Below are 144,179 nucleotides of genomic sequence, written 5' to 3'. Positions count from 1 at the left end.
CCCAGTTGGGCCGACATTCATCCAATCAACAATCCATTTCAAGAAAACCTTTTTTTATAATGTATTAAGTTTTTTTTATTGCGAAGATTTACAATAGCTGTTCTGCATTTTTTACAGCAATTACTCTAAATTAAATCCCCTAATCAGGGAAAGAAAACTAAAAACAGTTGCACAATTCCTCATCCTAATAACAGTGCAACATATCACTGTACATGATACATTATACTCGATCAATTTGGACCAAAAGCCAACAAATGTATATTTTTGATTATTTATGTAATTGTCTCCATAATAAATAAACTTTTAACAACGTTAAACTTGTCATTTAAAATGTGTGTGTGTGTGTGTGTGTGTATGTATGTATGTATGTATATATATATATATATATATATAGACACATAACAAAGCAGTCGCTAATAAAAAATTATATTAGTTTTTTTTTTTTTTTTCATGGCAATCGACCGGGCCATTAGAAATAATCATTAGTGTTTAGCCCTGTATAAGTCTAAAATTCCATTCATAATGGTATTAAAAGGGTGTTTAAAGCCTGCAGAAACCTTAAGTACCCTATAAAAATGCAGGGTTCCACACAATTTATTTATGTTGTCCCAACACAAATCGATTAAGTTCATTTAAGATTATAAGGATGAACAGCATCAGTCTAGAGATATTTCTCAGTATTTCTTTCTTGCAATTGGGAGATCATAATAATTAACCCGGAAAAAGACAAAGCAAACGATCGATTAGAAAGTCGCTTATTTGTTTTATAATGATTTGATCAGCTGTAGTTTGAAATTACGCTGATTTTTTTCTCCTCTAAGGCCTATTATGCGGTCTCTGTAACCATCTTGTGGCGGAACATCAACCGTCTTTACTCCATATGACAGGCTGAGGGCCACCGATGCTCTGAATCAATAATGAATATTGAATAAATATTTAAAATAGGCACTGTCCTTATAAATAAACTGCATAGTTGCAATCTAAACAACTACATTCTCACTTACAAAGCCTCAAAAGTACATTATGTTGTCCAACAACTGTAGAGAGAATATTGAGCTGTCACTCTATGTGAGGCTGTATGAGTGCTGTTATTGCAGTATATCACACGGCTATCAGCCAGACAGCTTCGAGTACCACACATGTGTATATATATGAAGAGTTTAGATCCAAAGAAACTCTAAGTGCCGTCAGAAATTTCCAACGTTTTTTTCCAGCGTCCTTTGTTTATGTTGAGATATTTTACTCTCAAGACCAGGAAAAGGACTTATTCTTTGCAGATTTTCAGGTTATTGCATTTAAACTCCTCATATATATATATAACAATATTATGCAGACATTTATTGCAGGTTATTCGGTCAGACTTTAGAAGTAATACACTTAATTAAACTTTGCCTAAAAATTTGCATTTTGCAAGCAGTGCTAGCGTCTGTATTAACATGCTAATGAGCTATGTCTAATTAGCTATCAGTTCGTGTCACTTATTAATTATTGGTTAATTTATTTCAAACAAAAAAGATGATTATATGCAGATATTCTCATGGGTTTAAATTCATTTCCAAATGTATATCCGCTGTATGTGAATATGTAATGCTAACTCAACGCTAGTCCTTGTTGCATGAATGCCCTGATCAGCCTCTGTTGTTCTTGGACTGAAAAGACTCGCTTGCTGAGACAAGGCCCAGTGAGGGTCATTGTGTTTGTGTGGATGGTGAGGAGCATGGTGGTCCTGGCCCACAGACAATAGGTCCCATCCTATTAGCGTTGTGTAAGGAGGCCTGCTGGGAGAGGACATGCTGAATTAGCCCCACCATGTTCACCTCATCTGTCACTGCTGCCAGTCCATACGGCATGCAGGACACAGTTGTAAAGTGACAATAGATATTACTAAAGTCTTTTGTTGACCACCAGTGATTGACAAGGGGTGGCCGTGTGCTCTGTAGCCAAGTGGACGGATGTTTGCTCAATGGCGAATTAAAAACTGTTTCAGATGGCTAGCGTTACTAAATATGGCTCTAAAACCTTCCTCGGGGTATATCTTTTGTAATCTCTAATCTGGTGCACACTCTTGCCAGTAATACACTTATTTTATTGTACTTTTGATTAGCGTCTGCTCATTTTGAATACTAACAGTCAGCTAACTTGTTATTAGCACTTCCTGCTAACATGTACCGTCATTATAGGCTCTATTATTTTCAATAAGTAGTCCAGAATTAAAAATTGGTGGAAAATGTAAGGTGAAAAACATCCCATGCTAACAAATGTGTGGTCAAGTAAATTACAATAGATGTTAAATGTTCTTTGTTGACCAACAGTGAATGACAAGGATTGTGTGCTCTATAACCAAGTGAGTGAACTGGTACAGAGTTTTAGATAGTTAGTGTTGCTAAATAGGTCTCTAAAACCTTTCTCAGAGTATATCTTTGGTACTAAACTGTAATAAAAATGTTATCGTACTTAATGTAGGGTTATTGTTTTTCTCAATTTTTCATTTCGAATGCTAACAGTCGGCTAACATAGTTTATTAGCACTTCTTGCTAACACACAACTCCATTATAGGATGCATTATGTTCATTAAATACTAAGGGATTGAAAATGAGGTGAAGAATACTCCAGGCTCATAAGTTTGAGGCCAGTGTATTGATACATGACAAGTCTTTTGTTGATCGATAGTAATTGTCTTTACTTTAGCCAAGTGGCTGGATGTTTGCTTAATGCTAATTAAAACAGTTAGTGATGCTAACTATGGTAGTTAAAACCTTGCTCTAAGTGTATGTTTTGTCATCTCTACTCTGAAATACATAACATTACGAATGCTAATAACCAGCCAGCAGAGTCATTAGCATTTTTTGCTAGCATAAAACTGCATTATGCACTGTATTATGCTCATTATACAGGGCCAAAATATTGCACACATATAAAATGACAATGTTTGCTGCGCAACAAATTTGTCTTGACTATACAGCTAGTTTGTGGTTCATACAATGCTAATCACGATCTATTGAGGGCAAAAAGCGGGTCAAAAGCATTCAGCCATTTGGAGTCCAATAAATTTGTCTCCAGAGGTGGCAGTGTCAGAAAGGTGTCTTTTGAAGACTTTGTGATAATCATCCAATTAGATATAATTGGTTAGGCGTTCACCTGATAAATTGGCACCACCACTCAATTTCCCAAGCAACTGTACAAAATAATAATGAAAACAATGTATTAGCTAGCTAGTCTATTTCAGTGTAGCGATCCTGTAGAAACAATCCCAATTAAGACAAAACATCAGGCATCTGCGTAAACACACGCACACATACACACACCAGGGGGAGGTGAAGCTAAAAGTTCAGGGATCCAATGTTTGCTTTCCTGAGATTGAATATTTAACGAAGTGTGTGGTTAAACAGTAACATAATGCTCCAGCATTGACAGGCTCATTAATTTTTAACCTGTCGTACTGAGATTCCACTGTGGTGTCTGAAATTGGTTTTGCATAAAAAATTAGGACATGACATGAAAGCTGGGAATTTAAAAATTGATCAAAAGTCCAAATGGACATGTTGCTCATTTATGGCGTCTTCTCTCCTTTCATCTCTTTTTTTTTTTTTTGGCAACAATGACTTTTGCAACTACACTATGTAGTGTGTTGTTGTTTTTGATGTCTTTTGTCTGGGTCCATGTCTCCTGAGCTAAATCCAATCTCATTGTATTTTGCACTCTATGCACCTCACCAATTGTATATAAACTCATAAGAACAACAAGTTCAATGTCTCTCTGAAGCATACCCATAGGAAAGATTTGGAAAACCCAATTACCACCCAGCCACCAAGTGAACCAGGATTTTTGTGGGATCAGTTCGGTCATAGCTCAGGACCTTCTGTATTTATTTATAATACTGCAACCCACTGACCCACTGCACCACACTTGTAATAGTAATTCGAAACTGAATTACAGGATTAAAGGATGTTCACACTGACAGAAATCTGCAAAGCAAATGGAATTCTCATTTTGAACGTGTTGACAAGTTGAGTCACCAGGAGTGACAGCGACCATTGATGATGCAACCAACTTGAGCAGAGTTCAGCTAGCAAATGAGATGATGTGGTGACTACTAAGAAGTGAAAACATTGGAGCTCATGGGATCTGCCTACTGATAGGGTGGCATGTTGTAGTCGAGTAGCAATACTGGCTAGCTCCCAACATTACAGGGCCTTAGTGACCTTCACTGTTTTACTTTCAGCAAGTGTGAATGCTTAATGTTGAACTGTGAGCATGCAGCAAGCAAACATTTATAAAGGGTGCTGAGCTCAGCATTTTCAGAGAAATGTGCAGAGAGCCTATTTGGGAAACTTTCCATGTCCAAGAAAATATCATGGTCTCACCTAGGGCACATGTCTTTTGTTTACTGTAGATGCTAAAATGATTGAATTATATGAAGATTGGATCATATGGTAATAGCAACCAAGAGTGTTACTAGTGTAAAACTTACATTGTTTCTAGAAGCACACTACACTCTCTAATACCCTTATAGTATTCCACTGAGGTGGTTCAGGTACGGGTTTGGAGCTAGAACTCAAGTCCAAATCTGTTATTTGTCTTTCAACTGGCAAAGCACCAGCTCTGAACTAGGAAAAGTGGTTCTTATGTTGATCTAAAACATCGCTGTGATAGAAATAAGATGAACTGAAACTTCTTTGAATGCCATTTTTTGACGTGATGGTGAGCAAATTTTCACATCACTCTGTCTGTTCAATTGTTGGCATTAAATTAATACATTATTTTCACTTGTAGTCTCCATATATACAGATTACAGTGCGCTGGATGAACTTGTTATTTTTGCCTGTTATCTCTGTCTATGCAACCTACTGCATGCAGCATAAACACATTGGACTCACTGTCTCTGAATTCTGCTGTAGGTTTGCAAGGTTAATCTTCATACTAGATTTGTATTTAGTGCTACCGTGTTTGCCTTACAGGGAAAGATGATACATATGCAGTGTTGTCAGACCTTGGCTCTATAGTGTCTATATAGTGTCTCTTTAGCCTGTGGTAAAACAAAGTGGTTCTTAGAAGACAGACAGAAGAAGCAGTTCTGAACCTGCAATACACTGGCTCCGATCTAGCACCTGGTTTGTGCTGGTGGAAGAGGGGTGTAAGAGAGCTTTGTTTAACGCTTAAACTGCATGCAAAAGGCTCAAGAGTTCTGCTCACTGTCCAGTCTAGAGAGCCCTAGTGTTCTGATGTGGAGTTGTAGTTTCGAAGTCGTCAGCTCTTACTGCAAGAAGAAGCTCAAGTGGTCAACTTGCGCCAAGGAGCCTGAGGGACCTAGTTATCATCTTGTGTCACCTATGCTAAGGGGTCCTGGTCGTCAAATTATATGTGCCAAAGGACTTAAGGCCCCTGGTGGTCTGTTCACACTGTGTGTGCCAGGGGGTCAGGGAGCTCCGGAGATCTGCTTGGGGAATATGCACTGAAGGCCTGAGGACAGTAGTTGTTAGCTGCATGGACCAAGAGGCCTGCGGGTCCCAGCAGTTTGCTTGTGATATGTATGCACTGAAAGGCCTGAGGGCCCTAGTAGTCAACATGTATTTGCCAGGAAGCCCATGGGCTTGAGTGGTGAGTTTACACTGCATGTGCTCGGGGGGCCCAGTGCTCAGTTCCACTACATGTGCCAAGTTGCCTTTGGGCTCTGGTGGTCTTGCTTTGAATGCACCAAGGGCCTTGGAGGTCAGCTTACTTTTGGCACTGCTTAAAAGCGATCTGACGGACACCAACACCAGTCTCTAGATTCATACGCCAGCTCTTGTAATGATAGACACTCACTGTAAGAGTCAATACCACAGTGTGCGCATGCTTATTAAAGTGTGTGTGCATTTCTGTCATCATGAGTTAGTGTTTAAACATTCTTAGACACAATCTGAGAGACAGTCAAGCTGAGACACGAGTGGAAAAATCTCTCTGTCCATCTCATCATCGCTGAAGAACATGTGATCGGAGACACATGGGCCATAGGCAGAATACAAGGTGCCAACACAAACAGAAAGCACAAGAACCACACCAGTCCAGCAATATAAGACACTTCCCTTTGGTTTTATAAAACAAACTATGCACTTTGCTGTTCATTATATAGGAACCAGGTGGCCGAGGAGCCTCAGGAATTAAACCAACATTGTTTTCTTAGTGAGACTTGGCTAAAATGTTCAAGGTTTAACAGAGTGTCAGACCCTCAACCCAAACTAAATTATATCAGGGAGGCTTCTAAAGAAGTCATTTATTTCCTTCCCAGCAAATGAGATGGTGTACTCAGAGGGCCACATAATCATTAGCACCTGCAGACAACAATAGGAGAGGTTGCGGGGAGGGTCAGAATAACGAGGACGAACAGTATCCCCTAATTTTCTGCTTTCAGAAACAAAACACACATCTGCATCGTTGAGGTGCATTGTTAGCCACTGGAATACACATTGTATTGTAAGTCTGCAAGTTGTATTTGGGAAAAGAATGTACCTCTAAATACTATAATAGTCGTTGTTTTGTTCCAAATGACCCTTAAGAGTCCTTTGTCAGTGTGCACTGTTGAAAACAAAGACAGCACACACTTATCTTCCCATACAAGACTTTCTCAGGGCATTGTTATGAAGTGTTCTAGCAGTTTTTGCTCTGTTACTACTGTATGTGGTTGCTTACCTTCCCATGTCAAACATCGTACTCGCATGTCTCTGTGATATTTCAGCTTGTTGGTGTACAGAATCATTGCTTGCTTGCTTGATCTAGCATGCACCTCACACAAGCACTATTTAAACACTAAAAAAGTCAGGGGGAGATATATGTATACCGTATGGCCTGTTGTTAGGTGTGGTTGAAAGCGTCCGGATGCGTGAGCCTTCCACAAAAGGGCACTGATATGTCTGTTCAATGAGGCATGGAGCAGAGGCGCTGGGAAACAGCTTCATGGTCACTCTCTGAAACTGGAGACCGCCGGAGAGAGGAGACATGATACTTTCTTTCAGTCCTGATACAGAGCAGCCAACAATGCAGAGGATGCTGGCTGTTCCTCTCACCTGTGTTTCTTTCTGCCAGAACCGGGAACAAAATGGTGGCAGATGTCGCCGCACAAAAAAAAAGTATGAATTGAAGGTGGGAGGTTAAAGATTACTGAAACTAATCCCTTAAAATCTAGATGACTAGTCTCAATAGAATGTTAGTCGGACACCTTTCCGGCCCTTTAAGCATATTTAGCGGCATTGAAACGCCAAACCAACTACTGGGTTTTGTCTCTTGAGAGTAAAAAAAGTTTTAACACACCACAAAGACTACAACCAACAGCAAACAAGTAGGTACACAGGTAACTGTCTATAGCAGCAGCTATCAAAAGTCATTTGTCTTTCAAAAATGGAAATTTAAAATCTGAAAATTTGGAAATATGTAGGCAAAATAGTTAGTTAGTTTGTTAGTTAGTTAGTTAGTTAGTTAGTTGGCTGGTTAGTTGGCTGGTTAGTTAGCTACTTAGCTAGTCCTCCATCTTGTTTTTACAAATGAATCACAAAATTGCACAAACAATAGGAATATTTACACTGAACAGAACAGAATAACTGTATTTAGTTTAGGAACCCATCAAAGTTCAATAGGTTAACAAATATAGCCCATTTATAGTCTAAATTTGTGTTATAGTATTGAATGTTTAAAATAACTATGTCGATTAGCATTGCATTATATTTACGTATTTTCCTTATGAAATTACCTGAGTTGGCTTCAACAAATCAGATAAACCCTCTTCTGTTGTAGTATTGTATTGAAGTAGTGCACTGTTCTCTTTATGTTTCATCAATCAAAGCATCTATATCTGTGTTTACTCACTTGTCTATCAAGGAAATGTCCTCGAAAAAATATCAGCAATTCAAGATGGAAACCAGCTATCAAATTTGGCCTACCGCAAAATTTAAAACAACTTCAGAAACTTCATTTTTATTTGCACTATTGCTTAAAGAAATCTCTCGTCTGCCTCTTTTACCGTGCAAGTGGGTGGCAGAAGTTTCACCAAATCTGCAAACACTTTCACTACCACCTTCCCAGTGTCTACACCCTACTTTCAGTGACAGGCTGATGCCAGCAACACGGAATGTAGGTTACCAAAAAATTATCTCTTATTACTCCCCATTAAATGGAAAGCCTGTCTGCAAACAGACGAAATTAAGTCAGGCAGACAGGAAGCTGCTGTTCCTAAAGTTTGCTGTAAACAAAATGAGATTACCAGGCAACTTCTGAATTTGATTTACTGCAGCTTAATATAAACAGGTTGTCAAAACCGCAGGTCCCTAAAAAAACGGAGGAAAAAGCGGCATAAGTAAGAGAAGAATTAATCCGCGGGTTAGTATTCAGTGGAATTCAGCTTCAAGAGGTATTTGTCAGGAGAACTGACAGCTGCGATGGAAAAAGTAACCGTTTTTTTCGGGCAAATGTATTTATTAATACAGCACATATTGTTGTGTTGTGCTTTGACTGATTGTAAAAAAATTACAGGGGCAAATCATTTAAACATGACACGTTAAATAAATAAATATGAGCGCTGTAGTTATAATTGTCCTGAAAGAGAATCTCGCAGCTCATTACGCACATATATTTTGACATGTTTGCATAATCCAAACCCTAATCCGAACGCAGCGCCGTTTCCCGCCTAACGACAGAGATAACAAGCAGAAGACTGCGTTACTTGTGAGAATAAATGCTGATAAAGTTTTAGCAGCTGTATTATTTGATAAATAGGATTTTCAGAGTCTGTGGTTTGAGGCACTTTTCATCATACAGTTTTTCTGTTCGTCTTTTAAAATTGCTATACTATTATATCTGAGCCACAATGACTGAAAGACATTCAGAGGAACTGCAGGGGGAAACTTTCCAGTGGCCCTGGTGAGAAAGACATGCTAATTACATGTCAATAATTCACTGGTTAATTTTAATGACCAGGAGAGGTTCATTTTCTCGCCTCGCTGCAGAGTGAGTGATTATCTGAGCGGGAGATAAAGGGACTGCGGAGAGGGGGAGAGGAAAGGGAAGATAAGGTGGAGGATTCTGGTGATTTCTAATTCTCCCAGGGTGGTAAAAGGTCTTACAAACTCATGAGTCAACAGATATGACTGCAGTTTAGTCAGGGAATTGTAGGCTAAGGTGAAAATGTGCACACACACACACACACACTGAAATACACTTACACATACCAAACATTTAAATGAGTACAGTCCTTTATATAAAGCCTGTTTTATATCTGAATATTATTTTATAAATAAAATTATTATTACATTAATTATAAAATTATTATAATGCAGATTGTGGATTGGTGCAGTGACAGCAGGAATGCGGTTGTTGTAAAGAAGGAGCTGGGCTGAAAGGCAAAGCTCTTGATTTATCAATAAATCTACGTTCCTACTCTCACCTATAGTCATGGGCTTTGGGTCATGACTAAAAGGACAAGATCTCTGATACAACTGGCTGACATTAGTTTTCTTCGCAAGGTGGCAGGGCGCACCCTTATGGATAGGGTGAGGAGCTCTGTCACCCGGGAGGATCTCGGAGTAGAGCCACTGCTCCTCCACATCAAGAGATGTCAGCTCAGAGGTGGCTCGGGTATATGTTTTGGATGCCTCCAGGACACCTACCTAGGGAGGTGTTCCAGGCATGTCCCACTAAGAGGAGGCCTCGGAAAAAACCCAGGACACACTGGAGGGACTATGTCTCTGCTGGCCTGGGAGTGCCTCGGGATCCCCCCGGAGGAGTTGAAGAAAGTATCTGGGGGGAGGGAAGTCTGGGGTTCTCTCCTAATGCTGCGTTCACACCAGAGGCATATGAAGCATCAAGCGCGAGTGATTTACATGTTAAGTCAATGCCAAAATGCAAGTAGACATCCTGCAGTGCGATAAGTGTGAATGAGGCGGTGCAAAAAACGCAATTCATATATATCACACATTTCCTCTGAATCAATCGAGTTGAAAAATCTGAACTTTAGCAGACTTTCGCCCCGCATTAACCAATCAGGAGCTTTCTCTTGTAGGGGAGCGATAATGACACGATAATGCCTGTTGTTGGTGTCCCAGGGGAAAATCCTCCTGCCGAACTCCAGACAACAGTTTATCAAACTGGGCCCAGCTAAATCTGAAGCACCGCTGAAAGCCTCCATCATCCAGATACAGTGTCTGGAGGACTTTATGAACTCACAAAGCTAGGTGCGCCTCTGAAAGGAACTAGTACACTCAGACACCAAATGAATCTACTCTGTTTTTTTAGCCTTTATAAAGCACAGCTACTCTCTCAATAAAATCCATGTTAGCCAATTAGCAATGAAGCTAGAGTCACTGGTAGACAGAAGCCCTGCCCATAATGCAAAGCTGTGTCTACTGTGAAGTAAATTTGATGCACAATTGAAGCGGATTGGATGCATGAATGAAGCGGGTAAACTCAAAATGTTCACGCGGGAATATCACGATTTATTTGTGCTTTCCGCGTCTGGTGTAAACGCAGCATAAGACTGCTGTCCCCGCCACTCGGCCCCTGAAAAGCAGATGAAAATGAATGAATGAAGTTTTTTCTACTTATTTTTAGAAATTCTATTTAATGTTATTTTAAAAAAAGAATACTAAAAATGTATTAAACCGTAAGCTAACAAACAACCTTAAGCAAAATTGAAAATAATAATGCATTTTGTTTTAGTTATGTATTTAACAAAAAAAAAAGAATAAGAAATGATTAAACTTTTTGACTTCTCTCCTGACAAATGTTTAAAAACGGCATTTTATTTATAACTTTTAAAAAAAAAATGTCAAAGTATTATAGTATATGCACAAATGCATGAAAAAGCAGGAAGTTTGCTTATGCAGGTTGGTGAAAGGCTTCGGAGAGGCCTTGGATTCTCCCCTGCCTGAGTCGTCCTAAATGAAGGCACGTCTGCATGCATTCCTTGTGTCCCTGACAATGAGCCGACATCCTCTGTGCCTAATGGCTGCTGAGCTCCTGCTTTTGTCCCTTGATTAACTGCTCTATTCAGGGCTCAGCCTGCTAATTGCATAGCCAGTAAAGCTGCCCTGCATTACTGTAAGAATTAATGAGACACAATTACTGCACCCTGCAAATCTCTGGCCAGTCAATCCCAAAGCGACCCACCGGAGACCGGAGATATACTGCAAACAAAAAAAAAAAAAGCAGTACTCTGCAGGGTTTTGTAAAATATATGTATTTATTTCAAGCTAGATCATAATTAGCCCCTAGAGTGACTTATAGACTGAGAGAGTGAGGAAAGTGAGGCAGATGAGAAGATATGAAAGCATGTACTATGGTAAGAGAAGCAGAGAAATTGAGATATTACATTTCTGGTAAAATTGCAAAAGAGAAACAAAACCGTTGCTAAATACTGTCAGAGATTTTTGGACAGGTTCAGAATTGTTCTGAAAAAAAGGCCCCAGTTCAGCAGGATCAGAGAAAATGACTAAAAATGCAGTTTTCTACATTGTCAGTATTCTAATTTAAACATATTGGGCTCTATTTTGACGGTCCATGCGCAGAGAGAGCGCAAAACGCAGGGCGCAAACGCTTTCAGGGCGTGTCAGAACGCATTTTTGCTAATTTACAGACGGGAAAATGCGCTTTGCGCCCCCTATAAATAATTAATTGCGTTTGTTAAGCGCAAATATTTGTTTCAAAACTATTTCTAAATTCAGTTCTAATTTCTAGCAAACGAGTAATTGAACAATATTAACGAAGTGTGTTTAAAAACCTGAGTTATTTCCAAATACACCTGCCATGCCCCATATGGTCTAAAACCTGACTGGTGGGCAAATCTAAGCTTGTTTTTAATAAAACAAATATAAATATGGATATAATAAATAATACTGCTAATAATAATAACATTATACAAAAGCAAATTGTTATGAATGAACTGAAAAAGCCTCCCAAGATGTAGAAGACATAAAAGCAGTGATTTTTCATATTTATGTTGGCTAGAAAATAATATGTTTTGTAATATTTTAATCTTTTATATTTATATCCCATATCTATTCTTATTATATCCTATATATATATCCTTAATATTTAAATTTTTTCATATGTAAAGATATTTGCTTATTGCTCTCTTGTGCGTATTAAGCAGTGTGTAAGCGAGGCGCAACTCTGCGCCGGAGTTTACACCGGGTTAGTTTTGGTCTAATGAAAAATCTCTTATAGATTCTCAAAATAGCGACGCGCCAGCGGTCTGCCTCAGAACGCCTCGCCTTCCTTTTTAGACCAGAACGCCTATGGGTGCACAAATGAGCGCTAATGCATTTGCTATTTAAACAGTGTAGCGCAACGCCTCAAAACGACTCTTGCGCCAAGCTGAAACTACCAAAAGACTATTGCGCTGCGTCTTGCGCCACATTGCGCCGGGTGTATGATAGGGCCCATTATTTTTTATTCCTAACGATTTTCAGTGACCAAACTCCAACTATATATATATAAACCTGAAATCTTTTCATTCCTCTAAAATTGTAATTGTTATGCAAAAGAATAGGCCAAAATGCATTTAAAACTTCATTTTTAGTACATGGTTCCAATATAAACATATTCATTTAAATTCAGTTTACCTAAATCCTGAAAAATGAGATTGCTTTGAGTATTTATACCTGCAAGAGCAAACTACCTTTCCATAACACCCGAGAAACCCATCAACTCTGATTATTCTGACTGAGAGAACAAAGAATTCCAGATATTCAGCGAGAAATACCTTTACTTTCAGCTCAGTCAATCATTAAAACATCTTGTTTATAAAAAAAACTTCCTTAACCACAGCCGACATGATAACACGTCACTCATAAGAACTGAACAACATAATCACTCCTAAACAGCAGCGTGAACTTTATCAGTCTGACCCCCATTAAACGGACAAGCTTGACTAGCATCACAGCACGTGAGCTTTCCTCGCTTCACTGATGTTTGAGCACTGATATTTTCCTGCAGGCATCAGCTGTGTTTCTGCCTGAAACCACAGCCCACACCTTTACAGAGTCATTACTCGGTGTACAGTTGAAGTCAGAATTATTTATGTTTTTCTTTTTCAAAAATTTCCCAGATGATGTTTAACAGAGCAAGGCATTTTTCACAGTATTTCCTAAAATATTTTTTCTTGTTTGTTATATTTAGACTAGAATAAAAGCAGATTTTAATTGTTTTAAAACCATTTTAGGGTCAATATTATTAGCCGTGTTAAACATTTTGTTTTTTTAATTGTCTACAGAACAAACCACTGTTATACAATGACTTGCCCTAATTAATTACCCTAATTAATCTAGTTAAGCCTTTAAATGTCACTATAAGCCGAATACTAGTCTTTTAAAAATGATCTAGTAAAATGTTATTTACTGTCATCATGGCAAAGATAAAAGAAATTAGCTATTAGCTATTAGAAGTTAGCTGTATGTCTTTAGAACGGTTCTCCGAGAACCATATGACTCACACTGGAAAAAAAGCTAATCTGTTTCTTTTGTGTAACAGGATATGTGCAGAGTAATCCGGGGGTTTCTTTGACTACACTCTGAGCACAAAACAAACTACTACACCCAAATCTCAGCTCATTTTGCAATTTGCGTCGCTGTTAGTCAAACTCTTTCTTTTACAGCTAACAATTTCTAAATCATCATGTTAAGTTTCACTTTTAATAGATGTTGTTTTAACTACACTGTGAAGAAGTAACTTGTTTTCTTTACTTAAGGTGAGTAAACCCATTGCTTTTAAAGTGATTAGTTGACTTTACTTAAAAAAGTGAGCAAAGCCATGTCACCAACAAATATGCCATGTTCAAAGTCCCTTAAATCACCTTTCTTCCCCATTCCGATGATCAGTTTGTACTGCAGCAGATCGTCTTGACCATGTCTACATGCCTAAATGCATTGAGTTTCTTCCATTTGATTGGCTGATTAGAAATTTGCATTAATGAGCAGTTGGACAGGTGTACCTTATTCTATTCCATTCACCTTTATTTGTATAGCGCTTTTACATTGTAAATTGTGTCAAAGCAGCTTCACATAGAAGATCATAGTAAATTGAAACAGTGTCAGTTCAGTTTTCAGTGTTTACGTTCAGTTCAGTTTAGCTCAGTTCAGTGTGGTTTAATAATCACTACTGAGAGTCCAAACACTGAAGAGTAAATCCATCAATGCACAAATCCACAGATCCCGAACCTTGCAAGCCAGTGGAAACAGCGGCGAGGAAAAAACTTCATCAATTGACGAAAGTGAAGAATTAAAAAAACCTCGAGAGAAACCAGGCTCAGTTGGGCACAACCATTTCTCCTCTGGCCAAACGTCTTTGGGAGCTGCAGTCTAGGCACCGAAGGCTGGAAGTAAAGCACATTTATGCATCATATCGCTAAGTGATGCACTTAGTGTACGCTTTTCTAAAAAGATATGTCTTTAATCTAGTTTTGATTTGGGAGAGTGTGTCTGAGCCTCGGACATTATCAGGAAGGCTATTCCAGAGTTTAGGAACCATAAATCAGAAGGCTCGAAAGTCTCAAGTGGACTATCAAGATTAACTGTTAATTGATTTTGTTGAAACCAAAATTTGGTATTTGGAGTGTAGTGCTGCACAATTTTTTTTTATAATATTACACATGCACTGCCCTACAAATCACCCCAATCTCTTTGCAATTATGATGTCTTTCTAAATAGAGCTATTCAAGTCATCTGGTCAAATTGTATTCATATTGCAGAAAAATTAAATATCGCAATGTCAGTTTGTTTTTCAATATTGTGCAGCCTTGGTTGTGTTAGAGAGTGAGGAGTAGACAGAAGTAGTCAGATATAATATTGCACTCCATCTGAATGAATGCACAGTAGTACATTGTTTTGTATTTTATTTTAACAGTTACACACACACACACACACACACACACACACACACACACACACACACACAGACACACACACACACACACACATATATATATATATATATATATATATATATATTTTCCTTTTTTTTTCTTTTTTTTCTTACCCTTTTTATCCTCATATTAGTCTTTTAGTTTTAGTTTTTCTTTCTTATTGCCATATGTATTTATCAGAATTCTAACAGTTTTTTACTATGTATATATGCATTATTTATTCATTATCTAGTAATGATTTTCTTTTTTTTATGTAATTTTTTTATGCTTTGGCAATTCTTGACAAGTCATGCCAATAAATTAAATTAAATTAAATTAAATTAAATTAAATTAAATTAAATTAAATTAAATTAAATTAAATTAAATTAAATTAAATTAAAAACCATTAAAATTAATAAATCAAATACCATTAAAGTAAATAATTAAATTAAAAACCATTTAAATAAATTAAAAAAATTAATTAAAATACCACTAAAACAAATTAATTAAATTAAATACTCTAAAATAAATAAATAAATAAATGCCATTAAAGCAAATAAATTAAATGAAATAACATTGAGTAAATTGAATTAAATACAATTAAAATAAACAATTAAATTAAATAACATAAATTAAATGTTAAATTAAATAAAAATAGCATTAAAAAATAATTAAATACAACTAATGACAAATAAATTAAATTAAATAGCATTAAAATAAATAATTAAATAAAATGAAATAGCATTAAATAAATCATTAAATTAAATAGCATTAAAATAAATAATTAAATACAATAAATTAAATGAAAAAAACGTTAAAATAAAATAAAATAATTTTTAATGTAATGGAGTTTAAAGAGAGAGAGAGAGCGACCAAGAGACCAAACTGCGTGTGTTGGTTTGAAAAAAAAAAAATGCAGTCCTACTTGGTGAAAGGGTGAATTGTCGGGCGTTGTAAATGAGAAGTGAATTAGTGTTAGCTTTTGTAGACACAAAAGAGGATTATTGCCGCCGTGTATGGCATATTTTCAATACTGTTAGCAATTTCTGGAATGTCTATTCAGATTTAGAGTGTTTACGCACCTGCCAATCACCTCTGTCACCCTTTTTCCACAGCAGGGGAAAAAAAGCCCTTCTGCTTCATTCATCTTTGTCCTCAGTGCTAACAATGCAAACTCTTGTACATTAGCCTCTTCTTATCAGAGGGGGGAACGTCTCGCTCTGTACCTGAATGCTCTTTGTTTCTCGCTGACCCCCTCTAGTGCAGGTCACTGCCTGCAGTCATTCCACACTGGATTTGGCCATCATCAGGTTTCAGGCTCTCACACATGGAGCGGGTCAGGGGCCCCCGGGTGGATCCGCCGTGTTCGACGTCAATCAGCTTTCTATTGCTGCGCTGACGGCTCGCGGGGCCTCGGTTTTAAACCTCACTTCAGCCTGAGTGCTGCAAGTCTACATTACTTTTTTTGTGATTGGAACGCTTCTCGTTTCAGATTATACTTGTTCCTGTCTGAGCAAATCTCTCTGAGTCCAATGTGAAATGGAATACTGGCTTATCATATATACAGGTGAAAGTCAGAATTATTAGCCCTCCTGTGAATTTTTATTCATTTTTAAATATTTCCCAAATGCTGTTTAATAGAGCAGGACATTTTCCACAGTATTTCCTATAATATTTTTCTTCTAGGCCTTAGGCTGCATTTACACTGCATGGTTCAAATGACTCAATTCCATTTTTTTTTTCCTCCTATGTGGCACGGATCAGATATGGCCCATGTACGTTTAGCAGGGAAAAAATCACATTTATTTCAAATGTACTCAAATCAGATTCAGGCCTTGTTTATATGTGGAAATTATGTGGAAATTTATGTTATGAATTGGATCTGTGCCGTCGTGTCTGCAGTGTAGCAGGTAGGATTTTCACCTGTCAATGTAAGTCACGCGTCCTTAAAGACCATATTAAATGCCATCAAGTCTGATGCTTTCATTTCAGAACAGACTTCAGCAGAGTCGCAAATCTTAAATCACTTACACGAGGACTAAATACACTTTTACATTGTTATATATATGTTTAAGCATGTTAACGAGAGAGAGAGAGAGAGCAACATTTGCCTCGTAACCAATTTAAATATAAACCATTGCATACATTACTTGCATAAATCACGCCATGGACATTACATTAATGTCTACTGGTTTAAAAAAAGGCCGACATTGAAAGAAGATGACCAAATAAAAACTTTTTTGTCATAAACTATAGTAAAACAACTTCTCAAAAGGAATAAAAAAATGACACCCTGCAAACAGATTAAATGAGAGGGTGCTCGCTGCAGAGCCATTTGAGGAGAGCTGAGCTCCAGCGAGGGGGAGCATGAGCTGTCGCTCCTCCTCCTGTAAGCTGTTTTAATGCGTACACCAACCCCACCCCTAACCCTACCCCCAGTGACATCACTCGTAGAAGAAGTGCAAAAAAGGTGGAGCTCAAGCTTAAGCTCCCCCTCGCTGGAGCTCAGCTCTCCTCAAATGGCTCTGCAGCGAGCACCACTTGGATTAAATTCAGGAATGGAGAAAAAGAGCGCTCTTTTATTATTAGTGCCTGTTTTTTTTTTTTCCTAGTCATTGTGTCTTTGCTGTGTGCTTTGTAAATACAGACAATCGAATTTACTTTTAAAAGATAATGTAAGCAGGTCATCAAAACAATCATATACTGTCACAAAATCAGAATCAACCATCAAGATCTGCAATGTAAATGCAGCTTTTGTCCCCATAACATAAGAAATACAAGGTACACAAAGAGAGTGAGAGCGAGAGAGCTTGTTTAAAATGTGACTGTTTTTCAATTCCAGACCCATAATTGGTCACTTTTTTGTGGTATTGAAAGTTAACATGGGCTCACTACCAAACCCAGCTACATACTGCCACTTTTCCAGTGGTTAACTCGTGTGGTGATCGGCAAGATTAAATTCCTCATTACCTATTTGCAATATTGATTTGAGGTTGCGACATTTTATCCTTCTCTTTCATTGTAAAAAATGAAAACATAAATAAACCACTTTCCAGTTCCTCTGTCAAGAATAAGGCTTATATATGCAGCAGGGATCTGCGGTCAGGGGAGGCACATTCCCACCTGCCATCATGAGATGTATACTAAAGATGTATTTGTCCACTGATTTGTGTTATAAATGCAATGTTTGTATGATTCGAATGATTTCAATGATTTTTATAATTAAATATATTTTGCACTTTTTCTCTCTTCAATTACAGTGTCGAAGTTAGGTGAGGCAGCCCAAGTAAAGGTAGGACCAGTGTTTGAATCCTGTGTGTGCATCCGCCGTGGTGCTGTGTGTGCCACTTGTTATAGTTGTCTGTAGCATCCAGCTTGATGTTTTTTAGGAGGCATATTAAACCACTACACATTTTACATTCTTCCTTGGCCCAGTATGTACCTGCTATGCTACACTCTCAGAAATAAAGGTACAGGAGCTGTCACTGGTGCAGTACCTTTTCAAAAGGTACATATTTGTACCTGAAGGGTTCATAATGGCTCCTCAAAGGTACTTTTAAGGCACATTTGGGTACTAATATGCACCATTGAGGAACCAATGTGGACTCTTTAGGTACAAATATGTATCTTTTGAAAAGGTTCTGCCCCAGTGACAGCTCCTGTATCTTTATTTCTGAGAGTGTATTATGTATTAAAGCTCAAAACTTTCTCAAAATTGGACATTCAATCAATCATTTACAAGTAAAGGTAAGACCAGTGTTCAGATCCTCCATGTGCAAATGGCATCCGCTGTGGTGCTGTGTGTGTTGCTTGTCGTAGTTGTCTGTAGCATCCAGCTGGATGTTTTTTGAGAGGCATATTGAACCGCTATTTGTTTTACATTCTTCCTTGGCCCTATGTATACTGACTTGAGTGTGTGCCTTTTGCTTACTCCAGTGGTGTCCAAACTCGGTCCTGGAGGGCTGGTGTCTTGCAGATTTTAGCTCCAACTTGCCTCAACACACCTGCAGGGATTTTTCTAGAAAGCTTAGTTAGAGCTTAATTAGCTAGCCCAGGTGTGTCTGATTGGTGTTGGAACTAAAGTTTGCTGGACACCGTCCCTCCAGGACCAAGTTCGGACATCCCTGGCTTACTCAGTATATGCTACCAATGTAATGCTTTATTAAAGTTCAAAAATGCCTCAATTTTTCAATCAAAATGTGTATAAATAATTGACGACCAATGCCAGCGCTAAAGGGCTTGCTTCAAAGGACAGGACAGAAGATCATTTCAAGACTTCATTTACAACTAAAGGTAGGACCAGTTTTCAAATCCTCAATGTGTGATGGCATCTGCCGTGGTGCTGTGTGTGTTGCTAGCAGGGGCGCCGCTAGGGGCTAAAAGTTAGGACGAATCTAAGAGCCCACACATTTAGGGGGCCCCCAGAGACATTGTGGAGCCCACACCACCACAACCCCCACTCCAGAACCCCCCTTTCCCGCTCTTCACTTTTGTCCGCGACACCCCTTCCTCATTTTTCACTTCCATCCGTGACCGAACCCCCCCCCACCCCCCCTCACTTTCGTTTGCGAAACCCCCCAGCGGCGCCCCTGTCGCCAGCTTGGCGAAAACCAGCTTGGTTTTTTTGGGAGGCATATTTAATCACTACGTTTTACATTCTTCCTTGGCCCAGTGTGTGCCTGCTATGTGTATGGTTAGAATGCTGATATAATGATAGATGGCAAATATATCGGGTGCATATATTTCAGGGACGTGCGGTCAGGGAAGGCGGTGAGACAGTGCCTCACCTGCCATCATCTTCACCTGCCATCATGAGTATAATATTGATAAAATAAATATGTTTGCCACTAATCTGTAATATAAATGCAATCTCTGTATGATTTAAATGATTTCAATCATTTTTATTTTCAAAATCGCTGTATTTCCTGTTTAATTACAGTGTAGGAAGCGAGGTGAGGCAGCCCGAGCTGTGCCTCACGTCAGATTGCGCAATCTCTTGCAAACTGGCTTTAGCACGTGCCAATTTACTTACTTAGTGTATGCTAGCAGTGTAATGCTTTATTAAAGCTCAAAAATTTCTCAAAATTGCACTTTAAATTAAAACATGAATAAATATTGGACGACCAACAGCAGGGGTGCGTTTCTAGGTACAACACCTGTGCTAAAGGGCTTGCTTCAAAGGACAGGACAGAAGATAACTCCATCATTTCAGGACATCATTTACAAGCAAAGGTAAGACCAGTGTTGAAATCCTCTATGTGTGATGGCATCCGCCGTGGTGCTGTGTGAATTTGTGTGTGTGTGTGTGTGTGTGTGAGTGTAAATGAGAGAAAGCAAGCGCATCCGCCGTGGTGCTGTGTGAGTTTGTGTGTGTGTGTGTGTGTGTATGTCTGTTTCTGTGTGTGAGTGTGAATGAGGCCCCGTTTACACTAGTGCGTTTTAGTTTTAAAACGGCGTTTTAGATCAAAAATGATCCGCGTCCACACTAGCGTTTCACCTAGCGTTTCTGAACATATCTCCGTCCACACTACGCCACAAAAAACGTATATCACGTGACCATTCGCGCACTCTGGGCATGCGCGTTCTAGTATAAACAGGAAGCATGTGTCTCACTTGGCATTTGGTTATTGTTAGTCAACAAAAGCCGGTTGAACAATAAACGCGATGGCAAAGAAAGCAAGAGAGGTATTTTTGTGGGCAGACGACGAGGTCGAGTTGTTACTAAACATAACAAATGAATAACTGCACAATGGCGCCTAAAACAGACAAAAGTGCAAACAACACTCCCATTTTTGTGTCCGTGTTGTTGTTTACAATGAAGGCTGGTCTGCTGTCTTCCGGTAGCGTTAAAGCCATGTGTTATAGTCATGTGATAGGGGCTTGACGAATAAGGGAAGGATACATAATGACACAAAAGCCCCAATCAGGTAGCGAATCCTAGCAGCCCCGCCTCCGTTTTCAGATGTTTCCGTTTCTCTTCATTCACACTGAGACGGAGCAGCAGCACTTCAGAATGAAAACGGCCTCTCCAGCATTTTCAAAACGCTCCGTTTTCGGCGCTTGAGAACTCCGGTGTAGTGTGGACGGATGGCGTAACCGTAGCAAAACTTATGCGTTTTAAAACGAAAACGCATTAGTGTAAACGGGGCCTGAGAGAGAGGAAGTGCATCCGCTGTGGTGCTTGTTATAGTTGTCTGTAGCATCCAGCTAGGTGTTTTTTGGGAGGCATATTTAATCGCTAAACATTTACATTCCTCCTTTGCCCAATATGTACTTGCTATGTCTATGGAAAGAATGTTGATATGATGATATATGAAACACAATCGGTAGATGGCAAATATATTGGGTGGATATGTTTGTAAATCTGACTTTGAAAGAGTCACTAGCTCTCAAACCTCACCGCACGTCACTGAAATGCACCCTGTTGATCATGGCAAAGCAAAATACTCTCTATATGTATGCATATTTGATTTAATAATAGGTGCAGCACACAAATGAAAAGGGAAGGGTTGTGTAAACAGTGCAATGTTCATTTGCTCTGGACTTAAAAAGGGAGAACTGATGGCATTTAGAAAGCAAATGTGTCCTTTGTGGGTGTATAAGTGACACGGATGCTCTAAAACTGTATTCGGACCGTGTGTATATTAGCGTTTACCCAACACTCTACTGTTAATGGATCTAATAAATATCTTTCCTGAGGGAAAATAACCAGTTTGAGGGTTTGATTTGATATTCGTTCCCTCCCCACAACCACAGCCAATGCTAAAGCTACAATAAAAGGGCTTATCGTTGCTTCAAATAGACAATCTTGCCCTTAGTTCAAGTCAATAAATACACAAAGATACGACGTGTGACTGTTGAAACTGCATCGTATCTCTGCACAGATAAGATCTATTGTCTTAAACGAGTCATTTAGTACTTTCTCCGCTCTCGTTTGATGAAATCACACCGTATTAAAAGCCTCAAAAGGAAGCCACTGTCATCCGCTAACCTAATTTAGCCAACAGCACGCAAAACATAAACACCTCCTGTCGTTATGCAAATTGAAATGGCCTAATTATCATCTGCCAAATTACAACAGGGTAGAATTGAAGGAGTCTGCTTTAATCTGGCATCTTCTTGTCTGTCCGTGTGGGTTTTGTACTTTTTCATTAATCTTGCATGATCTGAATGATGCTGAAATTGACTGAAAAAACTGGAGACGGGTTGGGTTATTGACACCCTGGGCTGTATCCATGGGTCAAATTATGGGCTATAACTTTCATGGATATTGAGGGAGGGAAGCAAACCTCAAATTTTTATATTTTAAGCAGCCATATTAAGTTTTAAATTCATAAAGGGAGATAAAAAGACAATTCTTTTATTTTACATCCTCATAATTTATTTTAATTAAATATTTGATTAATTTGTTTATTTATTTATTATATTTTATTTATTTATTTGTTTATTTATTTATTTATTTTATTTAAATTAATGAATGATTTTTATTAATTTGTTTGGTTAATTATTTATTATATTTAATTTATATGTTATCTAATTAGTTTTTTATGTTTTAAGTAATTAATTGTATTTGTTTATTTATTTTCTTAATTATTAATTGAATTTTATGAATTCATTTATTTATTATCTTGTAATTAATTAATGAACAAATTTTATTTATTTGTTTTATTATTTATTTATTTATTATCTTAATTAATGCGTTTTTTATTTGTTTGATTTATTTACTCATTTATTATATTTTTAAGTAATTTATTTACTTGATTATTTTTATTTAATGATTGAATTTTATTCATTTATTTATTTATTCATTTATTATCTTTTATTTATTTAATGAACTTTATTTATGTATTTATTTATTTATTTTTATTATATGTTTATTTATTTAGCTTTGGAACATAACATCAACATATGTTGAATTTTAGTTTTGGCACACTTTTGTACATCTTATTTCATGATTATTCTTTTGTTGCCCTTTGAAATATGGTTAAAATTGTGCTGAATATACTGACAAACATTTATTTTTACACTTTAGTGAGGATGAAATTGTAATTTAGTACCTTTAAAACTTGTTGACTGATATTTAAATAAAATGTTAAGAACTACTGTTGAATTGCAATTATTTACAGTGATTCAGTATGTCAGACAACACAATAAAACATGATCTTTTCTTAATATTCTAATGATTTATGGCATTAACCCCTACACTGTATTTTTTGGCTATTGCAAATATGCATATAAGTGTACCTATATCCAGAGTTACAAATGGAACATACATTGCTAATGGTATACTTATATATTATAAATTGCTATGGCAGTTCAGTTTAGTTATAGAGTTACTCGGGCATTATTGCAGGTGCAGTTTCTTGAGAAATGAGGGACAATAGAGACTCTACTTCCAGTTCTAATGTTACATCTTAACCAACACCAAAAAAGTTCTTTGTCAGCATCTATTGTTAACATCCATGGATTCTTTCTATTGCAGTAAAGGTTCTTTGTTGTGGAAACAGGTTCTTTAGAATATTGAGCTGCTCTTAAAAAAACGTATCCTAAAAATAAATGACAAATGTGACCCTGGAGCTCATAACGAGTCATAAGTGTCCATTTTTGAAATTTGAGGTTTATACTTCATACGAAAAAAGTCTAAATATGCTTTCTGTTGGTGTGTGGTTTGTTGATATAGTACAATATTTTGCAGAGATGCATTTAAAATATTGGAATCTGAGGATTTAGAAAAGTTCTAAGCTTTGTGTTTAAGTTTTAAGTTTTACTATACTTATGTTAGAACATTTACATAATTTCTTCACTGAAGTCTGGAGTTAATATTTACTTAATATTCTAATGAGTTTCACCATAAGATAAAAGCGATTGTTTGACTTATACATTGTATTTTTTTTTATTTTTTGGCATTTTCCACAATTATACACGTGCAACATTGGACTGGTTTTGTGGCGTCATAAATGGTTCTACAGAATACCAGTGTGAATACATTTTTGGAATATTTATTATTAAAAGTAAATAGATCACCATATTCATTTTTGTTGTAAGTTAGTGATTTGTACAATGTTTTGTGGTATAGTAACCTGTAAAAGTCAATTTATGACTATATGAAATGCTATATACTGAAAACTGAGCCAATCAACCAACGCTTGGCAATGCATGACTGTCACGCTTGCTCAAGCTGAAGGTCAATGTTTATAACTCCTGCTGTTCAAAGGTCAGTAAATACACCTACAGTTGTAAACTTTCTTCGCCCTGGCGACTTTTATTTCTCCTTTCACACCTTTACTCAGTAACCCTCAACAATAATGTTGAGTAAATATGTAACATTTATTTCCTTATCCAACACATTCTCACTCCCCTCTTGTCACATTTTGACACTCGATTTAGGACTTCTTTTCATTGCTTTGTGACACTCTGGACACCCTTTCAGCAACATTATATTATGATTCCAATGCTTTTGATCATTTGCATTATGTGTCCAGTTAAATGGTTCACATTAATCTAAATCATCTTACAAACATGCATACTTTCAGAAATAGTTGAAGCACCTAACCCTAAACCTACCCCCTTCTGAACAACATAAATAAGCATCAGTCAAATAAAAGTAGAGTCAGGTGTATTTATTGCAAAAGCAACCATATAAAAGCAGTACAAACAGGTTGTGTTAAAGTCCTGTGAAGACATACAATGACTTTATGTAAAGACCAAAGTAATTTATGAGGTATAAATTGCTGAAAACATCCGCTTCCACTTGATGATGTCCTCCGGTTGAAAAAAAAAATGCTCTAATATGTTAGCATGACTCAAGTGGTCACAAGACACAGACTCAAGCCAATAGCATTCACCTGAATTCCTTCCAGAAACAACTTGCACTGCCTTTGAAGACTTGGAATATTCATATATTGTGATTAAACTGTGACAGTAATTGGATCTGCCTGCAATATCCTGTTTTTTTAATTTGGCAAATGGTTAGGTTTAGTGCTAGGAGCTGATTTAAATGCAATGTAGAAATATACAGTATTACATCTAACTTTTACAGTATTACTGGCAAAGTTTACAATCGCACTGTAAATTAACTAACAACTGTGCTGTAGTTACTTTACAGTGTACATTTGACCTGCTTACTTTACAAGATCTCATACTCCAACAATATCAGAAATGTCATCCAGGACGTAGGATCAAGTGTCTTGTTCAATTCTATACCAAAGAGGTATAGTGTTGGGGTGCCGTCCAATGGAATTTGCAAAGCCATAGGGGTGAATCTTAATAATGATATAGATAGATAGATAGATAGATAGATAGATAGATAGATAGATAGATAGATAGATAGATAGATAGATAGATAGATAGATGGATGGATGGATGGATGGATGGATGGATGGATGGATGGATGGATGGATGGATGGATGGATGGATGGATAGATAGATAGATAGATAGATAGATGATAGATGATAGATAGATAGATAGATAGATAGATAGATAGATAGATAGATAGATAGATAGATAGATAGATCATCATATTAGTTAATCTATGAGAGATGGTGGTCGCCATATTAGTCTGAGAAATAAGAGCTGCTGGATTTACAACATGCTATTTCTTCAACTTCACCAAAAATACATGCAAATAAGTGTCTGTTAATCTGCAAGTAGAATAAATTAAACAGTCTAACACACTAAACACAATTTAACAAAATAAGTAGGTCTTTTTTTTCTCCAATAAGGCCAAAAATATCACCCAACATGTCATTTAGTAAGAACTATAAAATTGCAGATGCATTTGACATCAGCATATCATCGCTAAAAGTTTGTCATTTAAAACAACGATAAAATGATGCTGTAGGGGTAGGCTGAGCGCCAAACAGTGACGAGAAGGCATCCTGACTGACTCAATTCGTATCCCATCAGTACTGTAAGACGCAACTACTGGCAATTAGCAAAAGATGAGAGCGAGACCGTGCTATCAACAACAGTCGAACAGGTCTTTGTGCTAGTCATTATCCAGGGCATGTATTATTCAAAGCATGCCAGATCCATCAACAAGCCTCCACTTGAGACAATGTGGGTGTAAAAAAAAAGGAAGCAGGAATCCAGAGGTGGCTTCATCTCTTGGGTGAAATGTGAAAGGTCGTGGGCGATTGCTGTTCTTTCAGGGACGAGCCTATCTTGTATCTTGACCCCCCCTTGCAATCTCGATGTCAAAAACGTCGCTTTGCTTCAATCTCCCCGCAGTCGCAAGCCATCCTAACCCTCTGCAGATCCACATGCAGACTTCAAACACACACTCGCATCAATTCCCTCTTATCCAGCCTGTCAAGTGCACTCAACGTTAAGGGTAAATTAATAAATAAGCCCCCCACCCTGTTTACCCACTCACTCTTTTAGCGTGTAAATAAACATGTCTTAATCTTCTCACTAATGAGCATTAGAGGAGGCCCGGGGTAGATTTGCTGGAGGTTTCTTGCCCACAGAGCAGGAAAGGTTTGACAGAATGAAGCACGGAAACAAATACGTCTGCAATGCACTATGCTCTCCTAGGTTGTCTTATTATACATCTGCTTCCAGCTTTCCGGACGTTTCTTAAAGTTCTGTGCATGTTTTTCCTACTCACCTTTTCCCTCGGTCGGTCCCTTTGTATGTTTGCTCCCTCAGATTAGCATTTTGTCAACTGTTCTAAAATGAAAACAGACAGTAAGACTATGACCCAACTAAGGTTTCGGTGTCTGATCACAAGTGGCCAGCAGAAACACAAAGTTGTTAACTTGTCTCTTGTGAACATTTGCGCTTGGATTTTGTCAAGACGCTTCATCTTATTTCACTCAGTGTGACACACGAGTACCATGAAATGAATGAACGCATGATGCGAGCACATGTGTGTGAAATAAAGTGAATGAAAAGGATTTCAGGCACTGAAATAAAAGATTTTTTGCTGCTTGTTCAAACAACTTATTTAAAATGAGCTGAAACAACACAATTCTTGAGGTTTTTTGGGACAATGTAATTGTTTTATGTTTAATCCACTTAAATTTGTAAAACGGTAACTTAATCAGTTTGTGTGGGGACAATGCTCAATTGGGTTTAAGTCAGGGCTCTGGCTGGGCCATTCACAAACAGTCACAGAGACCCTGTTTACACTAATACATTTTTACTTTAGTATGCATCATTTTTGCTACGGTTACACCTTCCATCCACACTACCGCAGAGTTTTTGAGCGCTGAAAACTGAGCTTTTTGGAAATGCTGAAGAAGCCGTTTTCAATTTAAAAGGCTGCCGCTCCATCTCAGTGTGGATGGGATAAAACAGAGACATCTGAAAACAGAGGCGTGACTGCAGACATTCGCCTATCTGATTGGGGCTTTCTCTCAATATTAAGTAGCCAACACAAAGTTCAGTCTTGCATCCTTTCCTTGTAAGTTCAGACTTTGCAAGTTTGATATGAAAAACAAACTCAAAAGTGTGTGCCTATTTTACTTTCTTTAAAAAATACTTTCTTTAAAAGTGACTTATTTTGTCAGTTTTTTTAATACATAATTGTTACTTACAAAGTATAACAGGCCTTTTGTGGATGTGAAATGGTCCTTACATGACTGCATCTGTACTCTATAATGCGCATTTGTCCAATCATATAGAGTGTTTTCACGAGCATCAAATGGCCATATTGAATAGCACAACGTAAACAAAGCTTGCAAAGTTTGCTTATTATTGCTGCTGAAATTGATTAACCATCATCATGTTTTGGGCTTTACCAATTAGTTGCACCAAAAAACTTACTTCGAGTACTATTAAAAGTTATAACAAATCAAGCAGAAGCTAGAGAAAGGAAAAAAAAAAAAAGTTTAAGGAACAAAAAGGTTGTGAGTGGCCAAAATGAAGCAGAATTTTCCTGGCCAGAATCTTACATTCATCTTCGTTTGCATAATTTTCAATCAAGTAAGTGAAGTATTAGGGTATTAATATCCTAATTAATACTGCTCATACATATTTTTTTACCACCTGTTTCAGTTCAGTTTGTCAAAATGTTGCACCCTTTCCTGCTTATTAAGTCCTTCTCTAAGATTTAGCAGCTTCCACAATTCCCCCATGGTTTAGGCAGCATAAATAGGCAGAACAATGTATTCTTACATTAACCATGCTATCCATGCTGTTGTTTACATCCGAGTATCGACCAAATCTCTACATAACTGCAAACTTTATATTGACCTTATTCTTTCACATACAAGCCAGTGCAACCATTGGAACCTTATTGATTTAAGAGTTAGTCTCATTCGCTTCCATTGATTTTTAGCTATAAAAAGGAGCTTGTTATACACTCAAAACAATATTTTGCAGCTTGTTGAAACTAAAAACTTTAAAATGAGCTGAAACAAAGCGATTCATGAGTTTTTTTTGACACAGATTGATTGTTTTATGTTCCATTAGCTTAAAATTTAAAAAACCATTGCGTTAACTTAATTTGCATTGGGAAGACGTAAAGAGATTGTGTGGAACCCCACATTTTTTTCAGTGTAGAGTATCGCACATGCTTAGTCATTTTGAAAAAGCTTAAAACCTGTAGACATCAACTTCCATATCATTTGTTTTTATTACTATGGAAGTCAATGGTTACTGGTTTTCAGATTTTCTAAATATCTTGTTTTGTGTTCAAGAGAAAAGGGAAACTCGTAACGGTTTGAAAACACGCTTTGAGGGAGAGTAAATAATATGTAAATTTTCATTTTTTGGTGAACTGTCCCTTTAATTCACAACAAAAGTTGCTTGAGGTGGCTGGAGTTGAGTGAAAAAGCCTTAATATGAATAATAGGAACTCATTTGCTGAATAAACTCTGACATAGCAAACTTTACAGCCACGTGACGAATCAGGTAACTCCATTATACTTGCCTTACTTGCTGGTGATTACTAGGTTTCCTTAGTCACTCTATCATCTTGATGGGAATGACTAACCTTATTTTCTAATTTAATTTGGCATTTAATGTTTTATTTTTATTTTTTGCAAAATTTAAAAAGATTCACTTCACAATCCAACTTTTTTAGACTTTCAAACAGCTGACATCCAAGGCACAGGATGTCAACATGACGTCAAATTAACATTATACCCCAACATTATGGGACGTCGTGTTGACATTGTGTTAAACCCAACGTCAGGTCAAAGTCAATGTTCAGTGTTGGACAAATGTTGCATTTTGGTTACTTTTCAATGCAACCTAAAAACAACAAATGATCTAATGATGGTACAGCTTGACGTTTAGTGGAGGTTACCAATATGATGTCTATCAGATGTTGGATTTTGGTTGCCTTACCTGATGAATAAATGCCAGTATTTGATGTCAATATGACGTTGGTTTAAGATGTTGGCTCAACTTTGGAGTTTGGATGCTTTCCAACACAACCTAAAATCAACAAAATATCAATGTCATTTTAGGTCTTTAATGGATGTCAACATAACATCCCTAGACCCTGGTGACCTAAATCTTACCTAATATTAACTGCTGGGATGTTGTTTGAGTGCCCCTAAATCAATTAAGAGTTTGTTTTAGGAGTTGTTTTGTGTATGTTTGCTCTTCTCCTTTGCTCAGTCCTCCACATTTCGGTGGATGGAGTTGGGGGATGGAGGATCTCCCCTCCCCCGCGCCCATCAGCACGTGTTTTCTTTGGGTCTGGCAGATAATCAGCTTCAGGTGGGGCTGAAGCTCCCGGGTCCCCTGAGGTGCTGCTGGGTGTCCCTTCACCTCCAGCTCATTACCTTGACAAACAGGGCCGGTCCTGCTAATCAGTGCACCGCTGAGAGCACACAACACTCCACGTTCTCTATAGATCCGCCCGCAGCGGCTGTGTGCTCGCATCAGCAGGTTATTACTTAACACAGAGAGCGCATCGACGGAAAAACACGCAGCGTGGAGCGGCGACAGACAGTGTTTTGACGTGAAGTCAAGGATGTATGTAACCTCTTGTTGCAGCTGATAAAAAAAAAACGTTAAGTCGTATTACGCTTTGAATTTCTTTTCAGGTGTTTTTAGCTAGTACACTCAAAACATTACTTTTGCTACTTGTACTTATTTAAGATGTGTTGAGTCAACACAATTTTTGGGGGGGGACACCTTAATTGTTTTATGTGTTATCTACTCAAATTTGTAAAAACAATTAAGTTAACTTAATATATTTGTGTTCAGCATGAAGGAATACAGTTTGTGATAGTTTATTCCTTCATTCATTCATTTTCTTTTTGGCTTAGCCCCTTTTTTAATCTGGGGTCACCACAGCGGAATGAATCGCCAACATTATTATGTTTTATGCAGTGGATGCCCTTCCAGGTGCAACATTTGCCACATTTTTTTTTTAACCAAACATCATATTTTTTTTCAGTGTAAGTCACCGTGTCGCCCCTCAACCTAATTTATTTTTTAAATTCACCCTATAAGTAAAAGCTCAAATTTGTTTAAATTCACCCTATATAAATTAGGTTAAACCTAATTTGATTAAATTGACTAAATAAATGCTAAAGTCTGTTTAACTTATTGTATTTTAATTACATTAAAACATCGATGCTGTAAAAGGAACCGTATAAAATGGAAAAAAGTCACATTAACCGTTCACCGAAAGCTTACCAGTATGGGAAGAAACACTAGCTTGACATATATCCTATTGCTTGTAACCACCTTACCCAAAAAATTACTTTTTCTGCTTGTTCAAACTACTTATTTAATATAAATTGAACAAATAAAATTCGTACATGTTTTTTGGGACAACTTATCATTAACTTGTCATTTATAATCAATCCACCTAAATTTGATTAAGTTAACGTAATAGATTTGTGTGGGGACAACATTAATTGTGTAAAACCCTGATTTTTTAACAGTTTAATAACATTAACTTTTGTTTCATGGTAATTTTACCTAACACTTATATATTACGTTTATATTATCTGTCTGTCATTTTAGGTTCATTTTCTTTCACTGAAAATATCCCAATGCTTTCTGGGAATAAATTTCGCTTGTGGCATTTCTAGTAGCATTTCTTGTGCAAAATAATCCAGAATTTGCCCTCAGCAAAGTTTAATGTTGCTAAAGGAGAAATTGTGAGGTTTTTCTAAAAAAAAGATTGCAAAAATATGAAGTAAATGTTTCCAGAGCATGCTGTAAGCATGTTGCCATGCTAGTCGTGTGGGATACTTTAATACCATTGACTTTTACTTTATAATATTACCTGATGTTTATATTTTATATCTATATTATCGGTTTCCATTTGTCTGTCATTTTAGATTTATTTTCTTTCACTGAGAATGTCCTAAATGCATAATGGGACAAAATTTAGCAGTATTCCTTGTGCTAAATTGTCCAGAATTTGCCCACAGCAAAGTTTAATGTTGCTAAACACTGCTAAAGGAGAAACTGTGTGTTCACCAGGGCTCTGACTGACAGATACAGACAGCTAAATTGTTTCAACAGCGTCTCCTCTTGACCTTAGGTAAAAATCAGGTAAAAAAATAACAACAAGCAGCCCTGAAGAAGAGTTTTCACATGCTCTCTGTCACTCAATAACTGCAGCGCCAGCCATAAATCTGAGCTCACAGTGAATCATTACCTGTCCACATTAATGGCTGACTCTCTGCCGAATATCTAACTCTCTCTTTTTACAACCCAGACAGAATTTCAGGAGTGTGGTAAAGTTGGCAAATTCACATTCTGCACTGTTAGTCTGGCTTGAAAGCCTTAATGAAATGTAAACAGCAATGATAAGATTCCTGCAGATGTCGTCACACTGTGTGTTTACTCCATACATACTATGCTAATGGATTACACACACAGAGACAGTGTTTCATTAACATGCTCAATGTCATTAGGATTACTATATTGAGAGCTAATTAGGAGAGACAAGATTACACAAGCTGTTGCCTTTAATTGAAAACTGGAATATCAAGTATATTGGACAGTTCAAAGGACAGTTCAATTTACATTATGATTACCTTTGTATAATAATAATAATAATAATAATAATAATAATAATAATAATAATAATAATAATAATAGACAAATCTAACATTACATCATTAATGTTTATTTATTTATTTATTGGACAAAAACAATTATTATTTAATACTAATAAAAAGAACAATGCTTTATGAACAACAACAAAAAACTATAAATTAATATGATGATAATTATTTTATTTTATTTAACATTGAAAGGAATGCTGCTGGTTTAAAACATATTAAGATCACTTTTGTTTATAATAATAATAATAATAATAATAACAAACATAATAAATAAAAAATAGGCATTTTCTTAAATCCAAAATTATGTTATTAATATTTATTTATTTATTGGACAAAAACGTAAGGGATAATTTTTAAAGATTTTATTATTAAATAATAAGAAGAGTAATGCTTTATAAACAAGCAAACAAACAATAAATAAATTATTAAAAAATTATTTAATTTAACAGTGAAATAAATGCTGCAAAATTAATTAAAATAAAGATCACTGTTGTATATAATAATAATAATAATAATAATAATAATAATAAAATTAACAAAATAGACATTTCAATAGATGCAAAATTACATCATTAAAAACGAACAAAAAAAAAGCGAAGGGACTTTTATTTTAATGATTTTTAAGGATTTTATAATTGAGTAATAATGATAAGAAAAATGCTATATAAACAACCAAGCAAGCAAACAAACAATAAATTAATTATTTTATTATTTTATTTAGACAAAATACCAATTTTAATTAGTTATGATAACTATAATAACTTAACATACTTATTAATGTTAAAAAAATTCATTGACTTCCGTAGGAAAATGTCTTTTTTTGTGAACTGTCTTTTTGATACAATTCATTTGTGCTTAGTCTGTGATTTAGATATTTAATGTTTATTTAAAAAAAAAAACATATTATAAATATATAGCCAGTAACACTGTCAGATTTAGTAAATATAATCTAAAAACCATTTAATAAACATACAGCATAAAACAAAAAACTACATAAAACAAAACACAGATGTTACAAATAATAATGCATTGGATTTAATAAAGAATTGTAAGGTAACTGGTTGCAAACAATTAATATGGGCTGAATTTAAACAAACCAATGAAGGTGAACACAATTCCTTCATGTTGTCCCAACATAAATTCATGAATTTAACTTAATAGTTTTTTTTTTTAACAAGTTTAAGTGGATTGTACAGAAAATACTGAAATTGTCCCCCCAAAAAACACACAAGAATTTTAAATAAGTAGTTTGAACCTGCAGCAAATGTCATTTCTTTGAGTGAGTGCAGACATTTAACTCTCATCTAAAGCTTCATAATCCACATAAAAACAAGCACACAAAAGAATCCTCAGGCCTTCTCTGACACACGAGCGCAGCCGTGTTATTCTGGCCGGCCACCATTTCAGCGCCGCTTTCTAAAGACTCATTCAATGGCGATTTGAAAATTAACTTTCCAACAGATGCACTAATTCCATTTGTACTCTGGAATGCCCGGGCACCATGTAACCCAAGCCTGGCCGGAGCTGGGAATGAGCCGTGGGTAAAAGGTTACGCTCCAACTGCTGGAGACCAGAGTCTGCTCTATCTGCCTGTTAATCAATACGGCCGGGGGGAATAATGGACATAATCAGCCAAAGTGATTCTACTTTTCATCTGCCCGCATTCGCCACAAGCCTCAGAGGGGCACACCTGTTCGCAAATCCCTAAAGAAAGAAAGTCAAATAATTATTCAGATATCAGAGAGGAAAAACAAACCAGCGCGACAAGTTTTCATTTGCCTTGCGTCTTATTGTGTCAGTGCATGTTTGTGATGGAAATCATGTTGTTGTTGAACTTTTTCTTCCACCTTGTAATGCTTTGTGCAAATTATGAGTGAGGCTTTTGTTCAATTGTTAATATTTTATGCATATTTTTTTAATTATCACATTAAAAAATTTTGAATGGACCAACTATTAGTTGAGTAAATAAAAACTAAAACTGCTCACAATGACATCGGCTTCAGGATTTAGTTACTATGAAGGAAAAAAATGCGATGAAGTGTTTATTTAGCTTGCACAAACATTTATTATTATTATTATTATTATTATTATTATTAATAATATTATTATTAATAATAATAATAATAATGTTCATTTTCTGCTCAAGTTTCCCAGGAATGAATCAGTGCGACAGCTTTTCATTTATGTTGTGTACTATTATGTCATTGCATGTTTCAAATCATGTTGTTGTTGCAGCTTTATGCAACCTTTTCTGGTATCCCGTGATCCTTTGTGCTAATTATAAGAATACCTTTAGTTAAATTGTAAATATTTTTATGCACATTTATAAATATCTTATTAAAATAGGGATAATGCTGAATGGACCACAGTTATTTTAGTAAATAAAAACTAGAACTGCTCACAACGGCATCTGTTTCAGGATTTAGTTACTATGGAGGGGAAAATGAGATGAAGTTGTTTCTCAGCCTGCACAAACAATATTTCTTCTATAATGTTTTGAATTCTGCTCAAATTTCCAGGAAGTGGTGATATTTATTCTGCTGAAATAATAAAAATAAAAAAGAGAGAGGAAAAACAAACCAGTGCGACAGCTTTAGGTTTGCGTCCTATTATGTCATTGCATGTTTGTGACTGAAATCAATCGAATTAGGACAGTAGGTTTTGTTAAATTGGAAATATTTGTATGCATATTTTTGATTATCACATTAAAAAATAAAAATAAATAATATGTTTAATGGACCAATGTTATCTTAGTAAATGAAAACTGAAATGAAGATTAAGGACATACTCACAGTTTTCTTAAACCATGCTGTAGCATGCTTGTCCTCCCTCCCCTCTCCCCTGAAGGCCTGCACTCACACTACATTTTACCTTCTGAGCCGGAGCATGCTTCCGTCATCGATGATGCGACTAGGCATGGGACGATAACCGTTATCAAGGTATACCGCGGTTTGGAATAGTCAAAGTTTTCAAACTGCCAAAATTTTATGTAATAGCGTTCCTAAGGTATGTGTAAGATGTTTTATTTACTTTTTTTTTGGACAACAATATCTTCAGCTGAAAAAATATCCTAAGATTCTGTTTTAAATTGTAAAGAAATCTATGTTTTGAAGACAGCAGAAGACAATGATTCATTTGAATTCTTTAGCCTGACTTGTTTACTTCTTCAAAATATTATAAATCATTTAAAAAATAAAATATATTGTGCTCAAAGGGCAAAAAAAGTTTTTTTTTTTTACCCAGACATTTAAAAAGAGCTTATTTTAGAGCAGTAATCATAATACCGTTATACCATAAAGCAGTAATATTTTTATCCAAGGTTATCACACCATCAGAGTCTTATAGCAGCCCATAGATGCAACTTCAGTTTAACAGGATAAGAAGTGCTCTCGCTCATCACAATGGACATTGCTTTTGTTATAGTTTAGTTTTGTATTATTTTTGTCGATTGGGATGCAGTGACACGCAGTGAAATATTTTGTTGAACTGATCCACTACTTTTGCATTCATAAATTATCATAAATGTCCTCTTGCTACATGTGTTAGGAGTTTGCTGAAGGTGCAGCAGACGTGCAGGCAGGGGTTTGTGTCTTTAACAGTCTATGACAGTTCTCATTCATTGAAAAGCATGATTGATTAATAAATCCATATGAAATAGTCTCTTTAAACTGACGTCACGTCTTCAATTTCGGCTCAGGTGCGCTTTGCAATCACACTACAAGCATGTTGCGCCAAAGCCCAACCGAATTTGAAGCACTCACACTTGTCAAACGAACAAAAAAGCTTTTTTAAGCGATGTAAATACAGTTTTGCAGAAACAATTTGGGAATATTTCCAGCCTCTAATGGTTAAAAAAATAATAAATTCTATTTTTTATTGTCAAACTTGATAAAAACAGTCTGCAGAAACACTTTTAATTGGCATTCTTCATTAGTGCATGTCATCAGAGGGGGAAAGCCCCACCAATTAACAACAATCTCTCTCTTATTAGCATAAACAGCCCTGTGTGAGAAGCAGCCGTCCGCCATTAGAGTTTTCACATGCTAAAGATAATGCCAGTGACTGAGGCATTATAAGAGTGAAGTTTTAGGATGCACAAGTAAACAATGTCTTCTTCTGTAGACACTTTATACACAAATAACATTATTCCTGTTTTGAATATGCCACTATGCTGACACACAGGCATTTGTAGCTCCACCCTCTTCTGAAAAAAAGCACAATCTCATTTGAATTTAAAGCGACAGACACCAAAACGGCACATCAAGACTAAACAGGTCAGTTTCAAAGATTTATACACTCGAAAAAACATTAATTGTTTAAAAATATTTGGTGTTTTGTTGGGTTATTTTATCCTTTATTGGGTTTTTCATTAATAACTCAACCAGTTGAGTTAAATATTTGGTGCTTTGTTGGGATATTTGTAACCTTTATTGGGTTAGTTATTTAATAACTCAACCAATTGCGTTAAAAATGTAGAATTTCAGTCAACTGATTTAACTGACACAGAACAGCTTTATTAACATGCGTTCGTAATGTTGTTTATGCATTATAATGTTTATTTAAGCTTGTGTTTTTTATATACGTTTCACCAACACTCTTAATTTTTAATGATACAAATATACGCTTCATATCTGATCTATATTTAACAGATAAAAACGCTATCTCTACCTCCCGTGTTCATGTCTACAGTTCTTTTTGAAGGAAATGATAGACGTATTTGAGATATTTGGCCGTCATTCTCACCTTTAGGATCCAGCAGAGACATCAACGCAGTGTTGCGTCACGTCTTGGTTAAGGTATTTTAATTAAAACACTGTCCTTTCACTAAGAAACAATATTGTAACATCTAAATACTAATATAGACACACAAACATCTTATTGAGAAAGTTGCTGGTTTCCCAAGAAGTGGAGAATCGGAGCATTATATTATTATTGGTTATTATTTGTTGCTAGAGGGCGCTGACTTGATCGCAACATTTCTTACAAAATGATTTGTGTGATATTTTGAACTTCAGAAACACTCTAGGCACATCAGAGACTTATTTCACATCTTGTAAAAAAGTGGCATAATAGATCCTTTTTAAAAGCATGTACGTTATTCATGCGTAGAAAAGAAGGTGGATCCATATTAAACTGAGTTAAATGTAATTACTCGTGATGGACGTGTGGGTCTGAACAATAGTTCAAAGAGATCCTTTTTTAAAAAAAGCCATTGAACATGGATGTATCTGAGACGGGCGCTTTAATCATTTGTTTAGCGCTCTTTAATTTTACTGTTACTCTGCGTTTCTTTCCTTTAAGACGGCCTGTGGTAATGAGTTTGGGGGAAGGGGTTGCTTGTCCACCGCCACTGTTTAACAAACTGCTTTACTTGTTCTTGAGTTTGCAGTAATTACATCCTCTGCAGGAGCTCGGCACATCCACACCTCCATTAAAACATCAACTCCGGGCTCTGCCAGCGGGACGACCCCCCGCCAGGCCCTATCATTCACAAATTAACCCCAATGCATTAGGGGGCCCAATGAGACGGACTCTCGCTGTAGTTTATACGTGTGTCTGTGCAGAGTTTCTTAAAATAATAGGCTGGGATAATGAGGCACGGATAGTTTCTGATAAAGTTGTGGTTGAACACAAAGCTGCAAACTCGGAAAAAAAAAAGAGAGGAAAAAGTGAAAATATGAATATGGGTTGTTAACAAGCAGGGTGGCATACAAGTAAAGCATGTTTAACTATTTTAAACTACATTATTTAAAGTTACTTATAAATAACTTATAAGCTATACATAACTTTTAGATATTATAAAATGTGCAATTTTGCAAAAGTACATTATGAAATGAATCAATGGATGAATGATTGTATACATAAAAATCATTTTACAGCCTAAATAATATATTTTTAAAAATAAAAACAGCAACACACTACTACTACTATACTAATAAAAAAATAATGAAAAATGTAAAATATAAATATGGTTGGAAGACAGGTTTGCTGTTAAGTACAATGCAATAGATTTTAAATGTGCAATGTGTTTATAATAATAATAATAATAATAATAACAATAATAATATTAATAATAATAATAATAGTAATAATAATAATAATAATAATATTTCACATTTTAATAATAATAATGATTTTAATAACAATAATAATGATAATAATAATGATAATAATAATAATAATAATAATATTCATTAATTTTCTTCTCGGCATAGTCCCTTTATTAATCAGGGGTCGCTACATAATAATTATAATAATAATGAAAAATGTGAAAATATTTAGATGGCATGAAGACAAGTTTGTTTTTAGGTGAAATGCAAAAATAAATAAATAAATAAATAAATAAATAAATAAATAAATAAATAAATAAATAAATAAATAAATAAATAAATAAATAAATAAATAAATAAACCCAAAATAAATCTACAAACAAAACAACTTTAGCTTTCATGCTAATATAGAATATATGAGCTATAGTTTTTCTTTCGATTTTTCTGTATTTTTAAACATGATCAGAGGATGGAAAGCTGTCATAGTGGATCAAACAAAGGGCAAGGTTATGAAAAATGTTTAGTGTTCAACATTTTGAATTACTAACATTTATATAAATAACAAATATTTAATTCTGAATAACCTGCAATAATTAATCATTCTCAATAATCGGAGAATCAAAAATCTGATTAGCATTTTGACTCTGTAACATCTCAATCAGCTTAACATTTTCACCTTTGCTTTAAAAAAATCAGGGGAAAACAGAAGTATGTTTTTCATAATTAAAACGTGCCAACTTCAAAATCAGTTTATATGTTCACTGAATAATAATAGATAATAATAATAGCAATATTAATAATAATAATAACAATATTAATAATAATACTTATAATAATACTTATGATGATGATTATGATAATAGTTAATACTTAATAATAATAATAATAATAAATGTGAAATATATAGATGGCATGAAAACAGGTTTGTTTTTAAGTGCAATGCAATACATTTAAAATGTGCAATGTATATATGTGTCTATAATAATAATACTGATAATAACAACAACAACAACAATAATAATAATATTAGAGCAATACTACTACTACTACTTCTACTAATAATAATATTAATAATAATACTTAGATTAATAATAACAGTAGTACTGTTGCAAACACATTTTAGGATAAAATAAGTAAAAACAAAGTATTTTATTCATACATTTCAACAATTAGAATGTTTAAAGACACTGGTTGAGATATAACAGACTTTGAATAATATAGATGTGCATTAAAAATCGCTTTGTCTCATATCAGTTTAAGTTAAATTAAAAGAAGAAATTACATAATTATCTTTATATTATTACCTGTATGTATTTAAATGGAAAATGCAAGAGTAAAAACATATATAGACTCTAATAATAGTTTGAGATCTTTCAGAAATAATTTTTGCAACCAGTTTCACCTCAATAAAGCACATATAAAAAGCTATCAAACAAAGAAATCAAACAACATAAAACCACACATTACCACTTAAATATGAATGGTAATTTTCTTTAGTTATTCGTCTAGAATAGATCATGTGTTTTTGGTGTGATCTGCTAGCTTCAGGCATAAACGTGTATCTTTGATCTAATTTGTTTTCCCCCTCAGAAACAGCATTCTGCAACTGTATACCTTCAGCAAAAGTGATTGACAGGACTCCGTGGCCCGCCCCCGCAGCCTCGCGATTGGCCAGTTGCTCGTAGTGGGCGTGTTCGCACGACTGTCTTTTATACTCAGCGCGTCCTACTCCACAACACTGATTTGTATGAGAAAGCCTCTCGCGAACACCACGAATGTAGAAAACGCGTTTACACCGGGAGTTTTCTTGTTGACAGAGAAGTTTTGAAGAACAAACCGCGGCTTTATTTTTTAACACATCGCCGGAGCGGGAATAAGGAGAGGAAATACGAGACGGCTGCATTTATTCCCTCAGCCATTTTGCCTGCGCCCGCCCGAGGGCTATTTATTCTCGGTATGCAACCCAACCGCGACTCCGTGCCAAACAAGTGAAGCGGAGATGGGTCTGCTCTGCAACATCTGAACTGAACTGTTCCCAGCGCCGCGTTTCTTGTGTTGACAGGATGGAGTGCTACCTGTTGGGGATTTACCTGTTCCTCGCGCTGGCTCTGCTGCCCCGATCGAGCGGTACCACGGCCAAGGAGATCACCTGTCAGGAGATCGCCGTTCCGCTGTGCAAGGGCATCGGTTATAACTACACCTACATGCCCAACCAGTTCAACCACGACACGCAGGATGAAGCCGGCTTGGAGGTGCACCAGTTCTGGCCTCTGGTGGAGATTCAGTGCTCCCCGGATCTCAAGTTCTTCTTGTGCAGCATGTACACCCCGATATGCCTGGAGGACTATAAGAAACCCCTTCCGCCGTGCCGGAGCGTCTGCGAGAGAGCCAAGGCGGGCTGCGCCCCGCTCATGCGGCAATACGGCTTCCCTTGGCCGGATCGGATGAGGTGCGATCTACTGCCCGTGCAAGGAGCCCCAGACACGCTGTGCATGGACTACAACAGAACCGACTCCACCACAGTGTCGCCGGTGCTGTCCAAACCCACCAACTACCCCAGCAAAGCCATTAATCCGCACAAAAAGAAAAGCGGGCGGCCAGGCGTCGGACCCAATAAGAATAAGCCCTGCGAGCCGGGCTGCCAGTGTCGCGCGCCGATGGTGCCGGTGAACAGCGATCGACACCCGCTCTACAACCGCGTTAAGACGGGTCAAATCCCAAACTGCGCCATGCCATGTCACAACCCCTATTTTACGCAGGACGAGCGGACTTTCACGGCCTTCTGGATCGGACTTTGGTCCGTGTTGTGCTTCATATCCACCTTCGCCACAGTCGCCACCTTCCTAATCGACATGGAGCGGTTTAAATACCCAGAGCGCCCTATTATTTTCCTCTCGGCGTGCTACATGTTTGTGTCGATCGGGTATATTGTGCGATTGATCGCCGGGCACGAAAAAGTGGCGTGCAATCGGGAGTATGACGTGGAGCACATTCACTACGAGACCACCGGCCCCGCGTTGTGCACCGTTGTGTTCCTGCTTATCTACTTCTTCGGAATGGCCAGCTCCATATGGTGGGTCATCCTCTCGCTCACCTGGTTCCTCGCGGCGGGCATGAAGTGGGGAAACGAGGCCATCGCGGGCTACTCTCAGTACTTTCACCTGGCCGCTTGGCTCATCCCGTCCATGAAGTCTATAGCCGTCCTCGCGCTGAGCTCGGTGGACGGAGATCCGGTCGCCGGGATCTGCTACGTCGGCAACCAGAACTTGGACAATCTGCGGGGCTTCGTGCTGGCCCCCCTGGTCATATACCTATTCATAGGCACCATGTTTCTTTTGGCTGGATTTGTGTCGCTTTTTAGGATCAGGAGTGTCATTAAGCAGGGGGGCACTAAAACGGACAAGCTGGAGAAGCTGATGATCCGAATTGGGATTTTCACGGTGCTCTACACGGTTCCCGCCACCATCATCGTGGCGTGTTATTTCTATGAGCAGCACAACAGACAGAGTTGGGAGATCACTCATAACTGTTCGTGTTTACTGGAGCAGGAGATCAAGAGGCCGGACTATGCCGTCTTCATGCTCAAATACTTCATGTGCCTTCTGGTGGGCATCACCTCTGGAGTTTGGACCTGGTCCGGTAAGACATTGGAGTCCTGGAGGAGTTTCTGCACGCGCTGCTGTTGGGGCAGCAAGGGCTCCGGTGGCTCCATGTACAGTGACGTGAGCACGGGATTAACGTGGAGGTCCGGTACCGCCAGCTCCGTGTCGTGCCCCAAGCAGATGCCTTTGTCCCAAGTCTGAAACCAGAAAACCCCATTAATTGTTGGGGGTCTCCTGGTCTTTCAGACATTTGCATACAAATGAACTTGTTGATGGTTTCTATTAGCCGACGGACTGGTTGAAACAATGCAGCGATGCAGAAACAATTACGTTTCGCTAATTCCATTCTATTGATATGGACATGACATGCAATCAGTCATTCTTAAGGAGAATTCGGGCATTACATTGTTCCTAGTGGAGTAACACATGTCCCCAACTTGCAGCATTTTTATTTTTGTCTCATTTACTTTTACACGTTGTTGACAGACAAGTTTTGAATTGTCTGAACAATCAAAGATGGTTTGAATAAGCCTTAACGTCTTAGTGCCCAATTATTATTGTTATTGTTATTATATACGGGTTGTTTTCTCTATTTTTTCTTTCTTTTTGCTAAATGTATTTATACGAACTTGTAAATGGTGTATAAAAGATGATTTATAAAATTATTGTAAATTTGTACATAGTGTAGATGCCACACGAAAAGCAAATATGACTTTTATTTTGACAATAAAAACTTTTTGAGGAATCTGAACTTCTCTAACTGCTGCTTTCGTGGGTCCGGGAAGACTCTGGTAATGAATGCTCCCCATCCATCGGTTCTTTGTGGTCATTCCCATTGAAGATGCTTCGTACAGATGCTTTTGTGGGTTCTGTTGAGAGAAACTCTTTTAGCTATCTGAGGCCTAATTAGAGACAAGGGCCTTGTGTTGGAGAATCTCCATAATTGTTGAACCCTTCACGTGCTTGCTACTTAATTTACCAAAAGAGGGCTGGGGAATGGGGTTTAAATGCAGGAAACGGGCCCTTTTCATCTGGGGAAACTTTGATCTTTCTTTTAAAGTCTAGAATAAAGGTGCCATGTAGATAGAACCTTTAGACTGATGCGCCAGGTTTTTTAAGGTCTAATTTGAGACTGTTGTCCTTTGATCGACGTTATAGAAATTGTTTGAAGCTCGGGGCCCCAGCCATGTTTTGTTAAAGAGAACCTGTGACAGTTAGATTTTTTTTAAGCACTATCAAAACGCCCTTTTTGAATTTCAGCTGTGGTATTAATAGTAGTTACACTCGCGGGGACAGTGAATGGAAACCTACAGGTGGTCCCTTACGTAATCCACAGACGCTTTTTGTAAAACTTCATTGCAGTTTGTTAGACAAAGATTGACAGGAATTGTTGCAAATTCTACTGGTTACTTTTGTGTAATACAGCAATTATTATTTGTACATATATACAGTGCTCAGCATATATAAGTGCACCCCTCACAAATCTAAAAGGAAGCTATACAATGTTGTATGTATGCATATATTAGGTTAGTCAAGCCAAATCTGGAGCTAATCTAACGAAATAACTTACAATAACGGTCCAAAAACTAGTACAAATGTATGTTATAGAATAATATTAAATATAAATACAGGAAAGATGATAAATCAAGAGAAGAAAAGAATTGAAAACTTTAGTTGAAATTTTGTACATTGTAATTTATTTTGTAATATTTTGTTTAAATTTACGTATCTTTCAATTTTTTAAAGATATTTGGTGACTAAAATATTATTTATATATCTGTTTAATAAATCTGTTTTGTTTAAATTCACCAAAATACATTGCCTATATTCACTGAGAAATAGATAAAAGATTCATTTGTACTCGGTTATGCTGAGCACTGTTTGTGGCAACTTTCTCAGTATGAGCAGTGTTTGCACAACTTGTTTCATAATCACTAAGCCGTCTATCTCATTTCACACTCAACCTAACTAAATTTGTGTTATTACTCTGATAGATTCTGACACAACTATCTAATACAATCGTGTGGTTTTCTATAATCAATAGGTATACTTTTCTATGAGTATTTAATAAGGTTATTTGAACCATTTTATAAGCATATCAGGCCTGTAGCCAGTCTGGTGAAAGGGGTGATTCTTTTTTATCAAAAAGTGGACACTTTTACAGTTTTATTTAACCCTGAACAAACATTTATGTGTTGAATTTACACAAACAAATTAAAAGTAGTAATGTTCAGCTTAATTTGTTTAAATTCAGCCCAAATAAATTGTTTACAACCATTTAACTTAAAATATTTTTTAGTAAATCAATGAGTCATTGTTTTCAGTGTACGACGTTAAGTATTTATAGTTTAAATACTGCATTTTAGTGACATTTTAAGCACTATTACCTTCTGTATTAGCTTGTCGGAGGTCATGATAACCACACTTTTTGATGTATTAAAACATTTACTAAAGATTTAAATTAAATTAAAGAGTTTAAGTTAAAAGCTGCCTATTGTCATTTATTAAGCAAATAACAAACTGGCCACAACTTTCCTCAGTCAGAATTTGGCCACTTGAATAATAAAAACAAATATTTACTTGATAATAATAATAATGTCGAGCTTCCCGGGTTTCTAGCCTCTCTTGTAAGTAAGCAAATTTGAAAATTTATGGATGACAACAATAGCCTAATTAGTATTAAAATTAACTTTTATCTGCTTCAAAATTTACTTTTGGTGCTTCACACCTTTTTATTGGTATTTTTTTTCCTCCAAAAATAAGGTCCAAGGTTTAGAATAAAAGTAAAATGTTTTCTCTATTTAAAACAATACACACTGAAATAAAAATGACTCCTGCAAAATTGTTGCAAACAATTTATATGGGCTAAACTTAAACAAATTGAGTTTAGTAATCTGCATCTTAATTTGTTTAAATTAAGTGGAAATAAATTGTTTACAACCACTTTGCTTAAAAAATTCTGTAAGTTTAAGGAATCATCTTCTAATATATTTTTTTTTCAGTGCAGTAGGTCAGTAGTAGATGACATCACTTACGTCAGATTCCTCTTTGTCTTAAAACCTTCTTCGATTAGTTATTTTCACAATTCATGATGGCATAGCAGCCAAAATAGGACAAATGGGATTGTGTAGGAACGAATTCTGGCATTTTTGTCTTATTTCTTCATATATTTTTTTATTCTTATTTCTGTGAACACTAAAACAATACTGGTACACTGTAAAAGCCAAAAAGTTGAGGTAACTTAAACCATTTGTGGAAACCAATTGCAACAAACCATTTAAGTTCAAAAACTAATCCTAATGAGTACTGTGAACTTAATCCATTTGAGTAAATGAAGCAATTTGAGAAGAGAACTCAAACCAACTGAGTACTGTTAAACCCAATAAGTTAAGGCAACTCAAACCATTTAAGGAAACCGACTGCCACAATAAATTTTGAGTTGATAAACTAATCTATGTGAGTACTGTGAACTTCCTCCATTTAGGTTGAAATGATGAGGTATTTAATCAACTCATTACCTTCAACACTGAGTTCAAAACTCTTTTCAAATGAGAAGAATTAACTTTCAGTCAGAAGTTAAATTTACACATATTTCATTTGATAAAGTTGACTGTTGGGTTTTACAGTGTAGACACATTTCCATGTTTAACTTTGTATACGCCGAAAACAAACACTTTAAAGGGATAGTTCACCCCTCACAAATGAAAATTCTGTCATTTTACACTGGTTTACAAACATGTTTGTCTTTATTTCTTTTGTTAAACACAAAATAATGCAGAATGCTGAAAGCCTGTAACCACTGACTTGCATATTTGTTTTCTTTACTATGGAAGTTAATGATTGCAGCTTTCTTTAAACTATCTTCTGTAGTGTTCAACAGAGGGAAAAAAAACTCAAAGACTTGGAACTATTTGAGCACATATGGGTAAGTTTTCAGTTTTGGGTGAACTGTTCATTTAATGTTAATTTAATGACATTTTTATTGAGAAGATAAGTCACTTAAGAAGTTTAAATCATTAAAAATAAGATGTTAAGAAAGGGAAGAAAGATACATTTAAAAGTAAGAGACTTTATCCTTTTCATATTCTTCTTTTAACAATAGATCTATCCACTTATTTTGTTGTACTATATCTCCATCTAGCGGCCAGTTTGAAACTTGAATGACTTCATCAAATACTATTACAGGTTAACTACACATTATCAGATGATTTCTTAGGTTATTTGCACTTTGTTAGTTTGTTGTTGCGATAAAGTAGCTACAGATATTTAAATATCTGCACATTCGAAAGCGGTTATATCAGCCTAAGTGTTTTCTGCGTAAAGCAGGTAGAGAAATGTTTATTAAATGACTTGTTGTTTAACAGATACATGTCTAAAACCCCATTTAGATTAAAAGAAGCATCCTTTTTCCAATGCAATGTGTAACTAGCCTAATTTACAGAACAATGAAGTGCAGCATATTTTTTAAGCATTGAGTAAGTTGTACAAATGAAGTATATTCAGCTATTTTTATTAAAAACTATTCTTTCTCACGTTCATCATTAGTATGGGCAGAACTTTAATTCAGTATGGCTTTGCCAAGAAATCCAAAGTCCTAAGTTCAATCAAAAGATGAGTTATGCTGACATACGCAAATGGCACATATTTACAGTCAACGCAAAGACGGTTATCTGACATAATGACATTTAGGAAGCCATGATATCTATATCCCCTTCGAGCTATAACATGTCGTTGCCTACTTGCTTTTGTTCAACCGTGCAGAGAAAATACACTCTTAACACATTACAGTTGTTTTCATGCTCATTCTGTGGTCAGCACAATAAATTACATCTGAATGATGAGTCTGAGGTACTTGAATTGTGATTTAATTGATAATAAGCAGTGATTGGGAAAAAACAAGGCGTTTGTTATTAATATATGCTGTATTCGATCAATTAGAGACTGTTCCAAGGTGCTACAACGTCCCCGCGATATTCAACGGGACCCTTTTAACTGTACGTTCACACCGAAATCGGCGAGAACATCAAAATATCCAGAAGTCATTAATTTTCAATATAATTAGTAGAGACAGATAAGTGCAGTAACAAATATTGCCAGAAGAGGGCACTGAGTCTCAGTACCGCACTCATTTGACAGATAATGTGTTTCTTTCTAAACAATTTTAGCATTCCTGACTGCCCCCAAATCAACTGAAACAGCTTTATACGATAACCAATCCGATGCACCAAATGTAAATAATGTTTCATCATGTTGAGAGTCACAGTAGTTTTAGTTTTAGCCTATATTAGTGTTAGGTTTGATTGAACCACCTGGCTGCTTCATCAAGTAAACCCATATGCTGCGTCCCAATTCACATACTTATACTATGCCCTAAAAGTATGTACTTTTTTTGTGAATGAAAAGTATATACGTTTGAGTGTGTAACAGACAAGTATGCAAGCTTTGGGACATACTTTCCCTTTAACATTGTTATATTGCTTAGGTTGCCCTGTCAATCATCCACACATCATCCACATTTCTGTCATATTTAACTTCCCACCTTATTGGAGAAGCAGCATCAGGATAATCTCCCATTCACACGAGTCTTTCATGCAGAGAAATCTCCTCAGGTCTTTGGATAAGAATGCATTCAGGCGTTAATTGTCCAAACATATCTTGATATAAGTTCACATTGTTGTTGCAGATGGAATATGACACAGAAAATGTGGTTTAAACATGTTCCAGTTGGCTAGATATTAATAAGGGTCCTACAAACATTTTTACTGAAGCCTCTCTACTTCATGGTTGGTCTTGCGCGTCCATCATGTTGATTTACATACAGTTTGTTTATTTATTTATAGTTTATTTACACTTTTTCACCCACATTTGTAGTTCTAATTGAATTCACGTGCAACACGTAATGGATTGTGGGCAATATCAGCAGTTAAAGTATAGAAGGTTTTACACTTCAGATTTTTTACCAGAAATAGGAAACAATCCTGGAACCTTTGGCATACTCTTACTAAGATTTGTCACATGTTAATTCATAGGGGATGCCCTGATTCTATTTTCAAATATTATTTAGCACGGATAGTATAGGAATTGGGAGGCAGCAATAGTTTTACTGAAGTAAAATGTATTAGCCATGTTTATTTGTTTGTAAAACCAGTTTTACTTCCAATGACATGCTTAAAATATGTATAGTTTTGTAAAATCATAGTCAATTTGTGGTTAGCCACAACTAACCATAGCAAATAAAATAAAGTAGATATGGGAAGTCCATGCACCAAAAAACAAAACAAAAAACAACAACAGCTGACGGTATGATAACCTCGGATAAGAATATCACAGCTTCACGATATTGTGATTACTGCACTAAAATATATTCTTTTTAAATGTCCGGGTAAAAAACAAAAGCTTTTTTCACCTTTGAGCACAATATATTTTATTTTGAGAAACATTTATACATTTTTGGAGCATTAAACATTTCAGGCAAAATAATTTAAATTAATCATTGACTTCTGCTGTAGTTTCAAAAACACAGTTTTCTTTACAACTTAAAATGGCATCTTTGGAGATCTTTTTTGCTGGAGATACTGATGTGCTAAAAAAAAAACTTTATGAAAAACACATACCTTAGGAACGGTATAATAGAAAAGTTTGGCTGTTTTAAAACCTTGACTTTTCCAAACCGCGGTATACCTTGATAACAGTTATCTTCCCATACCTAACACATAGTACTTATTTTTTTGTAAGTGTCACTATCCTAAAATGTAGTAGCCATGTTTTTTTTTTTGTTTGTCTTTACACATTGTCTTCCATTTGTCAAACCAGTTTTACTACAAAAGACATGGTTAAACTATGGTTAGTATTGCAAAGTCTAGGTCGATTTGTGGTTAGCCACATCTAACCATAGTAAATAAAACAAAGTACAAAGGGGAAGTCAATGCACCAAATAAAAAATGGATGCTGCAATTTAACTATATATTTTTTGAAGGGATTTTTATCTAGTTATTTTAAAATATTTAGTTACACGTGACATGAACATGTCTATGCCAAGTGTGTGTTTGTTTCGAGTAAGACTGCTGACTGAGCATAAACCTTTTTAACACTTCTTCAGTTTATGTAAGTCTCACATGGGTTCTGGAGTTTATAGTATACTTAGAATTTAATTGCACACGTGTTTAGTATAAATATGTGGTTATGTGTTATTATTACAGTGTATACTTATCTCATTATTTACCCCAAAAGAATGTAAGCGAAATGTGACAACATGCTTCTGTGGATGGGACACGTTGTAACATGACCATATATAACTGCTTCAAATGCTATCTGATCTACTGAAAATGTTTTTACAGGTTTTTTTATTCTGTTCATCAAGGTAGCATTTATTAAATGTTAAAAAAAAAAAAGTTAAATTGTCAATTTTTTTTTTTAATTTTAAATAGCTGCTTTCGTATTAAATGTCATTTTAAATTAATTTATTACTCCAGTCATTGATACTTTTATTACAATAACCATTATTATTAATAATAAATAATAATTCAAATTAGAGTGATTTCTAAAGGATCATGTGACTCTGAAAAATGGATTAATTAAGCAGAAAATTAATCTGTGAAATCACTGGAATAAAGTATTAAATTTAATTATAAACTACTTCTGAACAGCTATTTTATAATGCAATACATTTTTGTAATTTTTATTTATTTATTTTGAATTACTTCATTTTATTTCAGTTAACAAAAATGTTTTTTGACCAGTTTTAGTCTTATTTTAGTTTACTATAATAACCTTGGTTCCAACGGCAAAATGTATATGAGGTAGCAAATAACCGCCAATACTTATACTTAAATGGACAGTTCAGCCGAACATCAACATTTACTCATACTCAAGTGGTTTTAAACTTTTACGAATTTTCTTTTTCTGTTGCAACTAAAAATAATATTTGTTTAATCACAATAACAATGGTATTCCAAAAAAAAGTTGGAAAGAAGAACACTTAACATCCATAGTAGGAACAAAAAATTATATGGACGTCAGTGGCTGTTTTTTTCAGAATGAAATCTAAAAACTATTCCTTAGAGTTGTATGCCTATCAGTCCACTAGAGGGCAGTATGGTTTGTCATTTTTATTAGGATAGTGCACCTGGCTGATGCTCTGTGTTTCTCATCATTGGTACAGAAGGGCAAACCATTTTTAGAGCCTTTCTATTTAAAAAAATAAAAATAAAAAAATTCCGTTCGTCTCATCAGCGTGTTATGAAAACAAACCTGAAATAGAATCATTATTTAAGAGACCATTGCAGAACACTGCTGTATGTCATACCTTATCAGGAATGGTTTTAGCCATACATACTCGAAATTGGTTCTCTACTTTAACCCATTCGAGTGGGTTCACATTTTGAGTGAGATCACACACATAGACACTCTGTGACCATACACCCTGAGCGTCGTTATTGATTCCAGCATTTAGGGTGGAATTGGGTGCCTTGCTCAGGGGGCACCTCAGCTACATATTAAAGATGGAGAGAGTACGGTTCATTCACTCCCTACATCTTCAATTCCTGCCGGGACCGGGAATTAAACCAGCAACCTTTGAGTAACAATTCCAACTCACTGACATATTAAGCCACAGCTGCCCCAACAGACTGCAATATGCAATCCTAATCATTTTGTACAGATAATATGCTGCTCTGCATGTCTGTAATCACATGAACTCAAACTTGTGAGGTGTAGTCATCTCGCATATGGTAATCTTCCACTTTAATCAGTATTCATCACACTGCATCAAATCAAGCTGCGGTGAAATTGAGTGTACTTCAAGTAGTGCACCTTTTTTAATAGTCTTCTGTTTCAAGAGGATGTGCAATACATGAAATACCACTGCCCTTTTAAGGGGGAGTGTGATTTAGTAAGGTAATAAAACAAAAAACAGAGCCGAAGTCATTAACGTGCAAACCATTTGACATTAGACTGAAGATACTGTGTAGCGACAACTACAAATCATCATCGGTGATGTATAACGGAACATCACAAATAGGCTATCTCAGATGTCCCTGGTGTGCTTAATGAGACACATGACTGACATTGTGAGGACAGGAGGGCTGCAGTCGAGGTGACTGTCCAAAGCTAACACGTCCAATCGTCTGCATGTTGCGGCCTGCTTCTGAGAGTCTGAAAGCCACACATCGTCTTGTTCTCATGTTACAGCAGATTATGGAGCTCTATTTTAAGTGTTTGTTCTAAAGCTCCAAACTGAAGTCCAGTGGTCCTTGAATAGAGTTACAAGCTCCCTCCATAGATACAAAAGCAGTCTGGGCAGTAATTGCTTTATGATGGGCTGCTGCTGACCGAGACTTGACAGTTCCTGAGATTTTGCAGACTAGAGGATTTTGGATGGGATTTTGACGCAGGAAGTACCTTCATACCCTCAGGGTTGTTCTTGTTTGGTGGCTGCCCACAGTTGAACCAAAAACTATGTCAGTGTCAGTTTTTCGACCTTTGGGAGCTTAGGTGTTTGCAACAAGCCTGTTTTTAGAGTGGCCTTCGGTGTCCCTTGATTGTTGTGGGGTCAATGCGGGTCAAGGCCTGTCTGGTTGGTGAAAGAATGAGGGAATGCACTAAGACACACATGAAAGGCAGGTGGATGCTGATGGGTGTAGTTGATCTGTGGATTGGCATCTATCCATGACGTTGACATCTTCTAATTATACCTCTCATCCTACCTTGTTTCCACAAGCAATTTATTCCATTCAAGTCAAGTTGTTCCATTTAAGGTTAAGTCAACTTCTTTTGCATTTCAAAAACTTACTTCAAGACTTGTGTTGTCAGAAAATACATGGTAAAAAAAATGTAGTCATTAGCCAAATCCATTTAGATTTCTCTGAGCTTTTCACCTTCCCATTTCCATCGCAAGTTAGTATGTCTTCACCAGTCGTCCTTTCTACCAGAGTACCCTTCTGATCTGTGAATTGGCATTTATCCATGATGTTGACTTCTACTAATACCATCGATTCCACCTTGTTTCTTCAAGCAATATATTCCATCCTATCTGTTTCATTCTAGTTGGTCAACTTTTTGTAAATTGCATGCATTTCAAAACTCACTTCAGGATTTACCTTGTAGGAATATACGTGATGATACATGATCTGAAGTAACATTCAAACCTACTCTGACCTTTTCTCCTTCCCATCTCCTCTGCAAGTTGGTACGTCTTCACCATTGGTCATTTCTACTAGAGAACATTGCCCTTTCGATGGGTGTTGTTGATTCGTGGTTTGGCATTTGACCATTGAGATTGACGTCTAATAAAAAAGCCAAGCAATCTATTCCGTTCAGGCCAGTCTGTGTCTTTCAAGTTTCAGTCAACTTCCTTTGCAACTTGCATGCATTTCAAAACTCATTTCAGGGTTTACATTGTATGAATATACATGCTCATAATGTAGCAAGTAGACAAATTCATAGTTTTTTGAAGTAACATTCAAACCCACTCTGACTTTTTCTTATTCCGATCTCCAAGTTGGTATGTCTTCACCATTGGTTATTTCTACCAGAGTACTTTGCCTAATGATGGGCGTAAAGCTGGTCTGTGGATTGGCATTTATCCATGGGGTTGACTTCAAATAATAAGCAATTTATTGCATTCAGGTCAGTCTGTTCCATTCAAGGTTCAATTAAAAAAAATAACTTGCATGTGCATCCAAACTTCATTTCACTAAACTCATATAGAGAGTTTTCTGAAGCAACAGTCAAACCCACTCTGACTTTTTCTCTTTCCCATCTCCACCGCAAGTAGTTATGTCTTCACCAGTGGTCATTTCTACCAGAGTATATTGCCCTACTCTTCTTGTACACAATGCTGTCGCTCCAGAGCCATCAATTGCACCTTGCACGGCAAGTTTATCCCTTCGAGGTGGTGGTGGAGGTTTCAGCCGACTACGTTTGCTTACTCGGATGGATCTAGGGGTTCCCAAGGGCTCACTGGGGCACAGGGCCACTTCACTGCCCTCTCTTACCATCCCCTCTTCTTGGGTGGGTTGGTAACTGCTGCTGTCATCATTGCTTCTGCAACCAGGCATTCCTGAAATTGTAGGCTTTCCTTCTTGAGGTAAGGATGGCGGAGGGACATCATCCAAAAGCACAGAAGCAGCTTCATCGCCGCTTGAGTTTCTGGTCCCTCTTTTGCGAAACACTCCTGGACTCATCACATCTTGATTTGGAGGGATGCTAGCGTCCACACCTTGATTTCCATTCCCTGACACGTAGTACTGCTCCTCTGCGTACATCTTTTGCACTAGCATCTTTCGTTTGTTTTTTTGCCTCACAGAGCGCTTGATTGCACAAATCAGGTCGCAGATGTTTAATAGCAGGGACAAAGCGGCTGCCCCTAACATGAAGTTCAGCATGACGGTTTTCTCAGTGGGTCTAGAGATGTAGCAGTCCACCATTGTTGTGCAGGGTGCCTGCTGACACATAAAGCGTCTGGGGATGTGAAAGCCGAACAAGTAATAATGGGCAGCTCCAAATCCAGCTTCTACCATTATCCGAAGCAGAAGATGCAAGATGTAGGCTCCCGTGAAGTACTGCACCCTTCCCTTCTCAGCCTTCATGACCATCTTACAAAGAGATGCTTTCCTGAATGATTCTTGATGGATCTTGTAGATGGAGTCCGCTTTTATGGACTCGGAAGTTTCGGTATCGGTAGCTAGGCCAGAACTCACTTTGTGGATCACATAGATGATGAACATTATGTAGGGGAGGCACAAAGTGGTCAGTTGTACAAGCCAGAAGCGGAAGAGGGACAGAGGGGCAAACATGTCATAGCACACATTGGCACAACCGGGCTGAATGGTGTTACACACAAATCGTTCCTGCTCATCCTGGTAGAGAGGATAACCAGCAAACAGCAACACCAGGATCCTTAGAAATACCACCAGGACGAGCCAAGCTTTCCCTAAAGAGCAAAAGTATACATTTAGTTGATGCAGACCTTATTTAGTTTGACAACTTAGGAATTAATTCAATCAAATTGGTCTAAAATTTTGAGAAATGTTTCTTAATTAAATCGATAAAGCAGCCTGGTGATCTTGTAACAATAGAATGGAATCTCAACATTATTTTAATAACATTATCTTTGATATTCAGTAAACATGTTTCCGATATTATGAGCTGCATAGTTACTTTTTACATAATTGCTTTTACTTAAAGACAACATTTACTCAATATTTACTCATCCTTAAGTGGTTCCAAACATTTATGAGTTTCATTCTTTTAACACAAAAATGTCCGCTTGTTAAGTGTGACGTCACGTGAAGCGACTCTAGGTCCAAGCACTATATCAAACTGTATGGGAAGTCTCAACAAATGGCAATAGTATATGTTTACAATGCGATTTAATACTTTCAAATATCACGATTGCTATACATAAATATCCATGCCTGATATACGATGGCCAGAAAGTGATTTATCTTTTATAAATTGTTAAAATATTGATGTCTGTCATGCAGCAAGTCCAGTGACTGTTATTTACACCATGATCTTATAAAAAAATCACTTTAATGTGTTTTATTACTAAAAAGTGGTCATAAATGAATATTTTCTTAATTCAAATGAGTAGTGGCTTTGACCCAGAAACAGTATTCCATACATCACAACTTAACAAGTGGATATATTTAGGAAAAAAAAACTATAACCGTTAACTTTCGTTTTAGGAAAAACACACAGCATGAAAAAGCAAATGGTTACAAATTTCGTACAATTCTTTTAAAATAAAGAAAATGATAAAGGTTTTAAACAAGCAAAGGATGAGTAAACTTTCATAAATTTTCATTTTTGAATGAGCTATGCCTTTAAAAGATTTTCATCACTTTGTAAAAAGTTAACTATTTCATCACAATTATTATCTTTTTTTGTTGTTGTTGAAAGTCAGCTTTTCCATCACAATTATTTTTTAATACAACAAAACCAATTATCATTCTGTAATTAAAGTTTTGAATTATACATTAGCTGTTAAAACATTGTAACAACTCTACTAACTCTAACTAACGGACTAACTAACTACCTAACTAACTAACTATTTACTATATACACTAATTATTAAAATAATTGGCCCAGCAGTTTATAACACTTACTAGTAACATCCAACAATGTTGAACAGCATGAGTCTGAACACTTGTAATTTCAGTGTAATATATATATATATATATATATATATATATATATATATATATATATATATATATATATATATATATATATATATATATATTTGTAAATGCATCAAAAAATGTACTTTAAAATAAATCAGCTTTTTTTCCCCATTGCATAGAATAATCTCTTTAAATGGCCATGAGTAGGCTCATACGGAATCTGTGCTTGCAGAATGCCGCAGATTTCCACAGAAATTTAGCCCATCATGAAGTTTTTTTATTTACTTGTGTAAATCTGTGTAAATTTATCTTTATTCAGTTTTTAAATTAATTTCACAAATATTAATGATTAATATAACAATGTTCATATGATTTATTCAGAATACAGTTTGTAAAGTAATATTTTCAGTCTTTCAGTAGATATATTATATGAGAGATGTACTTTGTTTACCAAATAAGTAGATCTGATTGGATTTGCATTGAAAACATTAAGGTTAAAAAGGTATTATTTGTTTATTTCATATATTAAAGTTTTAGTTACGATACTCCCAAAATCATTATGCATAAATCTGCAGATTATTTACAAAATTCATCACAGAAATAGCAAAAACTGTCCGCAGATTCTGTCTGGCCTCAGCCATGAGTTACTGTATAAATGCTTTTTTCAAATAATACTAAAAGCATACACATACCTGTGAGGGTGATGTTGTGGTTCAGCGTTATGAAGATAACTTCTGATGTAGCCTGTTTGGCCATTTCAGCAGTTTAGGCCTCCTGAGGCTCCAGCACAGGATATCTCGGTAGTCAATACTTAATTCCACATAAGAATAACAGTCTATGCTCTATTAAAATCATTCTAAACAAGCATTATAAATAAAACCCATTTACAAGCACACATAATCCTACTCTGGTACTATATATATACCAGGTTGGGTCAATTCCGCAAAGGCAAGACTCGCATGTAACCACCAACTTGGTTTTCCATCTTACCTCTTACTCTGTCCTGACAACAACTGTTCTCAGACAACAGAAGACGAGAGATGTGAGCTCCATTGTAGGGCTATTCTTACCCACCAAAGGCATGTCGGCACGCAGGCCTTGCTGTGATATTTGGGCTCTGTTTGTCCTTACAGGAGAATAGCTATTAGTATCAGGCATTAAATAGCCCATATTAAACTCACATGTATGATTGAGGGCACTCCTGAGGTCTTGAAGGACTTTGAGTGTTGATTTGCTTTTATTTGACCTACTAAACTAATAGTTAACACAAACAAAATCAAATTATGTTATCATTTACTTATTTATCGTTTCCAACCTATTTTAGTTTCTCTTTTCTATTAAAAACAAGATGATATTTAGTAAAACTTTGACTTCCGGAGTATTTTATTAATATTTAATATTATATTACTTGACTATATTCAAAGTTTTGACTTATTAAATGCCAAAAATTAGACAATCATTTTTATTTGTCTGGAAAATGCTTCTTGATTTAAGAGTTTTTAGATACTTTGTACTGGAAACAGGACAAAACCTGAAAAAAAGAATATTTTTTTAAGAGGAAAAAAACCCTCATTATACAACTTTGTATAAGATCTCTTTAGCTTGGCTTTTGTTAGCTAGGTTGATCTACTTTTATTACTTTATTAAAAAGAATCCCCTCTTTAGCTCTGTCCTTGAGGTGTTTGACATGACTGAGAGCTGCAGGGATCAGAGAAGATCACGCTGGAATCTCTAGAAGCTTTTAGCTCACTCTAAATGACCTATGAATGAGAGACATCTGGACGGAGGGTTTGAAGGACTTGGGTTATAATGAATGGAGATTTATGGGATCACAATTATAATACAGCAACTGTTTTGTAGTGAACACTCATTGGATAACCTCCTTTAATAAATGCGCATTGACAGAAGTTGTAGTGGACTAAAAAAAAAAAGTTTTCCTATTTTATTTAGGGTTTAAAAAAAGTTTGAAATGCGCAATTATTATTAATCAAAATCCCATTGCAGACACTGTTGAAAGTAGTGTTTATAAATCTGTAAATGCTTTGTGCACTTAAATATCTACTAGTCATATTCCGATATTGTATATCGTGACAACGAGCATGCACAATATGGACATTGTAGGCGATATGAATAATTAGTGTCTTTTAAGAATATTAACATTGCATTTGCGGTGGTGTTCATAACAGCTGACAAATGGTTGGAGACTTAATTGGTTAACTTAATAGTTAAGCATTAATACTTTCACATAATCTGGCCTACTACATGCTGAAATATTGATTGAAAAGCATGTGACTATTTATATATAGCAATAAGGCTCTGATAGTTAACATTAGATCATTTAAAGGGGGCCTATTTTGCAAAAAATAAGGGGTTTATGCACAGTAGTGTGGCAACATTCTGTGAATATAACCAGCTTTTAATAGTAAAAATGTATTCATTTTGTTTTTTATAATCACTTTGACATTCTCTCTTTGTTCGTGTCATCAGAAGTAGAAAGTAGAATTAGTGACGATCTCTCCCTCATTAGCATAGGATGTTAGTCATGTTTTTGAATCTGCCACTATGCTCACACATGTAGCTTCGCCCAAATTTGAAAAGAGCACAATCTCATTTGAATTTAAAGCGACAGTCACCAGAATAGCACAATTAGGATCAAAGACTTAAAGGAGAAGTTTCAAAGAATTATAAAATAATATTTGTGGGGTATTTTGAGCTGAAACTTCACATAGGGACACCAGATACTTATTTTACATCTTGGGGCATAATAGGTCCCCTTTAACTAAACTCACAATGGAATTACAAAAGCTATTATCAGTCTTAGATAATGATAATGCCATATATAATGCATTAAAATCATAGTTATAAACTTTTTATTTAACAGAGCTAATAAAAAATTCAGTAGTATTTTTTGACAGAAATTGATTCTGCGATAAATCTGGCTTTATTTTAATCCATTAACTAGACCTTATTATTATAAATAGTTCCTGTTGTACTTTATAATCCTTTTTGCAATTTAATTTGGTTATAGCATTTGTTTACATTAACATACATTAGTACACGGCTGTCTGAAATGCACAATTCTGATATGTTATTCCCAGATAACAACCACTAAATAACACAGGCTCATCTGGGAACTTCAAATCACCTTAACCATCTGTAAATAGTCTATATACTTGTATCCACATTAATTTTTGCTTGTCTGTCACGTCGCATTTTTAACTGTTTGATGCCATATTGTGACTAAATAAGGAGCAGGTTAGTGTGTACTCCATCAGCTGTTTTCGTTTCTTTCAGTTTTGTGTTTAATCAAAGGTTTAAAAATAAACTATTTTGACACAAATAGCCATGTAATAAGCAGGATAAGGTACATTCAGGATGATTGTTTTCGTAGCATAAAGCCCCAATGGAATAAACCAGGCTTTATTCTTTGTTAACAACGTCTTAGATGTACCTTATACCAAACATAAAGCAATACACATATGCTGTGTTCACATCTGATGCGGCATAAATCGTGCTATTTGCGTGTGAAACTCACTTCACAATAGACGTCCAGTTTGATGAGCTGTTGTCCCATGTCGGCAGGAGGATTTCCCCCTTTGGGACACCAACTGCATGCATTTCATCATAATCACACCCCTACAAGGGCAAGCTCATGATTGGTTAGCGCAGCGTGAATGTCCGGTAAAGTTCACATTTTCCAACTGAAGCGTCATTTACACCACCAGTCTATTCGCGTCTTTTGTAAATCACTCGCGATTGATTCTTCTTCCCTGTCTGGTGTGAACACACCATGAAAGTGACCTTTTTTCGCAGCTTATGTCAATAATGTGATAATACTGCGATAAAATGTTCGGCAAATAATTGCAACAAGAAAATGTTATGAGCCTAATTACTACTAAAAAGCGAAAAGGACTAAACAGAGAACAAGGAACAGCACTGATTTGCAACTGTGTTCATGTGTTCAACAGAAAAGACTGTAATTGGCCATGAAGGTCATCAGTTCACCGAACTCGCGTCTGTTTACTGAGTGTAACCATAGATACAGGACACTGGAGCTTTTCAAAGTGACGCTGATCTGCTGGTTTGTCTGTAAGCTGACATACGAGCGATCTGCTGATGAATCATGCCTTTAAAACACTCCAGTGTCCCTGTATCTGTGGTTACACTTTGTAAACAGCGGTGAGATTAGTGAACTGATGACCTTCATGGCCAATCACAGTCATTTCTGTTGAGCATGTGAACACAACGGCAAATCAGCGCTGTTTCAGGACGCACTGAAATGTTAGCAGGAAATGGACGTTTTTTTTAAATTTCAGTATTGATTGGTACCGAATTCCAGTATCATGACAAACCTAATTTACAATGTCAAAGAAGGTCGAGACTCAGAGCCACACCTACCTGTTTTATAACCATGCGTTTGGACTTCTGAAACAAGTTCAGAATACTTAATTTTGGCATGCTTTTACTAAAAAAAATTATGTTATTCATTTACACAAGTCATTAAAGGCTGTTTTGCATCCAACACACTTGGATTCTGCTTAAGTATTATTATTAATCTGTCTTGAGAAGTCAAGTGGGGCTGTTATCTCTCTCTCTTTTTTAATGTATTTATAGTGAATGTTCACACCAGGAGTACAGCAAATTGCATCCTGTTTTTAAAAGCGAGTAGGTGGAGAACAGATTAATTTTATTCCTGCGTGGAAGAGACAATGCAAATCAGCGTTTGCAAGCCAAACCAAATTTGCTCTACTCAACACACTTTCTGCATTCTGTTGCGATTGACATTTCAGAACAGATGATGCAATATGTCCCAGATGGCTATTAATACAGCCTAAAATATTTCAATCATTCAATCTTCCAAGACTCTTTATCTCTGTAATTGGATTAGCAAACCGGCTCTGCTCAAATAAAGGCCATTTCAAGGTAGCAAGCAGTGGAGTAGTTCACTTGGGACACATTTAGAGGTGCAAAGCCGAAGACTTAGGTTGTAAATGCACATATCATATGCTTTAGTTTGCTGGTATAGCTATTGCGTTATTTTTGGATGCGTGTCATTGAACTTATTGAATACAATTTGACAAAAATGGCATTATTTGGCAGGTTTCAAGAGAAATCACAATGAATAGCTCCCCATACAGGCTACTACAGCTTAGCATACATTTCACGCACATATATACACACACACACACCACTTTAAAAGACATATGGTACCCCATTTTATAAATATGTATAACTGTAATAATTAGATTTTGAATATGCAAAAATAATATGAGATTAGTTTCTGTTATAACATAGCATTTCTACTTTGTTTTGTTAGCATGTCCTTGGCTAGTTGGCTAGATAGATAGATTGATCACATTGGTTGCTTGTTTTATAACTTGCTAACATGTTAAAGCTAGTTTCTATGTTTATAAATGTTGCCAACATCATCACATTGCTGTCATGGTTTGGCATGTTGTTGAATGTCATATGCTAGTAGTTATACTTTTTTACATATGATATGCTAAGATGTTTAAATGTTAGGTAATATGTTCAAATAAACATCTAGCATCTAATAAAAAATATGTTTTAAAAATAGTGGCTAACTTTTTTTTTTACAGTTAACAGTTTCAGTATTATATTACGTATAGCATGTTTACACAACGCTATCTTGATTTAATGATGCTAATATTTGTTAGCATGTCCTTGTCGCTTCACTTGAGTACACTTTAGTTAGATAAATAGTTTAAAACTCTTAACATGTTCTAGCACATTGTTAACATTTGAATACATTGCTAACTGTCAATGCTGCTAACATATATAAGCTATATTCATGCTATATTGCTAATACTAGCTAACCTAACAACAAGTTAAAGCAAGCTAGTGATGTTTACGGTTTACATTCATAACATCTATAGCATTTCTACACACTGCTGTCATGATTTAATGTTGTTAGCATGTCATCGCTAACATTTTTACACACTGTTATCATGATTTTATGATGCTAATATTTGTTAGCATGTCCTTGTCCCTTTATTAGAGCACACTTTTGTGAGCTACATAGTTTAAAACACCTAACATGTTTTAGCACATTGCTAACATTTGAATACGTCACTACCTCTCAATGCTACTAACATGCTAAAATGTCAATACTAGCTAACTTAAAAAGTTAAAGCAAGCAAGTGATGTTTACACTTTATATTTATAACATCTATAGCATTTTTACACACTGCTGTCATAATTTAGCTATGTTAGCATGTCCTGGGTTATCTTGTTAACATGTTTTCCATTAATCAATCAACCAATCAAGTCGGTTTTATTGCAACTTTTAAAAGTTTATTCATGTGGCGGTTTCTAAACATTGCTTCTGAACTGGGAGCATCAGTTAAAAATCATAATCTGAGAACAAAATAAACAAAACAAAATTAATCTGAATTAAAAAATGCATGCGACCATTACAGCCTCCAGCTCCTGGCGGACGAGTGCAGGCTCACTCGGTTAAAACAGAAAGAAGAATAAAAACTAAGATCATAAACAGGAGATAAGATTCAGCCTTTGGCACACTGAAAACACATACTGAGGATCGGCTTGACCTTTGGAACAGAAACAAAACGACAACAACAATGTATTATTCATAAAAACAGGCATACAACCAGTGACTTAACATAAAATAAAATAAAAGTCACAACTACAGCAGTTCTCGTTCTCTGTCACAGGAAACCACTTAAGAGTAGAAATGTTCCGAAAGACTTGGTAATTTCCTAGAAATTGCAATGAAAATGAGAAATATTACACAGAGCATAGTCGGAAAGAGCAAGAGAGAGAGGTATTAAATAAGAAACCAAAAACTCTATGCAGAGGTAGAGTTCAGTGCTAAAACGCTGCTCGCCTAGGAGCTCACAACATCTTCATATCCAACGCTGGGCTGCGTCCACAAATAAATACAATAATACAATCTTCAGATGCGTTTATTTTTATCAGTCTTTCCATTTCTATCAGTCTTTTCCATTTCACGATTTCGTTTTCCTCCCCGAAGACACTTTTCTGGAACTTCTTTTTCCCTGATTTCAAACCGTTTCCAACACTTTGAAAATGTGCAAAGGGAGTCTAAAGCACCAACAGGTCTTCCTCAAAAATAATTACTTTGGTAAAACTTCCTTTATCTTCAGGAAATACACCAAAAAAAATGTCTGTGTTCATTGCCGCTGTCTGTCACATGTGTCTAGTCAATTTTACCCCCAGAATTTAATGAATTAAGAATAATTCAGCCTTTTGACCAACCATTTTTTTCTTGAAATGCTTGTTCGGGTTGTGTAGGGGAAAATAATACAGTAAAAAAATAGGGCTGCACAATATATCGAGAAATTATCGTTATCGTGATAAAAGTATATGCAATGTACATATCGCAGACACTTACAAAAAAAATCATTATCAGTTTTGTCAGTTTAGAGGATAATTCCTATGAGTGTAATGTATGATTTTTAAAAACCCCACCCCTAAACCCAACCATCATTTGGGGATGAGCAAATCATACTAAATTGAATGAATGAGATGTACGAACTGATACGAATTAGCCTCTAAACCAGAATGTTACATATTTCCGTGAAATAGCTTCGGATAAATTACATATATCGTACGAATGCAGTTGTACAATAATGTCTGATTTTTAATCATGCCCCCAAACCTCACCCCTAAACCCAACCGTAATCGGGAATAAGCAAATCATACTAAATTGTACCAATGAGATACAAATTAGCCAATAAAGCAAAAAGTTACGAATTGCCGTGAGGTAGCATTGGATTAATTACATATATATCATGCGTTGATTATTTATCCAAATCTGACCAATCAGGTGGGGCCTTTTCTATCTTTAGCCCCACCTCTCCAGTTTTCCTAAAGCTGAAAAGAAACACTAATTGGGAGTAAAATGACAACAAGCCAATAAGTATCAGAATATCCGTTGAGGTTTTTTAGTCATTCGTGGTGTTTTAAACTCTAAATGTTTGCACTGTGATAGTTTTATTTTTGTTTTAATTAGATCAGAAAAATGTGTATTACCTGTTTTAGTATGATTATTACATATATATATATATATATATATATATATATATATATATATATATATATATATATATATATATATATATATATATATAAATATATAGTTTTTAATTGTTAATAAAATAACCTTTTGCAACTTAGTAATAAATACTGTTAACGCAGCACTCAACGACATCGCATATTTTCCCACTATTGTGCAGCCCTAGTAAATATTAAACAATACAGTAAAGACATGGTGCTAAAGTAGGCTTCGTTTTTTTTTAAGCAAAATATAATTTGCTAATTTTCTTTAGATTTTAAAAACAAAACAAAAATCAGGTTGAATGTGTTTATCACATCGTCTACTTACAGTATTGTATACAGATACACAATGTGTGCACTATATTTAGATTAAACAATTTCCTAAGTAAAATTATTAAGACTTTTTAGGGCACAGGAGATCAAATCTAAACAAAAAGTGTATGTGTGTATATATAAAAAACATTGCCTTTTATCATTGCTTTTAAAATGAAAAGGGGAAACAAAGAAAAACACAAGCTATTGCAGAGTTACATTCATGTCATAACCTTGTGAAATTGCTTCATGACTCTTTTGTGGCGCAGATAAAAAAGACTGAACTCGATTGAGAACAGAAAAATACAAGCAAATGCAAAAATCTATGTCAGATCCCAGAAGATTACCTCCTATCCTGATAAAACAACCAACGTGTTTCTAATTTTTAAAGTTTTAATGCGTCATCGTCTAGAATTTGTCAATGAACAAAAGTGAATACTGGTCACATATAAATATCTCTCAAGATCATATTTCAGGTATGTTTAAGTATGTACAATATACAAAAGATATTTTTTGGAAGTTCTAATTTTCAATGCGTTTCTGAGTGAAAATGTCTGTTATGGTGATCACGCACACACACGCTCACACACACGCACACACACACACATCTGATGGCGTGATTCAACACTTGTTCAGAACTGGGAAGAACCGATTTTAAAAACAAGTGACGTTCTTTTTCTAAACACCTCAATGTGATGAATTAATGAGAATGATTTGAATAGTCTACATGTAAGGCCATATTCCCGCTGAAAGCAGGCACCACAGGCAATGGCAGTGGAGACAGCAGAAATTTCTCTCTTTGACCAATTTAATTCAGTCGTAAGTGACAAAATAAAAAACACAATCGGTCCGACCAATTGTATCACAATGGAACTATTCGTTTCACCTTTAATGACTTGTTTGTTGACTTGTTTGTTTTGACAAAAAACATTGATGTTAAATGTCATCTGAAGGATATGGGAGGAATAAATAAAATCAAACAGTAGTTGTGACTTTTTACCTCACAATTTGTTCTCCCAGATTTCGTTTTTAAATTTATGTCTTATTAGGGTGTACTGTCACGAGGCACGGTTCCTTGAACTTTGCCAAATCGCACTTGTCCCCCTTCCACCCCTTTCGACAGCCTGCACTCACACTGCATTTTACCTTCCGAGCCAGAGCACGCTTCCGTCATCGATGATTAGACTGTTCAGTTTAACAGGAAGAGAAGCGATCTCGCTCAACTCTGTGGACATTGCTTTAGTTATATTGTTTTGTATTATTTTTAGTCGTTTGGGTTACTATTTTACTTTATTTTAAGTACAAAAATGAATAAAATAAAATATATAAATCAATTATGAGTAAATTAAAATTATAGATATTTTTAATTACATTTTTAGGTAAAAAAAAATAATTATAAAAAGAAAATATATAAAATAAATTAATTAAAAGGGGAAAAAAATGTAAAAAATAAATGTAAATAAAATGGATCAGACTAAAATGTGCAAATTATGCATTTTCCCAATCAGATCGTTGAAGATTAGTAAACAGTTATAAAGGATATTTTAATTTTTGAAAAATTTGAGATTTAAACTTGGATTTACAAGACAAAATATAACACTTGTTTCTTTATATCTTGCCGCTCTGAATATTAATGATATCAGTTGCAAGTTGAATTAAAAATATAAGCTGCACACTGATGATTATTAAAAATAGATCAATGTAAACACAGAAATGAAAGTTTCCAATTAAAAATATTGAGATGTAAGCTTACAATTGTGAAATAAAAAGTCACAATTTTCGTATTAATATTTTCGATTCCGTGGCTGAAATTATCCCATTAAACTTTTATATTTCAGCTGCAATCTTACACATACTTTCTGGAATAAAGTACAGTGCATGTATTGCTTTGAGTTGGCAAATAAGTGACAGCATGAGTTAATCAGACGTTTGTTGAAGTGAAGGACGAGGCAGATATTAAATTTAAAAAGTGTGTTGAGAGTGTGGAGATTACAGATGTTCATGGTCATTGAGAAAGGAATGTCATTGTTGGCTGTGCAGCAAGAAGTGTTTGATTTCAGTATTAAAACTTCCAACTTTAGTCTATTTCCACATTGTACATTTTCAAACCAAACTCACTTAACGTGGCGTCCAGTTATCAAAACATAAGGTTTAAAAGGAACGTCACGTTGAAACACATTGTGTATACAAAGCCAACTTCCAGATTTCTTAGATAATAAGACTAAACTGTGAAAAATGCCGACAAGTGGTTTAAAACTGAAAAAGGGGAAATCAAATCAAATAAATAAATAAATATTTGTATTTTGTTTTTTATTAATTTTATTTTATATATTTTATATTTTTAACTCTATTTTAACAAAAACAAATAGTAAAAATAAAATACATAAAATAAATAAATTGATAAAAACTAAATGCAAATATTTATTTATTTTTAATAAAAAAAATTTTATATATATTTTTATTTTTTACTTTATTTTAACTAAAAATAATACAAATCAACTATATCAAATAAAATTAATTAAAAAAATAAATATATCACTTTATTTTAAGTAAAATAATATTAATAATAATAAAATATCACAAAATTAATTAAAATGAAATACAAATATTTCTTTCTTTATTTTTAATAATTTTTTATTTTATATATTTTATTTTCTATTGTTTTTAGGTAATTATTTATACACACACACACACACACACACACACATATATATATATATATATATATATATATATATATATATATATATATATATATATATATATATATATATATAATTTTTTTATTAAAAAATTGTTAAAATAAAATATAGTAAATAAAATTAATTATAAATAAATATTTGTAATTTGTATTTTTTTGTCATTTTATTTGATAAAAAATAATTAAAATAAAATGTATCATGAAATAAAATGAATTATAAATGAATATTTGTTTTTATTTTTTGTAATTTTATTTTATAAAAAATAATAAAAATAAAATATATTAAATAAAATTAATAATATAAATATATATTAATTAAAATTGTAATTAATCATTAATTAAACATAAATACAAATATTTATTTATTTATTTTTGCTTTTTTAGGTAAAAAAAAAAAAAATAATTAAAAGGGGAAAAACCGAAACAAAAATTTTGGTACAAATAAATTTAATAAAATAAATCAGACTAAACAGACGTCCAAATTATGCATTTTCCTAATTGGATCGTTAAAGATTAGTAAACTGTCACAAAGGATGTATTAAATAAAAAAATAATAATAACAAAACAACAAAAGATAAATAACCGTATGAATGACTACAATGGTGATAATTCCATTAGCTCACAGCCATTTTGGAGGGAAATACTTTAAAGGAATGTTTATCTCATAAAGACATGGTTGTGGTTGTTTTTTTGGCCATCTTGACGCATCCTTTTTAACCTTACAAGATCAAGAAACACGTTTTCGAAACTTCCTCACCTAGAATGGCAAACACATAATGACACAGCTGGAGGAATGCTTTTCCAGTCACAGGCGTCTTTTGGGGGGGTTTCTCCCTCGTTTTCCTCTCCCTCTATCCTCTAAGCCACAGGTTGGAAAGTGATCTTTCTGTGTGTGTGTGTGTGTGTGTGTGTGTTTGTGTGTTTGTGTTGTATTTACAGCAGCCATCTGACCAGCAGGGACACAGAAACCTCTGGCTCAAGAGTCTTGTGGAGGTGCTGAGCACGAGTGTGTATGTGTGTGTCTCGTCAAAGTCTTCAATGTCCACTGTTATTAGGATATGATGGCCGGTGACCATCTGACCACTGACAGGTTATCTGCACTCACTGAGCGTTTCTTGGCTGCTTTTCTCAAGTCTTTATATTTGTCGTCACAAAGCCTGGATATTGCCTGGAAGAAACACAGAAAAATGTAATTACAAACATTTTTTTATTGAAAGAGGATGGTTGCAAAGGTTATTAAAATTTAATCAAAAAAGTAAATATATTTAAAAAAATCAGTAAGAGCTTTATTGCCAGGTATGTTTTCATGATAGAAATTTCCACAGTGAAACAGAATGACAGTGACAGGATAAAGACGTAAAGGAATTTAAAAAAAAAAAACCTAATATGCAAATTTGACAAATTTATGACCAGTATATTATTATTTATACAACAGTTCTGTCTGGTTTTTAAATCTGATTGGCTGATAACCATCCGATATTCTGCCCGTAACAGCACTTCACCACCTTTTCACCCTACACCCTTGTATATTACTCTGCCCACATACAGCAACAAGCAGAGGACACTCTACAGTTTGACAAATATTCCTGCTGTTGGACGACATAATGTACTTTTGAGGCTTTTTTCAGCGAGAATGTAGTTGTTTAGATTGCATCTATGCAGTTTATTTGTAAGATTAGTGCCTATTTTAAAATATTTATTATTTCTGGGCGGCCACCAGCTTGCCATGCTGAGTAGACCAAAGACGGTTGATGTGTCTATCCACAAGATGGCGACAGGACCGTATAATAAGCCCTTAGAGGATTAATACAGCGTAATTTCTAACTACAGCTAATTAAATCATTAGTAAACTGGTAAGTTATATTCTAAGTCGACCTCTCTCTCTTTTGTATGTTGTAGTGTTGTATTTATGGCATTTAATTGTAGTCTTTTAAGTGTGTGAGATGGGACTTGCGTATCAGGAATCTGTGTTGTGTTGGCAGAAAGAAAGAAGAAATGCTTGGATGTGTTTAGCGTTTTTCCTTATCGCAAACACAACAGCAATCTGGTAGTGATTGCTCTGCTTGTTTTGTAGTTAATTATTGTTATATACCGATTGCAACAGAGAATACTGTAGACTGTACTAGACTGTAATACTGTAAGGAGATATCTCTGTAGACTGACAGAATTTCATGTCACGATCAGCCTTATAATCTTAAAACGTCAGCAAAGTCACCTGTTTTGTCATCACTTTAGACATTACGCTAGAGAGTCATTCAAACACTAGCTCTAGAGTGACGTTGGTGAATTAGTAACAGTTTCTGCTGTTCTGATGTGAATGAATGGCGGAAGAAAGTAGTTCCTAATACAAAAGGGTTTTTAGGCTCTCCATTTTTGATTTTCTTTTTTATATACACGATTGTGTCGTCTAACTGTCGTATAAATGCAATATCACTCGAGTAGCAGTGCCTTATGGCTGAATATCAGCACTGGTGGGACAGTGACTTCCACCAGTGCTGATATACAGCCATTTCGCACTGTTATTGCTCATGTATTAAAGTGCTTTTAGCATTTTACAGGTCAATATATCACAATAAAATAAACTTTGACTGAAGTTTCTGAATTTAAATAAATTTAAAGGCATAATTATAGTGCATATTTCAGTATACTTTCATAATCAATGTGGTATTTCTATATTGAATATGGTATACAGAAATACAAACCATCCACTGTAATTACTCAAGGTGTTTCCCAGGGCTCTGTACCTGGCCCTTTTCTGTTTCTAGATTATTATTATTACCATTATCTTCTGACTTCTGAGGGTAGCTGAATTTAGCAAAGTATGTCCATACTTGATGCACTTTGATCTGTCGTAAGACTCCATCACCTTCGACAATAAGTGGAAAAAAAAAACAAGCTCCGGCTTGTCTCGGTTATTTTCAAAATGACAGCCGATTGTGTGTGGGAGTTTATAAAGAGCACTGGTGCCGTATGGAAGAACTGGACCACAAACATCTGACTGACTGATTTGAGCCGTCCACCCACAGATCACTGACACTAGATGGGCTGGTGGGCTATTACACCAGTGAAAGAAAAACAACTGCGCACACACACAAACACAACTGAACTAACTAACATCATTAGAGTCCTGGTCTTCTCAAGACTGTAATTGGGCAGCACTGAGGCTGAATTCTGGCAAAAGACACACGTGGGGATTCGGACGAGGTAATTATTCGGCCTCGCTTCTACCAAACCAATTGGACAATGTCACGATCTTCCGTATTTGTGAAAGTTTCAACAAAGCAAGCTTTCTTGGTCTTATTACTTATAACTTCCTGGAACAGTTTCAGTATCGCAATCTGCCAAGATAATTGAGCTTTTTCTTCAAGCCCTAGAAATTGTAGCACACTGGGGATGCGGATGAGATCTTGAGTGACAATCTGAGATAAACATGTGTGCTAATGATCTGGTGTGGTATCGACCCCATACCTCCAGTTTCTGGGCTTTATCTCTGCTGAGAGGCTCCAAGGGAAAGCTGAGGTTGTTCGCCTCCGAGAGCGAACGCAAGTCGAAATAGTACTTGGCGTAGACACTCGATGGGACGTTAATATTGAACTGCAGCAACTCCAGAAACTGCCGCTCCAACTCGTTCCTGGTGGGAGAGACATTAATAACATTATAAATGAATTGAAATGTCACTTTTCAGCATAAATTTGATTTAGTTTAATTTAATGGATTTACATTATATAAATAAATTGTACAGACGCAAAATATTTGATCAGAAGTGTATTTTAGTTCATCATGAACTTTTCAACATTATTTATATTTTGTTTTTTGCATTTAAACAAAATAATAATAAAGAAAATAGCTATAGTAATGCTACACTACCTGACAAAAGTATTAGTCTTGGTAGTAGTCTTAGTAGTTTTGGAAATAATGAATAATCAAATGTAAAATAGCACTGTAAAGTCTTCATCATAATAATAATTTTATACATTTAATCTTCATTTAGTTACAAACTAAAAACATTTAAACTCTCCCGAAATCCTTAAACAATTTCAGGCCTTAAAAACTCATGCAAATTATAAATTTGTCCTCTATTATGGTTATATTTTGCAACTGTGACTCCTGCTGGAAAAAAAAAAAAAAAATCAACTTTACGTTGCAGATCCTGCGATGTGACTATTGCGCAAATGCACACTGCGATATTGATGCTGAAATAATATATTGTGCAGCCCTAGTTCATTAGACTGTCATGGCACCTTGATAATCATGAAAATGAAATTATATTTTAAAAATTAAATCTAATAAAATAAAAAGTTAAATAAATACATTTAATTATAAAAAGAAAAGAAATGGACTAAATAGATGTCCAAATGATGTATTTTAAAAAAAGGTTAGGATTAGTAATTTGTCAATAAAGAATGCTTTAAATGAAAGTTTAATGAAGCAACAACAGTTAAATAGCAGTATATTTTGACTACAATGTTGACTTCATAATACGATCAGCTTACAGCCATTTTGAAGGGAAAAACTTTAAGTAATGTTCATCTGGAGAAGACGTTGTATTTTTTTGACCATCTTTACACATCCTTGAGTGTCCATGAAAAGGATATGAATTAGATTTTATGCATGCTTATGAAAACTGTTATTAAGTGTTTTTTGCTCAGTTATGTCATTTTCAATGCTAAGGTGTCATTGTTTACTAAGTCAACATAGCTTGTCATAAATCAGTCATGAACATGGTTGTCATGAGGCCATTATAATTAAGTCATGAATTTAATAACAGTCCCATTAACATTTTTTTCCCTCAACTGTTAACATCAACTTGTTATTTCCATCCTGAGCTCAACTGGAGTGGTACAAATTTAATTTGTCATTAATTACCAATGACGCTGTTACAAATTTTTTTTTGCAAAGTATTGAAACTTTAACTGAGTTATTGAAAAGTCAATCATCCATCAAAAAGATATCAGTAACATATTCATAGCACAATCATTATTTTCATGACAACAAGTTATGTTGTCTTGGTCATGTCAAGACGGGTTATGATGAATATATATGAATAAGTTATCATATCTCAAACATGTCATCTTTGCATTTAAAATGGCATAACACAACATGTCATGTCATGATTATAAAGGTTTCATGACAGTCTTATTAACACCCCATTCAAGTAAAGTGTTAACCACAGCCATCAATAAATAAAAAAAAAACAGTTGTTTCATTTTAAAACTCACAATAAGACCAAACCAAACCTCTAATCTTATTTTTTATTCATACTAAACCTCTTATGCAAACCCCAAATTTCTCACCACTACCAAGCCTTCCTTCCAACCACATAATTATTCCAACCAACCAGCTAAAGATAGCTAACAGTGAGGCCTCTGACAACACAAAGACAACAAACACCCACTCTCTAGTCCTCCAACACTGTTTGCAGTGTGACTTGAGGACAGAATGAACATTCGTCACTAAATCTACAGTCAGGATGGTCTTTAAAATAACCAGACTGAGCAGGAGTTAAAAGGGTAGACCTGAAAACATGCATGTTAAGTAGGGATATTTATGTCAGGTCAATTTCATAGTAGCTGTCCTTCAGGATTATTATATACTGTACTTTAAGCTCTGTAGGATTTAGTTCTCTAAGAATGTCAGAGGGAAAAATTAAGGCAGTTAAATACACTGTTTGGTTTGGATCTCTTCTTTGCATATTTGCAAAAGAGCGCCCTCTGGCCTCCGGAGGAGATTCAGGATTTGGAATGGAGGCTAGCTAGTAAAAGCTAATCTCAAGAGGCCACAATCTTTAGTGTCCATGTTAATATGCCTGTCTTCCAAGCCAGATACATGGGTTTGAATCCTGCACAGAGAAAGGCAAGTTGAAACAAAGTGGTTAAATTGGTGCTGTGACCCGGATGGAGTTGAGTAATACAAAGGTCAGCTAGTAAGAGATTTGAGAGGAAATCTCACTCCCAGAATCTCTTCCATTTGTTTTTCTTCAGCTTAGTCTCTAATTTATAGGGGGTAGCCACAGCGGAATGAACTGCCAATTATTCCACCATATGTTTTACGCAGGGAATGCCCTTCCAACCACAACCCAGTACTGGAAAACACTCATACACTCACATTTACACATGCACTTATACTCTACAGCCATTGGGTTTATTCAGTTGACTTATAGCACATGTCTTTGGACTGAGGGGGAAAACCTTATCTCGAGAAGTGCAAATGCAATGGCCAATTGAGGCTATGGTCTTTAGCATCATAGTTAGTGTGGCTGCCTTCCATTGCAGAGGGACCACAGGGGTTAAACGAATTATTAATAATAATAATAATAATAATGAAAGCTCCTGCAGCTAAGGGAATCTCTATGGCTCCTATTTTCTTTCCTAAATTAGTTTCATCTCAGAGCGCAGAGATGAAACTCAATAACAAACGCTGTCATGTTATCTTGGTTTCGGAGGTGGATGCTTGATGTGGGGGAAAGACATTTTGTAGGACATTTCTGCAAGGTAATTATACCAAATCATTGTGAAGAAATACTTCAGGTGTTTTAAAATGATAAAAACAACATCTAAATTGGTGTGCAATTAGTTTTATCTGTTAGTTCGACCGGATATCCTATTGTATGTGTTCTTAAAATTATATATATTGTGCATTGTGGAATTTATTGCAGTATCTGTGCATTGAGGAATTTATTGCAGTATCTGTGCTTTCATTATAGTTTAAAATAAGGTTTCTTGTGTCTATTAAGATTTGTGTAAGTGTCATGTCATATCTAGTTGCTGTGCCAATGCATTATTTGACTATTAACATTAGATTTATTCTGATACTGAAAGTCTGCTACTTTGAAAGCAAACACACACTCACATGTCTTCCACAGTGATGTCTTTGAGGATCTGGCAATAGTCCACGTTCCACACAGCCTGATCATCCCACACCTTCGATGCCAACAGGATGGCACCCAAAACGATCCGCTTCCAGTTAGCAGGACAAATATCAATCTCTGCATATGTTAATAATCTCTCCAGGTACACCTATTAAAATAGAGTGAAAGTGCATTACGATATTTATTCCCAAAGACCAAATTATTATCATAAGAATTATTATCCTAATTAAAGAACAATGAGGTCATTACATAACTTGGCTTGACATCAAGTCAGCTCTAATGAAACCAATGTTTGCTTTTAGATTCTGGTGTCTGACCCTTGCTTTTCTGTTTTTGGAACAGGGTTATAGTAGAGTCACTGCAAATATGCAATTACTACAAGACTGACACCAGGTCAGGAGACCATATGCCGGAACACAAACAAACACATGCTCAGCCCACCAACACAAACACCTGACGCTTCACTAGTAACTTAAAACCATTCAGATTTCAAGGCACTAACATGTATCTTGTAAAGTATAAAGATTTTAAAGACTTTCAATTACGTTTCAGCCTCATCATTGCAAGAAACTAATTCCTATTTACAAAAAAACTTGCTTCTAACATACAGTCAAGGCTACATTTGACTCTAGACCTTAGTTCTGCTTTTGGCACTTTACATAAATAAATGAAAACTACATTTATATCCAAGGCCATGCATTAGGTTTATTTAGATCTTTCTTGTCTGATGAACACTACATAAGGAATTTAACAAGAAATTAGCAGATCAAACTGTGCAAAACATGGTGTTAGGGCCCTAGCTGTTTTCATTAAACATGTTGATTTTTGAAAATAGTATTAGAAAACAAAGGATTATGATTGTCCTAGAATGAGAAATATATTTTTTTAATAAGATATCTTTCTGAAAAGCACAAAACAAATGTTAAATTCAAATCAGTTACATTCAAAATGATCCTTCTGTATTGCAGAAGCAGAATTACAGCTTCAGTTTTATACATTCGGTCATACTGATCAGACTGTAAACCAACATTAAAGGCTTGTCTACCATTTGATACCATTACAATACCATTGTAGCACTAAATCAATATATGTTGTACGCCTCGTTACAAGGCTGTTCTTTTGGTGACATTGCTTCGACTTACACGCAGGTAAATGGCGGGTGTGAAACAACAAACTGAGGATATGGTAATGCGCAGTCAATCAATATTGGTGGGCGGGGGGAATCGCACTCCTACATCAAGTTGCAGTCGGTCTCAAAACAACTCCAACTCTCTACTGTTTGTATGTTGTTAAATTGAAAAAAAAGGACTGGATGTGTTTATATCACCCCAATATGACGGTGTATACACTACCTACACACATGTCTGTCCAAACAGCTTGAAAAATCGATTTTTCATCACAGGTGACCTTTAAAAACTTTATTTAAGCAAATCTATCAGTGTTTAGTTATGGAGTGCCACAAGGTTCTGTGTTAGGACCCTTGCTAAGCCCTCATTTACTATCATATTCAATCATGATTTGGATGCAATGTGCAGCTATGCAGTTACAAGCAGTTTTAGCACCTCTTAAAACCACACAATATTTTGAAATCGTATAATTCACGTCTGTAAAAGTTACACAAAGTATCCTGCTATATGTACAAGCTTGTAATGGTTGCCTGCGTAACATCAATAATTCATCTTTGTGTACTTTTGAGGAAATCTACATGCATTGCTTACTGAGTTGAAGTCTGTGTTCTGTTGTCATAGTGTATGTTGTAGCCACGGGTGTCTAGCATTTATAATCACTGCTGACGTATAGGCAAACAAAGACATCCTTATGAATTGAAAACGCATGATTTATAACAGAGACGAGATATTTAGAAGCAATAAACACATTCACACACTCAAGGGAAAACGATGGCAAATAATGTTTGCCCACAGTGGGAAAGAAATCTAATAACAAGACAATTTGGTTTGTAGAAAGTGTCAGAAAGAAATTGCAGGTTTAATTGGTTGTACTGCACGGCCCGTGTGCAGCGGTGCATTAAATATGTGCTTATGAGAGCATGTTTTTGTATATATCTAACCTCCTGCACACTGAACGAGATGAACTTCAGGTATGCCAGCTAAAGCACAAATTACACACCAACCATTCATAAATCACAAGCCACAAAAACACTCTCGGGACAGCGGTCAGCACCTTCTACAAAACACTAACCTGGAGATATGAAAACAGAAAATGTTTTTGACTCAGCTGAACAAGAACTGAATTAGTAGGGTGAAATACTAAAGCAATCGTGACCAGTGTTGGGGAAAGGTACTTTTCGAATGTGATGCATTACAACATTGATTTACTTCTCTAAAAAAGTGACTGTGTAGCTTTTTATGGAAAGTAATGCGTTATATTACTTTTGAGTTACTTTTGCGTTAATTTTCCTTTCCTGGCTAAGGCTTGATCTCCTTCAGAACTTTCAGTTGGTTTTTCACCTTTTTCATCGAGAAGCTCTGCATTTTAAAGCCACCTATATAACCTACACCTTCATTTTCATTTAAAACATGTAGGATAGAATTATATTCTGAGAACTTTCTGAACCCAGAGCTTTACATGCTGTATATACTTTAATACCTTAATGTAGTCCACAAGGAAACTACCTTATTAGTTTTAATATGTTTGAATATGTTGTATGATTATTTTAGCTTAGCTTCTTTTTCTGCTATTTTGTACTCATCCTAAATAAGGCTAGATATGACTGCTATAATAGATGAATTATTGCCAGTAAGACCAATTAAGATTTTCTTTTCTTTTTAAAACGATAAAATATTCCATGAACTCATTTTCAAAACTACATATATTTGCAATCATACGCCATATGAATGGAAATGTTTTAATCGTGTGTTCATCCAATTATAAAGCCACCCATGAAGTTCACAGTGTGTAGTGACTCATAGTTTCCCTTCACTGAAGCACCAGCAGCAGCCAGTCAGATTTCAGCAGCATCTCAGCACCTGTTGTCCCCCAACAGGTCAAGGAACATGCTCAATCTGTCTCCGTCTACATTTAGCATCAAAGACACACAATCTGACAATCTGAGAAGTCTATAATGTCAATCAAAAGCATACAAAACGACTCTGGTGACCCTATATTTTTATTAGTCGAAACACATTTTGTCTTGTCCTCTTTCTGGCCAGGAAACGTCTAGGAAGACTGATATTGAAAGTGACTTACCACAATTAGTACTTAATTTGATGTTCAGGAGTTGTTTTTAGTACGTAGTCAACCATGACTTGCTAGTGATCATATTTAGCTTGTACATACAGCAGGACGTGCAACTTGATGTGTAACTTATACAGACATTAATTGTATTATTTTAAGAGAAGAGGCGCCAAAACTGTTTGTAAATACATGGCAACACATTGCAACCAAAATACGGTTAAATGCGATAGCAAATGAAGACTCAGCAAAGGGCCTAACACAGAGCCTTGGGGCTTTCCATAACTAAGCACTGATACATTTGCCAGAATAATGTTTTTAAGACTTGTAAGGAGGCATACAAAATATAGTAATGTTGAGCTACAATGGTGTAGTGATGGTATCATATGGTAGACAAGCCTTTAATGTTGGTTTACAGTCTCATAAGTCAGCCTGATCTCACGAGAAAACGTAAGTATTTTACGTTTTGCCAGTTTAGTGGCTAATTCGTACGAATTCGTACGAGTTCAGTCGTACGAAATGGTACGATTTTAAAAAGGAGGCGTGGCACCTGACCCCACCCCTAACCCCAACCGTCATTGGGGGATAAGCAAATCGTACTAAATTGTACGAATTAGATCGTACGAATTCATACGAATTAGCCACTAAATGAAAAAGTTACGAATTGCCGTGAGATTGTGTTGGATAAGTTGGTTTACTTCTGACATCCCTAGACTTTGACTCATATATTAGCCACCCGACTCTCTAAAGCAGTGGTCCCCAAGAAAAGTAGTAGGAAAAACAAATACTATGAAAGTCAATGCTTCAAATTTCCAACATTTTTCAAAATAATTTATTTTAGGGTTCCTACTATAAGCCAAATGTTGAATACTCTGGCTGAAAAGCAGAATTTCCATGACCTATAACGAATAGAAAAAGACAACTGTGCCCTGTATTTATTCTCTGTTGACTCCACCTTCACTGTCTTTCCCACATACGTGAGAGTTACGGTGTGGAGAAGCCCTAAAGAAGCGTACCACCCAGACTGCTGCATGCCCTGTGTGTTGTGTTTTTGTTGCAAATTTTAGGAGCAACTAGTGATGTCACGATACTGGAATTTTGAACTTCACTGAAAAAAATGTGAAATTGTTGCAAACAAGTTTTATGTGTTGAATTTAAACAAACAAATTCAATTTAGTAATGTTCAACCTATTTTTTTATTCAGCCCAAATAAAATGTTTACAACCACTTAACTTAAACATTTTTTGTAAATTCAAGGAATTATCTTTGAATATTTTTTTTCAGTGTTCGATACGATACCAAGACAAATATCAATATTCGATTTAATTTTAGTTACTGCGAGAAAACCACACCAAAAAGGACAAGGAATAAAACGGCAGTGAAAAATAGCCTAACCATAACAACAGGCAAAACATGTAAAATATCATAAAAAATTAAAGGCTCAGACAAAAATACATTTTAATAAATGGTAATTAAGTCAAATTTAAAATGACAAAACAAAAATTCCCTGAATTTATATAACTTGGAAAAAACAAATATATTTTTAATATGAATTATGTTTTCAATGTCTGTAATAGAGCTCCTTAATATTCCATGACCGTGGGAAACTCAAACAGCTCTGGAACAAGTGATGAGTTAGTAAATGATGACAAAATGTTCAGTTTTGTGTGAACTATCCCTTTAATACTGGTGTACCGCTAATTATTACCCTATTAACCACAGACTACAGCCTCCATTCTTCTTAATAATCCCAACTAAAGCATTCACAGCCGCTTGTGTGTCTGTGCCTGCTTTAATGACACCTCATAAAGGTATTTACTGAGGACATTGAGAAAGGATGAGTTTTCAAAAGAAGGATTTCAGCACAGAAGAGGAACAGACACACAGGACAGCTGCTGGGCTTAACGCTTGCTAATAAAGCTGTAAATATGACAACCATTTTAACCTGGGTGATGGTAAATCCGCTTCGCTGATGGTAAATCTAAGCCTGTTTTAACTTGTGCTGCCAGCCTATCCCAAAACACGACAGGTGAAGTCTCATTGGGCTGCTGTGAAGTCACATGACTGTTCGCTTACTCACCAGAGTAACTATGGCGCACTCGGCCGTGAGCTGAGCGGCACTGAAAAGCGTTCGGACAAATCTGTAGATCTGTTTCTGCTCCGGGTCGTGCTTGTCGTAGTCTGACGGCACCTCCGATTTCTGTGGGAATCACAGCAAGATTTAGCTGGGGGAAAAAAAACTAGAGAAACTATTGATTTTGTCACAATTAAATTGATTTCAATGGAATCTCTATTGGTCCGTATTGGTCTCTACTGATAACTCCATTGGTGGCATGTTAAAATATAATAATAAATATAGTAATAATTTGTAATTGAATATATGCCAAAACACATTAGAAGCCATTATAATGTACTTGATTTGATTGATTGTAAGATTTTTAATGTTATTTGTAATGGAAACTATTCGAAAGATCTTAAATGGTTCTATTGTCTTAAGAGGCTTCTTTTGTTCACCAAGGCTGCATAAATTGACCAAAACAACAATAATAATTGTATTATTTTTTACAATTTAAGACAATTGTTCATTTGGTTATTGTTTGAAATTTAATACTTTTTGTGATTTACAACTGAATTTTTAGCACAATGAATTAAACAAATCCAGAGTTACGTATCACACAGTCCTATTTAGGGTTGGGCGATGTCGACCAATTTGGCATTGTACGATGTCAAATGGGAAACATCGTGATGAACTATGGCATGGTCATTGTGTCGTAATTTTAACTTCGACAAACTTGGGTTGTTAAAAAGATGCGCAACCAACAGGAACCAGCTTTATCTGAGGTTTTCATTAAAATGACTAAACATTATGTGAGGTTTTCGCTAAAATGAGTACAATCGTGAAAGCAAAAGGTTGAAGAAGTGTACTGACACTGTGACACATAACCTGATAAATTCAAAAGACTGAAGAGTCATTAGTTAGAGTCAAGATTAATTAAATATAATGTTTAACAACTATAGTGAAATGCGATCCAGCCGTACATTCTTGATAAACTGTACGACGTGGACTGCTCTCTGGGGTTTTGTGCTCAAAGCACCTGCTGACTGCTGTAACTCAGACGATCGCATATGCTAGAGCACATGACAGTTTGTTTTTGTTTGCGTGCATGTGAGTGTGTGGTCACGTGTTGTGCGTTTTCAGTGGTATAGTGTGGAGAAGGGCTTTTCAGAAATGCTAAATAAAACGCCAGAATGGACGTGGATCGTTTTTGTTCTAAAATGCCATCTTAAAACTAAAACGTATTCGTGTAAACAGGGTGTTGTGTGTTTTTTACAAGCGGGTTACTGCTGCAACGGGGCATCGTCTATCGACCCAACCCTAGTCCTAATCAGAAAATAATATAAAACTTCATTATAATTAGCTTATTTACATAATCAGCAATAATGCTTCTTATAATCATCAATGCTAAAAAAACGTTCTTTACCAGCTTTAATGTTTTCTGTAAAACTGATAAATGTGACCTTTTATGATTATTTGCTAAAAAAAAAAAAAGTTATAATTTTTTTGGTCAGCAATACAAATGTATTTAGTTTCACTCGAAAAATTGAACAATTTAATGTGTCCTTGATGAATAAAAGTACATGATGTTAACAAAAGGCATTGGTGCTTTTGAATGATACTGTATCAGTTTCCACACTGATATTAACTATTAATGTTCCTTGAGCTGTAGCATATCATATTAATAATTTCTGAGGAATCATGTGACATCAAAGACAATGTTAATAATGATGCTGAATAATATACTCAGTAATGATGCTAAATAAAAAAAGAAAATCTGTAATAATGCTTGAAAATAAAGTCATTAATGATGTTGAATAATAAATTCAGTAATGGTGCTAAAATGCTTCATTAAATACCAGGAATAAATTACATTTCAAAATATATTCAATAAGAAATTTGCTATTTTATATTGTAATAATATTTCACAATTTTACAGTTGTTTTATTACTGTATTTCTGATCAAATAATACATTTATTAATAAGTTTTGATCAAAATAAATAATTTCCAATCCCAAACTTTTGACAGGTGGAGTAATTCAGTAGCTTATATAAGCTGCAGTAATAATAATAATTTTAATGATAATAATAATAAACTTACTGAAAGTGGATGAAGCTTTTCATCAAAAATGTCTAACAGCATTCGCCCGTCCACATTTCTGAAAGAAGAGTGAATGGGTATTAGATTAAGCAAGACTTACAGTCTAAGCTGTATTCTTATAATGCATTAAAGAACCAGGAAAGAAACGTCTGTTGTGATAGACATTCAATGTTGCCCAAACCGTGTCCTGAAAGTTTCTTTAAAACAGCTTTGAAGTTTGAAGGTTATCAAGCATTAAGGGTTTATATGGTGTTAAGGGTTTGAGAAAAAGACACAGAATAAAGTACACTGCTTTAGATACCAGACAGACAGATTGACAGATGAGTGAACGCGAATGGATTAGCACAGACATGATGTTAGATGGATGGAAAGACACACAGATAGATAAATAAACAAAAAGTAAATAAAGAAAAGAATACAGACATTTAATTAATATACAGAAGAATAAACAGACAGAGAGAAAGATAGACACAGGCAAACAGACAGATATACAATAGTCCGTCTGACAGATAGATTATAGATAGACAGATTATAAAACAGATATACAGATACATATTATAGATAGAAAGATAGATAGACAGACAGATAGATATATTAGATAGATAAATAGACAGACAGACAGACAGACATAAACAGATATATAGGTAGACCGACAGATGGATTATAGACAGACAGACAGACAGATGAATGAAAGAGACAGACAGCTAGACAGTCAGACAGACAAAGCAGGAATTTACCAATGTAAGATCCTCATTCTGAAACCACACGGACACAACCCAATCAAATAAAGCTCATACAAACAGTTCATTGTACAAATCATACTGATAGACATTTTCCTAAACAGGTCTGTCACTCTGAACTAGCAGACCAGGCAATCAATCTCTCCCACAGTGCACCGCAGCACATGTGGACCAGTGAATTAGGATCTCTCTTGGTAAAATGAAACTCCAGTGTGTTTTTGAAAAGAGCGACACACTGCAGGACTTCATCAATCCAATCCTCAAAAACAAAACCATCCTTTCATACTGTTGTGGAATCATTCAAACACACACACACACACACAAACACACACACACACTTCCCTTGGCTCCCACACTGATCTGATGAGAGTCATCTCAGACATACCTGTTCTTTATGTGGTAGTATATTGCGAGGGCGACACTGCAAACAAAACAAAAATATAGGGAAACATTGACAATGTATCAATAAATAAAGACGCAACATCAAACCTGCAGCATTTATGTAAAGTCCTATATTACATTAGGACTGAACTGAACATTTTAATCACCATAAAATGCACATAAAAGAGCAGACTGTACATGTTGATCAAGCAGAACTAACTAACAAATGTAAAAAACATAAATAATAATATAAAAAACATAAATAATAATAATAATAATATGAAATCGCAGTGATATACTGGTATTAGTAATACTACTACTAATAATAATTTAATAATAATATATTTTTTATTTAATGTTGTTAGCATGCTATTAAGAAGGTTTTGCAATATACAGAAATTGTATGTATGCTTATTAAAACATTAAAAGTACAGATATGATTATATGACATTAATTCATACATGCATGTAACCAGAGGGCACTGTTACACAGAGAGAGAACAAGTGAGTACACATGAGGAAAATGTATAACATTAACATAAAAATCTGCCAGATAGCTCACTTCCTCACTGAATCAGCTCAGATGTGTTGCAGTTATTATATATAAACACTGCTTAGGAAAGTTGCAAGCCTTAATTTCTTCTTGTGCAAATCAAAACCTCTTTCCACTGCCTAAAAAAAAGCCATTTTAAACTTTGAAAATGAATGAAACGCAGCTCTATTACTGTTATATGGAGGTTTCTAGTACCATTTGATGGTGTATTTGAGGTTGGGTTGGCTGACGGTGCTGTCGTCTAGGAAGATCGTCGAACATGAGCTGTACTTCCGTCTCATTGGACCAGACGGATGTTGCTAAAAGACAAGGACACACACAAAATTACAAACTAAACATCAGTCACTCTCATGCACACACACAGATTCAGCAAACAGACTGCAAATTAGGCCACCTGCAGCCCCAAACAAGCCATTATCATCTCATTTATACCAGAGTGACTAGCTTAATGAGTATGTGAATGTGTGTGTGTGTGTTAGTAAGAATCCCTGCCCAGTACAACAAACAACACACTAAAGTATTATGCAACTTGCTAACAAATTTATAGCAAGATATCAAACGGATAAGCCACATTAAAGGGACAGTTCACCCAAAAATAAAGGTCTCTGTCATCAGTTAGGCTACTCATCCTCCACTTGTTGTAAACATGTTTGAATTCCTTTCTTTGTATGCAAAAGAAGATAATTAGGGGAAAATGTTGGTAGCTTTAATTGCATTCAAACTTATGTGCAAAACTGGAATACCGATGCAAATGAAGCAGCGTTTTCATCCAGTGAGTCAAAGAGAACAAAATCATCACTTTCTGGAAAATATGTGACAAATATCAAAAGGAAAATGTAATTTACAGCAGAGGTAGAAGCCACTGTGGGCCTTTTTTCTTATATGATAAATTATGTAAGCTTATTATGACCAAACACAAAAGAACACATGGTGGCTTTTAGCAGATGGAGATCCAAAACAAGGTGTCTTAAAAAGTATTAAAAGTTGATTAATCAATTATGAGAAAATTAAGGCCCTTAAAAGGTTTTTAAAAGTCTTAATTGAGTTTTTACGTGGCCTTAAATTTTGTTCAAGCTTTGTTTAAAGTGTTTGACTCCAAAAAAGCATAAATATATTTGTGTTCCTTTTAATATTAACAACAGCATGCTCAGTCCACGTGATGTCATGTAATTTGTCCACGTCCGGTTGATGTCACGTAATTTGCGACAAACAAGGGAAGGTAATGTGACACTTGGTAATTGTTGTGGTCTAAAACCAGGCGTGACTATTAACATCCATATTAGAAAAAGAAAATAATATGATCCAGTGGCCACCAGTTTCCAACATTCTTTAAGAAAATATGATTTTGTGTTAAACAGATTTGGAACAAGTGGAAAAAGAGTACATGATGACATAATTTTCATTACCAAGGCGAACCCTTTAATAAATCAATAAATCAATGTCAAAAGAGACACAACAGTTTAAGGAAAGGAAAGAGTAGAGCAATAAGCAAATATTTACCTTTGACTCCGCAATGTGCGTTAACTTGCAAAGCAATAAAAGACATTAAAATGGGAACAAAACAGCAGCTATTCATTGCACATTTAGTATGAATAGCATGCGCTAATGAAATGAAGAAAACCAAGCCGTGCATTTGAAATCAGTTCTATCAGAAAACAAAAGAACAGCTGTTACTGATGCAAACTAAAAGCCTCATGCAATTCTGCGTTCTGCATTCTCCTATGGTGGTGGTGGCGTGTTGATTTGATTTGTTTTGTGGGTGAAGTGATGTCTTTATTGTAGACACAAGCACAATTAGAAATACACTACCAGTCGTCGATCCTGTAGTTACTTACATGGTTGACATACAGGCTTTTCCGTTTTTCCCGAACTGTAAAGAGAAGCGCATAATTAGTAACATGTGTACAACAGTTGGAAGTTACTTAGACAAAAACACACGGGCCACAATTAACATCAAGACGGAAATATCTAGCAAACTGTTAGTCGCCATTTCATTCATTTGAGGGGCAGACAGAGCAAAATCTGCTGTGATTGGTCTTTGTGAAATGCTTCTCTGAAATAAAAAAACTCTGGCTAGTTTTACATTGAGAGACTTGTTAGCATCAAGTCTGGTCCACTTTGGTCTAAAGTATAATTTGTGCATGCTAGCATTATGTACACAGTCTAACACACAATCTTGTGAATTAGAAAGATTCATCCTGGTCCAATGGGGTTCATATTACAAACCTGCACTCCCGGGAGCCAATGCATTGAGTGCGGCAGGGGACAAGAATTGATAAGTGAATGCTCATATAAAGTCCTCGTGTATGTGCGGGTTGTGATTTCTATACAAAAATGTTTAGTGTATACACATGTAACCATATTCTAACATTTATACAAAGCTTTTTTTATTTGCTAAAGTTTCAAGAAATGATTCTAGCACACAAAAATGCTCAACACCTACCTATATTTACAGATAAACATTTGCCTTTGAAACAACACTGAAAGCTAGGCTGATACACAGAGTAACCAATGATTGTTTGCATTTGAAATACCTTGGCACACCTAACAGATGAATTGGGAGTCCGTCAATGTAAATGGTTGGGATGTGTGTCTTATTTGGGTTTGTTGACAGACGCTCATTCAGCAACATCATACAATCTCACTGTAATGAGTGTGCATGTAGAGTAAATGGCCGTTTTAAACATTGCAGTACCGACCTGTACTGAACTCGATACTTTTGACAACACTACTTTACATCTGAATCCATATGATACCTTTAGAACACTAAAGACCTTCAGACAACAGCAGAGTGAACAAAAACCTGCGCAGCCAGACAAACGGGACAGATTCACTAACATGTCAACATGCAAGAGCCCCTGATGGAGCTCAGTTAAGCGCAAACGAGTTTAATGGCATCTGAAAACACTGCCATTATGTTTTAAAATGACATTAAAAAAACTGTTGTTGCTCAATTAAGCGTCTTGCAGTGTGACTAGCAATTATCAAACCACGATAAAATATCGATATCATCTATACAGAGAAAAATAGTGTGATATGAATTATAGCTCATATCATCAACCCCTAATTTGTACAGCCAAAGAAATTGGAAATGTAAGCCAATTTTGGAATCAAATCGTGACTTCCAGATTCAGATCGTGAAGTCCCTACAGATTAACACCCCTATCTAGTAGCTGTAAATCATGGAGTTTTTCCTTTTGCTAAGATGTAATTTAGTTGGCTACTGGCTAGTTTTGTCGTATTTGGACACATGTTAGCAAGAAAAACAACTCAGAGTGGCTAGTCAGTTTCTTTTCAGATATAAGCAGTTTGACTACACATTAGTGTTGTCAAAAGTATCGAGTTTGGTATCAAACAATACTGTAATTTTAAAACGTCCATTTTCACACTTCTATTTCTGTTGAGCACGCAAACAGTGGCCAATCTACTAAGTTTAAGTATGCGCTCAACATGCCTGAAATGTTAGCGATAAATGGCCGATTTGAAACATTGCAGTACTAATCGGTACTGAACTTGATCCTTTTGACAACAGTACTTTACATCTGAATCCGTTTGATGACTTTAGAGCACTATAGACCTTCACACGACAGCAGAGCGAACAGAAACCTGCGCAGCCAGACAAACGGGACAGATTCACTGACACGTCAACATGCAAGAGCCCCTAATGGAGCTCAGTTGAGCGCAAACGAGTTTAATGGCATCAGAAAACACTGCCATTATGTTTTAAAATGACATTAAAAGGAAAGGGTTGTTGCTCAATTAAGCGTCTAGTGAAGCAGTCAGCTACTTCTGTTAGCTAACTACAAAATTAGCAAAGTGTATTCCTGAACAAATAACAGCTTGCAGCGTAATAAAATGCAAAAGTACAGACATTCTGCATTGGAAAAAAAGCTTGAAGACGACACAGCAGCAGACTAACAAACACGCTGAGATCAAACGTACCTTTCTTGTTGGGCAAAAGAACTGAAAAACAAGAAGGTTTCTAAATTAAATCGGAGCATGGATAACAAGGCTGGCATCTTCTTGTGCTTGACTTTTCAGTTCATACGCCTCTAATTGTGTTTGTATTACTGAATAGCGCATTTATAATGTTGGTGGAAACCACAAGACGTCTGATGGACCACAGTCAGAAAACATTGCATTTAAAGAAAGCAGAAATTTCAGAAATTTTCAGAACTTTAGCCTGAGTGGAAACCGGGAAACCGTGTTTGCTGTTAAATCAAACTATTACTGAAAGGAGGGAATGTTTGGGCCATCTGTGCCGCTGCCTCCTGATTGGTTTGGCTGATTCGAGTGTAGTTTTGTTTTAATTAACCTTCTGAAAACACGAGTCTGTGTGTTTGTGTGTCTCACCGTCAGTCTGAGACTTGCTGAGGAAGATGGTGCTGGCGCGAGGATGATCTGAAGGATTGTACTCCATGTTGAGCTCTGAGGAGAGGAAAGAGAAAGACCATTTATTATTTAAATAAAGACTTGATCTTGATTCCTACTGAAAAAATAAATAAATACAAGCTGAAACATGGTGCTCAGTGGTTAGCACTGTCGCCTCACTGCAAATCGCTGGCTCGAGTCTGGGCTGAGTCAGTTGGCATTTCTGTGTTTGCATGTTCCCCCCGTGTTGGCGTGGGTTTCCTCCGGGTGCTCTGCTTTCCCCCACTGTCCAAACACATGCGCTATAGATGAATTGAATAAACTAAATTGCCTGTGGTGTATGTGTGTTTTTGTGAATGAATGTGCATGGATGTTTCCCAGTACTGTGTTGCGACTAGAAGGACATCTGCTGTGTAAAACATATGCTGGCAGAACATAAGTTGGCGGTTCATTCCTCTGTGGCGACTTCTGATGAATAAAGGGACTAAGCCAAAGGAAAATTAATGAATTAATAAAGACAAGTTGTGTTGTCCTATTACTGGAATTTGTTATTGTTGGCCATGCCGTTTTGCAAACACTAGGGGGCAGATGCTTGAAGGAACCATTGACAAAATGTATACTAGTTTTTACATATTTTTAAAACAATCTGTATTTCTATATAGATGCTTTTTGAATTCTGCTAATACAAATAAAGTTCATGAAAAATCTTAAACGTTATTTATTCATCATCAAATTGTATTTAATACAATTATTTTGTAATTTAAATTATATAATGTTCTATTATTATTATTATTATTATTATTATTATTATTATTATTAATAATACATACATGTATAGATTATAAAATATATCATATATAAATGTAAAAAAATAATATATTAAAATATAAAAATAATAATATTGAACTTGTGATTATTGTAAGTCTATTCAATGACAAAATACAACGTATTTGACAAATAATAATAATAATTTTTTATATTATGGGTGAGTGCATGTGCATAAAATACACATAAATACTCCAAAATACATAAAATCAGCAAACTAAAGCATGGATCAAAACAAGAACAATGATAAAAAAATAAAGTAAACCTTGCTTTAGGGTTTTCGGTTGAGTTTAGTCTTGAGGATGAGAGATCCAACAATAAACTAACATAAATAAAATAACACTACATGTTGTCTTCATTAGCTGTTTCCATCCACCTATTTTTATGCGCATGTTAGATATGTGTATAATAAATGGTTGATGGAAATAGCAAGATGCACATAAATTTTAGAAATGTGCACAAAAAAAGCATGCATATAACTGAGTAGGATAGACTTTTTATTCAATAAGATAAGATAAACTACGATGAAAACACTGTTACCGAACAAATTCCAGTATGCGCATTAAAAAAAGTCATGTGATCCTGTTATAAGAGATCATGTGATGATAAAAATGTGCGTGAATAGATAATCCAGCAGGCTGAGCACATTGTAAAGCATCTGAAATGTTGTTTTGGTCATTTGGTCTTCAACCATTTCAGTATTAGTTTTAGGGCTGGGCCGCTAAACAAAATTATATGGAATCGCGATAAAATTTATGTCAATAACAGTGATAAGCTTTGGACTTTTTACTCTACATTGATCTAAGAGCCAATCACACTGCAGAAATGTGCAACAATGGGAATGCAAAAGTGTGTTGATATTAAAGATCTATTGTATTTTCGGCAACCATTTAATGGACCCTCAAATTTTTGTGGCTTCAGTCATTGTTGTGGTACTCTAAAATCTCGAATATATAACATTATCATTCAATATGGAAAATAAATACCGAGATTGCATTTTTACCATTTCGGCCAGCATTTTTACCATTTCTTTATTATATTTGAATGACCTCCAGAATTGTCAAGAGCGTCTGTACGCCACATTTCACACCTTCAAATTCATTCTTTACTAGCTGCATTTGTCTTCTGCATTTGTCTGAATTATAGTTCCTGGTTAATTATAATCCTAGCTTGACGTTGAAGATCCTGACTATTGCAGATTCTCACAGTGATGCTGAAACAATATACTGTGCAGCCATAGCGCGCGCACACACGCCATGAGGAAGCAAGGACACAAATGCAAACCAGGAAAAAGAAACCCACAGTTCAGACCCCAAACACCCAATACTAAAACACATGCTCAATATCCTTGTGGTGTCAAATGCAGCACACACACATGCAGAGATTGAGCAGGCTGCATGAACAGTACAGAAAGCTCATCAGAGACGCCGCCGTTGTATTGTGTGTTAGTCTTTTGAAGCGGCGTCTTTTATACAGAAGAGCCTCTTGAATCTGAATGGAGACGTATGGAGGAGCAGATTAATAAAAGATGGAGCTGTGTAGGAGGAGAGAAACCTGGAAGATGGAGGGAAAAAAAGAAAAAGAGGGCAAAACTGTGAATGTGAGAGCTTTATGGGCAGCTGGTCACGCAGTCTGTAATATTAATGTGGTTATTGAGGAAATGTGTAGACTCGTGGTGAGCGTGTGCAAACAGAGGAGTTTTCAATGGGATTGAGTCATTTCCTATGTGTGTGTGTGTGTGTGTGTGTGTGTGTGTGTGTGTGTGTGTGTCTGTTTGGAGGGTTGGGCGTTCAAGTAGCAGAGTTTAAACTCACACACATGCACACAAATTTATGTTGAGAACTAACATTATTATTACAAAAAGTAATGGATTTAAAGTAATGGATTAAAAGTATTTTTTTTTTTTACAAAATTAAGACAGAATGATTAATGAATACGTGAATTATGAATTTGGCATTATATATTGTATGTTTTAAATACAAACAATATCTATATTTTCAATTTGAATGGTTTCGTTTTTCATTTTTAGCAGGCAAAATGCTGGAGTGTTTTTTTAAACATTGATGAAAATATGTGATGTATATGTGAAAAATAATGTTTAAACATATTACTTTATATTATATTCTATTATATTAAATTATATATTTTATCATATATTATATTAAATGATATAACATATATTATATTACATTATATAATACATTATATTAAATTATATATTATATTATATTATATTATTATATTCAATTCTGTATTATATTACATTACATTATATTAAATTATATTATATTATTATAATATATTAAATTATATATTACATTACATAATACTTTATATTAAATTATATATTATATTATATTATTATATTATGTTAAATTATATATTATATTACATTACATTATATTAAACTATATATTATATTATATTATATTATATTACATTATATTAAATTACATTTATGAAATAAAGAAAATAGTTCTAAAGTTTTTTTATTTTAATATTTGTCGCTAGTTAATCATGAAATGATGATTTTGTTTTCTTTGACTCATTGGATGGAAACGCTGCTTTATTTGCATGTCTTTTATGTGATATTCCGGATTTATATGTACATTTAATTTACATCCCTGGATGGAAACATAGCTACTGTCTTTCTTTTTATAATTAGTCTGTTTACAGCAGCTTACAAACGTGCTTTTATAAGGTTTTACATAGTATAAATGCATGTAAAATATACTCTAAATGTCTTTTTTTTCTTCAATAAAAAGTTAGAAGAGTATATTGTGAAAAACGCTTGTTTTTCATAAATCATGCTGGAAAAATTGTTAATTGAATTGACTACATTTTTTTCCACACTGTTCCAGTTACTATGACCATTTATGTGAAGCTGCTTTGACACAATCTACATTGTAAAAGCGCTATACAAATAAAGCTGAATTGAAATTGAATTGAATTGAATTGAATTGAATTTTTAAAGGAATGTGGATGCAAACAATTTATATGTGCTGAGTTTAAACAAACTAATTAAGTTGTACATTACTAGATTTAATTTGCTTGTTTAAATTCAGCCCATATAAATTGTTTGCAATTATTTCCAAATCCAATACACCTTTTTTCCATTGTAGCAAAAAAAAAAAAAACATTTAAATTAATTATTTAATATTTATGAAATTCATCAGTTTATTTTATTATATTTTTATTAATTAAAACAAATAAAAAATGCATTTAGGATATGAATGATTTGAGTCTATGGCTTAATATTTTGAAGTCAATATTATAAAATATGAATCAATTGGGTCAATGAATGCTGGTGACCTGAATTATGCCTACAGCCCAGTTCCCCGCAGCAGCTGTGTGGAGCAGAGACTGGCATGATGCCCAGCGGATCAGCACTGCCCACAGCGGACAACACTATACTGACTGACCACTGAAGAGCAGGAAAACACTGACCAGATTACACACACACACACACACACGCACGCGCACACACACAGTGTCAGAGATGAAAGAGTGTTTTCTACAGGTGGTTAATCAAGCCTATTCACTTGTGTGAGGCACAATCAGAGTTAGAATTATATAATGCATTTACAACATTTTTTGAAAAATAGAGAATGATTTTGTAGATAAACCCAAATGTGTGTGGGCACACACTCACACACACTTTTGAAATGCAGAAATACACACTTTTTTTATAAATGTGGACGCACACACATATACATGCATGTAGTACGCATATTGAAATGCAGAAATGCACACTTTTACAAAAGTGCTCACAAGCATGAACACATACACACTCAGACACACTTTGAATTTGACAAACATCCACACATACATGCACATGCAGACACGCACACACACACAGAAACACACTATTAAAAGCAGAAATGCACATCTTTACAAACAACCACATACACACGCACACACTTTTGAAATACAGAAATGCACACTTTTACAGATGTGTACACGCACGGACACATACCATGCACATGCTCACACACACTTTGTAATGCACTTTTACAAATGTGCAGGCGCATACACACATGTACACACACTAATGAATTGCACGTTTTTACAAATGTGCACACACATGCATGCATGTGTACGCACACACTTTTGAAAGGCGGAACTGCAGACTTTCACAAATGTGCACACACGCACTTTGAAATGTACACTTTTACAAAACTGCACGCGCACACAAACAAAAAAACACCAGTCACATGAGCTGCTGAAGAAAGATCTGAAGTATGTACTTCCTTATTTATGAAGACATCATTTTTATTATTTTAGGATGTGCCTGTCTTGGATCTGCTGATCTGTTACATAACCACAATCCTGAGACAGTGTTTTCAGTCAACAGCACTGAAAATTATTCAACCTGTTTGTCAACTTTGACTGCACATACACCACGCTGTAAGTACATAAATAGAGTAGATTCAATAATAAACACCCTAATTAAGATTAATTTCATGTCAAAATTGCACATCAAACTAACTTTATGAAAGCTTTACCGTTTTGTCATCAGCACATTTTTGTAAACTATTTCTTAAAGTATTGGGTTTGTTTTTTCTTCAAATCAAAATGTTTCTCTGTGTTGTCCAGTTCCAGCTGAAGCACTTTAAAGTCTCCTGGGTTTGATGTGGTTTAATGGAGATGTTGAGCTGATGCTGAACTCACTGAACTCCACAGATCTTCAGCGTCAGTCTGACTGCTGCTTGCTCTCTCTCTCACTGCTGAAAATCAATCATGACTGAGATCACTTTGGATTACTGATAGTCTCATTTTGTACTATTTATTTATGTGCTTTATATACAGTTGAAGTTAAATTATTAGCCCTCCTGTGGAGGGCTAATTCTTTTACTAATATTTTTTACTAATAGTTTACTAATATTTCATTCTTTTACTAATATTTCCCAAGTGATGTTTAACAGGGTAAGGGAATTTTTCAGGGTAAGGAAATTGTGCACATTTGTTGTATGTATGTACACACACGCATACATAAAATATTTCTGTCTGGTTCTTGAATCTGATTGGCTGATAGCCGTGTGATGTTCTGCAATATCACCACTCGTACAGCCTCTTCATTCTTGGGTATTACTCCGCCCACATAAAGTGACGGCAGATCAATAAACTCACTATGGTTCGACAAATATTGCAGCTGTTTGACAACATAAGACCTTTTTAGGAGAGAATGTAGTTGTTTGGATTGCAACTATGCAGTTTATTTATAAGGACAGAGCCTATTTTAAACATTTATAATTAGATAAAAACGCGTCAGCGGCCATCAGCCTGTCATACTGAGCAGAGTAAAAATGGTTGACATTCTGCCACAACATAGTAACATGTATAAAACAGGTAAGTAACATTCTAAGTCGATCTCTCTCTTTTGTATTTTGTAGTGCTGTATTTATACTATAGCAATCTGGTAGTGTTTGCTTTGCTTTGGCTTTTTCGGGGGTAATTATTGAAATCTCCTGATTGCAACAGGAATACTGGGAAATCTCTGTAGATTGTAGAGGGAATTTATTCTGCCGTTCAGCCTTATAATCTTGAAATATCAGCAAAATCACTTGGTTTGTCATCACTTTAGACATTACGCTAGAGAATCATTCAAATACTAGCTCTAAAGTGACGTTTGTGAAGCAGCAACAGTCTCTGCTGTTCTGCCGTCAGCTGCAGATGTGAATGAAAGGTTGAAGAAGGTAGTTCATCATACCAAAGGGTTTTTGAGACTCTGTGTTTGATTTTCTTTTTAAACACATTATTATGCCGTTGAACAGTTGTATAAATGCAATATCACACTCGTAACATTACAATATAGCACAGAAATGCAGCCTCGTGCCAACGCACACCTCCCACCAGTGCTGACATACGGCCATCTTGCACTGCTACTCGTGTGATATTGCTCACTTATAGATTTTTTTTTAATTACTTGATTTATATATGTGTTTTTGTTTTTTTTGGTATATGTTTGTATTTATATGTAATAATTGACTTATTTTATTTCAAATTTATTTTAAGCATTTAATGTGACATTTAAAGTTTTTTTGTTTTGTATTTTTGGACCTATCCCAGCAATCAATCAATCAATCAATCAATCAATAAATAAATAAATAAATATTTTTTAACTTTAAAGTTATCACTGGAACTAAAACTTGGAAACTTTCCAATTTGGAAAATTACCAGGTATTCATTAGAATCTACAGGAATTAAAGGGAATTTATTGAAATAAATTTTAGGTTTAGAGAAATGTAAATAAAATGTCATATCCAGATATAAGTATAAATATTGGTCATAACACAGGATGTTGTGGGGCATTTTTTATTTTTTTGAAGTTGCAACCTAAAATGGATCATTCTGTGACAGCTTTTCTCAAAATGCATGAAATTATTTGCTTCAGTACATGAATCTTGTCAAATGTTTTTTTTTTAATCTCAAGATCCACTGGACTGTAAAAATCCTGGAGGGACTGACTACATTTCTTCTCCCTTGAATTTAGTTGATTTAAGGGGAACTTTAAATATGTCTGAGCTGAAATGTATCCACAAATGAGATGTGTGTGCCACTGTTGCGTTTACAATATAATTATAGGCATTCTATATAATAACAGTAAAAAAAAACATTGAAAAACATTGAAAAACAATTATTCCACTGAAATTGCCTAGATGAATAATTAGCATCAATACTGCCCTTCAAATGGACACACTTGGTGGTCATAGAGCAAACAACATCCTCAGATGACAGGAAGTGATGTCATGTTTCCTCAATGTAATCCTAGAACACAAAAGGCCCTTTCAGTTCACGTCTGTCAGAACTGAAAGCGTCAATAAATCAAATATCATAACTAAAAATGTGTGTGTGATTTCTTCAGTGATTGTGTTTGAGTCATTCTCTGCTGTGAATGAACCATCTGTGGCCCAATCACACTTCCTGTCAGCTGACAACATCATATCCTCTCTCTCTGGACACCATGTCTCAGCCGCCGCTTAGGGCTGTTGTGTAAACAATGGTGATTTGCATGAAAAGACAACAAGGCTCAATTGTGGGAACATGGGCTGATTTGGGAAGTCTTACATTGAAGGAAGGAGATACAACAGACTGGGTGATGAAAAAAAGAAGAAGAAAAGGTTTATTTTAGTCCTTAAGATGGAAAGAGGGATTTAATAAAAGTAAATAATTAATGATAAATATAATTGTTTAATTAATTAATTTAAAAAGCTAGCTCTTTGCAACTCTCACATGGTTGCCTACTGAAGCTAAGCAGGGCTGCGCTCGGTCAGTAACTGGATGAGAGACCACATAGGAAAGCTAGGTTGCTGCTGGAAGTGGAGGCCTGCAGGAGGCGCTCAGCCTGCGCTCTGTGTGGGTCCTAACGCTCCACTATGTTGATGGGGACTCTATACTGCTCAATGAGCACCATCTTTCGAATGCGATATTAAACCGAGGTCCTGACTCTCTTTGGTCATTAAAAATCCCAAGTTGTCCTTTGAAAAAGAGTAGGGCTTTAACCCTAATAATAAATACAATATATAAATAAAGGAAATATATAAATAAAAATAAAAATAAATAAAAATAATAAAATAAAAATATGAAAAAAGATAAACAAATAAGCAAAAAGAAGTAAATAAATAAAATAAATGCATGTTAAATAAAATACATAAAAATTGAAAGTAAATAAATAAAAGATAATAACTTTAAAAAATTAAGTGAAAAATATAAAATTAGCATAATCAAATATTAAAATAAAGTAAATAATTAATAATGAATAAATTAAGTAAAGCAAGTAATTTTTTTACTTTATCTTTACATTTTTTTTAACTTTATCATATTTTATTTTCTTTAATTTTAATGTACTTAAAATTGTACTAGAAAAAGCAGTTTGAACATTCTTCTAAACACCTCATTTTGTCTTCCATACAAGTAAAGGATTCAAACAACATAAAATACTGACAGTAGTTATACAACTATATACATATACAACTATTTCTTAAACGCAAGTGCAGAAAAGAGCAGGCGAACAGACTCATCACGACTCAAACTACACACGCTTCTCTGCAGATCAGCCAACACCCTCCTCATCTCCTGTAGCGCTTTATAGAAAGGGTTAAATAAATCAAAGGATCGCATTGTGAACGCGCTGACGCACTGCAGCCATTAGCAAGGAAGGAAAGTCAATTGTGTTTCCCACACCAGAGAGAGCGAGACCGTGCTTCATTCGAACAGCTCTTCTGCATCAACTTTACAGCCTGTAAATTACAAAACACTCCTTTAAAACAGTTATTGGACATCCAAAGTTGCCACCATTCTTCTGAAATGATGAGCTATAATGTGCGACAACATTTATATCAACTTAGGTAAATATGAGGCACATCTTTCGGTACAGACATGGATGGGGATGATGAAATTGTGGTGTGTGTATGTGTGAAGAGAGAGCAGTAATTAGCCTGTGTTAATACTTTGTTCGGTCTTATGGTTTCGTCCTCTCCTGTCGCCTGGGCAGCAGCAGCTCCATGGAAACGCCAGATAAAGGACAGTGTTAATGGTTCGGCCTCGATGTTTCTCTCTGTGAGAACATGTGGACTGTATTTGATCACGTTATGCATCTTGATCAATTAATTCCATTTATATTTGACCAATAATGCCCTAACAGACTAAGCAGTTTAAATTCCAGTATGGAGTGCCACAGGGATCTGTCTTAGGCCCTCTCCTGTTTTCAATTTACAGACAAACTAATAATTATTCAGACACCAGATCAAATGTTTGATAGGTTTCTTTACTATAGTGTGTGCTTGACACATTGTATATAACATATCATAAAACATATTGCAAATAATAACATACAGCAGGTCAATTGCTTTATCCCTTATCAACAACACTCAGAAATGAAAGCTGTTAAACAGATTTCTGTGCTAGAAAATCTATGCTGTTCCACATGCTCATTGTTCACGTCTAAAATTAGCTGAAGATCAAGGAAACTCAGCAGTCAAAGAGCAGAAATCAATAGCATCTCTCAGAAGTCCAACTAACAGCTACTCATAAAGCTGTGGTAAATCCTGAGGGCTGGTATGTGTGTGTGTTGTAATGTGCCAGCACTGTGTGGCAGCTGTGACTGGTGTTAATGTGTGGGCAGAGAACAGGCCAGCAGCACCTGCTGAGGGCATTAGAGAACACATCAGAATCTGTGCAGCGCTGAGGTGTTAACAGGACCCTGATCACAACACGCACTCAATGAAGATTCACACATATGCTCAGAGTGTGTGTGTGTGTGTGCGCGCGTTACGGCTGCACAATATATCATTTCAGCATTGATGTCTGTATGTGCGCAAATGCAATAGTCACATCGCAGGCCTTCCAAGATGATTCAATGGCCTCAAGTTGTGAAAGTGTGAATCAGGGGGTGTGAGACATTTTTTTACACATGGATTGGCCACCACAAAGTCCAGACCTTAACCCAATTGAGAGTTTTTGGGATGTGCTGGAGAAGACTATGCCAAGTGGTCCGACTCTACCGTCTTGGTGAAAAATCTGTGAAACTGCAGATGCATGTTGAGTTGGGATTGTAGTTGAGCATGATTCGCAGTTGAGTCACTGTAGAGTTCAATCACAATAGACTGAAAGTTTATCATTTGCGTGTGTTTTTAAGGCATGAGACTGTGTGAGCATTTCAAGAGAGTTTAACGTAAGCCTGCATGATACTGGAAGAATATACGATATTGTTGCTGAGATAAAGAGATTTATTACGATACAACATTTCCCTAGAAAAATGCTATTTTTATTAGGTTTCAAATTATTTATTTTATGATATTCAAATTAACTGGTAAAAGATGTTTTTCAGATCAAATTCATTTTAATACAGATTTAAAAACTGTGTCAAGGTGCAAACTTTTACTTTTAAAACACTATGAATGAGTGAAAACCTCAAAGATATCCAGACTGAGTTTTCATTTTGCGCTTTTGATTTCCGTCATATGTGTTTACTTTTAACTCCAGGTTCAGCTTATGGCTGCTTTAGCTGATAGCAGAACAGCAACTACTGGGAAGGTGGGGATAAAGAGAGTAAGGGGGCGATCACACTGAACGTGCTTTTTGCAATGAGAGGTGCTTTTTTTGAATGATTTATTAAGGGCTGCGATCAATTTGCGTGCTGCTTATGCACCCTGCGCACCTTGTGTTTTAACCACCTGCTGTTGTGCGGCTTGCGCTCACAATTGAAAAAAAAATTACTGAGCAGAATAAACGCATTACGTCAGTCACAGGATTTCCATTGAGGTGACAGCAGTGTTTGTGTTATCATGATTACTACGGATACTTTTGAAGATGGAGGAGAGTCTACTACTCACTCTTTTGAGTTATCCAGAGCTGTAATACTTTACAAATTTTAAATATCATAATATTATTTAATATTAAAATTACAACAATATCAACAGCAACATTCGCGCACAACATGCAGCTGATTCAGTTGTTGCCTAGCAACCTAAAACGCGCAGCACACGGCTCACGTTTTCAGAATGGAAAAGCGTGGTTGGTGTGATCGACCCCTAAGGCTGCATCTGATCGGTCAAATTTAGATAAACAAGCAATGCATAAACAAATGTCATTTATCACACCTCTGCGATATGTATATTGTGATCACAATAATTTCACAAAATAAAATTACTTCTAGTATTAAACATGTATATATTCATCACATAAATTTAATATGAAATGACATTAATGTTATTTAATAAAAAAAAAAGCAAGAGGCTGCATGTTGGCACAGTGGGTAGCACGTTCGCCTCACAGCAAGAACATCGCTGGTTCGAGCCCCGACTGGGTCAGTTTGGGTGTGGAGTTTGCGTGCTCTCCCCGTGTTTGTGTGGGTTTCCTCCGGGTGCTCTGGTTTCCCCCACAATTCCAAAAAAAAAACATGTGGTACAGGTGAATTGGGTAGGCTAAATTGTCCGTAGTGTATGTGTGTGAATGAGAGTGAATGGATGTTTCGCAGTGATGGGTTGCAGCTGGAAGGGCATCCGCTGCATAAAACTTATAACTGGATAAGTTGGCAGTTTATTCCGCTGTGGCGACCCCAGATTAAAAAAGGGACTAAGCCGAAAAGAAAATAAATTAATGAAAAAATAAAAAACTAAATTTATTGATTGATAAAATAGTAAATAAGTTACAATAATGTAAAAACTTTAAAACATCCAAATGATCTGACAAATGAGATAAAGCTTATTTTCTATAGGTTACAAAAAAGACACATCCTATTACAACTCAGCATTAAATTATAAATAAAAAGGCATTAATAAACTTGCATTTATGTTCCAGATGAAGTCTCCATGTTCTTGCAGTATCATTTAACCGTATACATGTGTAACCTGTAACTTCTCAATCGAATCCAGGAGGCTTTATTTTCAGATCTTCGAGTAACTTAAGAAGTTATTTCACTGTGGCGTGTGTGACTGCGTGCGTGCATATGTGCATGTCCCGCTGAGAAGGAAGCAGGTCTGACTGTGATGCCATCTGTGCCAGAGCCACCCTGCCTTCCTGACATTTCAAATCAGCAACACAATACTACACACACACACACACACACACACACACACACACACACGCTTTTACTGAGGAGTATAATTACACTTATAACACAATGGCAATGCAATTAGAATTAGTTACAAGTGCCACTCTGAAATACACAGAGAAAAAGAAATAGGAGGCTAAATTCAAATGTGTATTTATTAAATATATACATATAATAATATGTTTTATTTATTTCACATACGAATATTCTGATTTAGAGAATTTTATTTCCTAAATGGCAAGCAGTCAGAAAACCTCATTTATTTTGTTGTGATTGAAAATGACTCAAATAAATATTGCTTAACTCTCCAGAAATTAAAACACTGGTGTTTATATATATATATATATATATATATATATATATATATATATATATATATATATATATATATATATATATATATATTAAACAATCTTCTTAATAAGCCTAAATGTTCAATTTATTTACATATATTCTTTGTAAACATCTTGATATTTATACATATTTTTTCTCTTTTTCGATTGCTCTCTCCAATTAATCTTAACCAATTACAATTAATTCTCAATTCAGTTTATCCGAGGTGCATATTCAGCAGCCACACCCCCTTTTCTGCATATTCATGAAGGCTTCCCTTTCATGTATCATCAGAGCAGCAGGCACACCCCCCTTTGAATATTCATTAGGGATTCCTTTCATGTGTCATCAGAGCAGCTGCAGTGATGTCATGGGAATAATTCCCGCCTGCCTAAAAGCACTCAGGATCTGAGAACACGATGTGGCACAGACTCAGATAATGTTATCTATTTCTTTAACGCCATGATGCAGCTTATTCTGAACTTTTTTCACGCCTGAAATTAAATACTTAATGGAAAATGTTTAAGTGACTTGTGAAAATTAGTGTTGAACTAAATAGACTGAAGATTAGAGTCCATAAGCTAATACAAACACTCAACGAGCAAATATTGACAGACACACACACACACACACACACAGACAGACACACACACAAACACAGTGAATTGAAGGAGATAAATTTGAACATGAATTCTACACTGATAAAGTGCCATACATAGTTATTTAAATTTAAGCTCCGCCCTTGAGATGCTTCAGGACTGGGATGGGTTCGCATTGCTGGTTAAATGGTCACAAAACTCATGGTTGGAAAACAACCATGAGTTTTTTATTTAATTGATGATGGGAGAAATTCTGCCTTCTCCAGCACATGACAAAAATTCTCAATAGAGTTAAGGTCTGGACTCTGTGGTGGCCAATCTATGTGTAAAAATTATGTCTCACTCCCAGACATCTTTAATATAAACATTTGTATATTTTTACAGTCTGGATCATTTTCTGGATCAGCAAAAAAATAAAATAAACAAACAAATAAATATGCTGAAAAAAGTCACTATATAAATTAAACTAAGCAAATGAGGTAGGAGCCTTTCATTGGATTATTACCTTATGGATAATTACTGCATGGATCATTATTTATTATTTTTTAAACAACCAATGTCAAAAGATACATACTGTGGTCTTGGAAAAGATGTTCATCTGTTTCAGAAATATAGCAAAGAAACATCTCAGGAAATTGCTAAAATAAATGTGCTAAGCCAATTATTAAAAACTGGAAAGATAGTAGAGATCTTCATTTTTGAGGGAGAAATGTGGTTGGAATAAAACCTTGGGTGGTTGAGATCTGCAGTCACTTAAACTTCTGATGAAATCAGTCTGTCATGTCTAGATTCAGCAATGTTATGTGCCTAAATAAAGAGGTCAGCTGACTATTTAAATATAAAGAGTTTTTTTTCTTGATGACATGGGCATATTCTAAAAGGACAATGCCAGGATTCATCAGTTTCAAATTGTAAAATCAGGGAGAGTAAGACATAATTTATACACATAGATTGGCTATCACAGAGTCCAGAACTTGACCCTATTGAGAATTTTTGGGATATGCTGGAGAAGACTTTGCCAAGCAGTTCGACTCTCCCGTCATTAATAAAAGATGTTGCTAAAAAATGAATGAAACTTTAGACAGCAATAAATGTTGCAACATTGCAGAAGCAAAGAGAAAATGTGCCATAATCAAAGTCCAATGAAATATTAAGTGTTTGCAATTTGTTTTCTTTTGATGGGCAATGTACATTAGTTTAAATGGTTTTCTAACTCATTACTACAAAACTTGGTTATAACAAAATTGATATATGGAATGTATATTTTAAAACAGGGCACCAGAGTAATATTTGGGAAGACTGGCATCAATAGTGGAATATAAACTTGATTTGGTAGTGCTGCACGTGTAATATTAATAACATTATTACAGGCATTTCTTCTTAGAAAAGCAACATTTGACAGTGCCTTTAGAACATAAGTAAATAAAAGGTACTTAAATGAATTGAATTGCATTTACAAAAATTGTATTTAAAAAAATGAACAAAAATTAAATAGATATTTGCAAAAATAAATATTTTAAAATGATGAATGACAAACATTTGGGCAAACAACAAAACAAGAAACAAAATAAATGTATATTTATATTACAATACTTTACTGTTACTTTTAAAAACAACGTCAACAAATTAGATTGCTAAACTCAAAGTGGTTCAATGTTTCTCAATGACTTTTATAAAGTTACATATTTATATTTATATGTTTATTGATTTTTTAATGTTCATTGATTTTTTGATTCATCATACTTTGACATTCTGCATTTAACCCCTACTGCCTTCATTTTTTTTATCTAAATCATCTTTTGAACTTATGTTAAACTGACTTAAAACAGCATACGTAACTTATAAAATTAAGTTAGAACATGATTAACTTAGTTTAATAAGTTACAATGAACTTAAAACATATGCTGCCATGACTAATTGATCATATAATTTTTACAGTGCATGTTTGAAATAATGCTTTCAGTTTCGTCAAGATTGAAGCAAAAAATAAATAATAATTGGAAGACACAAGGGCAAGCAATTAATGACATTCTCATTTATGGGTCACGCATCTCTTTAATCACTACAGATTTTGCCAGAGCTGTGCAAGTGCCTCATACGTCTGTAGTTTAGATCTGAAGAGCTGTCGCTAAACACATGCCTCCTCCATTCACCTCATTATGATGGTCATTTGGCTTCACAAAACCAAGAGAGAGCTTTGAGTGCATTTATTTGGTTCTAGCACATTGGTCTTTTGAAGTACAGCCCATTAGCATAATGATTATGCATACAAACAGCCTGATTCTGATTCATTTCTGATTCATTTGGCCCTCAGAGAGGAGCGGTTTTACCTAAAGAATTAAACAAGGCACTTTACAGAAGAGAGAATACAAAAAGACACACAGCGATTCATTTGCTGAATAAAATAGATTGTTTTAACTTTGAAATATATTTGAGGAAAACATTTATGTTATATTACTATACCTAATCTACATAGCTAGACTAAACTCTAAATCTCATGCAGCTTTATGACACCATAATCAAGTGTTACATTATTTATTTACAGCAGTGTGCAAGTCTGTACTTTTTAATAATATAATGTGCCCTGCATAAATAAAATAAATAAATATTATTAGCATTATTAAACAAAATATATTTAGCAAAAACAATAACTGGATTTTTTATACTCATTTATTTGTTTATTTATCTTTTTGTTTCTTTCTTTATTTACAACAGTGTGCAAGTCTTAACTTACATTTTTCAATAATATAATGTGCCCTGGGTGAATAAATAAATAAATATATATTATTATTATTAAACATAATATATTTTGCAGAAACAATAATTGGATGCTTTATAAATATTTATTTATTTAGAACAGCATGCAAGTCTTTACTTGCATTTTTCAATAATATAATGTGCCCTGGATGAATAAATAAATAAATAAATATTATTATTATAATTAAACATTATATATTTAGCAAAAACGATAATTAGATGCTTTATACACATACATTTATTTATTTATTCAATATTTATTATTACAACAGCGTGCCCTGAATGAATAAAACAAATAAATAAAGAAATGCAAATATTATTATTATAATTATTATTATTATTATTATTATTATTATTAAACATAATAAATTATGTAAAAACAATAACTGGATGCTTTATACACATATTTTTTTTTTTATTTATTTATTTACAACAGCATGCCCTGGATGAATAAAACAAACAAAAAATAAGTAAATAAATAATTAAACAAACCAATAAAATTGCTATTATTATTATTGTGATTATTATTATTATTATTATTATTATTCTGGCTGATTAAAAACAAATAATAATAAAAATAATTAAATAAATAACATGTATTATTATTTTATTATTATTATTATTATTATTATTATTATTAATATTATTATTATTTAATAATTAGACTTAATTAACATAGCAAAAACTATTATATTTCTTTATTTAAATGGAATTATGCATTTATCCCATCCAGCACATTATGAAGCAGCTTTCTTGCAGCTGATATTATATATATATATATATATATATATATATATATATATATATATATATATATATATATATATATATATATATATATATATATATATCGGCTGCTCTCACCACAAGGCTTCCCACAAAAGATCAAACACTCCCTCTCAGATATCCACTGTCTGATTATCTGGCAGTGTGGGTCAAGAGTCAAACTCCTCAAAGAAAGATCTACATTAGCCTGAAGCTGTGGTGTGTGTGTGAATACTCTATCCACGTGTAAAACCTCATGCTAACCGACTTCGCATATTCTCCCACATTCACTGAGAATCTCAACAAACTCCTGCTTTAATGATGCAAAAATGGGCAGTGATGGTGTGCCTCAGGGTTCCCTACTACTGCCGCTGCCTTTACGAGTCATATCCATTCCCACAACCCTGTTCAAACTCCCAGGTTTTATGCGTTTCCTGTAAAGTGAGCACTTTTAATGCTTTCCCGACATCCAGACTGAGAAACTGCAGTCATTCAGTTCCACATGTGTAACAACATCATGGTTAAAGTCAGCATGAACAGTTGAAGTTATATATACAGTTTATATATATAAATATATATATATATATATATATATATATATATATATATATATATATATATATATATATATATATATATATATATATATATATAAACATGTTGGCCAGGCCTTAATTAATAATATTTCTCACATTACACAGATCAGGTAATGAATTATGCTGACAAGCCAAAATATCCCACGTGTCATGAAAGCTGTCAGAGCATCTTGCTGTCATTATCAATGGTTTCCAGGGTTACAACATCAGATCCACAAAAAAGCAACATCAGATCCACAATAAACATCTCCATTGAGGATTCAGTCACTCATCTTTGATATTTTCTAATAGTAGTCAAATCAGTCTTAATATTTTCATAGTGAGAATATGATTAAACAATAGAGGAAATATGAGATGAGGGCTATGAGACACTTGCAGCAGAGTCGCATGTAAAGAAATAAGAGCAAGCGCTGACCTACAAGATTGAATCTGGTCTACAAAGAGGTCAGCCGTCCATGTGTATGCAGAGAAGTTCAGCCCAGACTGCCTACAGACCTACTTAGAAAAGTAGGCAAAGAAGCAGAACTATGGATGTGTTAAAAACTGCTTTTAAAGAGGCCATATGAAACTTCATAACGTTATCTATTTCCTTTAGTGTGTAATGAATCCACCCGTTAAATGTACTCATTTTCCATTAAAATATGAACCACAGTGGCTTAATCGGTCGCCTCACAGCAAGAAGGTCACTGCTTCGAGCCCCGGCTGGTTCAGTTGGCAGCTCTGTGTAGAGTTTTTGGATGTTCTTTGTTCTGTGCATGGGTTTCCTATGGGGCTCCGGTTTCCCCCCACAGTCCAAAGACATGTGCTACAGGTGAAGAAGCTAAATTGGCCATAGTGTGTGAATGTGAGAGTGTATGGTTGTTTCCTAATGCTGGGTTGCGGCTGGAAGGGCATCCGCTGCGTAAAGCATATGCTGGAAAAATTGGCAGTTCATTCCGCTGTGGTGAGCCCTGATTAATAAAGGGACTAAGCCAAAAAGAAAATGAATGAATGAATGAATGAATCAATGAATAAATGGGTATGAACCATTGTGTGCTGTTGGAGATGTTTTCATCCACTCTGGGGTGATTTTGAGGCTTAGTTTGGCCACAACTTTCTCTGTGTTTCAGCAAGTGGAATGATGTTTGGTAACAAATATTATTTTGGGAAAATACACTCTGGGCAAATTGACTACCCTTTCATTATGTTAGTGACTGTTTTTGCCCCACTGGCTTTCATTTAGGGCTGGGGGATTAATCAAAAAGTAATCAAAATCGACATTCACAACCTAATTTTTCCAGGTCAATTAGTAAAATTACTTTCAGGTATGCATGGGTGCCAACATTTAAACTAATACATAATTTATAAAGTATCAGCAAATCGGCTATTTTTTATGTCTTTGATAACAGTCGTGATGATGCTGAAAATTCAGCTTTGAATCACATTTATTATATAAAACAAACAAACAAATTAGGTTAATAGACAAAATTAGGTTTCCAAAATAAAATTAATTATCACTATGTAGTAAAACACCTTTGTTATTATTATTTTTGTGACTAAAAGTAACATCAAACAGTTTCATGTCTAACAAAACCCCAATTAAACCCACACACATCTACAGCTGCCGAGTACACGAAACAATTGACCACACAACACACGGACACAGGCGAGGCAGGGAAACCAGTGCACTTCCCGTATGTCATTTCCTTTAAAGGACAAAAGTCACAATGAAAAAAAAAAAAAACGCACAGGACCTCAGCAAAATGTCAAATAAGTGTCAGGTCCATTCATGGCCAAGACTGAGAGTGATTAAGAACGATTAGAGAGTGTTTTTACAGCCGACTCATTTTATGGTGATGCACTTTAACTTCTGCTGAGGTTTGTCAGGTCAGCACACTGTCTACATTCACGCTCCCTCTCAAATTCACTCTTTTGTCTAGCTCAGGCAAAATGTCCTTCTCTAAATACTTTCATTATTAAATGTGCCATATACTGCATTGATTCAATAACAGTTTCTGCAGGTTTCACCAAGTCAATTTTAAGACTTTTATGACCTTTTTAAGGCCATATGAATTAAATTCCAGACTTTTATAAAGGTAAACGTTAAGGATTTTTTAATAGCCAGGCAGGGAAATGATCATATACTTGCCCCATCAAGAAACACATTTTAATCAGTTATTTCTAAGCCCCATATGTTAAATAATGTGTCAAATCCAGCAGAACCTATTTGCAATACATGCTATTTTTTCAACATAACTTAAACTTTAATAGACATTAACTTTAATAGACTACATGTATGCACAAAATAATATTAGTTATAAATAGAGTTTTGCTTTATTGAGATGTATTGTTGGTGATTGGATGTGTGTTGGATCGACTGGCTTTACATACACAAAGGAACCCATTTAAATAGATTTAAGACCTTCAAGACAATAGTTTAGTGAATTTAAGACTTTTTAGGGCTTAGAATTTTGTTTTTGAAATGTAAGATCTTTTAAGAACCTGTGAACACCCTGTGATAACTTAAATTGTTCTCAGTCTGACATCTACAGAGTAGAAATGTGACTTAGGGAAGTTCCAAAATTGTCCAGAAATGGTTTTATATGCTGATTTATTACTTCATAATCAAAAGATCCTTATTGACCTCATTTGCAACAGCTTGACACGTCCGGATGACGTAGAATGTGACATAAAATACATGCAACTTTGGGTTTGGCCTGTGAGTCACGCAACAGTCTGGTTTGTGCTCTGATTGGCCTGTTGTTCACTGGGGTTGTGCACTCAGAGAATTTAAAGGAGGAAACAATGGTGTTTAAGGCTAACACTATGCCCATTTCCACGTACTGATCACTTATTATTTGACTATGCCTTGTTATATCCAGATTTTCTTTATAGGGCACCTTTGAAGTCTGCTTCTTTAGACATATTTGTAAAAAAGGCACTGAACAAAACACTATATTTAAAATACTTTCAATAGCAGTGTTAATGCATCGTTAAAGGGATAGTTCATCTTCATTTATTCATGCTTCACTTGTCACAAAGCTGTTTAAGTTTGTTTCAACTGTTTTCAACACAAAAGAAGATATTTCATAGAAAGCTTAAAACCTGTAACCATTGACTTCAATATTTGTTTTTCATTCAATGAATGTCAGTGGTTACAGGATTTCAGCTTGCTTAAAAATATCTTCATTTGTGTTACAAAAATACATTCAAACAAGTTTGGAAACAAGTGAAGTGTGAATAAATACAGAGAAAATGTAGTTTTTGGGTCAACTTTGCCTTTAAGAACAAGTGAAGTTCTTAGATTTAAACCCCAGCAAATAAATAAATAAAACAATCCTGACAGAATCAATTCTTTCAAATTGTCTGTTTTTGACTAGTAAGTTTGTACATTTATACAAATAAAGTCAATGTGTGAACCACATATAACCACATATTAAACGCCACACTTTATTATGATGCTTGAATAGCATATATTGTTTACTGATGCTCTCGTTTGGACCAAAAAGCTGAGCGTGAACATACAAAGATTCTAAAACCGTCTGAAATGGCCGACCGTTGGCTTGGTGTGTTCTGTGCAAGTAAAAAACAAAACATTCATCCAAAAAACTTAGGTTGGTCAAATACCAGACATCATGAGATTTAATCAAATGTTCACCTGTCCACAACGGTCATAACAGAGGTATACTTTGAGCTTGACTCTTCACTTGTGTCCTCTTCCATATGGTGCATCCCCAACTGTCTGTAACTCTATGCTAATCCTGAGGGACTTTACAACACGGCTAATCTCCAGACCTGCGCTCATTTGCGAGAGGCAGGAATTAACACGAAAATTTCCCTATCATTTCTGCCAGAGCAAATATGAGCCTTGAATGCCGGCTAAAATTAGCCTGGTTTGCGCTCGCTCCCCCTCATGTGACATCAGATGATATAAAATGGAACCTTCAAATAGAACATGTTTGTCACTGCTTTATTTTCACCTCGCAGATTTCTGTTCTCCCTTTGTGTCAGGGATTTTGGCATCATTATGTAGCAGCATAATGGTTCACTAGAGAATCTCCTGAGCTTGTCTTTCTACATTCTGTTATCAATTACTGAATATATATTAATTTCCCAAATCTATTTGAGTATCAATCTTCTATTGAACAAAAGTAAATACTGTTACTGCATTTTAATTTGCATACTATCCATCCTAAATAGTATTTGAGAATAGAATTAGCATGTCCCGAATTGTAGTATGTTGAACAGAGTACTATTTCTGGTAGAAATTTGAAGTGTTGAACTATCCATAATTGCCCACAATACATTGCGCACTGGACGTGAATTTGATTAAAACTACAAATGCAGGTAAAAATGGTTAAACTACAAACATGGCAGATGCACAAAATCAACAGTCAAGACGTCTAGACAGGCTTAAGTAAAGATGTTTTTAATAACTGTTAATTAATATCTAACCTACTGGGGAAAACATCATAATTTTCATGTTATATTATATCTGCAACAATATTGTGAACAATCATAAAGGCATGTTTGATCATTGACTTCTGTATGCAAAGACCTGAGGAGTTTTCTCTGCATGAAAGACATGGCAGACTAACCTGCTGCTTAAATCTCCAATAAGGTAGGTATAGGTAATTAAATATGATACAAATGTAGATGTGTCGAGATGATTAATAGGGCAATCGTTATTAAGCAGCATAATGATCTGCTAATGAGAAAGTAGTGTGTCCCAAAGCTACCACACTCTTCTGTTACACACTTAATAAGATGTACTTTTTCTTCAGAAACAAAGTACATACTTTAAGGACGTACTATGAGTTGGCTAATTGGGACTCAGCATGTAACAATGATCACCTCAGGTTCTAGATATGGGCTTTATTAATGCTTCTAATGGGAGTTTGGATAACATTGCGTGACATTAATAGCCATACTGAAAGCTCTAGCGGATAGTTTACCTCAGATCAAAAATACAAAATACCTAAAACCATGAACTCTACAGTCAAAAAAGTATGTTTGCTGCTTCTAACAGCTAATTTAAAATGAGCTGAATCACAACTTAAAAGGGCAACTTATTTGTTTTATGTTCAATTCACTTATTTGTAAAAACAGTTAAGTTTACTTAGTGTGCTTTCACACCTTTGTCTCGTTTGCCCTGTTAGGGCGGTTCGTTTGGCATATGTGAAACCAGCAATCGCGCTAGGATCCGCGCCAAATCAATCGCTCCGAGATCGCTTGAATTAGGTGGTCTCGGCTTGATTGATTGACTCTGGAGCGAATCGATTGCAGTGAGAAAGGGATACGATCCAAACCCGGTTATATCACAGTGTTTTGTGGATATGTAATAGGCATACGGCTATATAAAGAGAGAATTATGAGTAGGGCGGGAAGTTTGGGGAGTCTCCCAGATGCCCGCAAATGAGTGATAATCTCCCGGTAAATTGCGTCTTCCTCCCGGTCCTCAAATATGTCGCGCACCCTTCTCACCCTTCATCTCTTCTCACTCTTCATATCAGACACGTCGCGCGCACCTTGTCAAACACCACCAGCAAAACCACCACCTCCCCTGACAGCTGAGCAGGACTCTGCAAAATAAACCCTGACACTATGACCAATGTGAGGAGAGTTTACTCACACGTGACTTGCTTTAGCTCTTTTGGTCCGATTAGAAACTTTGCCGTGTGAAAGCGAACCGCTCCAAGAGCAAAGAGCAACAATGTAACAATTGTAATCTCTGTTTCGGAACAACTGAATTGATTAACAGGTGTGAAAGCACCCTTAGGATGTACTCACACTAAGCTATCTGAACTATGCTCAGTGGTAATAATTTTTATTATTATTTTATTAGGATATGCATTTTCACATTCCAATGCCTTATTATTAAAATGTTTAAAATGACTATAATTAAATTAAGTAATCTCAAGAATGAAAAATGTGTTCTATTAAGGAGTGTCCTTGCATTGTCATATCATAGTGTCATTCTGTCATTATATAATGAGCTGCATACAATGACAATAGTATCGTTTATCGCAATACATATTTGGTGCAATATATCGTACAAAAAAAATAGATATCGTGACATTCCTAGTGGTATTTTATTTCAAACATATAAATGGCTTCTTGCATTACATGTTGTTGAGACGAGAACAAGACTACACTCTTGCTGCTTGTTAACTACTTATTTAAAATCAGTTGAAAGCATAATTCTTAAGGTTTTTTAGGGGGGGGGGGGGGGGTAACGTAATTGTTTTGTTTAATCTGTTTAGATTTTTTTAACGATTACGGTAACTTAATTTGTGTTTGGACAACATGAATGAATTGTGTGAAACCATGATTTTTTTACAGTGTAATAAAGATGTAGATGCATGAGTAGGTGAAAAAGGCAATGTTTCTCATGGAGGGGTGACTCGAGGAAAGGAATGCAGTACGTCTTCTGGATAGATGGCCCAGGGTTGAAAGTCAGCAGTTCTGATGTCTGACGTCTAGTCACACTTTTCTAGGGTCACAGCTCAAAACACAAGCCTAAGGCAGTGCACTGGCAAACAAATGCCCTACTGTACTGCTCTCTCAATCATGCTGCAGTCACATTGCATTGCAGGACTGATGAATGTCGCGCCAGAAAATATGTTGTAGAGAATCATATGAATGAGGGCAGAAGCATGTGGAAAGGTGTAAACCAGGGACACTTAAACTGCACAGCGTGTGAACCACATGTGGGCAATGAATTCAGGACTGGGTAAAAAATAATGATGTTTATTTAGTTAGGAAATGACGACATCCAACAATCCTGCTATGTTTTATCCTCAAGTTTATTTCACCTAATTTATCAAGAGCCACAAGTCTATGACAGGAATTTAATTTCCCAGAAGAACACGGTGAATAAAGTACTGTAGGTGCTATGCACAAATTTGTCTGTACATTTTACTGCCATTTTATGTATTATAAACCCATTGAGCAACAGTGTGTGCTTTAAAACAAATCATACATGAACAGTTTTCCATATTTTGAGATTCATGTATTTAATACTGTTGAATTTTATCTTGGGAAATTGATTTGTCCTCCAACTTTTGATGTTTTCAAAACTCTTGAACTATCTAAAGATTGAAAAAGGGATGTTTTATTGTTTTAAGTAATTTATTGTCTAATATAATGTAAATTACGGAACATGAAAAACTGCTAATAAGTCTTTTTGCTATTGTACAGAATTTCATCGCATCATGTCACAACAACACAGTGCAAGCTCTGTGATTGGTCGGCTTGGTTGCGGCAAAAGAATATATAACACACAGGACATGTCACTCGTATAGTTATTAATGGGGAAATGTGTAACATCAATATGGCAAATGAAGCTCCGCCTTCTATTACAGGAGCCAATCAGTGATCGCTATAGACTGACAATTCTCTAGGGGAGGGGCTCGGACCAGACGTGAGTTACTGCAAATTTTGTTATTCAAACATTTAGAAATGAAACAAATAAAGACGAAACGAATAAAGAAAATGTATTTCTCTTTATTAGAAATAGAGTCAGTCTGATATAATGTAAATTACGGTACATGATAACAAACTGCCAACACATTTGCAAACTCTGTGATTGGTCAGCTTGGTAGCGGCAAAGACTATAGAATACAAAAGACATGTCATATGTAAAGTTTTGAATGGGGAAAAGTGTAGTGGTGAATATGGTGAATAAAGCCCCACACCTTCAATAGAATTACACGAGGCAATCAGCGATCAATATAGACTGACAATTCTAAAGGGGATCGAGGGGCTCAGACCAGACGTGAATTACTGCGGATTTTGAGTGATTCGAACATTTAGAAATGAAACGAAGAATAAAGAAAATGTATTTCTCTTTATTAGAAATAGAGACAGTCTGATATAATGTAAATTACAGTACATGATAACAAACTGCCAACACATTTTTTGCTATTGTACAGAATTATATATATATATATATATATATATATATATATATATATATATATATATATATATATATATATATATATATAATATTATTTCTTATATTAGTTCAAACTATTAAAATTTAATTTAACCTACAAAATTTTCAAAATCAAGTCAAAAGAGCAGAGATCAAGGTCCCATAATGCAGTTCATATGCATAAATAAACATTGGTGAATCACAGAATACAGAAACTGTTCTTTAACAGATTTTTCCAACACACATGCTGTTTCTATACACCAAAGTTTTGAAAATATTTTAAAGTTTGTTTTTTCCCTTAATAAATAATAAAATATATCAATTAAATTAAATCAAGGTGTTTGGAAGTATGATTATATATATATTATGATTACAGCCAAAACTCAAACAATAACAAGACTAGCAAAGAAAAGAACTAGCAGAGCATATGGCAGCAAACTTAATCCTGTTAACTCCAGTGTCTTGGCCTCTCACTCTTCGCTCTCTCCTCCTGTTACAAGCTGTCTAAAGTGAAAAAAGTCGACAGCTTAAAACTCACTGACTGTATTGCATGAAAACATGATAAGACCTCTCTGAAAAAATGCAAGCTCCAATCTGATGACTGGCTGCCCACTCAATTTTATGGTGGACAGGTTTCAGTCCACTGAGAAATAAAAGTGTTTTATCAAGGTGCCGGACTGTTATAACATGAACTGAAGAAGAGCCAGTTGTTTGTATTTCCAAAACTTCAGAGGATTCTCAAACAAAGAATTCTTGCAAGACACTTGAGGTTTGTGTAAGATTCAATCAAATTAATATGTTTTGTAACAATGCTAATAAATGCACAACAATAATTTAGATTAACTAAAATGCAACTATTTTAGATATATCCTGCATATATATGATGCACTTTTAAAATGGGATTTCTAGATGTAGAAAAGTCATGGAAAAATAGTAAAATATAGTGGTGTGATAGGGGTTCAGTTATTAATATCATGTCATTGATTTGGTTCATTTCGATATCTCAGTGCATCACAGTGCGTTGACGCTGCTTTTCATGCACAATCTGATATTTTACTTCACAAAACAAAAATTCTTGTTTTAAAATAATTAAATATATTTATATATTATGTGAAATACAATTTTGTCCTTTAATACAAGCAGTCAAATATGAACTGTACCTTTCATTTTACCTGTTGAAAGAAAAACTGTTTGAATGTATCAAACAAAGCTTAAGTACATGTAGATGGCGGCGATCAGCTGATCCATTAAAGACGGCGACGCAAAGGAGAAAACTCACTCTGCTGACATGCTGCTGTCTGGATCCACAAGTAACGTTAACGTTGTAACAACAGAGAGAGGAGACAAAACATTAACTCACCCTAACATTAGAAAACATTAGAACACCCCAACAGGTCAAAGGGGCCACACAGAGAGAGAGAGTGAGAGAGTTTACAGCTCTCGCCATAGTAAGCTACCGTCATATAATGCACAAATAACGTCAGTACGTAATAACCGGCTATGATGATTACTGAACTGATACCAAATTGTTTGCATCTACATCGTGGTGCATTGAAAAAAAAACTATTAATTTTGACACCCCTAGTAAAATATATAATAAAATATGTAAAATAATATATCTTAATAATATATTGTTTTATCTGTTTCTCAGTGAATATTGGTCATATATTTTGGTGCATTTAAACAAAACAGATTTATTAAACTGATATATTTATTAAAATAAGATTTTGCTCAACGAACATCTACAGAAACAGAAAGATAATATATCATAATAATCATCTAAAAATTCATGCTTAATGTTGGAAAAAATTACAAACTACAAAATTTCAAAAAAGTTTATAGTTTTTTTTTTTTTTTTTTTTTTTGTAGTTTGTTTCTCTTAATTTTGCTTCTTTTATTTTATATTTCTCCCTAACATACATTTTGGCACAATTTTCCCCCAAAAATTTTGTTAAAGTTGGGTGTACTTCTTTTGTTCTCATTAGCTATTTTGTTAGATAAGCTCCACATTTGGCTTCAATAGTGACTAATCTAATGTATATGCACAAAATAATACTGTAAAGTATCCTGTAGAAAATATTTATCTAAATGAGTGATTTATCAGGGGTGTATGTTGAGCTCTGTGTGTTTTTATATTTAAAAAATATGGTGGATGGTCATTTTTACTGCTAGGTACTGCTAAAGTGTTTAATATCCACAAATAGCCCCATTTCATTTTATTTCCATTGTTTTTAAACAATAAAGGAACAAGTAAAAGTAATTTGTTTTAGTGTTAATCAACATTGTGCCCCCAAAAAACTACTGGCACTGAATTCAGATTATTCTTGAAAGTATTCAAACTTTACCTCATTGCATTATTCTTCAACTGCAATAATGCAAAGCGGCTTTTCATGAATGAAGGAATGAGAACTAGCGCTCCGACTGTGATTTATTCAGTGGGATAAAGCTGATTCACACAGCAGCTGCGTGAATCACAATGGCCAGTGTTAATCACAGGAGACTGGCACAGACTGACCCGCGAACAGGAGACTATCTTTACCAAACACACACTTATCATTTCACAGCACAGTCTGTCATGGCTGCTCGAGATATGAGAAAATATGGGATTTCCTCAAAGTGCAGTCTCACAATAGAAGTATTAATATTCAGATGCATTTAGAGATAGTGTGACTTCTTTAAATGCACATCAAATTGCCAGTTATTCTCAGAAGACGTTATACTACTTTATTATTATGTGTGTATGGCTAAAAGTTAAGAGACCACTTATAAATTCTAGATTTATGAGCTGTATATGCATGGGTTTACATGTTAATAATTGCATAAAAATAATCAAATATGCATAATAATTCTTCCAAATTTTAAACATAAAATTGTTATTTGGAAAAAAGATACCAATTCCAAATGTCTGAAATAACAAATGTTTGTATTTGCAACAGATTTTTGAGATTTTAGATATGTCATCACCAATTTACAGTATAAAAAAATGTTTCACTTAAACACATAAATAGAAATTGTAAATCCAAACAAACACACACACAAATTATAAATAAATAAATAAATAAGTTAAAAAATATATAAAAAATGAATAGTAAATAATAAATATTAAAATAAATAAATATAAATAAAAAAAATATAAATAAAAATGAACTTATTTTACACATCTTAATACGTCACAAATTAAAAATATTATACATCTTATAATTGCACTTGCTAAAAGCATATTTTTCTGCTAAACAACTTAATCTACCAAAATAACTAGAACAAACAATTCTCACAGCCACAATAACATGATGATGATAGAGTGATTTACGCCATCCGGATAAATATGATCTTATGAGTAAGTGTAACTGGTCGTGGAGCAGCTATACCTCTTCTACAGTATATCAGTTCTGCCTGCTGTCACACGACACTCTCATCAGTCTCCATCTCCTTTTAGATGTAAAATTACATTTGATCATGTCTGGATCCACTCTCCACTTCAACAGACGCCCAGCGTACCGCTTGCACTCAGATCAGATCAGATCTACTGCCAGATCCAGCAAATCACCAGCCATTCACAACCTCAACTGATGTAGACACCAAAAACATAAATATTTAGCAGTGGTGTCAAACCATTTACATATTTATATTGCACATTCTTTGTAGGAGTCTTTTTGGAACTTATAGTATATATTTCCATTTGCAAGAATCAATATCAATTAGTTTGATAAATCGCTTTTTTCGGCTTAGTTTAATGGATGCTTGAATAAAAATTATATTGATTATTACATTTGATTATTCAATTACTGTATACCTGAATATAGTTCAACTTTATTAAATAAATATATCTAAAAATATATTTTAATTTGTATCTTTTTTTTAATGTATACCTGTAGATTGTTTATTATATTTTATGCACTCCTATACAAAATCATCCCAATCAATCTAAAATAATAAACTGTTTTTCAAATAGTTATTTAACTCCTCTAAGTAAAATTGTATTAATAATATTGTTACATATCACAGAAAAAAAAATATTGCCATGTTATATTTCTCTAATATCATGCAGCCCTAATATATATATATGGTATTCATGGAGGTATATATATTTTCTAAGGTTAAAAATCAAAAACAGTCTGAAGTGATAATGCTAGTTATGAAGTACACGGTTGAGAGCAAAATTATTAGTAGTTATGTGATTTTTTTTTCATTTTTTTTCATATGCCAAGTTTTTTTTTAGTATGGCTGAAATACGCAGTTTTTTTATTCAATATGTTATTTTATATATATGACAGTTTTTTTAACACATTTTAAGATTAAGTAGCCTCCTTAATAAATATATATTTTTTTTTTATTAAATTTATAAATATATATTTTTAAAACTATTGAGCAATTCCATGCAAGTGTCGACCTTGCCATAAAAAAACGTTTTAGCCAAAATAACAAATGTCTGCTTTTTTTTTTTTTTTTGTGTAGGCTTGTATTTTACAGTACGGTAAAAATACTCAAAAATGTCTGTCAATGTTTTCAAACAACTATATTTGACTTACAAAAGACACCCAAGTGCCAATTTCACATCCGTCACATCCATAACAGAGAGGTGTCACATCCATAACAAAGCTTTTTCTTTATAAATGCAAAAATGAAAAAAAAAATCAATAAAATCTCTTATTTTTGTTCTACAGAGAGCCAACTCTTATCCTTAAGATTAGCATAATTTCTTTTGGGTTGTACAGTTTAATTCACAGAATTTTTACAAAGTATGTCGTATACTGTAAAACCGCAGACTTTTTTTCATCACATCCATAACGCATGTTTATTTCCCTCATTTAAAGTTTAACAAATGTTTGCAGATTAATATTTTTCTGAACGTATAACTCTGTGGTTAGTTGTTTTGGATAATATAAACAGATGTTTTAATATAATGTTACCATATACTTTCTCTGTGAATTTATGTTTTGAGATTTTACTGCAAAGGTCACATCCATAACGCTGGAACTGCTCTATTATGTTTAGGAATGTGTAGAAAAATAAATAATATATGAAAGTTCTGAGATAAATAAAGAATTTTAAATAGTAATTATAATATTTCAAGTTTCTAAAGGTATTCAAGAAGGTAACTATGTAATTACAGTAAATAAGATGTGCACTGGGTAACATGGAATTTTCTCAGGCGTTTAATAATTATAAGATTCACCAAGAAAAAATATGGTATTTTACAGAAGTAAAAATGCAGTATTTACTAATAATTTGAAAGATGTGGTATTTTACTGAAGTAAAAAAGGTAAATATTATATTTACTTTAAAAAATGTGGTGACTATGATTTTTCCTACGTTTACAGGTTACTTGCTGATGTAAAAGTGAAAATTATTATATTTATGAAGATTATTACGAAGACAATTATTTACTGTAAAACAGGGTTAATGTATGTTTTACAACTGACTGACTAGAGTTTGGGGGTACAATATTTAATTGCTTAAACCTAATAAAAATACCATGTACAGTAAGACGTACAATAGTTGGTGAGGCATTTTTACAGAGTGGCAATACTAGCAGATATAATACACACAATAAGCATAACCATGGTGGTACACATGGGTAAGAAACTCCAACTGTACGATTATGACACTGAATGACTGTGGGAAACGTACAGCATGCTATACTTGGTATGTTACCAAAACACCATATTACCATGAAAAGTTGTCTAACTAGCAGTGCACTGTATGAACAAAGAACCCCCATGAGGGAATTTTCTTCTCAGAGAACTTATTCTGCAGAAACTGGTGGATATAATGGTACAAAAGATTTACATGGTACTTTTTCAAATACCACAGAATTTACCTGCTAAACTGTGCAAATAGCATGGTACTATTAGAAGAGGTGAAGAGTGTTTTCTTTAGAGAGGTATTATACCACATTTAACAGACTGAAATACTGGCAGCTAAACACAGAAGTGCATACAGTGTGTCATTTCCTTACAAAAAGTAAGGGTGTTACCATGGTACAGTGAAAATAATTATATGCTGTATGAATATGACACTGAATAACCGTGAGAAACATATGGCTTGCTATTTACAAGGGATGTTATGAAATACCATGTTATTACCATGGTAAAGCACTTAACCAACAGTTTTAGAACAGCCAAAGAGTTTTCACTTGTTTTCTTTTCACATATATTACGCAAACACTGGTGGATATAGTCATGCCAAACGCTTACGATGTATAAACGTGGTACTTTTCCAAATACCATGGCGTTACCATAGTAAACTTCCCAAAATAGAACGCAACTACTTTGAAAAACAAACCCCTCATGATGTAATTTCTCTTCGATATACAGCTTTTTCGCATGCACAAGCTATTGATGCTCATAAATCGCTATTTCGCACGTTATTCGGGTATGTTTGAGACTCACCGTCTATGTTTTCTCTGTCGCTGATGTGCTGCAGGTTGCAGCCCGTGTCCTCGCGGCTCAGCTCCGGTTCGGGCCGGTACGGCTCCAGCCTCGAGTGCGCGTTCCTCCGGAGCTTCGGGCTGGACGACACGCAGCATGATGTGCTGTTCCCCATGAGTACACCCGGTACCCGGTACGAGCAGATCAACAAACGGCTCCGATCGACGGAGCCCCTCCGCAGTTGATGGGCGTAACAGCTGCGGATGACGGGATGAAACACGGGCTCTGCGATCACTCCCGCTCGTGGAAAGACATCAGCGGGTCACGACTGTCCTCAACGCATAATCCACGCGATGTTTATGTGTCGGTAGGTTTTTCCATTCCCTCGCGTCGCTGTTACATCGTATCGTTCAGCTGTCAGTGTAGCGCCGAGCCTACAATCATACACATATACACACTGAAAGAGAGAGAACACCGGAACAGCTTCCGGTTCAGCCACTGACGTCACGCTGAGCGATGCTTTTGATTCTCTTTTATTTTATTTTCATTCATTAATCTTGGGTTGCCACCGCGGAATGAACCGCCAACTTATCCAGCACTTGTTTTACGTAGCAGATGCCCTTCCAGCTGCAACCCATCACTGGGAAACACCCATACACACACATACATTACGGACAATTTTAGCTTCCCCAATTCACCTATAGCTCATGTGTTTGGACTGTGGGGTAAACCGGAGCACCCGGAGCCAGCGACCTTCTTGCTGTGCCGCGACAGCACTAACTACTGCTTGTTTGTTTGCTGAAAAAGTTTGTGCATGGCATTCATATAGAGCGGGTAAATTTGGTGTGGAGGATTCTGAATGGCCTACACAAAGCCCTGAACTCAACCTAACTGAACATCTTTGAGATAAATTTAGGTGAAGACTGTGAGCTGGCTGTTCTCAACCAGTAAAACTTCTAGAATAATGGTAAAACATCTCCTTAAACACTCTCCTAAACCTTGTGGGAAATCTTCCCAGAAGAGTTGAAGCTGTTATAGCTTCATAGGGTGGGCCAACTCAATAGTATATCCTATTAGTGTGTTATTAAAGTTCATGTGCATGTAATAAACTAAAGACAACTTTAGTTAATAGTGTACATATATCAATAAGTGACAAAAATGCTAGCATCAAAAATACAAATAAAGAAATAGAAAGAATAAATAAATAAAAATAAACCTGAAAAGATTGAATCAAGTAGATAAGATTTTGATTTGTATTGCTATTTTTGTGTTTGTGTGAATTTAGTTGAACCCAGTTTTTATTTATGCATATTAGTCAGAGTTACAGTATCAAATATAAAGAATCAACAAGACACCAACTGAGGCCTTGAGACAAAGAACCATGTAAGTCCATACTTTCAAATTTTGAGTAATGAGATTTTTTTTTTCTCTTGGATGGGGAACATTATATTACATATTTTTATTTTACTTGAAGATAGAAGCTTCTCAGAGCTAAGGAGGCAACATTTTTTCAGTGTCAGTATTACAAATCTAGAGTTAATGCGATTTATATTTCTCAAATGTGGAAGAAGGGTATATGTCCAGTTAATACATGTGTAATAACAATATAACTCCAATTCATCACATCACTTTAAACCAGTGGTTCTCAAAGTGGGGGGTCAGGGGTCAAAATAAATAGATTCCTAAAATATATTTATTTTTTATGAAACCATAAGTTTTACTATATTTTATCCATAACCTATTGAAGAGAAAAAGTCGTTTATAGTTACTATGTACTATATAGTTACTATAGTAGCTTACAGTTACTAGTTCTATTGGATTGCGACCCCTGGGGTAATTACATTAAATTAAAGACGCAGCAATAGTGTCAGATGCAGCAGATTGATTTTATAACACCGGGTTAAACTTTCTGTCCCATTTACAGCATTCACACACACAATTACAAAATAAATGAACAATAGACTTGGCTCTATTGGTGTGTGTGCCCCATTGCATACAAGGTTTCTGTATTTATATCCACTTCAGAGAAAATTGGGGGTCGCAAGTCACTAGCATTGTCATTTCGGGGGTCACGGGCTAAAAAGTTTTGGGAACCCCTGCTTTAAACCACTAAACATCTGATCCCTTAACCTTAGTTTTAATACAGTACCAGAAACGTCAGGTTAATATTAAGCATTTCTTTTATTATCATTGAGCATTGCTGTTTATTATTGTTATTATTAGTAGTATTATAATTATTCATTCATTCATTTTCTTTTCAGCCTAGTCCCTTCATTAATCTGGGATCATCACAGCAGAATGAACCGCCAACTTATCCAGCATATGTTTTACGCAGTGGATGCCTTTTCTGTTGCAACCCATGACTAGGAAACATCCATACACACTCATTCACACACACACATGGTCTAAAAGAGGAAATATCAATCCAGTGAGTGAAAGTTCTGTGGCTGCAAATGCCTTGTTGATGGGGTCTGAGGAGATTTTCTTGGCACACTTTGAGCCCATTAGTACCAATTGAGCATCTTGTCGAGACACCAGAACCTTCCTGGCATTTCTGTGTGCAGTTTGCATGTTCTCCCCATGTTCGCAGGGGTTTCCTCCGGGTGCTCCAATTCCCCAACAAGTCCAAAGATATGCGGTACAGGTGAATTGAATAAGCTAAATTGTCCGTAGTGTATGTCTGTAAATAAGAGTGTATGGGTGGTTTCCAGTGATGGGTTGCAGCTGGAAGGGCAAATGCTGGGTAAGTTGGCGGTTCATTCCACTGTGGCGACCCCAGATTAAAAAAGGGACTAAGCCGAAAAAAACAATGAATGAATGAAAAAGTAAATAATTAATCTGATAGCTATGGCCTCACAATTAAAATCTTTTGTGTTTATTTTTCTTACTTTTTAAATTTATTATCTGTTGTTTGGGCAACATTTACAGTAACAAAAAGAGAATCTGCTGAATCTATGCTTTCAGGATTGATGACTAAATGATAAATATAAAAGATCGGCATGTTAACAATGCTGTGTAATCTCTAAATCTGTAATGGAGCTTTGTTGTCCAGTCAGCTATTAATGATTATTACATCTCCAAGACTGTTTAGGGCCAGGCGAAGATGATTACAATTTATTATGCTGTAAAAAAGTGATTTACATAAGCATAATAAAAAATCAACAAAGAAGTCAGGCTTAAAATTATATAAAACTACAGGATAATAAGAATGGACTAAATATACATAAAACATTATATTAAAACATTAGCTGGATGAAAAAGATATTGCATAGAAAATATTTTCTTTAAACAGTGTTATCTTAATAATAAAGATTTATATTTATATGTTTATTATTTGTTAAATGTATATTAATCTTGATTATTGATTATATTTATCTTATATAACAACTAGAGGCGGTTCATTCTGCTCTGGCCACCTCGTAAATAGAGACTAAGCCGAAGGAAAATGAATGAATGAATCAACTAGATTTAAAGTAAATAAAAACAACAGCATTGATCTTGATGAAAGTCCACAAGTTAAATAAAGGTTTAAGTATTTACAACACTCTTAAGTTTGCCTTGGCAGTTTACCTCCAATGCTTCAATGATACTTTAAGAAGTTCAAAACCCTTTTTGACTGCAGATCAGAAAAGATAAATCATACAATCTCAATCAATGCAGAGCTGTAGCGCCCTCTGCTGCTCGAACAGGATGCTTGCATTTTCTACGTTTTACAAAGTGAAAAATGCTGATAATATAATATAATATAATATAATATAATATAATATAATATAATATAATATAATATAATAAATATAATATAATATAATATAATATAATATAATATAATATAATATAATACTGAGCAGTAATGTATAAATCTGGAAAATCCAGCATGTTTCTAGGGTTACAACTTATAAACCAAATCTGTTTTACAGTCACTGACAGGAGGCGCTATTGAGCACTAAGACTCTCATTGTAATAAAGTGACAAGCAAAATAAAATTACAGAGCTGAAAAAAGTTAAGATGAATATATCTTTAAAAAATAAACTTGACTGATAAATCAGTTTACACTTAAAGTAATAATATAATAAAAGATAATAATAAAAATGATCTCCAGATAAAGAATCCACAGGTTACATCTTCATTCGTTGCATGCTGCTTCCCCCTGCTGGATATATAACAGGTTATTAAACAAACCACAGGTGAATCCATAATGGATTGAAATAATTTACAAAAAACTAGAACACTTTTCTATATATATATATATATATATATATATATATATATATATATATATATATATATATATATATATATATATATATATGGCGATTTATTATTGTATATCAAAATAGAAAAGTTATTACTATTATTTTAAATCATAAAAATTAATTAATTAATTAATACATTTTCAATTTAAACATCTCAGAAAATAAACCTCACTATAATAGCCTACATTTAACCTGTGTATTTAATAACAATCATTTTAATTAACATATTGCTATTGAATAAGCTGACAAAACCGATATTGACTGGGTTGTTTTAATCCAACTTTTGGTAAAATAGGGGAATGGGTCACTTTTTTTACTTAGATAAGTGTTATATTTTGTTAAAACTAGCTTGTTTTAACAGAATGGCAATACTTAACAGAGGTGTGTACAGCTAATGTGTGATTTCTAAGGGTATTTCACTGAAAATTAAAAATACCTGAAATATACTGAATGACTGGGAAACATAGTGATACAGCATGCTATTTACCTTGTAAGTTACCAAATACCACTTTATTACTATAGTAAATTATCCAAATAGTATATTATGCTAAACACAAACCCTTCATGAAAGGATTTTCTTCACTGATAGCAGTTATTCCGCAAACACTGGTGGATATAATGATGCCAATTGCTTACATGTTTAAACGTGGTACTTTTCCAAATATCAACCACTGGTCCATATTTTAAACAAATAGACTTATAGGATAAAACAACTCAATATTGAATAATTTTTTCAGGAGTAGGCTAGGCTACATAAATGTTTTGTATTTATTTATTTATTTATTTATCTGTCTTCTTTACATCAATCAGTCTTCTCTATAAAAAACTAAGAAAAATAATAAACTATTTTGTTTTTAAATGGAATTTGACTGCTCGACTGTTCTATTATTGTGGGTGCAGGACGCATTATTATTTTATTTTATTTTATTTTACATTATTTTCATATATGTAATATTCATTCATTTATTAATTTTCCATCGGTTTAGTCCCTTTATTCATCAGGGGCCGCAACAGCAGAATGAACCGCCAACAATGTAATAATCACATCCAAATAGTATTTATTAGACCTCACCTCACCCAGGGTCAAATTTATTGATATGGGGACCCAAAGCAATTCCAGCTAAGGGGCCAAACAGTCTTAAATGAACCCTTTGTACTTTTATTTATTTTCTATTTCAGCTTTATTTGTGTAGCGCTTTACAATGTAGATTGTGTCAAAGCAGCTTCACATAAATGGTCATAGTAACTGGAACAGTGAAGTTCAGTTTTTAGTGTTTAAGTTCAGTTCAGTTCAGTTTAGCTCAGTTCAGTGTGATTTAATCATTACTGAGAGTTCAAACACTGAAGAGCAAATTCATCGATGCATATTTATATATATAGTTGTTTTTGCTCCCTCTTTTTTTTCATCTTATTGCAATCTCTACATTTTAAATGATTTGTTTTCTTAAAATAATTCACAACTAAAAGTAATAAATAAACTATATTGTTTTTAAAACTAATCCTCTATCTGATTTGACTGCTGGACTGCTCCATGACACAGGATGGGTAATAAATTTGTGTAATTGTAATAATTACATTAAAATTATATTTGTTAGACCCTTACCATACACCAAAATAATGTTATATATAATTCATTGGTATAATTTATACTTCTAAGTATTTATTGGGGCCCCCAGGAAAGCGACCGCTCACCTCGCTTATTGGGTAAATCCGCCCGTGACCTCACCGTACAAAATATAATAGAAAACTGTGTTATATATAACACAGGCTAATATATAATGTGTTTATTAAATCCACCCTTGATGCTGACATTTCTACTCATTTGATTCAATGAGTGGTAATTTTAAGTGCTGTATGTATCGGTGATATCAGATGATTAATGTTTTCGGACTGCAATAATGTCCTCTTTTTAATCCGAGAGCTTTTTAACAGTCCAGTCGTGTTGGTTGTTCTTGTGGCTCTGGACCAAATGAACCTTTAATTAGAGCGGTTCACATCAGATAACGTTTCCCTTTCATTAGCAGTAAAGAGGCCATTATGATGTTTTGACAGACAAAACCCTTCCTTAATAATCACGACATCATCTCAGGACAATGCATTTGTATTCTGGCTAATAACTCACACTTTTATAACATCATTTCTCTCCTCCAGCAGCACAAGTGTCTCCAGAAAGCATTTTACAGCAATGTCAGGATAGATAGATGGATGGATGGATGGATGGATGGATGGATGGATTGATGGATTGAAAGTTGGTTAATATATCTCCACATCCTTCCTCTCCAGTAAAGTGAAGCCAAATGGCCTGGTTCGAGTCCCGGCTGGGTCAGTTGGCATTTCTGTGTGAAGTTTGCATGTTCTCCCCATGTTGGTGTGGGTTTCCTCTTGTGTAAAACATATGCTGGAATAGTTGCCGATTTAATCTACTGTGGCGACCACTGATCAATGAAGACAATAAGCCGAAAAGAAAATGAATGAATGAATGAATGAAAATAAAGTTTAATACAATTAAGGCTACTTAATAATACATTGATTTCAAAACAATGCCTTGTAGTCAATTATAAATGTACTATTTAAATAAATGAATTTTAATAAAAATAATCTGACACAACTATCTTAAATAACTTGTTAAATACAAAATATTCAATCAGTACAATCTGATTAAGTTGAGAATTAGATTGTTCATTCTTCACAGAAAAAAAATAAAAGGAAGAAGGAAGCTGAATCATTACAGAAGCTCAAATATAACCAAGCGGAAAATGGATCATGCTTCATTTGTGACCGAGTAATGCTGCTTGCAGAAGCTTGCATTTATATTTAGAGATTAAATGGTAACCAACATCTGGCGCTGCTCATTTCAGCAGATTCAAGTTGCATAATTGTTCACTTCGCTGCTCACTAGCTTTACAGTTGAAAATAAGTCAGACGTCATGTCATCATTACCATCTTTAGAGGAAGACACACACTATCTTATTATCTCTGTGGGGTCCTGACTTCTATTGTTTTTATACCAAACAAACACCTTTTTTTTTTTTTGTTAAAGATAAACATTTTAATAATTAATTTTAACTGGCGTATCACTCAGTGTCAAATACCTGGAAAGCTGAAAGCAAATTCCTGCCTTATTGAGTGAGTGATTTATTAATTAATTCAAATGATTTGTTCATTTAGAAATTAAGCAAATCAGTAACTTTATGAGTATATATAGTATACTGTATATACGCTTACCGGCCACTTTATTAGATATACTTGTATTGGAACCCCCTTTTGCCTTAATCTATTTTTAATTAAGAACTGCCTTAATCCTTCATCGCATAGATTCAAATATTCCTCAGAGATTTTGCTCCATATTGACATGATATATCATCACATAGTTGATGCAGATTTGTCGGCTGCACATCCATGATGCCAATCTCCTGTTCCATTACACCCAAAGGTCCTCTATTGCAGGGGTTTCCAAACTTTTCAGCTCGCGACCCCCAAAATGACAATGCCAGTGACTTGTGACCCCCAATATCCTCTGAGGTGGTCATAAATACAGAGACCTTGCATGCAATGGCACACACACACCAATAGACCCAAGTCTGTTCTTCGTTTAATTTTTTCATGCATGTCAGTGCTCTAAATGGGCCAGAAAGTTTAACCTGGTGTTATAAAATCAATCAGCTGCATCTGACGCTATTGCTGTGTCTTAATGTAATTACCCCAGGGGTCGCAATCCAATAGAACAATAAGCTACTATAGTAACTAGAAACGACTATTTCAGTAGGTTGTGAATAAAATATGGTAAATCTTATGGTTCAATAAAAATAAATAGATTTTTTGAAGTCACCAGGCAACCCCTCTTCATTGTCCCGCGACCCCTCTGGGGTTCCCGACCCCCACTTTGAGAACCACTGCTCTATTGGATTGAGTTTTGGTGACAGGAGAGGCCATTTGAGTACAGTGAACTCATTGTCATGTTCAAGAAACCAGTCTGAGATGATTCACGCTTTATGAAATGGTGTGTTATCCTGCTGGAGGTAGCCATTAGAAGATGGGTACACTCTGGTCATAAAGGGATGGACATAGTCAGCAACAATATGCTCTGGCGTTGACATGATGCTAAAATAGTACTAATGGGCCCAAAGTGTGCCAAAAAAAATATCCCCCACACCATTACACCACCAGCAGCAGCCTGAACCATTGATACAGTACAAGCAGGGCCGGTGCATCCATAGAGGATTGCTGAGGGCGGCGTCCACGACTAGCTATGGCCCTGGATACAAGGCAGGATAAACGCCAAATTCTGGCCCTAACATCAATGCTTAATTTGTGAATTGGAACAGATTGGTGTAACAAATCCGGCATGTTACTCAAGGATGGAGAGGTGTCGCAAGAAAATGAAAGTGAACAGGGGACGGGGGAGGAGGGCGGTTGAGGAGGGGGATTGGTAAAAAGAGGTACAAATTAAGCCCTGCATGCCTACCATCTGAATGTCACAGCAGAAATCAAGACTCATCAGACCATTGGGTTTATCCATATCTGACCAAACATTGTTACAACAAGCAGCCATTTTTGTATTATTGGTCAGTTGTTGTAACACAATGTTTGGTCAGATAGGAATAAACCCAATGTTAAGTTAATTTTATATTACTGCATCCCTTTAGTTTTTAAACTCCCATCCCTAAACATATGTTTCCCATGACTGATTAATGAGTGCTTTCATTGGAGATTTAACCAATTAAACCAGGAAAAAAAAGTAACAACAGACAGCACCAGCTGTTCAAAACAAACTCCAGCATCTGTGTTTGCTAACAAACCCCAAAATGTCAGCTCAGAGTCAGATGACATTGAGACCCATCCGATCTCGTGCAGATTCCTCCTTGAGTCCATAACGAGAAAGGACAGAAAGACGCCTTCCCTCGTCCCATTTAAATCTTGAATGACATTTATGTAAATCAGATTAGCAGGCTTGCATTTCCATATCTAAGTGAATTGCAGTGAATCGCGTGGAAATGTCACGAAGAGTTAGACGTGGCGATAGGTCGTGTCTACTGTTGCTTTGGCATTTGAAACGGCGAGTCTGATTGGGTTCATTGGGTTTTGCCTGTCGTGCCGCCTTGTCCTAATGGCTCGATTCATTGTTCGCTGCTTTTGCTTGATATTTCACTTCTTTGTTCTTCATATTGTGTTTTAGGACAGACGTCGTGAACCCTTCAGCTTAATAAAATGATTGCTTTCTGCCTTTTTCTCTTTATTCTGTCACTGATAATGAAATGTGCAGCTCAAAAGCTTCTTTACTTTTGAGGCGTCTGGAAGTTTTCAGATGTACTAGCGATGTTTGGCCACAGCGAGGCAGTGTTGGTTGTGAGATTCAATCTAAAACTCCATTGATGAAACTGAATCACCTCCAAAAAACGAATATTTTACTCATTATTTACTCACCCTCATGTGTTTTCAAACCTTTATGAGTTTTTTTTTTTAATCTGTCAAATACGAAAGAAGATATTTTGAAGAAGACTTCCTTATTAAATACTATGCAAGTCAATGCTTACATGGAATTTATAAGGGTTTCAAACAAGTAAAAGGTGAGTAAATGATGCAGAATTGGGTGAAGTGTTTCTTAAATGTTGTCAAGGTTTTAACCATGTGACCAAAATTCTGTAGTAAATATACTGGTAATACTTTTCTATAAGGTTGTAATGATTAATGTTGTTATGTATTTACTAAAATTAACAAAGAATAAACAAAACATGCTTCACTGTATTTATTAATCTTTGTTAATGTTAGTCAATGGATATGCAGTTGTTGATTGTTAGATCATCTTAAACTCACTGTGCATTACCTTCACTAATTAGCATGAATTTGGATAATCATTTTCAAAAAATTTTAATAATGCTTTACTACACTGTTATTGTTCAAACTACTTATTTAAAATTAATTGAAACAACACAATTCTTAGTTTGTATGGGGGAACAACTTAATGTGTTTATGTTCAATCCACTGAGGTAATTTAATTGATTTATGGCGGGACAACATGAAGGAATTGTGTGGAACCCTCATTTTATAAAATGTAGTAAATAACTAATGTTAACTAATGAAACCTTATTGCAAAGTGTGACCAGTATACCATAGTAAATTATAGTAAATACTGTCGTGTTTTTGAACTATACTACTGTAAAGTGGGCCTACCTAAAATAATATGTTGTCCTTAATATGGTAACACAACTATTAATTTAATCAAATAACCTAATAATGCTATACTACAACACACCACAGTTTACTGTAGTGAAAACTAAAGTATGCTATAGTGTCTACTACAGTTTTATTAGTTCACTATAGTAAAAACTCTGTAGTTAAATATATAGTAAAATAAATAATATAACTATAATTATATTGCGATATGCAGTATGGCTGTATATCGGCACTGGTGGGAGGTGTGCATTGTGCTAAGTGTCCCACTAGTGACTAAATACAGCCATATCGCACTGCTACGGGTTTATACAATATTTCGTTTATACAACAGTTCGATGGCATAATCATGTGTATAAAATATAAAATCAAACACAGAGAGTCTCAAAAACCATTTTGTATGAGGAACTACTTTCTTCCGCCATTCATACACACCACATATACTATACATACTACATCGAATATAGTGAAATATATAGAGCCACACTACGGTAAAGACTAATGTACTATACACATTATTTACAACTCAGTTTTAATGAATGTCATATACTGTAGCATTCATTAACAGTGTTGTAAATTATGTGTATAGTACATTAGTCTTTACTATAGTATCGTTCAAAATGTACTATTTAACTTTGTAAAATGGCTTTGTTTGATGGCATGTTTACACACAAGAAATGTTCAGTGTCTTTTTATGAATTAGAGTTGTTATTGGTTGCAGAAGAAAGGATCTTGAAAGTATTATTTCATTTATTTATTGGTGTCTGCAAAGAAATTCGCCTTTGGGCAAAGTGGTTGCTGTTACATAAACTGTCAGTCAAAGTGTGGAGTAATTAAGATGTATTAATATGCCAAACATACTTGATAAAACTGGCTGTTCAGATGCATTCGAGTTCATTGAGTTCATAGCTTCCCTTGTCAGCTCCCTGTGATAAAGAGATGTTTAGTGTGCGATTTATTTATTTTTTTTACATTTATTTTCTAGGTGTATTTGAAAAATACACAAAAATATTTTTATTTCTTCATTCATTCATTTTTCTTCAGCTTAGTCCCTTATTTATCCAGGAGTCGTCACAGCAGAATGAACTGCTAACTATTCTAGCATGTGTTTTACGCAGCGGATGCCTTCCAGCTGCAACCCAGTATTGGAAAACATCCATACATTCTCACATTTACACACACACATTCACTACGGCCAATTTTGCTTACCCAATTCACCTATACCGCATGTCTTTGGATTGTTGGGGAAACTGGAACACCCTGGGCCTGGGGAAACCCACGCCAACACCGGGAGAAAATGCAAACTCCACACAGAAATTGACCAATTGACCCATCCGGGACTCGAACCAGTGACCTCCTTGCTGTGAGGCGACATTTATTATTTTAATAAGCATATTTTGTTTACCAAGGCCAAGTTTATTTGGTCAAAACACAGTAAAACAGTCACACTGTGAAAATAAATTACAATTTAAAGTAACTCTTTCATATTTTAATAGATTTTAAAATGCAGTTGCATTGGTGTGACTTTTTCCAATTTTACAATCAGAAATTCAGAGTCACATGATGCTTCCTAAATCATTATTACTGTATGTGCTAAATTAGTTCTCAGTTATTCTTATTGATCATTATATTATATCGTAATGAAAAACATAGAAACATAATATATATAATTGAATATATACAATAAATATAATTTAAGAAATCATTATTAATGGTGGCAGTAGGTAGTGCTGTCGCCTTACAGCAAGAAGGTCACTGGGTTGCTGGTTTGAGCCTCGGCTGGGTCAGTTGGCGTTTCTGTGTGGAGTTTGCATGTTCTCCCAGCGTTTGCTGGGTTTCCTCCGGGTGCTCCGGTTTCCCTCACAGTCCAAACACATGCTGTACAGGTGAATTGGGTAGGAATCCAGGTGAATAAATATAATTTAAGAAATCATTATGAATGGTCAAAAAAGAAAGGTCCCTACAGGGTCAAAGTTACTGTTATCAATAATATAAACAAAAACACAAATTTTCTTAATATATATTATACACATTTTCTTAGACTAATTATCAGCTCCAAAAACAATCACCTGGTCGACTTCTATGCTTCCTACATGCCATACATTTTTAAGATTCAGATAGAAAGATCAAAAGTACAGCATTTATTCCGAACAGAAACCCTGTCGCTTTTAATCAGTTTAATGCATCTTAGCTAAAAACAAATAATTTAATTTGTAAAAGTAACTTTTGAACAGTAGCGTATGTATGAAATGAAAAATAGATCAGAATGTGGAGTCTTGGCAAATCTGGGTGCACTTTGAGATATTGTTTACCTCTTGTATTTTTTATTTATTTATTTTTAAAACTCATATGAAGAAGACGCATATTAAGTCTTTTTAGTCCTGATTGCTGTCTGCAGGAATAAAGGAGATAACATTTAGATTCTTCTTTGCTTTGAGTCGCATGACTGAATGGATTACAGTTGTATTTCTGAAGTAAAAGTCTCCGGGAATCAGCTCTCAGACTCCCTGCAGCGATGTGTAAAATTATTCAGTTTCCTGCCGCTCATGTGAAGGTGTTTCTCTTTAACAGTGATGTAATGAGGATTTGCGGAGGTCTGAAGCTGTAGATAGATGCCAAATGTCTTTATATGTTGTGGTTTCCTGTAGAATGACTGTCTGTGTTTTTTATAGCTACGTGTAAAAAGAAAAACCTTTATTTCAGTTCTCATCTAAAAGACAGACAAGTTTTTTTTATGCAACACAGGGTCATTGGGAAAATGTGCCCAGGGCTCTCATTTTTGAGAGCCAAGAAGTGTCTGCTTACTGGTACATATGGCTAAATTGTGTGTGCAAAATAAACATAATGGAGCAATTCCGAAGACTGTTTACCTCTATATTAGTAACATTTAGACTTTAGAATTTAAAATTTATTCTGGAAATCTCTGACTTTATTCTTGAAATATTTTGACTTCAATCTTGTACAACTACTACTTAATTCTCGCAATAATTCTGCTTTATTCTCAAAATATTAATAATTAATAATAACGTTAATATCATGTAACTCTAACTTCTCTCTCGTGACATTTCAACTTTATTCGTAACATTTAGACTTTATTCTCAAAATTTTAACTTGATTCTTTTGAATATTGAATATTTTTACATCATTCTCGAAATTTTATGACTTTAATCTTGTATAACCCCAAGTTTACTCTAGTAATATTTCAACTATTCTCAGAATATTACAAGTTTAATCTCTTATAACTCTGACTATATTCTCGTAACATTTTGGCTTTATTTTTAAAACATTACGACTTTAATCGTGTTTAACTGCGGCTTTATTCTTAGATTTTGAATATATTCTCGAAATATTATGATTTTAATCTCATATAACTATCTCGTATATCACAAAGGTAGCAGATGGAAGTTTGCTGGTAAACCAGCTCAGCTGTGGTATTGAGGTGGATATTTCCACCAACAATCCCTGCTGGTACCGGAATCGAACCTGCATGGCCATCTATAACGATCTAATAAGTGACTTAATTCTCGTAACATTTTGACTTTATTTTTGAAATATTACCACTTTAATCTTTATTTCTTTATACATTTTTTAAATGCCACTAAATGCCGTCATAGCAGTAACTATAATAGTCAGATAATAGTACTATTATTATTATATTTTTAAATTAAATAACACTGCACAAATTATCCGTGGTCTAAAGTTTCTGAATGTGTATAAAAGAGTATATACTGTGTAAGTACTATTTTGCATGTCTGAATATTGCTTTTATTTTGAATTCAGATGATATTTTCAACTCTACAAATTAACATTCTCCATGAAGTTCTCATCATTATTCTGGGATTTATTAAATTAGGATGATTAATGGCCAGTTTGTCTTGCTGTGGTGTATTTTGTGAATTAGAGTTTAAGGGGACTGGCTGTTTCATTAACTTCTGACCTCCAGAGCACAGATTATATTGTATTCTTTCACTTGGAGGTTCAGCTTATTCCAAATTGAACAAGACTTATTATTTTCTCTCTCTCAGCTCTTTTTAAATCAGGCACATTTTCATTCAACAAAACCTTTGTCTGGAATGTAAGGTTTTTAAGATGTAGTTTTGTGCTAAAATCACTTCAATTTCCAGCTAAAAGATGTCAACATATGCTCAATTATTGCCATTGTGTAAAAGCTTTTGGGGAGATTTGGGATAAAGCATTATCTTTCCCTAGGTTTTATATATTTAATATATATTTAATATGTATGTTTATGTATGTGTGTAGTTGGTGCCTTGCGATTTATGATTTTTATTATTCATAAAATGCAAGTCAACTGCTACATTTGGTCCAGTGGTAAAGCTAAGATATTTCTTGGATGGCCTGAAGGTGAATAAATTAAAATACTTGTAAATTTTTGCAATGTCAGGCAAGAGCAGCTTACAGTTACTAATTATTTTTCATTCATCATATGATATTATGCAAGTAGGTTGTTGCATGGCTCCACCTGTGTAGATTCTGGCTCCAAATGACATCATCACCACAAGATGACAGCACCAGTTTTGGGATATTTTGGCTTCACTTTACTGGAGAGGAAGGATGTGGAGATACATTATCCAACTATATATATATATATATATATATATATATATATATATATATATATATATATATATATATGTTCAAATTGTCAAACAGTTTTATAATGATAGAATTTTTAAGTCCTCGTTTGTTTTTTGAGGTGTAAAGGTTTTATTTCTTATTCTTTTTTCTTATTTAGTTATTTTTATACCCCAAATATAATATAATACATGTATAAAATAATACTCTAAGTTTTTATAACATATTTTCTTAAAAAAAAATAAAAAAAAATAAAAAAATAAATATATATATATATATATATATATATATATATATATATATATATATATATATATAACTTTTATTTTGTTTTATTACATATTTTATGTTTATTAATTTTGTTGTGCATATTTGAGATATGAGTCTGTTTTTATTATTTTTAATTTTAGGGTTAGTTGTTTTACTAATTTCAAATGAAAAAAGAGTTATCACCATGGCAACTAGCCAAATATTCCCCCTTTAAATAAGAGTAAATATTTCATTTTATTTTTCAAAAGGTATCTTCAGTACTCATGCCAAACATTTCCTGCTCTGTTTGTAACACTTAAAACGTTTAATGTTTCATAAACACTCTAAAAACTAAAAAACCCCAAAAACTGAATAAAATATTAATAATCTAATAATATTAATAAACCCGACCACTGGCTTAAAATATGAACCTAGAAATGTAACCCAGCAATTTCACCAAAATTTAAGTTTGTTTAAGAGTTTGTATGAATCCAGAATTTCAGCAAAACTTACTGCACATCCTCCTGTAGAACAGCCCTGGATTTCCTCCTAATAGCTATAGATTTTGAATCATTTATAGACACGTTCTCGTGGTTGAAGTTTTGCGATGTGAGATTTGTGTGGAGGAGAAGCGAGGCGCATGAATATGAATGAATGCTCCTCACCTCTATATAATCAGCCAGCAAGAGCCACTGATTGTCCTCCTCCAAGCACACGGGTGAATTTTAAACAGCACTTTTAAGCCGGGTAATTCACCTGGGAGAGAAAATCTCAACACATTACCTGGAAAAAAAGCTGTGGCGCTATCAGTCAAGTCTTCCTGCTGGGAGATCTGACTAAGCCTTCGTTCTGTAGCTCTTCTTTTTTTCTTTCCCTAGAGCCCGAGAGGACAGATGTGGATGTAAAACTAGCCCTGGTTAACCCTCACCGGGGTTAAACTATAGCAGCAGAGCTTCTGATCTTTCCTGTAGGTCACCGGCCAGTCAATAAAACCACATTATCTCCAGGACAGACATTAGATTTGCTTCCATCCACCTCTTTTTATGCACACTTTGGAATATTGGTTTTATTAAAAAGAAGTCGGTAACTTTATAATAACTACACACTGAATCATTTATCAAGCGTTAGCATATTGTGACTTAATTAACTGTTAAGCATTACCTCTACAATAATAAACGATAGTAAGCAGTTTATAACTGCAGCTACAAATGCTCCATTCTTGACTTACAACTACATGTGTAATGTGCTTAATAATTGTGTTTTCTGATTGATTTTTCATGACTAAAATAAGTATTGCATTATTTACAAACCAGTTGTATTTAAGTGTAGTTGGTGGTTTCTAAGATCATTCAGAATGAGTTAGTAAATGATTAATAAACTATTCAAATCAACTTTTATATATCTTATTATTCAGGGAAATAAATATTGTTACTATCTATGTTGATAAATGGATTATTAACAAAATTTCATCCAGTTTTGTGACCTAATCTAAAGTGAAGGCTATTCATGCTTCGTTAATCCCTTATAAATGACAATTAAAGGCTTAGTATCAAAATGACTGTGTTTTCTCGCTTACATCTCGATCACTTGAGTGCCCAAATTTAACAAACAAAATTTCTTTGCAAAGGGAAAAAGGCCCAGCGAAGGAACAGCGAGTAGTCAAGGAGTATCCGCAACCAATTTGTCAACAAATCAGGTGAATCTAACATGTCTGTGCAAGAAGAAGATCAACTGCTGGAGATCACAAATGACGGCAGCCTTTTAGGGGCCATTTATAAATCACGTTTTTCCAACAGAAATGCTTGTTATTTCCAATGGAGGTGTGCGGCATGCGCATGCAAGCGGTGCAAAGCACTCGTGCCTACCAGGCGCAATCAGCTGAACAAATGCTGCGAGCGCACCACGAGAGCAATCCAGAAAAAGAAAAGCCCTCGCCTGGTTATTACGTTTTCAGATTTTACCGCATTCTCACCCTGTTATTTACTTGTTTATTTATTTATTTTATTTATTTTGATGGTCCATTTGAGTATTTAGTAGACTGTCTGCTTAATATTTGCTGATACTGCTCCTTCAAAAGACATTTAACTGACTATAAGAAACTTTGCAAGTACTTGTCAACTTACACTAACCCCAACCCTGACCTAACAGTCTATTTATAATCTAATGATAATTAGTTGGCTTGTAGATGCAATATAACTACATTAAACAAACGGACCATCAAAATAAAGTGTGACCTTTTATCTTACTTGCTTTCTTGAACCGTACTTCACCGAGCTCTTCTTTGTGTCTTAAGTTTGCCGATGTACATGGTGAGCTATTGGACAAACTGGTAACAGCAGAATAGCTGTCCATACAGAGGTGAGTGGTCAGCTGGTAAATGTGAATAGGAACAGCATCATACTGAGCCGTAGCGTTCGTTTTAATGACAAAATGCAGCTATAAGTACTTCTGGCTACATAATTCTCGATCTCCAGAAATGTATACAGGGGTACATTTTCAGAATGAGCCTGTGTTGATGTGTTTGACCACGTAAGGATACTTTTACTTGAGTATGATTTTTCAGTTCTCATTCCACCACTTTCAGCCTTTCGGTTGTGTCTACATTCATGACTGTGAGTACACCAGACAGTGAACTGATGAATATCATAAAGCGAGCGTCTTTAAGATTTGTGCTCTCCTGTCTGGCCTTGAGGAGTTCACCCCCGCTGCGGAGATCTGACAGAGCTGTTTATTCCTATTTCAGAGATGATGCTAACGTTGCTCATTGTATTGGCAGCTGTCAATGTCAATATGCGGCAATAGGCCGAGCCAGTGTTTTCACACAGTATTCTAACCTAATTACGATGCTTGGCTTTCTGCGTGGATCATGTCACGAAAGAGGAGCAGAGGACACAGTGGAAACAGGGAGAGAGAAAGAGAGGGAGGGAGATAGAGAGAGAGAACGTGCCCTTTAAGTTATCGGAAAGCTTTCAGAAACTGCTGAAACGGCTTGTAGACAAAATGAGGGAAGCGTTCCAAGACAAAAGTTCACCCAAAAATGAGTGTTTTGTCATTTATACTCACCCTTGTGACACTGTTTCTGTATTCTGTCAGGATATTTTTGTCTGGTGCAGTAACGAATAGTCAAATGATCAAACTAACAAGTGAAGTGTTGATGTTAAACAGAATTTTCCTTTGACTTAGTCCGTTTATTCAACAGGGGTCGCCACAACGGAATGAACCGCCTGCTTATCCAGTATATGTTTTACACAGCAGATGCCCCTCCAGCTGCAACCCAGTACTGGAAAACACACATACACTCTAATTCACACTACGGTCAATTTAGTTTATTCATTTCATCTATAGCACATGTCTTTGGACTGTAGGGGAAACCAGAGCACCCATAGGAAACCAGCATCAACACGGGGGAGAACATGTAAATTCCCCACAGAAATGCCAACTGGCCCAGCCAGGACTTGAACCAGAGACCTTCTTGCTGTGAGGCAACAGTACTAACCACTTAGCCACCGTGCTGCCCAGTTTTTAACATCTAGGCCAAATACTATATCTGGCCCATGTCTTATGTGCCGCCTTAAAGACAGTGCCACCTTTGCCAAACCCAGGCCATGATTGGCCTACCTTCTGCATGCCAGTGCTGGATTAATGCCTGATCTGGGCCAGAATTCTTTGCTACCCAAGAGCTGCATTGAGCGTATATACATTGTAAAAAGCACTCCACAAATAAAGATGAATTAAATTGAATTAGTCCAGTAAGTGGAATACCCCAATTATAAAATTCTCCCCTAGTCAATCAGTAAGAAACACCATGAGCAACCCACATCGCACATGCTAGCATTGTTGTCTGACTGCTAAACCGTCCTAATCAAGTGTAAATAATGAACCTCACACGCCTGTCAAACCATACAGAGATGAATCCCGGTTTAAAATTCCCAGGCCAAATTAAAACCTCATAGATATCCTTTAAACAGAAGGCGGCTCTAAATACAGCTGCGTAAACCATTCTTTAAATAGACAGCAGTCACGCAGCGACCAGAACAATGCCTGCTAGACAGTGGCATATGTGCGCTTTAGATTTATGTGGTGATAGAGGAAGTTGGCCGGCTGCCTGTGGATTGTCGCCTGGTTGCCTATGGCCGGTGATATAGCGTTTGTGGATTGCTGGGACGTTCGGTGCAAATGGGGCAATTTGCATAGGACAGATGCGCTAGGCTGTGCGACAAAGTAATCTGACACTGCAGTTAAATACATTTCTGTTACGCCTCTGTGTCTGTAATGTACCGAGAGGTGCTGGGTGTTCCAGTGCGGCGTAATTCAGCTCTGGGATCAGCGAATGACTGTCATTTTAGGCTCAGATTGTGGGGCTGTGTGTCATGTTTCTGTGGAGACCCGAGATAATAGACAACATAAGTGCAGGCCGAGACATTGGTGTATATGAGGGGCTCTTCTGTGGACTTCTAGAAAACTCACTTTCATTTTGTGTTTTGTTTTTTAGTTTGCAGTTTGGGTCCAAGATTTGATGTTTTTTCTGTCTTCAGAATGTGTCTGTAAAGTTTCAGCTCAAAACACCCATCAGATTATTTATTAAATGTTTTGAAATCTGGGAAATTTGAGTTCTTTGGGCATTGTAGCTGTTTTTGTTGCCTGTGCCTTTAATGCAAATGAGCTGGTTCTCCCCGCCCACCATCAGAGTCATAGCCTTCACCTAGATAAACAGCACAGTGACAGACAAAAATGAAGCAGATCTCTCTTACTACAGTAAGAACTTTCCCAACGGTTATTTGATATATCTGTTGTGGACTTAATTCAAGCCTTTCTGCCGCGATGAGTCACACACAATGCCGATATAAAGTTTGTGTGCACACACACACACATTTCGCTCTGTTTTTGCATGGCAAATGTGACAGGATACACGCTAATATCCACTGCTGTGTGGACATCTGTTATGTTAATGTACATACATACACTTGTACTGTATGGAAGCCAGACTTGGTCTAGTCATGTACCGTATAATACCTGCGGTATGTGGGCCAAGCAAAAGCTGAGTGGGGCAGAGAAATTTTGCTACAGTATGAGGGATAGTTAAAAAAAGAGAGTAAAAGCCATAGTAACTTACACTGTGGAACATTCCAGCAATTCAGGCAGGGATGAGAGTAGTGCAGAATGCTGGTGTGGTTTTAGTAAATTGAAACTGATTTAGTTTAGTTTAATATAAATGTCACTGCTGAAGTTCAGTTCCAGTTACATCCGATCAATGTAATGGAAATGACACTGACTAACATGACTAAGAATTGACCTAGAACTGTTCCATTGAGAAACACATGGAAACTTTGGGAGCAGCTGTAGTTCTCCAGTGACAATAATGTACACTCGTGGCATTTGAAGTAGAAATGTCCTTCTCATTTATTAGCAGTGAAGATCATAGAGGAGTCGAGTTTGCCGTCTTCCTCAATGTGAACTTTATCATTTGGTATTTCTACTCAAATCTCTTTGTTAAAGAACAGGTCATTTGGTGTTTTTAAATGTCTTAATTTAATATAAAGTTGAGTTCCCTACGGCAGGTTTAAATGCATATAAGGTCAGAAAACACACTTATTTTAACAAAATCTGCTTTTAGTATTTAAATCATTTTGTGGAGGAGTGGAGGAACTATGTCACTATGATGTCGGCCTTTAGCATTACACTGCTTCCCTTAATAAAATCCCCATAGGGTTTTCCCATAAGCCTTGAACATTGCAAACAAGCACTGCGTTCAAACATAGTTCATTGTTTTGTCCATCAAGATCGTCTAAACAAAACAGTATAATTTTTATGACTTATAAATAAATAAATATTTATATAAATGTGAACGTGAACCTTATTTAAGCAATTTAACCAAAATCTCACGTATAAAAAAACATTGACTCTAAAACAATGGAGCTGGAAGTGCTGAATTGCTAACTCGCTTCCCGATTTCTGCATAGAAATTGCCTTTGTAGATTCTCCAATCTATATGGTTTGTTTGAATCAATTTGGGGCTTAAGGTCTGTAAACCCTTTGCTTTCATAATCCAAGTTTGCTCTGATTGGTCATCTAGCCAAAATTGTCAGGACGAAAATGCCCAGTAAGAACGTAATATCATGCATTACATGGAAACCTTTATTTTAAGCATGTAAAAATGTAAGAAAGCGCTATTAATACATTAAGTTTATTGTTATAAGTTGTGATGCGTGCTCTCAGAATGATAATCAGATTGGAAGAAAGTTTGAAGATCTTTTTAAAATTGCACATTAAAGGAAGCTGAAAGCAAATGCATAACAGAGTCACTTTAAAAGGAAGTTGAAGGACTAAATTAGATGAACTCAACTTGCAAAAGGCTTTTTTGCATGGCCTTTGACATACATTTGCAAATGACACTCAAGCTTACTGTAACTCACTCCTGGACTATTTCCATCACATTCCTAAAGTCTATGAGAAGTACACAGACGATCATATATATGTATATAGGTGAGAACTGGAGCGCTACTGCCATCTGATATGTACTCCATCTGATGTGTTGCTCATGACTGTGCGAGTTAAATCAGTTTCTCTGTTACAAAATGTAGAAAGACTCATAAACCAAAATGAAGGTATCTTGCAGTTATTTTCACATATCCTCAAGGTTAAGAATAACATTTGGCAAATGGGCTTTATGTTTTTTTATTATTATTTCTAAACTTCATATGTTTTAATATATGAATAAAAAAAAACCTAAACCTCATAAAGCAGTTACATTTTCGACTGAGTGCAGGTTGAGCTCACCATGTGAAAGCACCATTTATTTTTAAGTTTCTAATGCCAGGTTTATATTAATATCATAAACGATAATTATTTCTTTAAACTGGAGAATTTTGGCTTCTCGTCACTATGGGAAACAATCAAGCAAAAACTTAAACAAAAAGACAATCAACAACCATCCATCATTGGTTGTCTTTAACAATGTACATTGTCATTGAGAAGGTGGAACTACAGCTGTGTACAGTGGTCGCTTGATATAATGGGGTCCACGTTTCGCGGCCTCGCAGTTTCGCAGTTTTTAGTGTAATTTGACATGTTTATTTTTTTTACAGTGCATTGTGTTCTGTGTCCTGATTGGCTGTAGACCAATCAATCTCCTGTGTGTCTCCTGTATAGTACAGAATGTGTTCAGCTTGCTAAATTAACATAAATCGTCAATCGCTAGCTGTGTGAGTTTCAACAAGGATGCAAATAGGGTTATAACTGTCCGCAGCAAGACCATCATAAAGGAGATGCAGCGCCATGCATTTTAGAATTGTAAACATAGATTTATATCAGGGTACGCACACCGACGTCACAAGTTAGTGGCTGTCTGCGGTGTCCAGCTACTCTGCTCATATTTCTGCCGTGCCATCTGAATAATTTCATTGTTAATACCATGCGAATGTGAGCATCCGGTGTGTTTTACTTCCAAGTGTCATGTGCACGGCACATCTGGTGTGCGACCCCCTTAAGGATGGAGTGACTGCAGGAAAGAGGACATTATGCTGGATGCCAACATTATCCGCACAAAAGCTACAAAGCCTTTTGCTGACAGCGATGAATGTTTGCTCCTGACAACAGGTTTTGATCTTTGGTTTCATTCTATAATACTGGACTTATTTTTCTACGAATGTTTGAACTTTTAGAGTCTTTAAACAGGAAAGTATGAAAATGTGAATGCCTGTCTGAGAAAAATGTATGAAGAGGGTAATGAGGGGTTTTACAGCCTCAAAACATCGAATAACGAGGGACCACAGTACTTCAGAATCAGAAGTATAAAAAAGCCTTGGGAAATCGATGTCGTCGTTCTGAATGTAATGAGACAGATTTTGTGAATTTTGGCCAAAGTGTTCATGAGATATAAGCAAAATTTTAGCCATTTTTGTTATCTCCTGACCTCTAGGTGGTACTTCACCAAAATTGTGTAAAAGTATTTTGCATAGCTGCACAAACCTTACCTTCATTGCATAAATATATGTGTGAGCACCTGTACTATCGTCTCTGTTTCATTTTGGCATGTTTGGAAGCTGTAAACGGAGGACCTTCTCTGCTACTATTGCTCAACATCACAAATATGATGGAACCCATCATGCTCTCTAAATCATAATGAGGGTAATTAGTGTAAGTAATGAGTGAAAATCAACTCACTCATTGTGTGGTCTAAAATTATGTAGATCTGTACAGATTGTTAGGCTGTTAGTTAAGATCCTGTTTTTTAAAATAGCAAAAGTAAGACCGGTTTTGGAACCTAGCCATTGTGTTTGTGCCACTGGAGGGTAAAACCTGGAAATGTGCTTATTCATGCAGCCTGTTTATTGATTGTGTAAATGCAAGACTCTTTGCCCTCCTTTCTTTTTTGGAATTCCAAATGTGTACGTCCGTGCTACTGAACTGGAAATTTCTCCTCTAAATTATCCATATAAATCATCATTCTCTACTGCCGCTGGTCTAATGCAGACTAGACAAATATGAATATAGGCAAACAACAATAATTCAGAAGCAATCCCCGCAGCACGTTCATCTACCAGAGATGTAAATCTCATAAGCAGTCAGAGCATGTTTGTCCCCTCGTCTCTCTTTACGTGAGTTCTTGCACCTCTAATTGAAAATGAAAATGAATCAGATGGAAATCTGAAAATGAAACTAAGGAAGGCCACCCAGAGGAAACCTCTTAAAGTGTTGCAGAGTAAAGTTACGTAACCTTTCCAGCCAGAGCCCAAATGGATGGGACAAACACAACAAATTACATAAATTACACAGGGCAGTCACTTTCTACTTGAAATTTCCACTAAGGCAATCATTTTCACTGTTAGTTTCCTAGTATCTTGACTAACACTGAGTCATTTCGAGCTTCATGTGAGTGCCTCTTTCTTTAAAAATGGTTTGGCTCAGAGCACAAAGATTATTTACAGTGCTGGGATGGTCAATGCATCTCCAGGGTGTGTACAGCAAAAGAGAAGGAAGGGTGTGGACCTGGCTTTGTTACAACATCACTTTTAGACCACCGGGACACTCCTAGTGAATCACCGTCAAACGCAAATATCTCAACGAGATAGATTGTCTAGCATACTCCAACTCCAAATCTGTGGATGCGATGAGGTGGCTTTTTTATGCTAATGTGAATCCATGTGCAAAGCTCGGGGATAGTTCATAATGTAAATACATTTAGATGTCCTTTTGAAATATAGTGCACAGGTGCCAGTTTTGTATTCTTCCAGGCTGTTCTTCACAGAATATCACAGGTCATAGGTTAAGGGTGAATAACATTCATATGAACTATTGATCATCTACCATATTCCAAGCCATCCCTGCCTTGTCTTGCTCATCATATGCAGTCTTCTTCACTGGTCTTCAACCTTTCGGACAAATTGTCTTATTTATCATTTACTTTGTCCTGCAGGACCTGTAGAACACAAAAGGTATCAGTGATACCTAACGTTGTTTTTGTGCCTCCAACAGTAAACATGGTATAGTTTACAAAGTAATATAGTACAGAACAGTAGTCAACATGACAACCATATAACTTAGTAGTCCAAGACTGATTTTCCAATGAAGCTTAGCAGGGTTGAGTCAGGTCAGCACCTGTATGGGAAAACATCCATCCATTGGAAGTTAAGTTTTCGAGGTTGGAAGGGGGTGCTTACCTTGGAGTCTTTGTGGGGCCCAATTCCCTAGTATAATGATGGAAATACTCTGTTGAAGTACAAAGAACAGCATCCCTTGTGCCTAAAGGTTGGAGCTAGAATGTTTTATTGGCAGAGAATATCTAAAATAATAATAGTAATATTAGTGACACGGTTTGCTACTCTTTGTTGGAACGATAGATTTGGGGATTTTAAATTGCTGAAATGTGTTTGTAATGATGGAACTTGCGATTGTAATGGGCTAGTGGTGGTGTTGGGAGTCAGCTTCATCACCGCTGGTTCTCTAGCATCAGTTTGGTAGGGTCCTTAAATTTCAACCACATTTGCCAACGTTTTGCAGTGTAGTTGCAGAGTAGTCTCTCTGTTGTCCAATGAGTCTGAAAATGCAGAAGAACAATGATTTGACAGCCAAGGGTAATGTTTTACTGAGTAAAGACTTGTAAAGGGCATTCAGACTGAAAACAATTCATAGCAACAAAGTCTGCATTAAAATAATGTGGTCAGTGGGAGAGTAGACAGTGGTGCACTGTTAGATATGAGGTAAGAGTAAGCCAACCTATTAGAAGCTAAAAACTCACATATACATATGTCATATATACAACTGTTATGCCTCTCTCATTAATCTTTTTTAACAGCTGTTAAAGGGTTAGGTCAACCAACGATGAGACAATTTTGTTATTAATTACGCACACACATTTCATTCCGAACCCCGAGACCATTGTTTGTCTTTGGAACAAAAATAAAGGTGGTTTAGGTGAAATATTGAGAGCTCCCTGATCCTCCATTGACAGCAAGGTTCTCAACTTGTTCAAAGTCCAGAAAAATACCCAAACAAATCCTCAAAACAGACCACGTGTCTTCTGTTTTTTTAATCAGAATATGTCCAAGTTTCAGAATCCTTATGTGTGCACATAAAACAAAATTAATGACTTTATTCAACAGTTTCTTCTTCTCAGTGCCAGTATATTGAACATGTTCATGAGCACTGTTCACTGCACTCAAGTTTCAGTTTTTAAAACAAAGCACAAGTGCATCTGAGGTAATACGTCAGCAAGCAACCAAGCATTCTCATGAACATGCAGAATATACTGACTCTGAGGAAAATAAAGTATATTTCGATTGAAACACTCAAGATGTTTTTTGGTATCTTTCTGGACTTTAAATGAGCCAGAAACCTTGATGTCTATGGAGGATGAGTGACCTCTCAGATTGATTCTAAAATATCCTAATTATTATTCTGGTTTTGCAATGACATTATGGTGAGTAATTAATAACTTTTTTGGCGGGTGAACTAACACTTTAAGATTGTAACCTATTTACTTGTACATTTTGCTAGATAACTAATTTTGCTTTCATGGCTATCAGACTTGGAAGGACACGAATCAAGTTCTGGATGAGCATTTCTTCACTTAGTCTTGCTATATTCTACATTCGACTTTTGCTACACCTTTCAAACTGGCATAATCTTTCTTCAAATTGCCATTTTTATTGGTCAGGACCCTTTCAGTAGTCTCTGACCCAGCTCTCAATGTGAATAAATTCCCAGCAGCCAGACATGGCATACTATTC

General features: G+C 35.2%; 3 protein-coding genes and 3 long non-coding RNA genes across 13 annotated transcripts; 2 read left to right on the top strand and 4 right to left on the bottom strand.

Annotated features, from left to right (window-relative positions):
• Positions 1–24,468: 24,468 nt before the first annotated feature.
• LOC147837934 (uncharacterized) lies at positions 24,469–31,206 on the bottom strand. Its single transcript, XR_015524710.1, has 2 exons — positions 29,160–31,206; positions 24,469–26,534 (listed from the first exon to the last, which is right to left on the bottom strand). It is a non-coding gene; the product is annotated as an uncharacterized LOC147837934 (long non-coding RNA).
• Positions 31,207–39,651: 8,445 nt separating this feature from the next.
• On the top strand, positions 39,652–42,255 carry fzd8a (frizzled class receptor 8a). The gene is given in 1 exon segment (NM_130918.2): positions 39,652–42,255. A coding segment is annotated over 1 exon segment (1,740 nt). The 5' UTR covers positions 39,652–39,965; the 3' UTR covers positions 41,706–42,255.
• A 6,034-nt stretch (positions 42,256–48,289) lies between these two features.
• gjd4 (gap junction protein delta 4) lies at positions 48,290–55,650 on the bottom strand. 2 transcript variants are annotated; one of them, XM_087309045.1, is made up of 3 exons: positions 55,622–55,650; positions 55,324–55,441; positions 49,198–53,436 (listed from the first exon to the last, which is right to left on the bottom strand). In XM_087309045.1, exons 2-3 carry the CDS (start codon positions 55,385–55,387, stop codon positions 52,232–52,234), a joined length of 1,269 nt encoding a protein of 422 aa, XP_087165171.1. In that variant the 5' UTR covers positions 55,388–55,441; positions 55,622–55,650; the 3' UTR covers positions 49,198–52,231. The 2 variants fall into 2 exon arrangements, with proteins under 2 accessions (XP_087165170.1, XP_087165171.1); XM_087309044.1 differs by having other exon boundaries at positions 48,290–53,436; positions 55,324–55,646.
• A 5,274-nt stretch (positions 55,651–60,924) lies between these two features.
• LOC147830979 (uncharacterized) lies at positions 60,925–64,352 on the bottom strand. The gene is made up of 2 exons (XR_015524696.1): positions 63,106–64,352; positions 60,925–61,955 (listed from the first exon to the last, which is right to left on the bottom strand). It is a non-coding gene; the product is annotated as an uncharacterized LOC147830979 (long non-coding RNA).
• A 1,783-nt stretch (positions 64,353–66,135) lies between these two features.
• Positions 66,136–118,150, bottom strand: ccny (cyclin Y). Of its 7 annotated transcripts, XM_087309060.1 has the most exons (12): positions 117,706–118,150; positions 85,949–86,023; positions 85,538–85,558; positions 83,431–83,465; positions 83,096–83,119; positions 81,791–81,894; positions 81,048–81,083; positions 79,923–79,980; positions 77,846–77,965; positions 72,555–72,721; positions 69,174–69,336; positions 66,136–66,873 (listed from the first exon to the last, which is right to left on the bottom strand). In XM_087309060.1, the coding sequence occupies exons 1-12, from the start codon at positions 117,857–117,859 to the stop codon at positions 66,757–66,759; spliced, it is 1,074 nt and encodes a 357-aa protein (XP_087165186.1). In that variant the 5' UTR covers positions 117,860–118,150; the 3' UTR covers positions 66,136–66,756. The 7 variants fall into 7 exon arrangements, 4 of the variants coding, with proteins under 4 accessions (XP_087165186.1, XP_087165188.1, XP_087165187.1 ...); XM_087309062.1 differs by lacking the exon at positions 83,096–83,119; XM_087309061.1 differs by lacking the exon at positions 85,538–85,558.
• LOC147837933 (uncharacterized) lies at positions 75,266–79,148 on the top strand. Its single transcript, XR_015524701.1, has 3 exons — positions 75,266–76,191; positions 76,455–77,364; positions 77,405–79,148. It is a non-coding gene; the product is annotated as an uncharacterized LOC147837933 (long non-coding RNA).
• Positions 118,151–144,179: the final 26,029 nt, after the last annotated feature.

Source organism: Danio rerio, chromosome 24, assembly GCF_052040795.2.
Source record: "Danio rerio strain M-AB ecotype USA chromosome 24, GRCz13ab, whole genome shotgun sequence".
In the NCBI taxonomy this organism is placed as follows: Eukaryota; Metazoa; Chordata; class Actinopteri; order Cypriniformes; family Danionidae; genus Danio; species Danio rerio.
This window is presented reverse-complemented; position numbering and strand designations above follow the sequence as displayed.

What these genes read in the sequence shown, in the direction of transcription:
- gjd4 (XM_087309045.1), bottom strand. Translation starts at nt 55,387, where the DNA reads ATGGCCAAACAGGCTACATCAGAAGTTATCTTCATAACGCTGAACCAC. An exon ending in CCACAACATCACCCTCACAG is followed by an intron (nt 53,437 to 55,323) that starts GTATGTGTATGC and finishes TTTGCTCTTTAG; the next exon opens with GGAAAGCTTGGCTCGTCCTG.
- ccny (XM_087309060.1), bottom strand. Translation starts at nt 117,859, where the DNA reads ATGGGGAACAGCACATCATGCTGCGTGTCGTCCAGCCCGAAGCTCCGG. An exon ending in CAGCAAGTCTCAGACTGACG is followed by an intron (nt 85,559 to 85,948) that starts GTGAGACACACA and finishes CTTGTTTTTCAG; the next exon opens with TTCTTTTGCCCAACAAGAAA. An exon ending in CTCAAATACACCATCAAATG is followed by an intron (nt 81,084 to 81,790) that starts GTACTAGAAACC and finishes TTTTGTTTGCAG; the next exon opens with TGTCGCCCTCGCAATATACT.